At 38.7% G+C, this 122,718-nt stretch overlaps 6 protein-coding genes and 1 pseudogene across 8 annotated transcripts; 2 read left to right on the top strand and 5 right to left on the bottom strand.

Annotated features, from left to right (window-relative positions):
* Positions 1–8,352: 8,352 nt before the first annotated feature.
* Positions 8,353–37,834, top strand: LOC148160146 (plakophilin-3-like). Its single transcript, XM_088004093.1, has 13 exons — positions 8,353–8,827; positions 18,720–18,808; positions 21,491–22,083; positions 22,832–22,955; positions 23,736–23,940; positions 24,076–24,235; positions 26,926–27,034; positions 31,367–31,531; positions 31,708–31,878; positions 33,135–33,288; positions 33,399–33,594; positions 33,851–33,938; positions 35,659–37,834. The coding sequence occupies exons 1-13, from the start codon at positions 8,620–8,622 to the stop codon at positions 35,698–35,700; spliced, it is 2,304 nt and encodes a 767-aa protein (XP_087860219.1). The 5' UTR covers positions 8,353–8,619; the 3' UTR covers positions 35,701–37,834.
* A 2,459-nt stretch (positions 37,835–40,293) lies between these two features.
* On the bottom strand, positions 40,294–59,246 carry LOC148160145 (anoctamin-9-like; annotated as a pseudogene). The gene is made up of 23 exons (XR_015762472.1): positions 59,057–59,246; positions 56,804–56,869; positions 55,863–55,982; positions 55,634–55,770; positions 52,056–52,105; positions 51,828–51,886; positions 51,530–51,609; positions 50,325–50,459; positions 50,077–50,170; positions 48,982–49,042; positions 48,822–48,904; positions 46,917–47,021; positions 45,199–45,361; positions 42,529–42,565; positions 42,316–42,427; positions 42,094–42,148; positions 41,910–42,007; positions 41,630–41,826; positions 41,210–41,362; positions 40,888–41,032; positions 40,692–40,802; positions 40,516–40,606; positions 40,294–40,410 (listed from the first exon to the last, which is right to left on the bottom strand). The product of XR_015762472.1 is annotated as an anoctamin-9-like (transcript).
* Positions 59,247–62,595: 3,349 nt separating this feature from the next.
* Positions 62,596–66,516, bottom strand: LOC106925758 (U5 small nuclear ribonucleoprotein TSSC4). The gene is made up of 2 exons (XM_015000238.2): positions 66,418–66,516; positions 62,596–65,800 (listed from the first exon to the last, which is right to left on the bottom strand). The coding sequence occupies exon 2, from the start codon at positions 65,767–65,769 to the stop codon at positions 64,924–64,926; it is 846 nt and encodes a 281-aa protein (XP_014855724.1). The 5' UTR covers positions 65,770–65,800; positions 66,418–66,516; the 3' UTR covers positions 62,596–64,923.
* Positions 66,517–66,727: 211 nt separating this feature from the next.
* On the top strand, positions 66,728–75,628 carry LOC148160144 (SHC SH2 domain-binding protein 1-like). The gene is made up of 13 exons (XM_088004091.1): positions 66,728–67,019; positions 68,601–68,798; positions 68,873–68,988; positions 69,076–69,284; positions 69,355–69,450; positions 69,926–70,156; positions 70,258–70,435; positions 71,493–71,613; positions 72,203–72,334; positions 73,165–73,283; positions 73,428–73,514; positions 74,737–74,875; positions 74,966–75,628. The coding sequence occupies exons 1-13, from the start codon at positions 66,875–66,877 to the stop codon at positions 75,259–75,261; spliced, it is 2,067 nt and encodes a 688-aa protein (XP_087860217.1). The 5' UTR covers positions 66,728–66,874; the 3' UTR covers positions 75,262–75,628.
* Positions 75,629–76,451: 823 nt separating this feature from the next.
* LOC148160143 (A disintegrin and metalloproteinase with thrombospondin motifs 17-like) lies at positions 76,452–97,401 on the bottom strand. Its single transcript, XM_088004092.1, has 23 exons — positions 97,189–97,401; positions 94,438–94,799; positions 92,560–92,731; positions 90,003–90,175; positions 89,642–89,725; positions 89,199–89,356; positions 88,039–88,082; positions 87,347–87,452; positions 86,186–86,326; positions 85,881–86,031; positions 85,322–85,423; positions 85,049–85,194; positions 84,679–84,848; positions 84,204–84,331; positions 83,419–83,539; positions 82,880–82,960; positions 82,545–82,702; positions 81,874–82,033; positions 80,223–80,358; positions 79,135–79,339; positions 78,632–78,784; positions 77,643–77,787; positions 76,452–77,510 (listed from the first exon to the last, which is right to left on the bottom strand). The coding sequence occupies exons 1-23, from the start codon at positions 97,244–97,246 to the stop codon at positions 77,491–77,493; spliced, it is 3,174 nt and encodes a 1,057-aa protein (XP_087860218.1). The 5' UTR covers positions 97,247–97,401; the 3' UTR covers positions 76,452–77,490.
* Positions 97,402–98,622: 1,221 nt separating this feature from the next.
* On the bottom strand, positions 98,623–112,758 carry cers3a (ceramide synthase 3a). 2 transcript variants are annotated; one of them, XM_015000235.2, is made up of 11 exons: positions 112,635–112,758; positions 110,076–110,255; positions 108,419–108,536; positions 107,509–107,627; positions 106,219–106,276; positions 105,541–105,591; positions 104,707–104,799; positions 104,279–104,407; positions 102,452–102,558; positions 101,464–101,617; positions 98,623–99,714 (listed from the first exon to the last, which is right to left on the bottom strand). In XM_015000235.2, exons 2-11 carry the CDS (start codon positions 110,246–110,248, stop codon positions 99,514–99,516), a joined length of 1,203 nt encoding a protein of 400 aa, XP_014855721.2. In that variant the 5' UTR covers positions 110,249–110,255; positions 112,635–112,758; the 3' UTR covers positions 98,623–99,513. The 2 variants fall into 2 exon arrangements, with proteins under 2 accessions (XP_014855721.2, XP_014855722.2); XM_015000236.2 differs by lacking the exon at positions 112,635–112,758 and adding an exon at positions 110,353–110,499.
* A 2,544-nt stretch (positions 112,759–115,302) lies between these two features.
* LOC148160142 (protein Lines homolog 1-like) lies at positions 115,303–121,824 on the bottom strand. Its single transcript, XM_088004089.1, has 6 exons — positions 120,855–121,824; positions 120,690–120,779; positions 119,609–119,741; positions 118,853–119,419; positions 117,701–117,884; positions 115,303–116,662 (listed from the first exon to the last, which is right to left on the bottom strand). The coding sequence occupies exons 1-6, from the start codon at positions 121,173–121,175 to the stop codon at positions 116,008–116,010; spliced, it is 1,950 nt and encodes a 649-aa protein (XP_087860215.1). The 5' UTR covers positions 121,176–121,824; the 3' UTR covers positions 115,303–116,007.
* Between the last annotated feature and the right edge of the window lie 894 nt (positions 121,825–122,718).

Below are 122,718 nucleotides of genomic sequence, written 5' to 3'. Positions count from 1 at the left end.
TTCAAACATTGCCATTAGGGGGTGCAATATACAAAGAATTTATTTTTACAGATGGCAGCGTGTGTGAACACACAGCTTGTGTGTGCATGTTCCTCATTCTGTGTTTGGGTGCTTTCATCTGAGACAGCAGTCTGTGCTCCAGGTTACCTTTACAAACAGAGGAGTTTCTCAAAATGTGATCATAAAAACTCATACAGGGCTGTTCATTTGTTCTGCAGTGCAGAATATAAGCAACACAAAAAAAATGACAGCATGAGTGGCTTTGTCTGGTTTTTTGCAATTTGGTTGACAGGAAATGCTAAGATTTCACAAACGGAGCCCTCCTACAGGAAAACCTTCCTGCATTCCTTTGATGACCAGGGCAGCAAGATGAGTGAGGGCAGCAGAAGAACAAGTCACAGTTCAGTGAAACACAGTTCAGTAAGAAAATCAGAAGAGGGGAAAAAGTGTTCCATCACAAACAGAAAACAGTGTTTTGACCTACAGATCCATGATGAGTTCAGTGTTCAGCCTTATCAGTGACAAATAAGGAGACAGAGAGGAGAGTCTTCTCTGATTCATGTTGACCACATTTAGATTTTAGGTGACTTGAAGAAAAGGTCAACCCTTCCATCTCATGACTCTCCTCTACATTGTCCATCTAATTATCTAATACCACAGTTAGTACGTGGCTGTTTTGCCGCAGCCCAACAGCAGTTGTAGTAAATATGTTTCTCTAACCAGATGGTATATTTCCCAGGTCTGAACCTGGGAAATATACCAATATGACAACTGACGATACAATGTTAAATGATTTTAGTTTGCACCTCAATCCAGCAGGATTGCTGGGCCTTGATGTCAAACTCAAGGCCCACGGGCCAAATCTGGCCCACCACAGCTATTTCTGTGGCCCTCTAAGCCTCAAAGGGCTACAGAAATACAACTTCATTATAACTTAAATATTATTTTATCAGTCAAATCGGTTTTAATTTGTTTGGTCCTTTAGGGCGAAAATACATCAAAATGAAAAGGTGTTAAATATTATTAAGGAGTACAGATTGAATGCAGAGAACGCTATGATATTAATAATTTGTTAATGAACAGTTTTATTTGTATATTCTGCCGTTGAGCACCTTCATGATCTTGATTTGGTCCAGAATGAAAACGAGTTTGAGACCCCTGCAGTAGGGGGACGGTTTGGGACCCTGTAGGACTGTTTGGGGCAGTTTGAGGACAATTTTGGGACAGTTTAGGAGAGTTGAGGAAAGTTATTTTATGGAACATAAATGGCGAGGATTTGAAGATGATTATGTTAAAATGTTTAGAATGATTCAAAAGGCAGTAAAGATCATGAACAAACCTTTAGAAAATCCTAGAAGTTGTTTTTAAAGAGTCACAGAATGTCAACCTGCTTGGAAAGAAAGTGTGGATTCCTGTTTTGAACAGTGTTGGAAAATGTACAATGTGGACCTGTATGCTGCTTTTAGTCCACATCACACCACCAGAGCTCCTGCCTACGTCTCATACATAAACCCTTTTTTAAGTGAATATCAAAACATTCTGTGGAGCTTCAGTGTTGCATCCTGTGTCAGGAATGCCTTTGATGCTGCACACCCTAAAAACACTTTGAAGTAGACACATTACACACATAAACTCAAATCAGAGAAGAACCAGAAGACAAGCAAGCTTTCAATGTTGAAATTCCATTATTATTTAAATTCATTTCATAAGATGCATAAAAATGGGCAGAAAACTGTTTTCCCCCATGTAGATTTCTTTATTGTAAGGATTTACACACTGGAAGATGTTCAGAAACAATCAGAAATATACTAAGTCAAATTAAAATGAAGAGATTGGCTATAATCTGTGGACGTTGTGACAGATATTGGTTCAGTTTCAAACAGGATCCCTGCAGAAAAATCTGAAAAGGAGCTTTTTCTGCAGGGATCCTGTTGAGATGCTACCAATAAGATTTTAGTTTGCATCCCAGTGTATTACACTTTCAAGTTTATGTAAACTTTATAAATATTGTGATATTAAAGGAGTAAAAAGTACTTCTGTCAAACTTTGTTCTGTTCTTATGTAAGTTTTGGAGTCAGATGTTTAACCTTGTTCTACCTGAGAACCAGATGATGGGCAATGTTGCATAAAATGTTGCATCATTTTATGCAAAATTTCTAAACCCCTAAATCCCAATGTGAAAACTGAAGCAGCTTCTGAGATTCATACCACATTGTGAAACTCTTATCACCAAAAACCGCAAGATAATGGTTCCACCATGTGGGGATGAGCGTCTGCCATTACTGATAGAAACAAAAGTTCATTCTGCTGTTTTTCTGTTTTCTGCCATTTGACCCAACTCTGATAGTCAGCCCAAGACAGCGTAAACATCCTTTAGGTCACCTACTTTGGATTCACCAGCCAACAGTTGAATTGTTTGGATTGCCTCAGCGCTCCTCTCTCTCTCTCTGTGTCTCTGTGCTGCTGCTTTATCTCGACACAGAGTTTCTTGCTGTCTGTTTGTGTGATTAACAATCTACAGTATTGGACCCAGATGCTCTGAATTCCACTCCTCCTTCTTAATGAAAACCATCCCTGCTCACTCAGCAGTGAAAAGGACAAACACAATGCTGTGCTACATTTTAACTGGTCAATTTAGTTTTTCCCATGCAAATTACTGTTGTTTGTTGAACCTGTGCAGTCGAAAAGATAATCTGTTATTATTAATCTCTAATACGTATGAATTATTAGAGTGTAGGATTGTCTGTGCTCGTCTTCTCAAAGGAGCTAATAATTCCACAGCCGTTTTCACACATGCACTTTACAATTTTCTACTGATACGTTTTATGAAACACATCAGAGGAATGCTGTTGTGTTTCCGTAGACTGACCATGAGACCATTGACAGTGCAGCCAATACCTGGCCAAGCACCAAAATTGACAGCCAATCAGAGAGGCCACTGAAAGATCTGCAGATGTCCAGAGCTCAGGTTGACAGGACAACTGTTCGGTTTGCACTATGTATGTCTGACCTCTGTGGAGGAAAGCTGCTGTTTGCAGTTTGTCGCAGCATCAATGTGGTAAGATGAGAGCAAAGAAGAACTTTTTGGTCCTCATTTAGAAACGGGACCTGGATCTTCACTTCATCTAACTAATCGTAAAAGATGTTCTGCCAAGTGCTTGTAATGCGTCACGCCACATGAACACTTCTTTTATAACCAGTAGTGCTAGTTGGAGACATGCCATCTCCTTGCAAATCCAAACATTTGTTTACCAGTCATTGGTGCAAATCAAGCCTTTTCCTGTTGGAGGAATTCCTCCACATTCTGTCCGTCAGCCCATTCAGGAGGCCTCAGTGTTTACCACTGTGTTGCACATTGTCTGAATTTCATTTAAAATAAAAGGTCAGTTTCTCACTGGTCTGCAGCATCTGCCATCATGTTGCTACAACATTTTGGTCTGCACTGTTATGTTGCCATTTTTCCAAAAACTTTGTTTGTCTTCATTCCATTTGCCTCGCAATAAAAAGTCAAACCACACATCAAAATTTATGTGCAAATATTGAACATAAGTCAGAATGTCGTCATGTTCCTGTCATGAGATTTTCAGTGATCCTCTGTTGCTCAAAAAATGAAAGCAAATATACATTTTTAATAAAGCAGTTTTTATTTATTTGTTTGAGTACAAACCTGCAATGAGTAAAATCATTTTTTGTTTTGTTTTGTTTTTAGTATTAGTAACTAGATATGTTTTAGGAAGTTGGTAACCTCTGGGTTTTTGGGGGGGTTTTCCTCAGGTGTGAAAAGTATTTTCCCCCCCAACATATTTCTACTGATTTTGCTTTTTTGTAAAAACTATATCAACCTTAGCTAATATAGAGCACAGCTTTTAAATGTTTTCATTCTGGGCTTGTGTAATATTGAACTGAATGAATATGATAATAATGAATCATAAATAAACTGCACTGAACTGTGATTGACCTCATTTATTGAGTCAGTTTAACATGTTACACCCAGAGCTGATTATGGAGAGATCATCTATAGAGTCAAGAAATGACTTAAGGTGAGCCTGGCTACATGAAGTAGGCTATTAATCTAAAAAAGTAAAACATCTGGCACAAAACCAACAGCATGTTGATCAAATCAATTCAAGTTTATCTGTAGCACATTTCAGCAACAGTGCGATTCAAAGAGCTTTACACTATAAAAACAACACAGTAACCTATTATGAAATTAGCAAAAAACTATATATTTTGTAATATTCCATCATCAAAATTATCAAATATACACCAAACATATTAATCAATGTTCCACTTAATAGGAATTGAAGGTAACTCTAAGTAGCTGAGTTTTTATATTTTATTTAAAGGAACTCGGTGTTTCAGCTGTTTTACAGTTTTCTGGAAGTTTGTTTCAGATTTGTGGTGCACAGAAGCTGAATGCTGCTTCTACATGTTTAGTTCTGGTTCTGGAACCAAACATGGAGAACCTTTCTCCAAACAGGAGACAGAAACATTCAGAGCTCTGAATGGTTCTCCCCTCTCTGGTGGACGTTTACACCTCCCGCTGCCAAGCCCCTCACCAAGGACAGCACCACCCTGCTGCCCTCAGGGAGGCGGCATCAAAACAAAAACAGACTCAAAAACAGTTAACACCTTCAACACTTACATGAACTAATTATGGTTACATGTGTATGCCTGTATATACATCCAGCTGATTATTATTGTAAATAATGTTAATATCACTTGTCTTCTCTTGCTTTATATTCCACATATTTCATACATTGTACTGTTAATCTCATTGTACATGAGACAAACAGTAAATTCAATTCAGAATATTGGTATCCATATTGGAAGTGGAAGCAGTGGATCGCTGCATCCTTAGGCTGGTGTTGGTTCATCAGCCTAAGGACCAGATTGGTTCTGACAACTTTTCCCAATAAATGAAATAATTTGTATTCACTCAGGTTGTTTTAGTCTGATAGAAAACTGTGTTAAATATTCTGAAACATTTAAGTGTGATATAGAAAGTAAAACAAAGGGGGTCTGTGGGGATGTGTGTGGGGGAGGGGAGGTCCTGGAGCGTGTGAACATACATGGTAATTCCTGTTTTGTGTCATTGTGCCTGTGATAGGTTGCTGACCTCTGGAGGGTGGAGTTATCATCTCTTTCCCAAAAACTCCCTCCCTCCCTCCTCCCCTCCCCCACAGCCCTAAGAAGGATTAAAAGGACACATAAATTAGTGAGCAAGAGAAGAAAATTATACATATTCACCACTGAGTTTACAAGGAAGAAGAGGTTGTGACCTCTGGGAGGGAACAGGACTGTAAATGAAACTCTCTCCTCATTACACCCAAACCCTGAGTGTGGGGTTTGTGTGTAAACCTCTTGGCTTTGGCTGCCGACTCAGAGACAGGCTGCAGAAATTCCTCCCAGAGGCCTCTCTGCTCCTGACATATTAGCTCTCCTCCAGCGCAGCTTCCCAGACCTCCCCTCCTCCTCTCATGTCAGCTTTGGGTGAAGTTATTTCCACATTCCTGGACCCTGAAACAATCGGTCAGCGAACAGGAAAAGTGTGCTGATTTCACAATCATCCTCCACTCTCATTCATCATTATTTGACATGTGAGTAACAAAAAGGAGGAAAAACAGTAGGATAAAGTTGAGACAATGGAGAACAGCATTCTAATGTTTCCTCATATTTACAGGAAAATGAAAAAGTGTTTCGGAAACGTTCATATTCATCTTTTCTCATCACTCTGAGGGTTTTGACCTGAAGTCAAGCACTTTTTTAACATGAGCAGAGCTGTGAGCTAAGCTGGTTTGCTAAACCACTCCTGATTTGACACTCCACCCAAGCTTCCTCTCTTGGCTTCAAATGTTGTTTAGAATTGGCAGGAATCTCTCTTTTTCTTAATTTTCCAACCACTTGCATCACATGCATTAGGGATCATAATGTTATGACTTACAGATGCATTGTGTGTAAACAGATAGAGCTAAAAATCAAGTGTGAGGCATTAATGCCATTCAGTCACCATTGAGATTAACTGTTGAAGTGTGAGATGTTTTCAAAACTACAGAAAACAGTTTTCCATGTAGGAGTCCAGCCTGGCCAAAACAAACCACGAACTGGAACAGCCATGCTGGTCTTCAAACAGGAAGGTATTTATGGTTTACTAGTTAAGGAAAAGAAATGAGCTGTAACATGAAAACTGGACTTCCCACTTCAGTGGGCCTGGAATGCAACATGATTTGAAGTGAATGTTGAGGGAGTTAAAAATGACGAGTCTGGGTTTTCTCTCCTCTGGATAAGCTGCACATGTTTCATAAGATCACAAGATCACAATAAATCTGGCCCAGTTTTTGGGAGATCAGTGATCAGCTGATACTTACATGTGAAGCCAATCTTATCCACTGATCTTATTTACCTTCAGGGTCTAAAAATCACCCCCAGCCCTCTTCTGCTGTGCTGTGAGACAGTTTTGACTGAGAGGCCGAAACTGCCAGGTCATGACTGCATGTACCTTGTCAACCCACCATTGCCAACTGAGCGACTTCCTTGCTGTATTTAACAACATTTCAGATAAAGAAGCCAGCATTGGCCAACCTCGGAGTTGGCAGGTCAAGCTTCTTAAAGTTGATCGGCCAGACTGCTGCAATCTGTGCAAACTTCATTATTACATTATGTACAATTTGATTTCTTGCTTGTTTATCAATGACATCAGACATTCAGATGCTTCAAGCCTCGTTTCTGGTCATGAGACATGGATCGTGTTAAAAAGGAGTGAGATACAAGCTGCTGGAATCAGCCTTCTTGAGACAAGGTGAGGGTTCCCATCACCCGACTTCAGATCAAGGACTAAAAGTAACAACCTTTATGTTGTGTTGGATGTTGAAGTACATCCCAGAGTACAACCCAAGTACTCTGGGCAGAGGTGTCAAGTGGATTTGGAGGTTTAATAAAAATTGTCAGAGTTGACACCTATTAACACAGATTAAATAATACAGGAAAGACAAGAGAAAGTTAGATTCTGAATACTCGCGAGGAGAACAGACAGAGATGTGCTTTCAGTTACAATCTCCTACCGCTCTGAAAGCACATTTGCCTGCCCCTCTCTTTTTATTGTCTTTAGGATCCCTAATCACAGAGAGAGCGCTGTAACTCTAAAGGGAGGGGGAAAGACACTTCATCACACAGTTACAGCCCCAATGATTATCACTAACTAACAACACAATCTATCTTAAACCAGATTAACCATTTCCTGACACAGGGTCAAACAGAGCAAATTGTACATCTTCACGGCGACGGTATTACGGCTATTAACAGCTCAAAAGCAGGGCGTTCTGTAGAGAGCTGCTGTCACTGCTCTTCTTCAGAGAGGCCCTCTGAGAAAGGAAATCAGAGTGATTAACAATACAGCAATATTTCTTAAAAGATATGATTAACAAATAAATACATAAAGCAAGAACATTATAAAGGTATAACAACATTTGATAATAATACAATTTACCTAACAAAATAAAGAGCAAAAAAGAGAAAATCACAGGGAACGCAGGGAGCCAGAGTAGAACAACAAAAGGAGCCAAGAACAGAAAACCAGCAAAGATATCCAGGAGCACATCGGGTGATCACAGGGGGAACCAGCAAAGAGTGACTGAGAATGAGTTATATGTATAGTGGGGAGCTTGCGAAACAAGGAACAGATGATGATTAGAAACAAGTTTCAGGTGTGAGAAGGGAGAGACAGAGAATAATTAAGGAATATAATAAAACTAAATACACTAAAGGACTGAGCTAAGGTAAAACAGAGACAAAGATGGTCTAATCATAGTACAGAAGCTAAGGTACACAGAAATAATGTGAAACTAGAATCAGTAAATCAAACCCTCAAACAACTAACAACAACCCGGGATCTAATAAAGCAGGCATTAAACAAACTTTCCATTAAGGCTAAATTTTTGTTTTATTTTTTTCTATTGGCCTGATGTATTATTCTAATTTTAAATGTCATATTTTCATTAACTCTAAGTGGAAAATCATCGTAATTAACAGAAATAAAGGCTTCCAGGGCTGTCTGTGTTACCAACATAATGTGTTTCATTTAGTGAAAATGGTTCTTGAAATGGACATTTCAATAATACTCTACCTCATTGAATGTGTCTGTTTGTACCCTCAGTCCTCGGTTGTGTCTCCTTTTGCCTGACAGCTGTAGCTCACACTGGATCTGTGGGTGGTGCAGACAGCCGCGGGGCGCCCAAATGCTTCAAAGGGCTTTTCTTTCACAATCCTGTCGCTTGTGCGCCTTTTTCTACCACACTTTTTTCTTCTACTCAACTTTCGAACGTATGGGGTTTAGTATTTTATTTGTTGTGAATATTGTATTTTACTGTATTTTACAAATCATCAGTCAACCATTCCAGTGTCGGGTTGTCCCTGACAGCAGGTGGATTTGTCCTGCACCTCCTCCCCGCAGCTCCCGCCTCCAGATGTTCGGGCTGTTGACTGCTCTGCTCTCCATTTCGTAGCGGGGCGGACTCTCCTTCAGACGCTGAGCCGCTGACGGGACCGTTGGAATATTTATTCCCCTGATTTTCTCCCCTCTCTGCCCGGGTGAAGTTGTTTAAGTCCCCGTTGTGAGTGAGTATGACTGCTGCGATGGCGGACGGCTGTTTTCTGACCGCGCTGCAACCGAACTCCTCCTGTACCGCCTACGTGCTGCCCTCGGACGGGCAGTCCGCGGACCCGCTGGCCAAAGTCCGGAGGGTCCAAGAGCAGGTCCGCATGCGACTGGCCGAGAGGAAGTCCTCCTCACTGCCCAGGCTGGGCAACTCACAGTTTGGGCCAGCAACAGGTGAGAACAGGCTGCTGAAAAAGTTCCCCAGTGAGGGGAACCAGTCCGTTACTTGTGTAGAACTGAGGCTTGGTGTAACCTGTGTCCATCAGCCGCTCAGACACCCTGGAGTCCTTCTAGAACGGAACAGAAGAAATCACTTATTCAAATAATAAACATGAAAATAAAACTCAGCAAAATACAAGAACAAAACTGGAAAAGTATGGGAAATATAAAACCAAACTTTCTTTTTTTATTGGTTGAGTATAATAAGAGTTTTGATTTATTGTTGTTTCGATAAATTTCAGTTAATGTTAAAAAAAAAAATACAACTGGCATCATCTCATAAGTTACGTTTTTAATATTTTCTCCACTGTTCCACAAGAACAATAAGTATCAGTAAATTTGAAAATATGATCCAGTATATTGTAACCGTGTGGAGTTTAGTGATAAATCAGTAAGTCAGAGGCGCCTGAAGGAGTCTGTTTCAGATGGGAATGTTTGTCCAGAGCAGGATTTGAATTATGTGACATACAGTCACGGTCAGTTACATAAAAAAGACATAATAAATCATTTTTACATCATCACTTTTGTTATCACAATAGTACCACAAAATACCTGGATGACATTCTAAGTCAACACCACCCACTCCTATTCAGAATCCAGCTATGATACAGAAAGTTAAGTAACACTGTTACGACTAAAAGAAATAGAATAGGGACCCTATTCTATTTAGGAATTTAGGAATAGGAATATATATATAACTCTGATATATATATCAGAGTTATTCTCTGTTCTCTGGGGGACCAATCCATTGCTGTGGTTGTGTTGGCCGCCGGCCCGTTGTGGTGGGCTACATCTTATCTCCTGACACTGCATTGCAAACTGTTGCTAATCTGCATTCAGCACACGCAGGCCAGCGGTAGCTAGGGAATTTTATTTGGTCTAAATTGAAAACAGATTCTATCCAGACGTTGTTGGGAAAAGTCCTGACTGAAACCTTTATAGGCTCCCACCCTTTGCTTTGTCGTTCTGCTCGGGTTTTTTTCCCTGCCACATTGTGTATTCTGCAGTGACTGCTGATCCACACCACTTAAACCACTGAAATGTTCTTAAGCACAGCAGGACAAAATGTTAAGATGGAGACACAGGAGAAAAGAGAAAGCAAAACTGTGTGTCATTTATTTGTGTCTTGCAGGAAAAATAAAATGTTCTGGTTTTCTTATCTTGGGAACAGTTTCAGGTGAATACAAGGCAGAATTAGAACATTTCTTCATTTCTACAAAAGAGTCAAACAGGACAGGATTCAGGAGTTGTTGAGTTTTCATTTGAGAAAGTTTCTGCTCAGAGTTTCTCAAGGAGCACGAAACACAAAGAAGAAAACCCAAAGCTGAACTTATCACCTGGGTTACATGGACTTGGACTTGAAAACTTGGCTTTTATTGGACAATCTGTATACCAAGTAACAATACAGTCTTTGTGGAGTCAATCTGATGCCCAGTAACATCTCAACAAAGAGACTACACAGTGTTGGTTGTAGATTTGATTCAACCAAGATCAGCCATTTACATGAAACTGATGATGTGGAATCCAGCAGATTTCTCTGTTCAGTTCAGAGTTCAGAGAACATCAGATGATGTTATATGTATTTGTTGACCTTTGGAACACCAGGGGGTTTATTTCCTGGTTTTTCCTTTCTTGTGGAAAGTCTAACAATGACTGCATTAACTTCCACTGTCCAATTTCTACTTTTTTCCCTAAATGTTAAAGTTGTTGTGTCCTTGGTAGGACACCGCTTCACCACTTCACCACTTCACCAGCTTTGCCTGTTGTTGCCTGATAGCCTCTCTCTCATCTGTCAGTCTGCCCAGGGCGGCTGTGGCTACAATGTAGCTCACCGTCATCAGTGTGTGAGTGTGTGTGGGAGTGACTGGATGTAGGGGTCGTTTGGGGTCATCTGGACTTGATAAAGCGCTTCACAACTACAGACCGTTTACCATTGAACCTCACCAGGGTCTTTTCTGAAGAAAACCAGAAATCAAGAAGGACAAAATGTCTCCACACTTTCCTGAGTCTGATAAAGCAGATGTTGACGGAACTGTGTGGCTGTTATTTACTAAAACTCCTTCCTCTGATCACCAATAGTGACATTTATACGACATGAGCTCACATATCAAAATGAAATGCAGTGCCAGGGGAGAGAAGAACTAATCCCAGGTGAATGTTGTGCTGTTCGCTGGTATGATGTCCCCCGTTACATCCTGTCCCCCTGTTACCTGTCTGTGCTGTTTCACACTAAGAAATTAACTTGAAGCCTTAGGGCTTGTTGGTTGCCATGGCATTAAAGCCAACAGAATAAAGAGCTTGGACGGCAGTAACCCACAGCTACAGTGTAATAAATAATGTAGTTGGAGGGAGAATCCCATTTCAGCGTCAGTGTCCTGATCCCCAGATGCAGCTGTACCAGGCTGCATGCTGGCTCTGCTGACGGCTGCTTTCCCAGTCCAGACTGGGAGGTTGGGAAGGAAAAGGACCATCAAGTCCTGAACAAGTCTACAAACAGCAAAAAACTGGGTCATATTTGTCAGTACAAATGTTTTATCTTAACTGTAAACAGAAAATACAAACTGATTTTATCCGATGTGTGGTCTGGTTTACCGGGTTCTGAAATTGTTCAAACTAACTTCAAATGCACAAGGTGACAGTGCTGCCAACTGCACCATTGTGCAGCCCTGCTATAGAGTATGTTATGTTATTTTGCATGAAACAAAAATGAAGTCAAAATGGAAAACGAAGTGCAGTTGATGAAAAATGTCAATAAGTATGTAAGGCTGTAAAATATTGTGCTTCATTCTGACTGTATTTTGATGCTTCATCTGTTTATCTTGCAACAATCTGGCAATAAGTTATTTTGAGTGAGGCTGCTGAAGGAATATCCCATAAGGCATTGAGATATTCTAACCACTTTAGGTGACAGAATACAGGTTGCAGGTCAACTCAAATTCAAATTTCTGTGACTAATAAATAAAGAAATAAGCCAGGATTAAAATGTTGGCATTTCATTGTGTTTGAAACATCCGTGTTCCTGTAGGCTACAACGATTTGGCTGATGAAGCAGCTTCCTTCTCCTTGGATATCTCCAGAGGTCTAGTAGATTGATAGTGTGATGTTATGTAGATCTCATTTGTAATAAATTCAGAGGGAGAAACCCCAGAGCAGCTGATAATGTCAGCTGAACTCACTGTTCAGGCTTCTACTGCACTTAAAAAAGCAAATATGATTATTTTGGAGTGATTTTTCATCTGATAATATTGCTACAGTCTTTACCAGTAATAGTGCATCCTGTTCAGGTTGCCATGGGAATAAACAGTTCTTTCCTGCTCAGAACAATGCTGTCCTAACGGTGATGTTTGCAGACCAAAAGGCTGCTAAGACCCTTAAAGGGAGGTAGAAAGACCAATAAAATCCATATAGTTACTATGGATTTTGGTGGAAGTTTTGTGTTTTAAACTTTTTTATTTCCATACTTTGTGAAATACACAAGCATAGAAAATGTTCAAGATGTGCAGCATCGTAAAATACACTTTATTCTTGTTTTTGCTCCTCTTTAGTTAACAAAATCTACGCTTTTTTAAAATTCCATCTATTCTTAGCCGGGGTATGTAACTTAAAACATAACATTTCTTTTACATATTTGCTATGTAAAAGAAATGTTGATCTACATGGTGATCTTTATCACCATGTAGTGACTGTATAATATGAGGCAGATAATCAGAGGAGAGAAAATAAAGAACCTTGACATTAATCTGAGAAACCACAGGGCACTGAGGTCAGGCAGCTCCTTCACTGTGAATTCATCATAATTCACTGCTGACTAAAAGTCATTTTTTACTTGTTTCTTAAAAATAAATAACCCACCAGTAACACCTGAGCAGACAACATCAGTACTGCATTTTACTACATGTGTACTATATACAAAAATGAAAGCAGAGGAATCGACAAAGCTGAAGTTTATTTTGAAGTGAGAACGCCGCCCTGCCTGACCACCTTTGTTTGCTGAACATTCCTTTCCAATCTCCTCCAGACAACATGCTGTCAGGATCTATTTTAGACCTTCCTCTTGTTCCACCAGTAGTCTTCATTCATGCCTTGATTAGAATGGCAAAATATGACAGGAAGACAGGGAGAATCTAAAATGTGATAGCAGTTATTTGAGTTTTCTTCTCATGCAAAAGAAGCTGGTTTTACTTTATTGGTGCAAACTCCAAGTTCCTTTAATTCTTAGGTATGAGAAATCCAAACTAATTGCACAGGACTACACCAGTATGAAACATCTATTGTTATAATAGAAACCTACACAGTTTATAAACTGTGATATTAGGAAAATCATGAGTGCCATTGGTTTTAAAAGTTCTGCTCTTGACACCATGATGACCTGCTGGTTGAAATAAGTAAAACATCACTTCTTCACACACAAGCAATATAAGTTAAATGATACTCTGCAATAATCTATATAGAAATCTATATAGATATATAAATATATATACTGGACGTTCAAGCTGATTCAGCACTAGTGCAGAACACAAGATGCTAAAAGACATTTCAAAAACCTTCAATGTTCATATCAGAACCTACAGCTGGTTCCTACCTCTGCTGATGTGGAAGTTCATACCTGTACAATCACAAAGAGACAAGCACAAGTTTACATGTGAAAGCAGACCAGTGTTTGCCAGAGAGAAAAGCTGGACTTTGAAATAACGTTATTCAGACAGATGAGTGAAAAGTGGAATGATTTCTAGGCTGGAGCAGATGTTTGGAATAAACCAAAAAAGAATTCCAGTTTAAGATCTTCATACTGACTGTGGTCATGTGAACTCATCATCATAAAATCCACCATGGATTCTACCCTGAATCAGAGGGATCATACAAAACTGGACCCTGAAACATGACAATGAGCCAGAACACACCAGGACTGGCTGAGAATGAGTAAATTAAAGACCTGGAATGGAGTCAGTTCTCAGGTGAAATGGAGAAATATGAGAAACCTTCATTAGACCAACAAAAACTGGAATCTTTGAAGTCATTACAACCAAAGGTGATAGCACAAGCTAATAGGCCAGGGTAACTTTTTCCTCAAGTAGAAAATACATTTATGTTTGCTGTCATTGGCAAATCAAACATGTTGAATTGTATGTGATTGCCTGTAAATAAATCCCTCTACATCCTAGATATAATTGATATAAAACATTAGACACTGATATAAGTGAGATATTTAATGAGTTGTACTAATTTAGAGTGCATTCTGTGTGAATTCATACTAAACAGGCTGGACTTCCAGTCCGTCTGTCCAGGAGGTCCGGTTTGTTTGGAGAGCATAGAAGTGAACTCTGGTCTGGTTTCGGTTGAAGTGAACTGTGGTGCAGTTTGAATGCATATGAATGCCAAGTGGACTGGAGAACGCACCAAAAGTAGGAAGCGAACTAAAACAAAGTGCATTCTGGGTATATACAACCATAACAAAAATGCAAGTCTAGAGCTAGCTAGTGGGAGAAACGGTTTGTGATCTTTCACCAAAGACAAAAGAGAAATCCTACAACCACTAAAATCTGATGCCACATGTTGACTTTTGTGGTTTTCAGTGCAGCGCCACCACAGGCGACGAGAGGAACAGGTTCCTCAAAGTGTTAGTTTGGTTTGACAGAGTCTGGTGTGAAATCAAACTGCACCAACTGGAAATGCTGCAACTTTTCCAGCTGTTGCAGTTGCAGCAACTGAAACTGCACATGCTGCAGTTTTGGGTCCCTTTGTCACATCGTTGCAGAAAAAATCCTGATAGATGGAAAAGAGGTGAATGCTGTCCTTAAATGCTGAATAATGACTAATATCCAAAAGCCACACTTCATTATTTAAACATCACAAAGAGGATGACAAGCTAGAAGAAAGTTTGTATTCTTACAAATAGATTCCTAGTTTTCTTTCTCTTTATGTAAAATGATCTGACTGCACTCTCTTGTTGACTCCCTCAGAACCTGTGTGTGATTTGTGTCATTAACTTGTTCGTGTAGTTATTCATATTTCTGCTCATGCTGTATTTCTGTGTTGGTGGTATCAGTTAGTTGTGATGTGGTGATGCTGATGTTCAGGCATGCAGCCCAGGGCCCCACCCAGCAGTATTTCCTCCTTCCTCCCTCCCAGCCTGCAGTACTTGTATTCTGTGTGTGTGTGTATGTGTGTGTGTGTGTGTGTGCGTGTGTGTGTGTGTGTGCGTGCGCGTGTGTGTGTGTGTGTCTTGTGGTCTTTCCAGTCAACACTCTCCTTTGTGTTGTCCTTCATGTGGTTGCAGTGAGCTGTATGGAGAAGCGTCATGCTTTCTGTGTCCAGGGTGACATTAAAATGGGAGCTGGAATTGCTCCATGCACTTCTGTTTACATGATGTCATCTTCCACACACACCCATACACAACCTAGGTCACACTGAACATGCTGTCTGTGTGGCACAATCGATAGCACTGACATGTTGAATCCTAAGAGCTTATACTGGATGCTTCACCCATCTGAAGATGTTTTGTGTGTAAAGATGACTTACTCGATTTTTTCTTCCACGGAGATTCCTGTTATCCTTGGATTGTGAAGTTCAGGCGTGCTGCTGAGTGTCTCTTTGTGAAGTCATGCTCTTATTCTCCCTCTTGTACCCAGTGGAGCTCTATGTTCATTATTCTTGAGTGAATTACTCAGCTGGTGTCTGGCTGGGTTTATTCTTAGTGAGAATAACCCAGTAGCTGGTTAGTGCTTCAGAACTAACCAGCCATTAACTCTGGATGGTTTGTTCCTTACACTGAAGCTGGGTGAAACTCTCAATCTGTAGGTGTTTGGACTTCTAGTTTAGTTTTTTTTCCAGTTTTTGATAATTTCTTTATTGTTTACTTGCTTAGTGCAATTTTATTTTTTTCATCACGTTCGTTCATTAGTTGTATCTATCAGTGTTTCCTTCTTTTTAATTTGGCTCTCAGTTTTATTGTTTTCTCTCCTCTCTTTTCCTACCTTTCTTTCTTCCAGCTGTTTTTTTTCATTTCCTCTTTTCATTTGCCTGCTCTCCTCAGCTGTTCCCAGTCACCTGCAATTAGCTCTTCTGCTTCCTTTCTCACTTCCTCTCCTCAGTACCTAAGCCCCTAGTTGAATGATTCCTCTTTGGTTCTTTCTGTTTTGTGTCTTTCTCATTTTCCTGTAGCATCTTCAATTTTTGTAAGTCTTTTTTTTCCATTTTATTAAATATGCCTTCCCTCACCACACCGAATACCTATGCTTGTCAGAAGCGTAACAGTAACAGTGGCAGTTTTGACCCAGGCCACATCTGCTGGCCAGCATGAACATTTGAGGAACAATATCTGTCAGTTGCATTCAGATTTTATTTCTGCAGCCTATCTACTTGTCCAGTCAGTGTTTAGTTTGTGTATTGTATTGAAAGAAAATCAAATATTGCTGTGCCATGCATCTTGTGTTTATATTTTCTTTCAGCTTTAGAAAATCCTGATTAGAATGTGGAGGAATTGAACAGTGGCTAATTTTCTAGATGCCTTCCCTTAAAAGCTGTGGCAGAGCTCCAGATAGTTGCAGTTAACACTGAATGAAACTTAATTAATTATTCTGTGATAAGAATGTTCAATTATTACTTCTTTTCCTGACCTGAGTGAAGTTGGCCCCCCCACCTTCTTCAAATCAGACAAAATTGGTGTCAAATGTTTGTGCTACGTTTGTCCTGGTTTGTGCAGCAAAAATTTTTGTTTGTGCCGCTATCATTTTAAAGATATAAAGAAATGTTTCCAGAGGTCATCCAAGGTCAACCAACCCCCCACCTTCTTCAAATCAGACAAAATGGGTGTCAATCAACTCGGCTGTTAGATATTTTTTGGTATTATCATTATTACTTTAGTTCATATTCAGTCTAATGTTAATCAGTATTATTGTGATTTTGAGTTTAAAGTTCTCTCTTCCTTATGTGTGTATAAACTGACCTGGAGGTCGCAACTGTCTGTTTCATCTCCATGTGAAACAGTTAACTCTGTGTTTCTCAGACCTTAACAACCAGAATACCTCCTAACTTAAGATGTTAATCTACATCTTTATTGTTAGTTTGACCTAGAGCTGAACTGGGCTCAGACCGTAGATCAGATATCACACCTGGCTGGTTTGTTTAGGTTAAATGTTTTACGACCTTTGTTGTTCTTCCTGACTGCCCCTTTTGGCTGTTCTGCTTTGACAATAAAAGAAGGAGCTCACGTGAAAGCAGATCAGAACTCTCTGTGAACGGCTGATGAGGTTGTTGATGGAGAGTTTTCCTTTTGCAAAAGCTTGTCTATGAAATTCATATACGTTGTCTGTGGTCTTTTTATGTAGGTTCGAGAAAAAGTACCTATCATCGGCTACATTTGTGTTGATTTGTGCAGCAAAAATTTTTGTTTGTGCTGCTTTGGCTTTGAAGATATTAATGAAAGTGTAAAGGACAAAAGGTCAACCAGCCCCCCAACTTTTATGAAATCCAACTTTCTTTATATCTTTAAAATGATAGTGGCACAAACGAAAATTTTTGCTGCACAAACCAGCACAAACGTAGCACAAATGTTTGACACCAATTTTGTCTGATTTGAAGAAGGTGGGAGGGCCAACTTCACTCAGGTCTTTTCCTGATGTCTCACATCTCATATGCAGCACAAATACGCCACTGCTACAAATCCTACAGGAGTGCTACGTTTAAGAATTATTTTGTGCTGTTGCAGCAGTACGTAAACTCTCTTTAAACAACTACTCCAATTATTTTTGAAATAATAAAATAAACATCTGCAGCTGAACAATCCTAACACCAATACGAAAAACTCAGGCCTTTCTGCTGGACTGAACATCAGTTTTCATTAACTGATTTAAAATGCAGCAAGGGGGCTGCACAGTCGTGCATTTGGTAGAGCTGTTGCCTGGCAGCAAGAAGGTTCTGGGTTTGATTCCCGGCCTGGGGTCTTTCTGCATGGAGTTTGCATGTTCTCTTTGTGCATGCGTGGGTTCTCTCTGGGTACTCCGGCTTCCTCCCACAGTCCAAAAACATGACCAATTAACTTAACTTAACTGTTAAGTTAATTGGTCTCTCTAAATTGTCCCTAGGTGTGAGTGTCTGTGCATAGTTGTGTGTCCTGTCTGTCTCAGTGTTGCCCTGTGACAGACTGGCGACCTGTCCAGGGTGACCCCGCCTCTCACCGGAATGTTAGCTGGAGATAGGCAATAGCAACTAAGGGACAAGGGTGTAAAGAAGATGGATGGAAATGCAGCAAGAGGTGCTGAGTAGGAGACTTTTTTTTCCAGAGAATTTGAACCAACTGAAGCTAAAACTGCCTCTTGAAAAGTTCTGGGTAGAATTTATCTAGACAAAAGTTATTTTTTGTTTTGTTTTGGTTTTTTTTAATCTGAACTGCAAAATGTATATACATTTTTGTTCACTTTTGGCTTTTGCTTTGAGTGTGTTGTTCTTTCAGCAAAATGACTTTTCTAGAGTCTGTATGCTGCAATTAATCAATTATTAAATTATTTCACTAATCGATTTGTTACAATGAATCCAATGAATCGCTTCAGCCTTAAATTAATTCAAATAATTTTGGGGGGGGCACTCAAAGCGCATTGAAAAAAGTGCAAGATCATCAGTCATTTAATTCAGAAATGTAGAAAAAAGAAGCAAACAATCAGCACCATTCTGTGGATGTGAGCAGATGGACTCATTTAAATGCAGTTCAGTACCATCCTGTTTTTTGACAGGATTGGCTGATGGAATCGCTGTAAACAATACCTCAGTTTTCCTAATGATCTATGATGCTATGTTTTAATGTGACATATTTAAAATAAATAACATTTGTTTTGCTCTTTCCTTTCTGTAGACTGCATTCATCCTGAAGTAAAAAGTTTTCCCCAGGCTCACGGCTTCAGTTCTAGGTCCATGATAAGCACACCCACTCGTCCCATGGCTGTGAGTACAAAGCTTCACATACCAACATGCCAAAAACAATAAGTCTATTTATTGTTAAAATTTATTAATAAAAATTCTAAATGATGCATTTAACATGCAACTATTTTAAAATATTTTGAAAGAAATCAATGTATGACATTATGTCACATTGTGAATACAAATGTTAACAAATTCTTCTGGGATTTTATGTGACACTCCAGCACAAAATCATGCATAATTGGGAGTAGTTTTTAAAATGCTCTTCATTGTTCTGTTTGTTCACTAAAACTAAACTAGTTGTACCAACTTCACCAACCAACACAGAGGAAAGTCAAAGGTTAAGTTGTCGAGACGTTTCAATCAGGATTTGGTTGGAATAACAATACCCACGCTTTGAACACCTCAGAGAATTGTTTAATCCATCAATCCATAGTGGAAACTGGAACAACTGCAAACCCACCATGACATGATTTTCTAACTAAACTGACAGGCTGGGAGAGAATTAACCAAAACCTAGAAGTGAGGAGGTCCTTGGTAACTCGGGAGCAGCTGCAGAGGGCCATTGCTGTTAACTACAAGAAAAAAAGCCATGTGCTGTTGGCCAGAAGCAAAAAATATATAACTATTGACCTACATACGTATCAAAACACAGTGTTTCCCTCTAACCCCATGGTCCACCCTCTATACTGGGCAGAGACAGGGTCAGAGTTAGAGCCAAAAACATGGCCGCCCTGGTTAAAACCTGAAACTGGGGACCAGATTGACGATTCAGCAGAACAACAAACATCCAGCCTGAGCTGCAGTGGAATGGTTTTATATCGAAACATATTCGCTCATTCTAAAGGAATGCTGGTATTGAGTATTAGGCAGAAGAAACTTCATTGAAAATAAATTATTTGTTTATTTGAATCTTTTAATGTTTTTCTAATGTATAAAAAGGCTTAAATGGTTAAATGAAAGATTAGTGGAACATTCTTTTATCCAAATAATCAATTAATAAGAACAAGGATCCAGTCATCTTGTGGTTTATTCAGATGCAACTTTGCAAAACTAACTTGTTGCCATTTTCAAGAGGCTTTTCTCCAGCAGCCCTATCAGACAAATCATACTTGTTCAGTGTTTTTCTAACAGCTGACTGAGTGATGTAAAACATTCAGCATAGTGATTAGGATTAGGACTGATGTTCAGGCTGGAGTTGAATCTGTCCTCACCGATGCAGACATGCGGTCATTCCAGTGCAGTGATGCCGACCAACACAAGTCCCTGCAAACCATCAGAAGATAGTACGTTCCCTCAAGCCATAGAATCCCACAGATTTTTATCTTAACTGTTTTCATTTTCTGCACACACTTTTCCTCCCACACACTGAACAATGAGCAGGTATTGCGTAAGAGTTTCCTGCCGTTTCCAACAGGGTCAGGAGAAGCATGGAAGCTGCACTCTGCACAGCTGGGAACAATGTAAAGACAAAGACTAAATCTAAACAGGATGCCTGACTCTGCCTTTAACTGACCTGTCTAACAATACAGACGCCACAGTCAGCTTCCTGCTGATCAGCAACCAGTCTGTAAAGAAAACTAACCATGCTGATGGTTACTACTATAAAAACTTGTTGAGTTTTTATCAAAAAAATCAATCAAGTTGATTTGTGGAGCAGAGGCAGTTCAAAGTGCTTTACATCATGAAATATAAACATCATAAACACAAACATCATACAAACATCATAAACACATCATGCAGTCAACAATTGTGAAACTAGTAACAGACATTCCATTTTGTAAATTGTTTTAATTATCAATACCCATAAAGTATGTTGATCAGTGCTCCATTAATTAATTAATTATGAAATGAAATGAGACATACAGCGTTGTTCAACCCTCCAAGGTTTTTTTTTTTTTCCGATTTAAAGGAACTCAGTGTTTCAGCAGTTTTGCAGTTTTCTGGAAGTTTGTTACAGTTTTGTGGAGAGTAGAAGCTGAATGCTGCTTCTCCATGTTTGGTTCTGGATGCAGAGCAGAAGCAGAACCAGAACCAGAAGTCCTGAGAGATCTGAAAGGTTGATGCGACAACAGCAAATCTTTAATTTATTTTGGTTCTAAGCAGTTTAGTGATGTCTGTTCTCTCAGTGAAGGACTGTAGAACTGGGAGATGTTCTCTGTCTTCCTGGTTTTAGTCAGAACTCCAGCAGCAGCGTTCTGGATCAGCTGCAGATGGAGGATTGATGTTTTAGGCAGACCTGAGAAGACAAAGTTCCATGAATCAATGTGAATAAAGTTAAACAAAGTTTCTCTAGAACTTGCTGAGACGTCAGTCCTTTAATTCTTGAAATGTTCAGGCGATAGAAGGCTGATTTTGTAACTGTATTTGTGTATCTGTATTTGTGGTTCAGGTCAGAGGTCATCACTACATCCAGGTTTCTGATCTCTAGTTTCCAACTGTAATAACTGAAGCTGTGCATTGACTCTAGATTGTTCCTCTTTAGGTCCAAAGATAAAAACTTCAGTTTTGTTTCTTTTCAGCTGGAGAAAGTTATGACACAGTCACACATTTATCTGTTCAGTGATTGGATGGTTCAGAGTCATTTGGTGACATTGTAATATAGAACAGTGTACCATTTGTGTAGTCTTGATAACAAATCTTATTTCCTGTTCCTGTGAGAAAAGTCTCTTAAGATCTGCTTTCCTCTGACCAACCACCTTGCAGGCGTCTGCAGTGTCGTCTCAGGCCTCTGGGATGTCTGGCAGCTCTCAGGTCAGACATAAAGAAAGCGCCTCCATCCAGACCAGCTTCTACACCTCTCACATGCAAAGTCGAAGCCAACGCTCCAAGTCCCTGTGCCAGGATGACCACAGAGCACTACCTCTGGCCCGTCCACTCCACCCAGAGTCTTCCTCTGTGCCCTTCAGTGTTCCTCCACCTGGAAGCCTGAGGCGGTCCCTGAGCGGGGTCCTGGCCCAGGAGAGAGGGCCCTGGCAGGAGGAGGAGCTGCCCTACCAGTACACCTATAAAGGTCCGTCTCATCGCATCATCAACAGAATCACCAACAGACAGCAGTACTACCAGCAGCACAACTCTGCGTTGGGGCCGGAGGGCTGGCTGGGGAACGGCCGGGGCTTCACCAGTGCCGGGGACAGCATGACAGGGCAGTGGCAGCATCATGCCTCCAGGACCAACCAGGCCACGGCCCAGTACACCCAACTGCACCGGGCCGCCTCTCTGCGCTCTCTGAGGAGCGTCGGCAAGGGAGCAGACATCATGGATGCCGCCTCCATACACAGCAACGATCCTCTGGCAGAGTGAGAACACTTAATTAATTTTTTATCTGTCTAAAGCTGATCCACGGAAAAATGTGTCTGTTTATAAAAACTTTCCGCACAAGATTGTCTGTCAGGTATCAGTCAGAAGAAGATTTCATACTAACCTGCCTGGTTCCTGCACAATAGCTCTGTCAGACTGAAGTGACTGAAAAAGAAAACAAAACAGCTCTAAAAAGTCTTAATAATTGGACATGTCCAACACTTGGTCAAAACATGTCGTCATGACAGCATGTAAATAAATACAAAGAAAAATAAATCATAAATGTTGACATGATTTCATACCAACTTTAAGTTCAATCTTACATTCAGTCATGTAATTTTTCGACACTTTCCCAAGAAAGTTGTTTAGATGATTATTTAGATGATTAAAACTGGTGATAATAATAAAGACTGAGTCTGTGAGGGACAGACAGGGACAGAGGACAAGTCTCCTGTTTACCTATGGATGTGGAAGAAAATCATTGACTGTAGAGGACAACTAGTACACAGTGCAAAACATCACAGCCAAGTGAAATATTTACTGTCCCACATTTCTAACCAGATTAACTACATTAGGTCTGCAGAGATCCTCTCTAACTGTTTGAACTGCTGCTGGCTCATTAAAACAGTTTCATATGAAATAAATCTGCATTAATATAGTCTTTCTTTTTCTCTTGTGTGTGCATGCGTATGTGTGTGTGTGTGGGTGTGTGTGTGGGGGGGTGTGTGCGCGTGGGTGTGTGTGTAGGATGCAGAGCATTGACATGCCCACAGCTGTCAGATATCTTTCTGAATCAAATACTTCTCTGCAAGTTTTGGGAGCTGCTTATATACAACACCAATGTTACCATAGCAACGATGCCAAGAATCAGGTACTTTAAGTTTGATGGTTTGTGGTTATATTTGACTGTATTTGTTGCCCTGTATTTCATTTATGTTTGTTAATGTAACAGGGACTAAATGGCTATGCAAGCTACATACTCTTGATTTTTATTTGTAAAAACATTTTACAGACATGTAGAATTGTTCTTCCATGTCATTACTTTGTGCTGGTCAAGCCTAATAATGTACATTAAAGAGTTTGGTTTTAAAATTGTTCAGTGTTCCAATTCTTCTGAAGGTTTTTAGAAAACCTTCAGAAAAAATTATTTATATTCCAATTAGTATACACTGAATATATACACAGTTAGGAGAATGTGGTTCCCTGGTCTAAAGCATCTTCTGGTTCCCTGCACACACAGATTTTTTCCTCATGCAGATAATATTAGATTGGAAGGTAGCTCTAATAATAAGTGGACATGAACTGATAGATGTCTCTGTATTTTTCCCTAAAAGACAGACACGCACACACACACACATATACACACACACGCAAGCACACACACACACCCACACACTGTATGTTTTGTTTTCTTGTTATTCCAAAGTGTCCAGTTTTCCCAAAAAACTGCTGCATGAACTTTAGATTACTCTGAGAGTGTTATTGTTACTCTGTGGATTTAATCAGAATTAGAGCAGAAGGTAAAATATTTTTTTCTGATAGGTTTGTGTACAGGAGAATGGGGATGTCTGTCATTTCCAAACTCAAGGCTTAGTTTTAATAGATTTGATAAAAGCGCAAAGTGTGTAAGAGGTTCTCTGTGTGTGCCGAGGTCCGTGCTTTGGGTGGCGTTCCTGCGCTGGTGCAGCTTTTCTCCAGTGACCATTTAGAGGTGCAGCGCTATGCTACAGCGGCTACACGAAATCTTATATATGAGAATGCTGACAACAAGGCGGCCCTGATAGAGGCAGGAGGACTGACGGCTCTGGTCAACACCCTGAGCCAACACGACGAGGAGCTGTGGAAGACCATCACAGGTAGGAATGTAACATCCCAACATCAGAGGAAGCTTGTTAAGTGAGCAAATATGCACCACAGTATAAAAGTCTGTGTGAAAAAAAGAAATGTATATGTGTGTGTCACTAGTCATTCTGGTATTTTCTGTCTGTTAGGTGTCCTTTGGAATCTGTCCTCCAGAGACAACCTGAAGGATAGGCTGGCTGTGGAAGCGTTGCCACTTCTGACTGAGAAAATTCTGGTTCCACTTTGCAAGAGCATCCCTCTGAACCCGTCTGAGAGAGAGATCTTCAACAATACCACTGGCTGCCTCAGGTGAGAACCAGACCAAGATCCCCCGGATAAACTGGAGCGACATGACAGACAAACAAATTGACTGACAGGAAGCTGTTGATGTTGCAGATCCAACCAGACAGCAGGAGTCTGAGACACACAGTCTGCAGCCCAGTGTCAACAACAACACTGCTGATATTAGCACATATTACTTCCAGAGCAAAACCTCCCTTCCTGTTAATCTACTGAGATTAACAGGATCTGAGCAAAGATAAAATGAAACTGTACAACAGATTAACCAAATTAATGATACAAAAATAATCCACTACTTTACTATCTCTCTATTAGCTGCCTTTGACCTTTTTTGAAAGTTTTTTTGTCTTTTCGACTTTAAACTGCATATCTAAACCATGAGATCATCTGTTTCCCAGCAGCCAGCAGGGCGAGTGTCTCATTCCAACTACTGTAGAAATCCAAAATAATTGTTTTCTGTGTGTTTTTTTTTTTTTTTTTTTGCCACACTGACTATTTTTAGAGTTGATGGATTTTTGTTGTTGTGTCGAATAAGAAAAGGAGTGGAAATACCTAAGCTACTCTTATGTAAGCTATTTTTTTTACTCCTTCATTTACTTCTGCACACTCCCTGAAACATGAAATAAATCCTTGTTTGCTAATTCTACTGGGAATTTTCACTAAAAATGTTGCTTTGAAAGTGATAAACCACAAAGATTTGTTGAGGGAGTTTTTTTACTGGAACAAAAAACATATGTTAAAACAATTTTATTCAAATTCCAGTTAGCCAGTCACATTTGTCACAGCTGAGAGGTCAGCAAGTCAAACATCATCAACATAATACAAGCAAAAATTACAATTTGAAAGAAACCCTCCAGTGTTTTGTTTTTTTCTCTAACAACCTAATTCATATTATATGAGTCATTATGGTCTGATTCAGATCTGATCAATATCAACAAAGCGCCAGGCCTTTTAGTAATCACTTAAATTCTTGAAATTCACCAAAGGTATGTATTATGGGCTGAATAATTATATTCCATTTGTGGGGCCACAATAGAAGGGATCCTCGTGATCCACTACCAGCTGGTGTTCAAGGCAGAATGACAAATGGAGACATTTATGTTGCAGTATGTAACTTTAATGAAAAAAAAACAACATATTTGTTAAAACTGTTACTATGGTGTGACAGTTTGATATGAGACAGATAATCTGTGAAAACATTGAGCTTCTTTGCCAATTAGAAACTACCAATTAGAGACAGGAGGCGGGCCTTAGCACTATTAATCACAATCATGTAGCACTGAACATTCTCTTTCTCTGTCCCCTCCTTGCTTTCTGCTATGCTGCAGCTAGCATAGCATGTTGTGAATGCTAAGTCTAGTTAGCATCACCACAGATGATGTTGGATAAACAGTTTTCCTGTGACTTTAAGTTGTTTCTCTGCCTTCAGCACATTCAGCAGCATGGACATAAGTTTGATTGGCGCTAAACAGGTTTGATTGGCGCTAAACAGGATCTTGGATCAAGACGATAGACCCTCGGTAGCGGGGTATTTCTCCAGATGGCAATGGTAGCTCAGGAGGAGGTGGAGGAGAGCGACGTTTTCACAGATTATCTTCCTCATAACAAACTGTCAAAACATTTTAACAAATATATAAAAAACATATTATTTATGAAAGTTACATACTGCAGATTTAAAATGTCACATTTATATAGTTTTAAATATTAATCCATGCATAGATGGAATTGCTCCCTGCCTGCAGTTTTACTTTTACAAAGCGGTCACTGAGAGAGCGCCACCTTTCTGCAGACAGCTTCCTCAGTGGAGGGGTTTTTAGTCATTTGACCGTTTTTATAATTATTTAGTAACTAACCGTACAAATTCACATAATTCATCACTGTGTCAGATTCGTGTCAGCTGCGGATACAAAAAGCAGGTCATGGAAGAGGATTAGTTGAAGCAAAATATCAATATTACTGTCTGAGCGCAGTTCTGCATAAAACCCGCCCACAAACTTCTGACCAATCACACTCTCCTCTCAGAGCTCCGTACCAGAGGAACAGTTCCTCAGCCAGGCTGCAGCCTGTTTCCACATATTTGCTGCAGGTCAATAACTTGATGGAATCTGCTGGGTTTCCTTAGACATCAATTTTTTAACTACTTAGAATAACTAATTCCGTACACTTTACTGTTTGATAACTAATATCAGTTAGAATGTATGGATGTGATTGAATTATAATGATTTTTTTGCAAAGAGAGGACTCTTGTTGTGAAATGCCATCAAATAAATAAACTGAAATGAATTAAATGTAATATTTGCGGTATTCCCAAAGTGATCAATGTTCATTTTATAAAGCTTGCACACGGTGAAGCTCCTGTCAGGCTCGTTCTTCCCAGGTATCGATAAAAACCAAAATGAGTCCAAATGTTTGCTGTTTGAATCTTTCTTTGATTTTTGTAATTTCCTCTGATGTACGTCACCACATTCTGATGTCACTGCACATTTTAAATCGACAATAGATAATTTTATGTGAATTGATTTTTTTGGCCCACCTCTAGTGATTAGACATGCCTTTATGCTTAGAAAATTTAGTCCAGAACTGAGATAAAACAGGTTGAATTTTATAATAATCAGATCAAAGTGACCTTTGCAGTGACATGTTTCCTGCTGGGTATGAATGTGTCTGTTTGTGTGTTTACCTCGTGTCTGTATGTTTAGGAACTTGAGCTCAGTAAATGAGAGAACGAGACGGAAGATGAGAAGCATGCAGGGTTTGGTGGACTCTCTGGTGTGCTACATTCAGCTGGGGGAAAGAGGAGATGATAAGGTAACCCTGATCTCACTAACAAGCTGTAAATAATGCAGTAGTACATACAAAGAGGTCTGATTTCAGAACCATTGGACATCGTTACTGCAGACTGCCTAAAATACCAGCAGCTCTGAGCAGGTAAAAACCCAACAGACATAGAAAGATGACCTCTGATTAACAAAGATGGTGTCATTACATTGGCTCCTGGTGGCCATTATTTGAGATTTTACTGGTTTTCACTAACCCAGTGGTAGTAATTCTATGTGCTGCTGCCAGCCTTGGCCAGGTTTTACTTACATAAGATAACTTTGCTGTTATCTTTGAATGTTCTTTATCCGTTAACCCACTTGTACAAACAGCTACTGTCACAAAACGTACTTTCACAGAAAACACAGCAGAAACATTTAATCAAATCTACTCTTCTTCCTCGCCCTTAAACTATAATGACATAGATAAGTTGGTAGATGATTTTCAGTGCAAACTTTCAGATATCATCGATTACATTGCACCCATTAAAGTGAAGGTTGTGTCTGGTAGGAAGAAATCTCCATGGAGAAATGCACAAACAGTTCTGTCTGCAAGACAACTCTGCCGTAGGGCCGAACGGAAATGGCGTAAAACTCAACTACACGTTTATTGTGACATCTACAAAGAAAGACTACGTAACTATCACACAACACTAAAACATGCAAGAGAGGCTTTCTTTGCAGATGTCATAAACAAAAACACTAACAACGCCCAAGCTTTATTTGCTACTGTTGACAGGCTCACAAATCCTCCTGTGACGTTACCACCTGAACTTCAATCTAATGCCGCCTGCAACAAGTTCTCCAGTTTCTTTTCAGAGAAAATTCAAAAGATCAGAGGATTAATCTGCACATCCACTCCAAAGTCAGTACCAATGCTGTGCCCAAACAAAACAAAGGCAGTAATGATGACCCAATTTCAACTACTTCATTATAAAACCCTAGAAGAAATTATAAGTCAATTAAGCTCCAGTTCCTGCTGTCTGGCTGTTCTACCCACACATTTCTTTAAGAAAGTCCTGCCTGTCGTTGCTAATGATCTGCTCCAAATAGTAAACTCATCGCTGTCTTCAGGTGTTTTCCCCCAGGCTTTGAAAACAGCAGTTATCAAACCACTGATAAAAAAGAACAATCTAGACAAATCACTACTGCAGAATTACAGGCCGATCTCCAACCTCCCATTCATGAGCAAAATTCTTGAAAAAGCAGTTTTTAAACAATTAAATAACTTCCTAACAATAATGAATCGCTTTGACTCCTTCCAGTCTGGTTTTCGTGCTCACCACAGCACGGAGACGGCCCTTGTAAAAGTGTTCAATGATATCCATATAAATACAGACTGTGGGAGAACCACAGTGCTGGTTCTGTGCAGCCTTCGACACTGTTGACCATGATATTTTACTGAATTGACTGGAGAGTTGGGTCGGACTCTCTGGTCCAGTGCTCAACTGGTTTGAATCTTACATAAAGAACAGGAATTTCTTTGTTTCAATTGGAAACTTCTCATCAGAGAGGTCAAAGGTCACATGTGGGGTACCCCAAGGCTCAATCCTAGGACCCCTTCTTTTCAATATTTATATGCTCCCGCTGGCTCAGGTTATAGCAGGAAATAGGATTAGCTACCATAGCTATGCGGATGATACACAGCTTTACATCACGATGTCACCAGGTGACTCTGAACCCATCCAATCACTGAACAGATGCTTAGAACACATAAATGTGTGGATGAGCCAAAACTTTCTCCAGCTGAACAGAAACAAAACTGAATTTATTATCTTTGGACCGAAAGAGGAGCGAACTAGAATCAATGCGCAGCTTCAGTTATTACAACTGAAAACCAGCGATTTTCAGTTGTAATAACTGAAAATCGCTGGTTTTTCAGCCCGAAACCTGGGAATAGTGATGGACTCTGACCTGAACCTTCAGAGCCACATTAAGACAGTCACAAAGTCGGCCTTCTATCACCTGAAGAACATCTCCAGGATTAGAGGACTAATGTCTCAGCAGGATCTAGAGAAACTCATCCATGCGTTTATCTTTAGCCGTATTGATTACTGTAACATCGTCTTCACAGGTCTGACTAATAAATCAATCAAACAACTGCAGCTGATCCGGAACGCTGCTGCTCGTGTTCTCACTAGAACCAGGAAGATAGAGCACATAACACCAGTTTTAAAGTCCTTACACTGGCTCCCTGTAGCTCAAAGAATAGACTTTAAAATACTGTTGTTAGTTTATAAATCACTGAACGGTTTAGCACCAAAATACATTAAAGATCTGTTATTGCTGTATCAACCATCTAGACCCCTCAGATCTTCTGGTTCTGGTCTCCTTTGCATCCCGAGAACCAGAACCAAACGAGGAGAAACAGCATTCAGTTTCTATGCGCCACGGATTTGGAACAAACTTCCAGAAAACTGTAAAACAGCTGAAACACTGGGTGCCTTTAAATCTCAACTTAAAACCCACCTGTTTACAGTTGCTTATGGCAATTGATGCCTTCAATGTATTTGCGAGTGACTGGGGGTCATTGCGCGTATATAAAACCCTGTAAATTCTAGACTCTAACAGGTAACCAACTAATGTACAAAATCCGCGTAGGACAGCGAAAGTCCTAGCGCAAAATTTTCGCGAAACAGGCGGACGGAGCCTGGTGCTGCAAGGCTGGAGGCCTTGTCCTGTTAGGCTGCGGGGCCTGGCTAATACCCGTGTTAAGAAATGGAAGATCTCAGTAGATCATATAACTTGACTGGACAGGAAGTCCAACAGAATGATTTTATCTTTTCTTTTTATCTTTTTATTACTTTCTTTTTATTTTTCTTTCTCACTGTTTAAAATTATGTAAAGCACTTTGAAATGCCTTGCTGCTGAAATGTGCTATACAAATAAAATTTGATTGATTGATTGATAAGAGATTTTTAATCTTAATGGAATATTTCTGGTGAAATAAAGGCTTATAATAACTATACTATGGTGTATTAGAACCGGGCCACAAACCAGTGAACATGGCCGGGTAAATTATTTCTTACAAGGTCTTTCAGTTACCATGGAACCAGGATGCATGGTTCCTAGATCCAGAAATGTTGCATCCTATTAAGGAAATAGAATAAAAAAATGGAAGACGTATTAAGATTTAACCTACTTTTAAAGGAAAAATGAATGAACCGCTGACAATTTATGTCTGTTTTTATCATGTGACTTCTAATACACTTCTTTAGGAATAGGGGGCGCTGGGCTCTCTGTGTCAAAAGTCAGAATCTTCTAAACATCTTTTCACAGGCTCTTAAATCAGGAAACATCTGGAACATGCAGTGAGGTGTGCCTCAATAACCAGGGCTGGGAAACACTCATATAGAGCAACACAACACTCATCTGAAAGTGATTCAGAACAAATGGGAAAAAAATAGAGACTTACACATGATAATAATAACCCACCTTTGACGTTGTCCTGCTCTGGACGGTGAACGACAAAGATCTTGACAAAGAATGTGTTGATATTTTTTGCTTACTTTTTGGGCGTTTTTATTGCAACATATTAGAGTTGAGTGCTTGTTTTACTTTGCAACTTTAAAGTTGATGTAGTGTTTTAAAATCTGTTAAGCATTTATTTCCTTAGAGTCAATAAAAAATGTTCCTTTGCTTTCATCAAATCTGTGAATTTGACAATAAATGAAATATTTGTCTTGGTCTCTCTGAGCACGTCTCACTGAAGACTTGCTTTTCTAATGGACCTGATGTGAAGGGGTCAGAAAAGGGAGTAAAGACATGCAGCAAAGGAACCGGGGACAGGAGCTGAACTCAGGGTGACAGTCTCGGGGTTCTAGCCTCTGTCTATAGCCACTGCATCATGTGACGGCCCATACTATGTGTTTATTGTTAATAAATTAGAAGTTATGTGTTGTTGTTGTGGTTTTACTCCTCAGTGATCCTGCTGTAATTTCTGGAATTGTTCCTTTTTTCTCATCCTTTTCAGAAACTAGCGGTTCCTGTTTATGGAAAAGCTCTCTGTTTTTCCAACACGACTCATGTCTGTGGTGTTTTTATTTTCCTGCTTTCTAAATGTGGTTCCAAATATCAGCTGAAACATTTGATGTCACTTTGAATATAAACTACAGTGTCACTTAGTGTGTGTTTGTTGCTCTAGGGCTTCTACATATAGATATTTTAGTCTCAAAAAGCCATGTGTTCCACAACTTCAAATAAAAATAAGTTGCACATAAAATTAATTATGCTTTGAAGTCAACGCATTATGTGAACCATTACTAAAAATTTAAAAAGCAGTCTTCTAGTCTGAAGTTGAATCCTGTGTTTTCTTCCTGTTTAGGGTTTGGAAAACTCCTTGTGTGTGATGAGGAATCTGTCGTACCAGCTGTACGTGGAGCTTCCTCCGTCAGTCCGCCTCCACCTGGAGGGCCCATCCAGAGCTTCAGCCTCCAGAACTGATGAGATGATTGGCTGTTTCACTGTGCAGAGCAAAAAGAACAATGAGGTGAGGTCTTTTGTCACTGGATGCTAAGACTTCTAAGATTTTTACAGAGGAGCATTTCTTGACCACTTAGGGTGTCAGGAACCAGGGCAGTGTGGTTCCAACAGGCCCACTGGCAATCATGTGCTCTGTGGATGAAGATTGTCCAAAGTGACCTAATGATGTTTTTTTTTTTACAGCTTCAACACAGGAATCTTCCAAGACTGTCACACCCCAAGGACTCTGAGTGGCTGTGGCACCCGAAGGGCGTGGCCCTCTACAAGCAGGTCCTGCAGAACAGTGAAGGCAGCTCAGCTACAGTGGAAGCTGCTGTTGGAGCCCTGCAGAACATCACATCTGGAGAAGGACGGGTAGGCTCACAATGACAAACAATTCTATAGTGCCAATTCACAGCAAATGTCGTCTGAAGGCGCTTTAGAAAAAAGCACCATTTCAGTTCAATTCCGATTGATGCTGGTTATCAAGCAGTACATTTGGCTCAACTAATTATTTAATTTAGTTTAACAAGTTTTATAACTAAGAAAACCCAGCAGATTGCATCAAGTCATTAACTGCTACTCCATTAGCTATAAAACTGCACAAATTGACATCAAAATATTCTATGAATTCCCTTAATGGAAACACTAATTTTGAAAAAAAAAAAAAAATTGCGATAGAATGAGGTGGCTTTTCAGCCATATCGAAACAAATGTATTTTACAAAACTCTATTGACAACGCTTTCTTCGCATCACGAGTCACATGGTCAACAGCCGAATGTTACTGGTTAAAATGACGAAGAACAGGACAGGAAGTAGTAGTATGAAAATTGTTTGTTTTTGTTTTTTCAGACAATGTCCAGCTGGCTCCACCAGAGCTCTCAGCATCACAGTTCATAAATAGTTGTTATTCAACATGTTGAATCCATAACTCTTCTGTAAAATTACTGACTCCATTTTCCCAAAATGCCACATATGTAGTCGCTCCCAAGTAGGCGGGGCTTGTCATGCCAACACCTGAGAAGAGACTCCAACGTCTCCTTTGATTGGCTATTTCCTTTGATAAGTTCAAGTACCATGAAATGAGACATGAGATATGAATACATCTCATGTCACTGTTTACATCTGTTGTTGCCATGATTTATAATGTCTTACTGCGGAGAAAAGTTCAGTCATGTGGTTTTCATTTATTTCTTACTCTGCAGTTGTGAAATTGTGTTTTTACACATTACACACACAAAGATTTACACATTTGTAATGGAAACAACTATTGACTTGCACCTTTCGCTCCTCCTGGATGCAGCGGCAGCAGACAAGTCGTTGACTTTACAGCAGTCCCTCATACCAAGTATCTAAATAAAGAACATGTGAACATTTATATAACAAAATAATCTCACTTAAATATTTACTTCTTGAACTGGTTTAATTCTTTTCATATAATATGTCTATGGAGGAGAAATGAAGCGTAAATGGAGCAGGTTGGAGGAGTGAAGTGTTGTTTGTGTGTGTGTGTGTGTGTGTGTGTGTGTGTGTGCGTGTGTGTGTGTGTGTGTGTGTGTGTGTGTGTGTGTGTGTGTGTGTGTGTGTGTGTGTGTGTGCGTGTGTGTGTGTGTGTGTGTGTGTGTGTCAGTGGCCAGCGGTGCTGAGCAGCGTGGTGAGTGAGCAGGAGAGGATGGTCCCCATCCTGCTGGATCTGCTGGACAGCAGCAATGAGATGCTCCTCAGGCCGCTGACCGGCCTCCTCAGGAACCTGACCAGGCACGCTACAGACAAAGACCACATGGGTGAGGGGCCGGCAATAAGCAATGAAACTCCATCAAAAAAAGCATCTTTATGTTGCATATCATTTCTCTAAATAAACATAAAACTCTTTGACTGGCTCTTCTGTTGGCAGCTAAGATCATGGTGAGCGCTCTGGTGTCCAGGCTGCCTGCTGACGGCCTGGAGAAGGCCCCGTCCAGTGAGGTGGTGGTCAACATGTGCGGGGCCCTGAACCATCTGGTCACCTGCAGTTCTTTAGCAGCCCGAGATATCGCCTACTTCAATGGTCTTCCTAAGCTGATGGGCATAAAGACGTCACATGATAACAGGTAGGACTGACAGCTGCTGCAGATCAAGGTCAAAGGTCAGCTGTAGTTAATTCCTCCAATTCTAACAGAACCTTTCCTCATTGGCTGCCTCTGTTTCCCGTTTATAAGCTACTGCATTTCATATGGCCACTGACCCCACAGAGAGATGTCTTAATAGAATTGATCATGTCATTTATGAATGTTTACTGGTGACGGTCTGACCTGTGTGCCCCCCTCCTCACTGCCTCACTGTGATCCGCCTGCCGTCTCTGTTTAGCTCCGGGAGCCTCCGGGCTGCCAGGGCGGCCTCCACCGTGCTCTGCAACATGTTCCAGTACAACAAGCTGCACAGAGATTACAAACTGGTGAGTCCAATATCAGCCCTGTTTGGGAAGTACAGTGTGGATTCTCAGTGATTGCAGAGCTCAGTTGTGAAATTTACTCCAGTTTTTCCCGTTTCAGTTATAAACAAAAGCAGAAGGAGTTTAATCTGGTCTACTGAAAGAATTACTGTCTTGATGGTTTGGGTGGAGTGGCAGCCACAGATTTTACACCCCCTCATTAAGACACTCATTGGAGGCAGAAAGCACCAATAAAAGTTGCAGTTTTAAGCTGACTCAGTGCAACAGTCCATCAAGTTTAGTTAGTGCACTGCTTTTTATTCCTGACTCACTACAATATAAATTGTTTTTGTTTTTTCAGTTTTATCATATTTTTTCTCAACTTTTTTTAAATAGTTTTTTCTGATCTGCTACTGATATAATCTTATCAGTTTATCAGGTTTATTTGTATATTAACTTTTTTCAGTCTGAATTGAAACAGATTTTGGGAAAAATGTTTCCGTGACTTTTTATGTCAATGTTTGGTTTAAAGTGTAATTATGAAGGCGTATGGATGTGTTGCTTGTTTGTGTATCATTCTATGCTTTTTATTCTTTTTTGATGGAGTGTTTTGGGTGGGAATTAATTTCATTTAGTCAGTAAAGCTATCAGGCAGACGAGTCTGTGTTTCTCTTGTTAGACATAGTTTTCTCTGCTGCTGCATTGTTGGAGCTGAACTTCAGGCCAAACTGAGCTGATGTGTGTGTGTGTGTGTGTGTGTGTGTGTGTGTGTGTGTGTGCGTGCGTGCGTGCGTGCGTGCGTGCGTGCGTGCGCGTGCGTGCGTGCGTGCGTGCGTGCGTGTGTGTGTGTGCGTGTGTGCGTGTGTGCGTGTGTGTGTGTGTGTGTGTGGGCGTTGGCCAATTGCTTCCACCAGATGGTTTTCTGCTTCACGTCGTCTCATATCGGTTTCTCTTTTTTTTTCTGCTTGACCTCAGCTTCCCATTGGTCCATCTTCTTCCTCCCTACTCTTGTTGTGAAGGCCTCTGGACACTGCAATGCACTATCAAACATTTCTGTGAATTGTTTGGTTACTAAATGGTTACCTTTGTTCTGGCAAATGTCTGATTGGCTCTTAGTTTGTCATGAAGTTGGAGATCAGGTTGAGCCATTTCAGCTGAAAACAGGACTTTTCCCTTTTTAAAAAAAAAAATCAGGAGATTTATTAACAAAATACAAATATCCTTCACATCATCCCTAATTTCAGCATTCCTGTTATGATGTCCCAGCAGTATTTGTGTGCGTTGGACTCAGCAGGAGTACAGAATCCATCTGAGGGTCTGTCTGTTTGTCTCTGAGGTGGCGTTGGCAGTCAGTAAGCTCCGATTTTCTCCTGTATAATCAGCCCATCAACAAACTGAACTTTGCACAACAAACAAAACCTACATGAGCCAAGCTGAATGCTCCCTCATGTGGCTTCTGACTCACATAAACAAAATGATTTAAAGCCATAAATAAAGAGCTAGATGTAAAATGACTCCATTCCAACCATGATGTGGAATCTGCTGGATGACTGGTGGATTTTCTGGGTGGTGAAATAATGTTTTTCTAGTTTTATCTTCTTTCATTGGTGTTGTTGTGGATATAACAGCCTGAGTGTTCAGCAAACATTTGGTAACGATAATCTCTGCAATATTTAGGAGGAACTCTGTCGCTCCATCAAATTTATTATTTTAAGTATTTGCTTTATTTCTTTGTGTTCGACAGAGAGGATTTACACGACAGAACTTCGTCGATTCCAACTTCTAGTCTCTGTTTCCTCCCAGCGTGAATTCTGCAGTGAGGAGAAGGAGGCGAACGGACCGACCAGAACCAAACACAGGAGCTGTTATTCCTCCATTTGGAACTGTTTGACTGATTTATGCCTGCGTTGTGTTTTTGACAGTCACATGCAGCTGGTTTATTTTAGACTGATTCTGACATAACATATGGTTTATCCCTGACAGAATAGATTCAGACTTAATGTTGTTAAGACATACCGACTGCAGCGCCCTGTTAGTGTGTGAATCAAGTTGCCCGTTTAACTGTTGGTGTTGCGCACACACATTTTAAACCTAATTCTGATTCATCTCATTTCTTTCAAATGTTTCTTATTGTTGAGGCTACTGAAAGCTTTACACATTATCACACTTCTCTTTGGAAGCTAACGTTCTGCTCAAGCTCCCATCAGAGAAGAGGAAACCTGCTAGATGCAGTAGTTTTTAAAAGATTTATCAAGACTATTTATGAATATTTTTGCCCCTTTTTGAGGAGTACATTTTTGTCTTTTTTGAAGTAAGATAACAGAGAAGATCTGCAGCTGGATTTGGCATGTATGTAGGTAGATATGTTCAAATTGGATATTTAACATGGAATTGCTCCAGAACTCTGATGACTCGTATGTGTTGAACACTTTACTTAGTGTCTTCATACTTCAACTTCATTGTTGCACTATTTCCTCATAGCAGTGTGAAAGATGAGGTAAGAGCCAATGAGGTTCCTCCCTTTGGATTCCCGTCTCAAAGAGGAATGCTGAGGAGACGTAACATCCCGCCAAGCACTCAGTGCGTCATGTCATTTTCAGTCTCACCTCTGGGGGTCACTGTTTCATTTACTTTGGGATTTTAGCTCCTGACGTCAACAACGGTTAGATAATATAAATGAATGAATATAAAAGAAACACATTGACGTTAATAGTCATGGTTAGACCAGCGCTTGTCACAAGTTTTAATAACAAGCTAAAGCTCCACCAAGTTGACAGAATTTCTTAAACACAACAGGACTTGGACTATTTTCTGTTTTTTTGTGTTTTGTCATTACAAACATAACAAACTACATGATTGATTGATTCATGGAGTCAGTGTACTTATGCATTCTATTATGTTGAAGTTTTACAGTTGAAAAATGCATTAAGAGTAGAGGCTTCTAATTCTGACCTCAAGATCCAACATGGTTGCCTTGTATAAAACCTACTAATATCTGCAATAAAAAGAAATGTTTATTTGTATTATGGTGCCCCCTTTTGTGAATATGTTGCTAAAGTTTGAAAGTAAATCACATAGAAATGTTAGTTACTGCTGTTAGCTACTAATAATACTGTTGCTCAGCATTTTCAGAAAACTTGTTCCCAAGAAAGCCCTCGGCTCGTTGATGGTAAGGAAATCTACAAAGTAACAATAACTGGGTTGGGTTTTGGACTCTGTAACGGTTGGTGTTTGTTAGCTCTACATTACAGTTCATACGTTTGCATTTACTATATTTCCTCTGAGTCAAATAGTACTGTGGTGGGATTAGATTACAGGGACAACTGATCAGTTCTGATTAATAGTTACATTACAGACACTAATATTATATACCAGTAAAAGCTCCTACTCCAGATTAAGAACTAAAAAGTCCATCCAAAAGCAGAAAAAAAAACAGCTGCAGGCTCTGATTTGGAAACATTGAAATGAGTCGCTACTATACATCATGTGACTGACAGTAAAAACAACTTTCACTTTAGGTATTCAGTGTTTTTAGGTAGTTCAGTCTAACATTAAACATGTTGAGGCCTCCAACATCTATGTAACTTTGTCACAATTCAAACTTTTTGTGTTATCACGAATAATTCAGCAAAGAAATGCGTGAATGTGTCGCTACCTGTACTATGAATGAGTGGTTCGTGTTTAATAGAACTCTCTCTGTGCTGAATAAACAAACTGAAAAGTAAAATAATACAAAGTACCTTTACATAATTGAATTATTAATCCTGTTTGACGTCATCTCACCTGATATGATTGTAACTGTCACCTGTTCAGCAATTCAGCTGTTCCTGTTAAACTGGTTTGATCATGTAGCAATTTCCAATGTAGTGAAGTTTAGAAACAGTAAAAATAATAATTTTAATAAAGGTTGATGAATTGTTTATGGGTTTTTACTGTTTTTATCTGTGTTGTTTGAATATAAATGGCTTACTGCACATTTACCTATTCGTTTTATTTTTGTTTGAAAACCATTTGATCTGCTTACCCTTAAACCTTTTGTTTTCAGTCAGATGTACGTTTTTTGTGAATGTTAGAAGAAAAACAACGAAAGAATTTCCTTAAAACAGCAGAAACCTGTTCTTTTCAAAAACAGACCAATGCTCTTCCAAGATAACATAAAAGGGAATCAAATGGGAAAAAAAAGAAAAAGAGAACATAGGCTTTGTGAGAAGTTTTTAAATCTTAATGCAAGCCTTAGTTGAATTCCTTTCCACTCTCATCGTAGCGTCATATTCCTGTCATCCAGGAGGATCCTCTGACCCTTAGATGATCCACATGATGCTCAGAGACTCACTGACCTCAGCTTGTTGTGCCAGGAGGGACTGAATCATGAGCAGCATCCTGAGGAGACCCCTGCTGCCCACAGCCTTCAGGAGCTACAGTAAACTAGAGTAGATTGATTTGCAACATTTAATTTCCCTTTGACTGCGACAGACTGGCAACCTGTCCAGGCTGTACCCTGCCTCTTGCCCGGAACGTTCGCTGGCGATAGGCACCAGCATTCCTCCCGACCCCACTAGGGACAAGGGTGTACAGAAAATGGATGGATGGAATTTAGTTTTGATATTTTTAAGGTATCTTTAAATTTAATTCAATTCAAAAGCAACAATTATTGGAGAGCTTGCTTCACACAGCCAGAGATCAGCGGAAACTCTGGATTTTGATCAATGAACTACTTATCTGTGCAAAGGCTGTTACTATGGTGACATATTCAGAATTGGATTTCATTCTCCCTCCGGAACAAAAAAAACAACCCAGATTTCCTAAACACTGTTACTATTTTTAGAAAACCTGTTTCAGGTGTTTGTTTTCTCCAAAATGGGGTAATTTATTTTAGAGTGAAGGAAGTGATGCAATCCAGTTTCTGAATTCATTGCAGCCTTCTTCCAGCCTAACTACATGGAGATTCCTAGCTTTAGTATAAACATCTCCCATTCATTCATTCATTCATTCATTCATTCATTCATTCAGTATTTGAATATATTCACATATTGTCATTAATTTGTCAGCTACAAAAGGAGTGACAATACAGCTAACACGAGAAGAGCCTGAGAGCAGAGTTCAGTTATGTGGAGGACATGTTTAATTGCTGGACACCAATCAAAGAAGAGATGACTCCACATTTCTCTTCTCGGCTGTTTTATTTACTTGCTTGTTTAGACAGAAACCTTGAGATGAAAATGTGCAACAGTCTAGTTCACTGCACGTTTATTTAACAACAGTAAGCTGTTATCTGCTTTTTCCTACAATAAGAGCAACAATGAAACAAGTTTAGGAATGAAGCAGCTAAATGTTCCACAGTGCATCATTCAGCAGTAAATGACTGACATTCAATAACACATTAGTTACATTTCAAAATAAAACCAAACCTGCTGCTACTTTCAACAATATTCTTGAACAAATATCTCACATTATTTTGAGTTACAACAGCAGGCACAGATTATTAAAAAGCATAAATTCATTTTTTCCATTTCAGCGCCTTTCAGTGGAAGCAGATTGGAGGTCAGCTAAGGTCACACTTCGGTTGATATGGGACGTCCAAGTTTCCTGTCACTGAAAAGAAAACAGACAAAACATACAGAATAAAATTAAAATCTGGATGAACTGCTTTCATGCATGTGAAATTTTGTATAAATTTGTTTTTTTCTCTATTTAAAACAAAAATTCAATTCACTGAATTCTCGATGTGTAGGTTGGTGCAGTATTTTGTGAAAATACACCCTCATAGAGGAATCATATAAATGCTTTCACAGGCAAACCTGTTCTGCAAGAGCACCTTCCCATTCATCCAGTTTGAGTGAAAGGTGGCGCGAGATCCCTGTAGAAATTCTGAGGTGGACGACCAGGTAGCATAACATACAGGCACACCCTCATGCCTCAATTCATTATCTATAAACATAGCCTAAGAGAGAACCGAAAGTAGAGATGGAAACAGCTCACGATGCATTATTTAGATTGGCTATTAAAATGAACTGGATAACGGTAGGGAAACACTGTTGTCTGTATTATAACAGTACTACTTGTCTGGTAATGTGTCTTGAGAACACATTAATTATAAACTGACACCACAGTAATACACTGAAATGGAGCCAGCAGGTAAAAGTGAATTACATCACATTATGATCACAAAGGTACAACACAGGTTGGAGTGGCATCATGTAATCATACTTCACTGAACTCCAGTCAACCACACCAAACTCAAAGTCAAACAATGTGTGACATAATGTTGGAGCGGAAAAACTACATTAACAACAACATGGACTTTTCACAAGAGGGTGAATTCAAAATGTGTTTTAGTGAGTTTTTCCTCTTAAGATGACTTATGTTTATTCCATTTGACTCACTTCAATTCACTCTTGAGTCGTTCCATTTTATCATGCAAGCGACTATTCTTAACCCTGACAGGTTTTTCTGGGACGAACCAGGCAGCGATAAACTTGCACACCACCACTACATGCTGCGGGCAGAAAACACACGCAAGACAAAATGATGTAAGACAATCAAATTCAGTTCTTTTTCTAATTTTAATTTTAAAAATGTTTGCAATATTCCAGGAACAAACCTCAAAGAGAATGATGAACGCAAAGCGTATAGCCAGGACAAACCAAAACTGAGAGGTCAGAGAGTAGTCTTGATTCCTGTAGTCTCTGTAGCTGTAAACAACAGTTGGACCTGGTTGACCCGTCTATGAAGGAACACTACATGTGTGAACACAAACCAGTCATTTAGTTCTCTCACCTGCACTGAGTGACGTTAGCATAATCGTTTGTTTTCAGCATATATTCATCTTTGATGTTGGTCTTCATGAAGGCTACAGACAGAGTGTCATTAATGTAGCCTTGCATACAGCTGCAAATAAGAAAAACATCATGAGGACAGAACATAACTCAGTGCTAACATGATGTCAGAGCTTTAAGCTGGAGACATGACTGACTGTGTTGAGATGATGCCTTTGGCACATGGGCCATAATGGTAATGGTAAACCAGACGAGGAATAAAGTCAGATGAGATGCCAATGACCAAGCCATTAATGATCACAGCAAATACACCAACAGCTTCCAACACTTCCGTCCATATTCCTGCAGACAACAAAATAATCCTCAAATACAGCAGTTACATACAAACTCCTGTTTCTGTGTTGTATCTATTGCACTAAGTGGCAGAAAGTGCTCTTTCTGTGGCTCTTTTCTAAAAATAGGCTTTCTGGGTTTAAAACAACATAAAAGACAATGAAATGCTTGTTTTCCATGACTTACCAATGTCATTGGTCTTCCTGGGAATAAGGCGCCGCTCGTAGCGGACCATTTTGATGGCATCCAGGCGAATCTCAATGATGTTATTCATAAGAGCCAGAAGGGGCGCCAGAGGGAATGCAGCCACAAATGTGGTGGTGAAGCTGAACTGGATCACTGAGGAGCACAGAGAGCAGTGGGCAACATGCAAACAAAACAGCAACCTGCAGTTCTAAAAGCTGAAAACAAAAACCACACCACGTCAGTCCTTGTTATTTTAATTTATTAATTAGCTCTTTCCTCCATGTGTGACTTTGAGCAGCATTTAATGTTATGCTAATTTCAAACTGCAGCGTGAGAGAAACAAGTATAAATCCCTCTCGTGATTCTTTCTCCCTCATTTTCATGGCTGTAATATTTGTAGTTACAGTGACATAGACCTACCCATTTCCAGAAACTCATTAAACAGGCTGAAGGCATCCGTGTTACCCAGGTGATAGTTTCTCAGCCAGTCCCGTCTTTTGCAAATATCACATGCTTCAACACGACCCTGCTTTTCACGACAAAACTTCCTGTAGCATTTGCCACACTGTCTCTTCAGCCGTCTTGCAGTTTTTTTTCTCAAAAAGTTCATGGCCCAGCTGCAAGAGGATTAGATCCACTGTTGGTTCCTGTAGGTTACCTGAATGCAACATGCAAAGTCAAAACAAAACATCTCACTTACGGCACAAGGATCTCAAAGATGTTGTTGAGAGTCTGTTTGAGCAGCATAATCACCGCCATTTGGATAAAAAGGTCTGTTAAACAACCACTCGGATGGCACTGCAACACAAACGACACATCAGGGTTTACTATTTACCATGCTGTTGCAGAATGACAGCTCTGCAGAAACCATGAAGTGATCTCACCTCTTCCAGTCTAAACCCAAGTAGACGCACATAGTTTGTAGGATGGCCGTTTATCCTGACACAAACCAAGAAACATTTATTATACTCACTTGTTGGTAAACTGGAACCATTTGGTTTATTCAAAACATATCACCGTGCTTTGATCAGAATCAAAAACTACACAGGGAGTACAAAGCTATGTGTTGTGTTTTGGACTTGCATGGTATTCCAGCAGATACATACCTGCCCAGGAAAAAAGCCACATAGAAGAGAGAGGAGAAGAGGGTGAAGAACTGAAAGGTAAACATTTTAACTGTGAAGCTTCTCTCTTTGGCAGCGAGTGAGTTCAGCTTCTCTGAGTAATGCAGACAGAAGAAAGCATTCAGAATCAGATGATCTGGTTTAAAACTTAATGAAAGAAATGTTCCATCCTGACCAGGACTCAGGTGCTCTCACCTAGATCACAGAGTTTTAGGGACACCCATCTGTTCACCTGCAAACCAAATTACAGTTAGATTGACATGAGATATGATAGAATAATGATGTTGTCGAGCATGATCAGGACAATGCACAAGGACAAATAAATGATTTTTTTTAAGCTTTTAAAACAAATGTACTCCTGTTCTGTTCATTAAGAGACTTTCATGCTTATTGCCTCCTGTCAATTTTAGAAAGACAAAAACAATGGAAGGATTATAGTTTCAGGGATTTTTTTTCTGGTTTCATTGATATTAATTTTAAAGTATCTCAGCTAACCATGAAATATGTAAACTCACCGGCCACTTTATTAGATACACGTGTCCAACTGCTCATTAACACAAATGTTGAATCAGTCAATCACATGGCAGCAACTCAATGCTTTTAGACATGCAGACATGGCCAAGGTCTGGTGAGGTTTAAACCGAGAATCAGAACAGAGAAGAAAGGTGATTTAAGCGACTTTGAATGAACTGCCATGCCAGACGGGCTGGATCTGAGTATTTCAGAAACTGCTGATCTACTGGGATTTCCGTGCACAACCATCTATGGAGTTTACAGAGAATGGTCCAAAAAAGAGAAAATATCCAGTGAGTGGCAGTTCTGTGCAAATGCCTTGTTGATGCCAGAGGTCAAAGGAAAATGGCCAGACTGGTTCCAGCTGATAGAACCAATCTGGCAACAGTAACTCAAATAACCACTCATTACAACCGACGTATGCAGAAGAGCATATCTGAATACACAACACGTCAAACCTTGAGGCGGTTGGGCTACAGCAGCAGAAGACCACACCGTGTACCAGTTCTGTCAGCTGAGAACAGGAAACTGAGGCTACAATTCCCAAAGGCTCACCAAAATTGGACAATAGAAGATTAGAAAAATGTTGTCTGGTCTGATGAGTCTCGATGTCTGCTGCGACATTCGGATGGATTTGGCGTCAACAACATGCCAGCATGGATCCATCCTGCCTTGTATCAACAGTTCAGACTGGTGGTGGTGGTGCAATGGTGTGGGGGATATTTCCCTGGCACACTTTGGGCCCATTAGTACCAACTGAGCATCATGTCTACACCACAGCTTACCTGAGTATTGTTGCTGACCATGTCCATCCCTTTACGACCACAGTGTACCCATCTTCTGATGGCTACTTCCAGCAGGATTAACATATCCATATCATAAAGCGCGAATTATCTCAGACTAGTTTCCTGAACAGAGTTTACTAGTTTCTCTGTACTTAAATGGCCTCCACAGTCACCAGATCTCAATCCAATAGAACACCTTTGGGATGTGGTGGAATGGGAGATTCTTATCATGGATGTGCAGCCAACATATCTGCAGCAACTGTGTGATGTTATTATGTCAATATAGACCAGACTCTGAGGAATGTTTCCGGTATCTCGTTGAATCTATGCCACAAAGGACTAAGGCAGTTCTAAAGGCAAAAAAGGATCCAACCCAGTACTAGTAAGGTGTACCTAATAAAATGGTCGGTGAGTGTATGTAACTCAGTAGGAAATATTGAATGCTATTTCCCCACTCATTTTGTCAAATGTGAGTGGGGAATTAATGCTAAAAGACATTAAAAGGGGCCTTACCTGTGTATGCTGCACTCAAATTTAAAGTAGTTTTATGTTATTTGTGCTTTTTTGTTTATGCAATTCATTGTTGTGTGAAGTTGCATATTTTAGTCACAAGATGGCAGTGTTGGAAGGCTGAAAAGCTTTCCTCAATATTTGATAACATTAACTTGCCTCAGGCTCTTTATATGGCTCAGGAAGCAAGACAGACAGAGGAGAAAAACATAAATAATCACTAATTAGAAAAAAAAAAGTCAGTCGCTGTTTTTTTTTCTTTTTGGCCTTGGAACAACTTATGTTGTTAAATTTAATTTAATAAAGTATATTGAATCGAGGGCTGCACAGTGGTGCCTTGCAGTAAGAAGGTTATGGGTTCGATTCCCGGTCCCGGTCTTTCTGCATGGAGTTTGCATGTTCTCCCTGTGCATGCGTGGGTTTTCTCCGGGTACTCCGGCTTCCTCCCACAGTCCAAAAACATGACTATCAGGTTAATTGGCCCTCTCCAAGTGTGTGTGTGTGTGTGTGTGTGTGTGTGTGTGTGTGTGTGTGTGTGTGTGTGTGTGTGTGTGTGTGTGTGTGTGTGTGTGTGTGTGTGTGTGTGTGTGTGTCTCTGTGTTGACCTGCGACAGACTGGCGACCTGTCCAGTGTGTACCCTGCCTCTTGCCCGGAATGTTAGCTGGAGATAGGCACCAGCACCCCTCCCAGCCCCACTAAGGGACAAGGGTGTAAAGAAAATGGATGGATATTGAATCAAATTTTTCCTCATCTGTTTCTTATTGGTGAGTCATGAACACTGACCAAAGTTGAAGCAGGTGAGGCCAGCAGCACTTTAGTTGTTGCTCTGGGGTTTCTGTGACCTCCTGGTGAGTCCAGATATGGTTTTGGAGTAATTTTGGGAGACTGGCCACTCCAGCAAAGGTTCAACTCAAATCTGATCTTTAGTCATCTGTTTGTTAATAATAGCTTCTTACTGTGTTTTTCTTGAGTTAAAAAGCCTTTTACCTGTTCCTGCATGTTTTTCAATCAGGACATGATGTGTTATTTTTAAAATCAGAATTTGAATAAACATACCCGGGTCATGATCTGAATGGTGACAGTGCAGCACTGCTCCCAGCAGCATAGCTAACATGTTGGCTTTTTCTTCTAGAAAATCCGACTCGCTTCTCGAAAACCAGGAGGCAGTCATCACTCGAAACACCACAAGAGCATGAGTAATACCGATGATCACCATCAACTGCAACACACAAACACAATTAATGGAATCACAAGCGCATGTAGCCTTTTTCCTTCAAACAAGTATAACACTGCATCTCTCAAAACTGCTCTTTGAGTGTTGATAATGAATGAAAATAAGGTAAACAAAAAATATAAATAATAATCAGCATTAGCTTTATTCATGCACATCATTAATGTCTTCTCAAAAAAAGAGATTTTTAGACAGACAGACAGATAGACAGATAGATAAATCGATCGGTCTGTCTGTCTGTCTTGTGAAGTGCTGTTTGCTATTAGCTGGTGCTGCATAAAAAAGGTGACCAGAACTGAAATGAAACCTTAAAACCCAACAGTCACATGTAATGACTGGGTTTAAAGGAATTCAGTTAGAACAAAAACAGAAACCTGCGATATTAGTCAGGTTTAAACACCTAGCTGTACACTTATTTTGATTTATGCTCTGGAAGATAAATGGAATAAACAAAATTTGATTTCAAATTGTTGACCTCAATCATTGCTCTGTTTGGTAATCTGCAGTTTTCACTTTCTGAGGCCACAGAAGTGAAAGTTTGAAAGTTTGCGCAACTATAACAAAGCTCCACCCCAAGAATTCCAGAACAACCAGGACTGGTTCCTGGAAAAAAAACAACTGTTTTCCACAGAATTCTGACTGGTGTGTTGTTCCAGGAGTTGAAAGGAGTTTTTATTGGCTAGAAACGTCTTGGCTGTCAAGAAAACCCTTCATTAACCATAAAAAACAGTAAATAAGCTGTCTAAGGTTATATTGCAAATAAAGTTATAAAATAGAGCCCAATAAAAAGGAGGTGAAAAACAGCAAATCTAGCCTTTTTCCAAAATATTTTATATAAATGTATATTTTTTAATGAATTTGGAAAGCCTGTAATTTAATTTGTAAGCAATCAATTTCTTTTTATATAATTTGCAAAGAACCAAATACTTAAAATTATCTTTAACTTGCTTTAAAATAGTTGTTAGTGATGCCTTGAAGGAGCAGCAAACATAAACAGTAGCTGTGAAACTGAGCTGTCACTGTTCTGTGTCAATCTCCTCCCAGTGACGTTTCAACCTTTAGACACACTTCTGACGCCAACGCCTCCTACACCAGAATCACATGACAGATGCTTTTAGTTTCACTTCTCTGAGACAACATTGCACCATGGCAGTGTTATCATTCCAGGTAAAAAATTGACACTGATAAAGACCAGTTTCCTAACACATATTACATTGTGGGGACCCACTCTTTGTGGGGACAACAGCCTGGAGATGAGAAGTCCGAGTGGTAGGAGTTAGGTTTAGGGCTAAGGTGTGGATTGAGTTTAGGTTAGAGTTAGGGCCAGGCTATAGAAAATAATGGAAGTCAATGCACCTATTGATAGAGAAGATAGAGAAACATAACCTCTGTCTGTCTGTCTGTCTGTCTCTGTGTCTCTGTGTGTGTGTGTGTGTGTGTGTGTGTGTGTGTGTGTGTGTGTGTGTGTGTGTGTGTGTGTGTGTGTGTGTGTGTGTGTGTGTGTGTGTGTGTGTGTGTGTGTGTGTGCGTGCGTGTGTCTTACCATGGCTGTAAATAAGATGAGGACCAGAGTGCTTTGAAAGTATGAGTGTTTGAACTCTTTGGGCTTACACTCTACATCATTGACTATTTCCATGATCAGTTCTTCCTGTTGATACACAGACAAAAACACACACACTTGAAATTTCATAGAAAATTTTGGTTTGATTCAACACAAATAGAGTTCCACTGTGAAAACATATTCTGTAGTATATTAATCATTTTTCACATGACTTGAGAACATAGTTTAGAAGTATAAGACTTGTTTTTTTAGCCTGGTTAAATGCAGCCCCTTTATTCCATGATATGCTTCGCCCAGAGGGTCTGGACTCTCGGCTGTTGAGAAATGATTGCTTCCTGAAGTCGTGGACTCTGCTGAAGTTTGAAATGATTGAATCTGAATTTATCCAATCACTAATGTTTGGCTGTAACATATGTGCCAGCTTGACCGTGAAGGAAGCTGGGCTACAACACTAACCAGAAATTGTGTGGTCTGTAAACAACCACCCTCCACTGCTAAGAGTAAAGTCCCAAGGCAAACAACATCTTTGGCAGCAATGAAATGTTTTCAACATTCCTCTTGCTCCAACTAATCGCTCAATATATGGAGGCGTGGCAAAAAGGGACTAAACGGCTTGATTCACCTCAGCCGCTGCAATTGCTAAAACTACAGGCAGACTACCATTTTTAAACAATGCAGGAAATCAACTCCTTAGAAATCAACTTAGATTAAGGACAGTCAGAGTATCAGTTGACTCCTGTTCACTGATTGACTACGTTGAAATTCTACCAGAAAAATAAAGCTTAATTGAAGAACACCCAATCTGAGCACTGAAGGGAGATGAGAATCGAGGGCATTGGGGCCAGTTGTGTTAGAATAGAATAAAATAGAATATAATAGAATAGAATAGAATAGAATAGAATAGAATAGAATAGAATAGAATAGAATAGAATAGAATAGAATAGAATAGGCTGTACTGATCTCCAAGGGGAAATTGCTTATTTGCTGACAGCTACTACATCCAAAGTGTTAAAGATTGGTAAATACAAATATAACCATATGCAATATAAAATTTATAAGTGTGACATTGTATGTGATTTAAATATGACTAAATATAAAATAAACATATAAAATAAATATATACATACTGTACATAAAATAATAAGAATGCACATTAAAATACATCAATCTATAAATGAATTAATCCAGAGAAAATGTAGATTAAGGACAGTCAGAGTATCAGTTGACCAGTAAAATCTTCAGGATAGTTATTCCCAAATTTGACCCAACTGTGATGAAGGATTATTTGTTTTGCCTCTGAAGTCACAGCTCAGATCTGTGAATGATTTCATAATTTAGCTGAGAGCGTTCTAGTTGCAAGTTAGAGAACTGTTAGTATTGTATTTCTCTCTGTATTATACCTTCAAACATAAAAAGGGACATGTTCATTAACAGATACTGTACAGAATTATGTGGGCAATATCTAAATGTTTATGTAACAGAAATGATAATACATATTTTACACCATCAACTTGTTTTTTAATGGGAAACATTCAACTTTGGGAACTCTGACTTCCAAATGTAAACAAAATACATCATGAGTTTCCAGTATTAAACACCAGCCAAGATGATGGAATTAAACTGGAGAAACTTAGAGCGTGAAGTAAATGAATCAGTGATCTCCATTAAGACAGCTATCAAAGCCATCAGAATAACAGAACAGAATACAATAGAACAAAACTCGGTTCTGTTGTGTTCATGATTTAGGTTTATTCTATCTGAATGGTATATTCAGATAGATATCTGAATGAATCAGGGAAAAGTCCCGTCAATTATTACCTAAAGATTAAAAACAAACACAGTAAAGGGCATCATATTGTTGGGACTGACGTTGAAGAAAAACTGTACCTCTTCTTCACACCAGTCATAGACCTTCCATTTTGAGACATATCTGGCTCTGTGTCTCTTCCAAAACTCCAGGAAAGCTGTGGCTGAAACAAAGAAGGAAAGTGTCAAAATTACCCAGAACACCAGCAAAGCAGCAACAGTGATTAAATCAGAGACTTACCCCAGATTGCCATGAACATAGCAAATGCAACAGTTCCCTCGTTGTCAAACAAATGGCTGACCTGTGGGGGGAAGAAGAAGAAGAAAAAACACATAAACATGACATTTTTTTATTTCTAACACAAATTGACCAGTATGCTTTAACATTTGCATGTACAGTTCTGATTAGGTCCACATTATTACATGCTGTTACCAGGTAAGTTCAAACTGGATTTGTTTGGATAACATCGTAATAAACAAGTAAGAAAAATTAAGTTCAACTTCAGTGTGCATCAGCACTGCTCTGAACAGAAGACAAAATATTTCTTGTCCCTCATTAACTAGGACTACATTACTTCTTTTGGGAGGTATGGAAGGGGGGTTAGGCCAGTTAGGATTCTAAAAATTATGTCAACTTCCAAAATGTAAGCATAATGATATAAATGCTTTGTTACTGTCTTCAAATTCAGTGATTTACTTACATTTACTTCTCATCTTGTAATACATATCATGGTTCTGTGATGGTAACTCCAAAGCATCAACTTTACTGTCCTTAAAGTACTTTGTAATCAACATGGCGTTATACTCAGAGTCACTTGGAACCCAAACTTTAGCTGCCTAGCGAATGTCTTGACAGAAAGAATGTTATATTACATTCTCTCCTCAACCTCTACTGCAGCACAATGCCCACACATCATGATGCTGCCACCTCCATGCTTCACAGTTTGAATTGTGTTCTTAGTCTTTCATGGTCCATTTGCATATTGCTGCTGTTGGACAGAAATGTTCTCAAAAAATTTACTTTTCAGGAAATGGAAAAAAAGCACATTGCTTTATAAGGTCAATAAATTCCACATTTCCCTTTTGTTAGAAGTTACATGTTCTTTTTGGTACTGTTCAGCAGAAATCCACCAGTCATCTCAAAAAAACAATAAATTAAAATTAAGACAAATTAAATAACTCTTTTTCCAATATGTTGATTTTCCACCAAAAAAAAGACAATGTTATGTCTGCACACATTTACTAATTTATTATTTAGTTCTTCCAAAACGTTCTAGTTTCTTTGCTGGCATTTCTGCCATTTCCTAACTGATGACCAGTAAATTGTCATGCTCACCTTAGCGTAAGTACATGTTTCTGAGAGCTGTCTTGGTTCACACACCCTGTCACAGCTCGGACACATGGTGACATTAGAGTCACAGACCTCCTTACTTTGGACAAGTACACACACAAAAATGGAAGCATTAATATAATAAACATTTATTATTTTATTTTTTATGTAAAGTTTGTTTTATGTGAAACTCTTCAAAAGCTGCTCTGTGAAAGCAGAGCAGAAGTTTAATTCTATGCATGTTCCTGACTTACATTAGAGGGCTGGTGTTGAAAAAGGCCAGGCCATAAAGGAAGATGACTGCACCTAGAGCAGCAGCTGGAATCAGCAGTATGGTGTACCAGTTCAACCACAGGTAGTACAGTGCCACCTTCTCCCCAAAGTAAGATCTGCATCAACAGAGCAAACATGATCAAGGCACATTGAACTCATCACATTTAGAGGCTCAGGAAATCACTAGAGGTGTTTTAAGTTAATAAGCTGATTAGGGGTTGTACACCATGAGTAATTATTAACTGTGTTCACAATAGTTCAGTCTTCTGAGTTCCCCACTATTGTCTTTTTCTTCTTTTGGTTTTTAGTGCTAACCTAAAAACTCTAGTTCATTCAACTCTTGGGAGGTATGACCAAATAAAGAAAAAGTTAAAACAACTCACTATTGTAAATTTATCTTACACAATCTCACACATTTAGGTTCAAACTCTAAAACTCGCTAAATTCATTTGACTTGAAGAGTAGAACATAGTAGACATAACTAAATGTGGCTCAAATGTTTTACAGTGTAGGGTAATTTCTTGCTTGTTGGTAGCAAGCATGTTTAATAAAACAGATTTGGTCATCAATAGTTATTCTTGACCAGATGTAGACATCAAAAAAATTATATTAAATGGCATTTCTAAAGTAAAAATGCAGATTGACTGAACTAAAGATGTTATTTTTAGTTGCATTTTATAGTTAACTGGTTAATTGAGTTTTAATGACTGTTGTGTGCTTTAATGTGTATACGTATGGATGTAACAGGATATTCTTGAACATGAGACCTCATATTTCAGCAAGATTTACCTATACAAATAAAAGATTAAATAAAACAAAATATGTTCAATGTTTCTGGACAATACAATTTTAAATGGAATTTTACATGAATTAATGAACTCTTAGTGAGGATGCAAACCATCTCTTTAAAGATAAATTTTAGATAAAATGAAAATATAATTTACAATTTAGAGATTAGTATCTGCTATCATCTGTTGTTTTAGTAATGCCTGCAGATTTATACCATTAAAGCACCCATTACCCAGTAGAAAGTGTCTGGCTGAGCCTCCTAAGGACATACTTTGCTTTTAATTTTCTGTGGAATAAATATTGTCAAAAGTTTCAAAATAATGAGGCACAAAAGCATAAGAAAAGTACTGAATAGTTTCAGTCACATGGCAGTTGTGACAAAGAGGAAGAAACTGACTTGATTTCATCGAATGGTTGTGGTGTAAAGAGAGCCGACCATCGAGCCCACGTCTTTTGCAGATTCTTCTGCTCCTTTTTCTGAGTCATGACATATAAAAATAAATTAATTAAAAACATCAAGAAAGTCGCATTCACTACAGAAACACATTTTACTTCAAAGAAAGAAAGATGAGTAAAATAGTAAGTGGATGAAGGCTGAAGGCTTTGCAGTCACTCCTTTTCATCACATTTGTATTTATACTTGCATTGGTTTTTCTAAACCATAATGGAAAAGAAGCAGTCAAAAGTTTGCTCACCTCATGAAGACAGAACATAGTTTCAAATACACCCTCCATTTTCAGCTTCTCCAGGTTCTCTGAAAATATTAACAATGTGAAACAATGTGAAAAGATTTCCAGTGTGTTGGTACACAAAACTCTGTGTTATTAATGTATTACACATACACAAAAACTTTTACATCTCAATCCATTCTTCCATAAATATAAAAAAGAGGAAAGAAAGAAAGCCATTTTAAAGTCACTCACCGTTTGTGCGGATGCGAGTGTTATTGAGAATGAAATGTACAATTCGGATCCTGGGGAACACAGAAAAGAAAAGAACTCAGCACTAACAAAAGTAGGTTATTTGAGCATTACTAGCAGCAAGGTCATTTCACCATTTATACACAAAATAATTTAAAGTGTTTCAAACTAATAAGAAAGATTGGCAATAATAAGAAGAAACAAAAAATATAAAACGTACAGCAAAATTTAAGCCTTACATAAGGCATGAAAAATATACATGCTTAGGGAGTAACTAAACCCCAAATCAACTATTTCTTGCAGATACATTTTATGAATCCTTAAGTGTGCTATGTTTATGATTTTGTGCAAATTGTGGCATTTTCATGAAAATGTATTTAATTCTGCAATATTTTGGCCTAAAACTGTCTTAGTGCTGCTCGCTCTGGGTTGAATGGCAGCTATTGTACAGTTGAATTCCTATTGGTTACAGCAGCCCAGCTTGGTTGACATGATTCCATACTCATTCCTGGAAATGTCTTCAATTCCCGTTCTGTTAAGGCCACATTTTCTTTTCTTTTTTGGGATGCATGCTGGTTTGTATACTGTCAAGTGCTGCATATTCAGTTATTTCATGTCTCTTAACATTTTGATTTACCACAGTGATCATAGGTTCTTCATCATCCTCATCTCCACTGTCACTACTGCTACCATTGGCCAGTAAAGTATAAAAACTTTACTTCTTAATGGCAATAATTGATTTTTTTCCTTACAAAATTTTGAAGTTAAGAACTAAAATATAAATAAATGTTTTTAGGCTCTAAAAACATTTAGCGCCTAAATGTTTAGGCGCTAAACATTGCCTAATGCAAGCCAAAATGCTTGCTAAAAATGGTACAGATTTTAGATCTATAAGCAGAGTAATGATATCAATACCTCTCAAAAATATTGCCACTGTTGCATGACATCCACATGTACGGACAGGTGATCAATTGTAATTTTCTCCAAATACAAGGCTGTTATTTCGAAAATACATCAGTAGTATTTGTCCTTAGGGGTTACTTGATGTCACAATATGCTTTTTTACCTGCAAGAGTTTTCTACAGTAGAAAGAGGGACTGGATATTCCTGAGTTGGTCTGCATGCTTTTCCATCTGTCTGCCATATTGGATTTAACAAAAACTTTCTTATACTTGGGGTGGATGTCCAGTAGTTGGGGTGGATGGCCAGTATTTGGCAGTGTATTGTATGATCCCCTAGTGTCCACTTTATACACAATAAAATGGCTTTTATATTCCTGTCCACTGAAGTGACAGCTACGCATGAAAAAATAATGTCAACAATCAGTGCTTTTGACTTGGAGGTCTTCAAACAGAGGTTGTTGGTGGTGTACCAGAAAGACAGGCGCTCCACCTTCACTCTGTATGTGATCTCATCTCCTCTCCTCCAAAGATAAGCCCCACCACCATGTTATTATAATATCAGTAAATATTGGTTATCAACCATTTTCAATGGATTCTTATTTTGGACCATCAAATAGTCAAAAGAAAAAGAAATGTATTAAAAAGCAAGAGTCTCAACTTCAAAGGTTCTTTTTAGAAATTGATTTAGACAGAAGTGTGAGAATTTCTATTTTACCACATATTCAAAAATCTGCTTTCAAAAGAAACACTTTCTTTTCTGAGTTTGTGTGGCAATCACAGAAAAGCACAAATTAAAGTTCAGCGATTCTTGAGAATAGGGACAAAGCAGGTCCTATGGATAAAGCACCAAATTTGAATAAAATATACACAAAATATATTTTTTTCAAATATCTGACTAAACTAACCTGGGTCTTGTGAGCACAACAATGTATATTTTTCTTGTGTTTGCTGAATATTTTTTTATTTTAAACATTGTAGTCGGTGGATGATGCCTGTAAAAGCCCTTGTCCAGGAGCAGAACTCAACACATTATAATAGTTTAAAACAATTAAAGACATTAAAATTATATATTATGACAACTAAGTATAAGTAGTCATATAAATAATTATAAAAGTATCAATAAATTGAATTAAAAATAATTTTTAGATATTTTCCAACTCCTTTGAAATTTGTCCCTAGTTTTTGTCATCACCGTCAGACATGAAAAGAATGTAAAGAAATCAGGCATTATTGGGGGGCACCAGAACTTCTGAGGACCCCATGACGTCGTCTTTTCTCTTCCTTTGCTAAGAGGGCTAGTTAGCTCTGGTTAGCTTAAGTTATTCTTTAGTTTCTTCTTCTGTTTTATTCCTAAGTTGCTTGTCACAACCATGATGTGTCAACACCATAACTGACAATTTTCAAAACTTTGATGAAATTTTGTGAAATAAAAGCTTAATTTTGGTAAACTGTAAAGATTTCATGGACCTGATGAGCTACAATATGGCCTCCTTCAGAATAACATCATATAAATTGAGGTAGTTTGGCATTTCGTCAACTCTGTCAGATTTCAACTCCATCACAGTTTTTGTGACTCTTTCAGTGAAATTGTTGTCAAATCTCACTTAATTGTGCAACTAATTCATTTTAATGTATTTTACATAAATTTCATTACTTCACATGTATCAAGTTTTTCATTTTATTCACTAGTTTGTCAGTTCTGTGTCAACTCCGTCATGCACTGTCAACTCCATCAGATGGACTTTTTGTTGTTTTTTGTTGTAAATAATATTTATTTTGTTTCTTGAGAAGCATTTGTCTGTAAAATGAGTAAAAATATCACTAACAGGGTATTTTAAAAATCATTTTATATTTATTTTTGTCAGATGGTGACAACAAAGTTCTGGGTCAGGTCGATTAAAAATTTAATTTTTTTTAAAAATTTGCAACTGGGAGCCTGCACCATATCATCTTTACATTTCCTAAACATTATTTGTCATATTTGCATACATAAGGTTGAGAAATAATTTTAAAAAAAATATGGGAAAATTAAAACCCATTTTGTCCCTATTCTCACGAATCACTGAGTTCCATTCAACTGCCAGCATTGCTCACGTTTCTCAGATGTGAGACATCATTCCTGGAATTAGTCAATTCCTTCTGTTTTCTTAGAACCCTTTGGAATTTAGATTCAGCAAACAGGTAAACCATTTTTCTGTTTCAGTCGTCTTGGGATAGGTTCAGGAGATAAATTGGCCATTTGCCAAAAAAGACACAAGCAGACAAAACAGAAATCTAATGTTATTCACAGCTGTTCCTCAAACACAGCAAATGATGAGGAACGGTCTTTGTAAGAACAAATCATGACAGAGCTGTGAGGTCTTCAGTAATATGGTAAAAAAAAAATTTAAAAATAAATAAATAAAATTAAAAAAGCTAAATAGCCTAAATTTGCATAATATTTGATCAAGTTTGAAGATAACTATGGTTAAAAGCTTTATTTCTGGTAATTAACAGTTAAGAAATAAACATTTCCTGCTTTGACTTGTAGTTTTTTAATGACAATTATATCATGCTTACCTATAATCACAGGTGTTTGTTCAAAGCTGACAAAGCAATTTCCTAGAACTACCAACACAAGTTTTATAAATAGGTGTATTTGTATAAAACTGAAGGTGTGTAAATGTGTGTTGAACAAACCTGTTAGCCTGGGTAATTTTATTCTCATCTTTACACCAGTTGCAGGCGTCGGAGACTTTGATCAGGTACTGATAGTCCTCAAATATCTCATTGGGAGCACGCAGGCCCAGAAATATTTTATCTTCATGGTGAATGCTCTGCCAGAAAACATAAAAATGCATATTGGTGGATTTTTTTCCCTTAATGGCAACTGATCACCATCTTGATGTTCTAATAATAATAAACTCACTGTGATTGTAATCTTTTTCTTTTTTAGTTTATCCAGGAACTCTTTTTGCTTGTCAGACTTCTCTGTGCCAGGCTCCTGCTTGATGGCCACCAGTAAGAAGTCAAATGTAGTGTGGAGAAACTGTTCAAACACAAACTATTACAACCCCATATACAACACAGAGAAACATGACATCTTTATTTTGAAACACTGATGACAAAGAGAACAACAAAAACACAGTGTAAAAGTATGTACAGAAGAAATATTCAATAATAGTTCAATCATAGGAAAAACACATGGTGAGTAGAGTTCATATGAATATTAAAGCAGGAGTGTGCAACTTAAGAATAACTTCATTTGTGTTCAGGGGTTTATACATTTCTGTAGAGGTCCTGAGCTGATGCAGAAGAAGCTGTTCTGTCTGCTGGGACCTGACCTGCTCAGCCAGCACCATGAATGAACCCAAAGATCAGAGCAAACTCAACACCTTCCATGTATCAAACAGTAAAGTCAAATCAGAGTTAAGCTTTTAGAAAAGTAGCTGGTGAAGACTTTGACTCTTCCTATCTAAATGATGATTGTTATCTGCTAGTGAACATGCACACTCGTCCACTGAGTCATTTGGGATCTGTCAAAGTTAGTCTGCTTTGGTTTTATTTAGAACCAAGCTGAAGAACATTAAATTGGCATTATAATGTTTGCTGACAGGACAAACTCTTCACCTCCGTATCAATATCAGATCCAGTCAGAATTTGTCAGCCAAATGAGAAGCTGAGCAGCATAACCACGTTATCCTGCATGCAGACAGCAGATTAAGCTACCTCTGTTAATAAGTGTTGGGTTATCAGTTCAGAACAGTAACAGAGTTTTTTATGTGAGCATTTATCCTCTGTGTTTGCATGTTGTACATGAGGCTAATCTACATTCAGCTTAGGCAAAGTTCTGCTGAAGTTTAGTCTTACCAAAGAAGGAAGGAAAGGCTCATTGCTCTGGTCGTCATTCTCTCTCTCCTGCAGCTCCATCTTGTCCTTTAAGGGAGACAAACACCTTTCATTTTTACCTCAACAATAAAACAGCTAATGGAGCTATATTCTGGCTTTACTGTACAACATTAATGGCTCATAAAACATAAAAGATACATTTAAATTCTGCTTTTTCCCAGTTTTCTTAATTAAGGCCATTAAATTAATTTAGTTCTCTTCAGTTCTACATGATCGATAGCAGCATTTCTTACAGTTGAGCAAACCCTGCAGTACATGTTTGGGGGTTTTAGAACCTTTTGTGAAACTATGGAAAAACATGTAGATCATACAAATGTTAAAAAATACAAAAGATTAAACTTACAAAATGGACAATAATAGCATATTGGCTGATAATGTTTATGCTGGAATTGGGTTAATTGTGATTCAGTATGTAGAAAAGTCATGTTGCAATTAAAAGGTGTAGAGTTCAATTCCTGCCATTTGTTAATGTGCTCCAGGCCAAAGCACTTAACTCTGTGGATTTAGTGGTGCATTATTTGTCAGAAACTGTAATGTACAGGACCCCAAATCTCAGTTTTCCCATTAAGATACACATACAATAAATACAAAGTTTTCTCAAATCTGGTTTCTAGTAATATTATATTTAGTTTTCTTGTGGGTGAAACATTTTTTTTTTCCAGATATTCAGCTACGTCTGGACGAGGTCTAAAACAGCTAAACAAGGATGTCAGAGCAGATAATGTGCATCAGTTGGTTGGGGTTGGGAAACACCCTGCCTTGGTTTCCACCATGCAAGTCAACAACAACATGGAGAACTATGTTATTCTGTTTGGATGAATCACATTTTCTTATAAAGACATATGAATGGGTTGGTCTATGTTAGTGACCTTTGGGAGCCCAGTAAGAAGTGTTCTGACCTCATGACATGTTGACATCATTTTTATAAGGTTTAACCTGTCAAAAATAGTAGTGATTATAAACCACTTTTCTTATGGCTGTGCATCTCTGTTCTTAAAAAAATGTTTATGTAAAAAATAAATAAATAAAGATTGATTTTACAAACAGTATATTTAACAGTATATTTACCAGCATTTAAAGGTGCTGATTTCCTCTCCACATTCTGCTATCTGCATTATTAAAAAAGAGGCATTTCATGCGAAGTACTTATTATTATTAATTGGAATCTTACGAATTAGATGTCGCCATGGGGCAGCAAGACTTTGTGGTTGTGTGACAGAGCTGCAGCAGGGTGCAGGTTCAGGCTCGTCTGAGACCTTCCCACTGTGCTGACTAACTCCTGCTTTTCACCAGAGTTTTTGTTTTCCAACTGTTCACCGTCACATTGTTTCTACACCTTCACACTGTAGAGCCGGTATGGCAACAGAAAATGTAAGTTTTTATACTGCATGAGTAAGAGTGGATCTTCAACATGATTGTGAAGCCTCTGTCACAGCTACAGACCTCTCAGAATTGAAGCTTTTTTTGTGATAATTTATCCTCAAAACTAAAGCAGTCTGCTTTAGGAAAAAGGGAAACAATAACAGTTAGTGAGAATTTGGGTGCAGCTTTATGAAAAATTAAAAAAAATAATAATAAATTAAAAAAAAAAATATATATATATATATATATATATATATATGTGTGTGTGTGTGTGTAAACAAGCTGTATATCTCTTATATGTGTCTTCAGCAAAGACGCATATAAGGGATAATTTAAGAAAGATACCAAACATGCCATGTTTATAGGACTGAGTGCTGATGGTGATATAATTTTAAAAGCAAAAACTATCTCACAAGTACATCACAATTTTGTCTCTTTAAACAAAAAACATCTGAAAACATTTATTTTTTAACTGTACTGGGACAACAGTATCAATACATTAGAAGTAGGTAATATTACAAGGGCCTCTTTAAATGAACGCATAGACAACAGGACATTTTCTCAAATTCTGTATTTGACAAGACGTTAAAAATGACTATTTGTTCTCTGGCTGGTTATTTAAATCCAACAATATAAAACCCAACTAACTTAAACAGGTTGATGCTTAGAAACATCAACCTGTTTGTAAACTAAGTCCCAGTCGGTACAAAGAACAGTTGCAGAAAACCCGGACTGTAAACCACCTTGGTTACTTTAACATGAGTTACTTACAGCTCACTCTTTGGACAGGAGGCAGGACTGTGTGTGCCGTTGAACAAAAAGAAAGGTTGAATCTCAGGAGAATCTTTTTACCTCGGTATTCTTGAAGTACATGCTGTAATTTATTTAAATTGAAGCTCAGCAGGTAAAACCGTTCTTCACCCTCAGCAGCAGCCGTAGTTTCAGTTCCATGGACGTCTTTCCATGACCAACACACACCCCGACTCCGAGGAAAAGAGAAACAACCTGGAAAGCCTCCAGGCTGTTTCTCCCCCTCACTTCCGCATACCTATAGCCAGGTAAATGCAGCTCTGAGCGCGTGTTTTTTTTTTTTTCTTTCTCTGAGTGCGTGTGAGGTGTGGAGGTGGGTCGTTCCTTACGTGCACGAGAGATAAAGTCAAGTTTAGCTGAAAGCGGAACAGTAATGTCGTGATGTTTTGATAGAGGCCGGGGTTCAAAAACAAATGACGTGAGAGGAATTTCAGGAGTTTCAAAAATAAGTTAGGCTCAGTCATACCAGAATGAACATAGTAACAAGTGGGTGAACCGGTTCTCTGGTTTCGTTGCCTTAACATTTGATTTTGACACATTGTATTGATTCAATCGTCACCTTGGTTGACAAGAAAAATAAAAAAAGTATATTTTTTTCTGAAACCCAGTAAACTCTTTCATTTTTTTTATTTAATAATTGAGACAATTTGTGATACTGGAGTGCCTCACCGGTCCCGAGTGTCACTGCTGCTTAGTGGATTGTAAAACTGTACATGCACTGAACTAAATTGAAAGACTTAAATTGTAAGCTATTTTACTGTTTTTCAACTGTAGCTCTTTTTTTTTGCTACAGTTTTATTTCTACATAAAAAGAAAATACTACAAAAACAAACAAAAGAATGTAGTAAATAATGTGTCTGACCAAAATAAAAGTCACCACATGGATTTAGCAAAGCAAATAAGGGGGAACCTCCACAATTAGATATAAATGCTTTTTTTGTCAAAATGTCTCTAATGCCTATTTCTGAAATAGGCATTAGAGTACAATGATATATGGTTCTGTCTCCATAGGCATTCTTCAAATAAAAACAAGCTTTATATATTTTACAATCCACTGTGATGAAAAATATGTTTTTGAACAGAGACCTCATTATGTTTTCCAGTGCAGATCTAAAGTTAGAGAATTTGCCATGTTATTACTTTTCAAGACTCTTTAAATTACTTTTCAAAAACATTAAATTTGTAGATCATTATCGGTACCCTATAGGGCATTGTACTCAAATAGTCTCTTTTAAATTTCATAGAGAGCTAGTTGTAAAAAAATAAATAAATAAAATAAAAAAGGCTGAAAGTGATTTTGGGCTTTAATTTTAAGAGCACATCTTGCTTTTCTTTTGATGCAGAGCAGAGAAAGGTTGATGTGACCTTTATTTCTGTGTTATAGTGTGGCAACCTCTTCCTGAATAGCACACTTAGTTTCATCTATAAGTTTTAAGGTCAAACTCAGCATCTTTCATTATATGCTCAGTTTGAATGGCTGTCTATTTCTGCCTGTAGACTGAATCACTGACAGATTTACAAGGCAAGTCGCCTCTTTAAAACTAGAAACATCAAATTCTGGAGCATGTAGTTATTACAATCTATTATTCTGTTTGACATTTAAACCGTTTTTAGTCTTGAAGCATGTCTTTCATGGTTTTATGGTTGAAATGTCTTGATAATGATGTGCTCAATGATAATTTTGTCTTAATTCTGAGAAAAAACATTTTATGTTTTCTGCATCAGTTTACTTATATTTTGTAAGAGTCAGACAGTTACAGACATGACATAAATGATGTTCCATAGAAAAAACAGTTTACCACAGTTGTGTAGAGAAAGAGCTGGCAACCCTGTGTCTTATCAGCCACTCCACAAAGCAGCCTCGATGAGCTTCAGGTTAACTGCTGCAAATAAGCCTGGATGTAGCTGCAAGCTCAAGATTTCAACAACTTTGGAGAGAAAAGTAATTAGAGATATTAACAAGATCCCTGAGTCATTGCCAAGATGATTGCTGTTCAGCTGGCCTGTTGTGGATTTGATATGACAAGGAAGACATTATGAGAGCTCTTCATCATGGAGGACTTGAAGGTACCATCCAAAAAAACTCCATTGCTGAAACAGCAGTTCATCAGTGTTTGACTAAAGTTTGTCCGTAAACATTTGAAACATGGTGATGTGTTCTGGAAAACTGTTCTTTGGTCTGATTAGACTAGTATCAAGCTCTTTGAGCACAAAGAGCTTGCTTTTGTTTTGGGGAGGGAGCGACCTTCAACCCTGAAACCAGTTAAACACAGAAAAACTTGTGGTGGGACAATCATGTTGTGTGACTGTTTTGCTGCTTCTGGAACTGGGAACTTCATTTGTGTTCAGGGGTTTATAAAAAAAAGGATAGTGTGTTTTAATTTTAAAGAATTTTAAAGTCTGCTGCAAGTCTCACTTTACCTGGGTTTTCTTTTCTTTTCTTTTTTTTTAAAGAAAAGAATAGCTTTCCATCTATTTCCATCTGATATAAACAGAAACTTTCCGTAAGAAGAAACAAAAGAAAAAAAATATGTCCAGGCTATTTGGATTATTTCTGAGTTATTTTAACAGGGTAATGTTAAAATAACCCAAAGATGTGATTTGGGTCATAATTTCAGATTATGACCCAAATCACATCTTCAGGTTAGTCACAAACCTATTAGACATGAAAATCAGAGTCCAGATCTCAATTCAGTTAAGAGTCTGTGAGGGTTCAAGAAATTGCTAAAGGGCTTTAATCTGTTCTAGTCTAAAAACTTCAATACTTATACTCTACAAACTACATTATTCCTCACTAAAAGCTGAATACTTGAAATCCAGTTTATAATTTGTAAAATTCTTATTTAACATTAATTATACTTCCAACAAAATGTTTTCTCAGAGTCAGAGAACTTCAACTTGTGTACATATGTTAATACCTGATATGAGGTTGGATTACAGTAAATTCTATCAAGGCAACACATGCATTGAAAGTCTCTTCAATGCTAACACTATCTTATCCATGGTAATGAACAGCAGGGACAGTAGGTAATCCAGTGGGTGACCGTCCCCCGCATGCTAGAAACCAGCATGTTCAAAGCTAACTCAAGTGAGCAGTCTCCTCATAATTTACCAGTGCTGGCTCATCAGTTACCGGTGAAGTCTAACTTGGAGAGGTTTTTTTTAATCATAGCATAATTAATAACTACCCAAAATGGTAATTTTCAATAACCAGAAAAATTACAAGGAAAAGATTTAAAAGGAACTATACATTAAATAAAAAGCCAGAAATCCAGAGCACTGCAATGAGTAAATAAGCTTAGCTTCTTTGTCACAACACAGCAGACTACTATAGTTTTATAAATAGTTACAGTATAAAACAAATATATCACTTTAAAAGCTCTTTCAGCACATGTTTACACTGAGACAGATCCTGGACTGTCAAGAGCAGAATATCCTTCCCTTTTACAGCTTCTGTAATAAACTCAACAAATAAGGAAAAGGGAAGTGATATGAATCCCAGTGATATGCAAACATTAAACAGAAACAGATACATTGTGGAACACAGCTGTTATTCTGACACTTAACTCCTCTTCAGCATATAGATGATGTAACTACTTTATTATTGAAACCTTTGGATTTTTACATGGAAATATTAACTTTTCTCATAGATATTAAAAAAATTAACAGAGGCATTAAACACAACAAGTAAGGAAAACTTGAACAAAATTCCCCTTCTATAGGAGATTCTTTGTAACAGTAGAATAAAACTAAATTACCACAATAAGTTTCTTACACACTATTTTTCTCAACCTTGCCCAGATAGTAAATATTTACCCTCCTTTGTGGATTTTTTCCAGCTGCCCTGAAAACTGCAGTGATCAAATCACTTTTGAAGAGACCTAATGTAAACTGATCAATAATTACAAGACCAACCTATTCTAAAAGATCTGGCATTGAATATTTAAAGTTTATGGGAAAAAATGGCTTCACTTGTGCCGTCCAGTTACCTTTTAGACTCTATGAAGCACTGAGACTTTACTTTAGAATCATCAGTGATTGATCTAGAACCTCATTCTTGGTATCACTCCATCCCAGTGCTGAATTTGAAACAGTCTTAAAATACAGATGTATCTCTAGAAATTAAGATATATTGTTTTTTTCTTTATTTTAGTAATTCAGTCACTCATTTCAGAAAGTGTTCCATTATTCAAACATTGAAATGTTTCAAGGCTTTCTTTCTTGTCATTTTGATGAATATAACTCATAACAAAAAACCCTCATTGAAAAAAAAAAAAAACATTACATAACATTTAAATAAAAAAGGATATTTAGATAGAAATATCAGGCTGTCAGTCTATATTTGTTCAGTTGGTTGGGCCTGCAACAACCAAATTAGACATGTACATCACTTCTTTTTTTAAGTACCTGTCATATTCATTAAATTAAAAAATAGAATTTAAATGAATCTCATTTGAGTAAAAGTACCTTTTAAAAAGAACAACAGATATTAAACATATTTTTAATTAAGCCCACATTTCTGTAATAAAATGTTTTTGGTCTAATTTTTAAATGTGTTTTCATTAGTCATAAGCAAAATAAAACATCAAGAGAAATAAACGCTGGAAAACAGTCTGTGTATAATTGATCCATATAATGTGCTTCACCTAGTGACGTATTTACTGAAATAAATGAACTTTTCAATCTTATTGAAAAGTCAGTAATAGAAAACTGACTCAGTCATAACACGTTTCATCATATCAGCCTTAGAGGATGACTGGGGATGAAGAACTCTGACACTGATGCTGCCATCTTCTGCATGTTTGTCTCCTGATCCATTTTAAAATTCGTCTTGTATTCATCCTCACTGATGCTGTACAGCCAGGTATGTCTGTCTTCCCACTCACATTTCTATCTCTAGAAGCAGTTTTGGTGGAGCATCAGGTGGACATTTAAAAGGCAGGTGTTGAGAGCAGCTCACCCTGGGTGTGAGGTATCTGTCTGTCCCATAAGAGGGAGTTCATTTAACAAATCCCTTGTAACACCAATAGTAACCAAACCTGTTTTCCCACTTTTGCTGCAGGAAGAATCAGAGAACTCACTTCTGACAATGTAATACTGAGGTGGCCTGTCTAAGAAGGACTGTTTGCACAACTTCATCTTGTAAAATCAAGACTTAAGACTCTAAGTCTTAATTTAGAGTAAAAAATGAAGTAGTTCTTGAGTTGCCTAGTTACACTGATGATAAACTGATAACTCTCAGTTAACTGAGCATTGAAGAAGCCTCTCAAACATTTTCACTGGAAGCATTCTGGGCAATCTGCAGGGAAAAGCTCATATGCTGACAGGAGATGTGAATGATTTGTAAAACCTGTGAGGCAACATGACTGTAAACTACATCTGGCAGCAGTTCTGGTGTTGATACCTGATTCCTTACATTCTATGTGCTTTCACACCATTCTACTAAATCTGGGCTCCATTTTAGACACATTTTTTTTCTCAAACTTGAACTGAGTTGTTGTACACTAAACAGATTTTCTTTTTAAAACAGCTTGTGGAAAACTTTTATTTTTATTGATCTAGAAACTTGTAGAAAAAAAATTTAGAAACTTTTATTCTACTTTGAAAAAAAAACATTTTAAATCCTTTTTCTAAGTACTAGGACTAGGACAAGGACAGGTCAAATCTGGCTGGAATTACTCTACACCAATTACAGATGCTTAAAACAATGAAGTTTCTTATCGCTTTACTTCATTTGTAAAAACAAGAAATGAGGATTCTTAGTTTTCCTCTAAATAATGTAAAATCATCTCATGAATCCATCATGCGTGTCCCACCCAAGAAATGAATGGATGAAATGGAAGTTCTGTGCAGAGGGAGTACTGCTGTCTGACAGGTCAGAAAACCTTTAGTATTGCATCCATTCAGAGTCAGTCCTCTTTTTCTCCAGAATTTCTTCTGTAGTTCTTTGCCATAGTCTTCCTGAAGGAGGTGAAGTTAACCTTGGACTCACCTAACTTCTCCTCTTCCAGAGCCACAGGTTCACCCATGCTTTTCTCTGTATTTTTCTTTCCATGTTTTGATTTTTCTGTTGTATCTCCAACCTCCGCTCTTTCTCTACCTTCATTATCCTCATCCTCCTCAGCCAGGTGACTCAGCTGTAACTCCTTCTCCTTTCCCTGCAGATCAGGTGGCAACTGCACAGCCACCTGCTCTTTCGAGAGCCGCTTTGGTCTGGAGAAGATCATCCTCTCCTGGACGTCACAGCGAAGATCACTTTTTGTCTCCTGATGCAGACTAGACAGGAACTGGTGAGCTGCTCTCCTGTTATCTTGATCGCTGCTCTCAGCCACATCCTCCAGGCTGTAGCGTGTCCATCGCTCGGGGTGCACCAGATAGTCTGGAACGCCTTTCTTTTTCTGTGGTATGGGAGAAGTGGAAGGAGGATGGCTCGTCTTCCTGCTTTCTGCTGAGTTCCCTTGGTTCCGCGGGGTGACAGAGCGCTTCTCTACACTGTCCAGGCAGTCAAAGATGCTGCGGCTGCGGAATGAGAAGCCTGAACTCGCTCCGCTCAGGCTGAAAGAACTCTGTGCTGCGGGAGCAGAAGGTGAAGCAGAGGTCATCGCCTCCCCGTCTTCATCGCTGTGATCCAGCTCTGGGTCAAACGGAGCCTCTCTTGGTGCTTCTTCAGGCTCAGATTCATCGCTGGCTGAGAGCTCTAACACATCATCATCATCCTCGTGGTCTCTGATGTTTCTGTGATCAGACATCTTCATAACATCACTGAGACTCGACTGAACAAGAAACCTGATGAGGACAGGAGAGAGAGTTAAAACATCTGATAAATAAAAACAGAAATAAAAACATGTACTGTAATTTTTCCATCAGTGGTCTATTTTATGTCAACACCAAACTATTATGGGCCAAACATTGAACACCAAACATAGAACAAATATTAATTTCTAATCTTTCTAACATAGGTCGTTTCAGAACGTTAATTTTTAAATATAGATTTTTCTTATTTGTCCACAAATTAGTTGTTCCTAAAAGCAGTTTAGTTCTAACATATTTGTATAATTGAAATGCTAAGAGGCAACGAGATAAATTAGCAGAACCTACAGGCTATGTTTTTTTCCTCAACTCTGAAAAGTCAGATTGTTCCATACAGTCAATACAGAGTTGGCGCGTTACATATCATTGCTACACTGTTTAATAATCACAGTTTAAGCAGCGACCGCATGATGGACCAAAATAAACAACCGCTGTGTATGATACAGCTACAGCTTCAATTCAGTTCATTGTGCGGGGAGTACAGCTAGCATACTAATGCTTACACATTTAGCAATTTATCCCCACCGTTTGGATCCACAGAATGCAAACCTTGATTCTTACATGACAATAAAATTATTTTTGCAATATTTTACCTGACTGCTGGCTGTAGGATCAGTAGCCAGAGAAGAGGTTAACATTCACAGTCAGTGCGCTACATCAAACCAGGAAGAAAAATAGATCCTCCGGAAACACGTCACTTCAAACTTTTGACACCGGAGATTAACTTCCGGGTGTATTTTTGTTGTTATAAAACATTTTAATAGTATTGTTTTTCTTGGTATAACAAAAAAAACATATATATTTTTTCTTTTTTGTATGTATGTTCCACTTTTTTAAAATGGAGAAGAAATATGTATGCATACGAGAGCATTGTGCGCATGCCCGGTGTTATGAGTTACGATTGGCTCGGGCTCCGGATTGGCAGAGAGAACACTGACCGGGATATTTTGAAAGCAGCAGGGTGGATGCTACTGGTAGTTTAGTGTTTGTAAATCAGGAAATATTTGAACACCTTTAAGAACTGCATTAGACTGGTTTTTTAGCGCATCCATGGAGCAGGAAAACCAGAAAATGGCGTGTATAGTCAGTGACATGTCGGACATGGTGGTGGTTGATTTGCACTCTGCCGTTAAAGCTGAAGAAACAGAGGAAGGTCTTCCTGGAGCGGGGCGCAGCCAGTTGGATATAACCCAAGGTCTGTGGAAAGCTTTCACTGTTTCTTTCAGACACTAAAGTGGTTAAAATCACTTGGGTACAATCCTCTGCTGTAAAATTGACTAAAGGCGAGTAGTGCTAAGCTAATAGCAGCTAGACAGATTCGGTTCGGTTGACTGAGTCAACGTAACTTATCGTGTCTTGACGGTTAAATTAGTCTGTGTGTTTTTATGTTTGTATCTTTGAGACTTTACCTGATTTACTTGGCATTATACTGACTGACTACTATCAGGGCATTACACTCAAAATGCCTCTGTCACAAGGACAAACTGTACTGTTCCCTGTGGCCCTGGTGCTTTATGTTATAAACTGTCTCCAATAAGAATCAGAAAACAGCTATGTCCACCCTTTTAAGAAAAAAAAGCTTATATTGAATTGCCAATGTTTAAAGTGGGTTGTCACAGAGAGCAGAGGAATTATTTTCACACATTTAAGATCCATTGGCGGAAATAGGATTAATGTTAAAACTTGAGCGACTCACAGCGTTGCCTTTGTACAGCTTTGACAAGTAATATATGAAAAGAAAAAAGTACAATAAAAATATAGAAAATGAACATAAATAAAACAAAAGGAAAATATGAAATCTAGCAGTAGGATTTGCCCATTACACAGGTTATTGCACGTCACGTGATCTATTACACATTCAGTAATGTTGACTGTCCGGTTGTTTCAGTCCTCCTGTACATCTTCTGCCCCCCCACAGCCCCCACCATCATGCCATTTAGGACTAAGCAGTTTCTGAGTCTGTTTGTTCTGGATTTGGGGAGGAGCAAATCCAGTGTGTAGAGGTGCTTGGCAATGTCCACGATGACAAACAGTTCAACTGTCCTCTCCTCTAACACTGTAGAGTATTGTAAAAGTGACTATATTTGAGCTTTTTAGAATGTTATTCCCTCATCAAAAACAAATTTGGATTGCCACTTTGATTCTTTCATGCATGTTTGAGAAATCCTCTAATTTCCCCTGTTAGCCATTCAGAGGTTCCTAATCATTTGTCCTCCAATCAAAGTCCCCAATCCCAGTTTCCGACCCCCTCTGTGAGGGGGGTAAGGGGGGCAGGCTACTCCTCCAGACTAGCAGCAGCAGCAATTAGTAAACACATGGTAGAACTGCACATCTTCTGAGCTCATTATATTAGCTTCAAAGCTTCCTAAGAACACCTGTAAGCATCTCATTTGAGGAGCATTGTTGCAATGATGAGCTGAAGGGCAGTGTTGGAAAGAGTAGAGGTCAATTTCAAGCCAGCAAATTGCAAAGTCTAAATTATTTAAGTCATGTTGATATGGGTGTGAAATATAGACCTAGAATCTTATCTCAATTTTTTGTGGTAGCATAGTGATGATCATAAAGATTAAAGATGTATATTGATGGTTGATTGATGTTAAGTTGTTTATGTGAATTGACTTTTGAGAGAAGGGGAAGCAGAGTATTTTTCTTCAAAATACTCTTCATTCAAAACTTTTGCCTGCTTTTATGTGACATCCTCATTTTAAGTTATAAATAAATTAAATAAACAAATGAATTAAATGAAAATGAAATGAATGTGATTCGCCCTCCACAGCCCTGAGTCTAAATGAGGACAGTGGAGAGGACAGTGATGACGACAGTGGCACAGATCATTTCAGCAGTGAGAAGTCTGGGACTCAGCTGCAGAGATGCGAGCAGCACAGAGGTGGAAGCTCCAGTCTGCCTGACACCTTCCAGACCGGCAGCCTGCTGTTCTACGAGAGGTTTAAGGCGTATCAGGACTACATGCTGGGTAACTCTGACACCACCACAGTCTGGCCGCCATGTTTCTTAGTTATTTAATGCCACATGTTTGTTGATGTGCAGGAGACTGTAAGCCCTCAGAGGTGAAGGCCTTCACAGCAGACTACCTGGACAAGGCGATGGAGCCGTGTGACTGGTTGGCTCTGTGGAGCACTGACGTCTTTGATGTGGTGGTGGAGGTAGGAGCAGCTCATTTAGACGGCTAAATGAGCCGTCTAAATGAGCTGCTAACAGTCATGTTTGTGGGATTCTGTTGGTGAGTTCAGGTGCGAGATCTGGACCTGAACGACCTCAAGGCATGTGTGAAGCTGGTGCTGCCTCTGCAGTGTGAAATCAGAAGCTGTGAGATAACAGAGGAATCCTTTAATTCTCTGCTGGAGGCGACTCAGCACAAAGTTCCCCTGCTGGAGCTGCAGGTCCTCTACAATGAGTCGGGGGACTTTGACCAGACGGCGCTCACTCTTGAGCACTTAAGGTAGGGTGCTCTGAATTGGATCTGACTGATGTACTGCAGAACAATACTAAGAGTCTTCTCGTGTCTGCAGGTTTTTCTACAAACACATCTGGAGGCAGTGGGATGAAGAGGATGAGAACGATGACTTTGACTACTTTGTTCGTTGTGTGGAACCTCGTCTCAGACTGTAAGCAGAACTTGAACTTCTGGAATGTGAAGGTCGATGCTCAGACTGGACAATATGACTGAAAAACGTTTTGCGATATAAGCATTCTATATCAGTCAAAATGGATAATTAGTTTTATTTTTTTAATATTTGAAATATACCCCCAAACTGGTGATGTGATCTTTCCTGTTTTAGCCACAGTTTTCAGTTTTATGAGGCACCATAGCAAAACAAGAAACTGCTACCATGTATGTTGATCAACAGGTTGTTGCTAGGTAACCAAAGAGTGAGTGAGTTAGTTAGTTGATGCCACCAACTTTGCTTAGCTCGTCATTCCTAGCTTTTCTTCTGCTCAGAATGCTGTGTGGTTTTGGATTGGAGTTCAGTGAAATTATGAAAAATTCTATCAGACATATTATCTGTTGATATAGATCACATATATATTTTGTTATTGGTTTGTTGTCCAGCCCTAGTTGATGCTGATGTCCTCTTGCAGCTACTATGACATCCTGGAAGACAGAGTCCCAGCTGGCCTGGTGGCAGAGTACCAGTCCTTGCTGCAGAGCTGCTCCCAGTGCTTCCAGCAGTTTTCAGAGCTGCGTGGCGGACTGAGCGCCGATTCAGACTCAGAGATAGACAATGTGTCCATGGTGGAGGGCCTGAAGCTCTACGACCAGCTGGAAACATTTAAACGCAAACTGCAGATCATCGAGAACCCCCTGCTGAGGTGTGTCCCTCACTGTCCCTCACTGTCCCTCACTGTCCCTCGCTGTCTCTCTCCCTCACTCGTACACAACAAACCCCTGACTTCCCTCTGCACCTGTCCAGGTATGTGCTGGCCTACAAAGGCAGCTCCAGGCGGCAGTGTGTGCAGAGTCGTGGACTTAGAGCGTCCGGTGTGAAGGTGGTTCACGTGGTAACGGCCAGCTGCAACACCATCCAGCTGCAGTCTCTCCTCACTGCACGCCTCCTACCGCTCAGCTCCTCTGATGACACAGAGATCCAGGTGAGAGCACACACATGCTGACAGCATAGCAGGGTCAGATGCTGTGGTTTAAACACAGGAAGTTTAGAAAGGTTGACCCAGCTCACTTCTGATTTGACCATTTAAATCAACTTCTTCACTCATTCTGCTGTAGATTAGCTGTGGTTGGGATTAGGGCTGCAGCTAACAATTATTCTAGTTGTCGATTTTAATGATTAATCAGATTTAAAAAATTCTCATTCTGCAGATTTTTTTAATCTAGCCACTTAAGTCTTTTTTATACAATAATAGGAATACAATAACCCCTTAAATGTCACTCGAAAACACTTACCTGCAAGTCAATAAGTCCATGTAGACAGTAGTGTCCTTATGGCATGTAAGGAATTTTAAAAATGGCACTTAAATAACTAATTTAATTAATTTTAAATAAAACAGGAAACATTTCATTGCCTAAACTGCAATAACAGCTTTTCCTTAGAGAACACTCGATCATTTGTAGTAAAGGAAGCATCTGCAGCTAAAACTCCTTCTAACATCAACATGAGAAAAGCTCTGTCCTTTCTGCTAGACTGAACGTCAGTATGGTGTGGCTGATATGGTGAGAGTTTTTGGATTAATGGATTAATAATTATATTGCAAAAGATGCTTAACAGATTTTTTTTCAGATGCTAAAACTGCCACTTAATGAGTTTTGGCTTAAGGTTTGAAGAAAATTTGGCTTAATTTGGCTTTCTTTAGCTAATGTCTTTTTTAAGACGATGATTTCAGTAATCGATTCATCATCATTAATCTAATGAATCATTTTAGCCCTGTCTGAGGTCATTATATTGATGAATTGGTCCCACGCTTTAGCTTTTGAGCAGATCAGCCCACTTTTGAATGTAGAATGCTTTGTTTACAGATTAGTTTATGGTCAATAGAAAGGCCAAAGCAAAGCCCATATCATCAACTCTCCATCTCTGTACTAAACAGTTTGTGCTGCTATCCTCACACAAACACACACACACGCACACACACCTACACACACACGAGGGCAGTCTATCCACTTTGAGAGGATGAACGGTTTGATGTCTTGCAGTTCCATAGAGATCCAGTGTCAGCCGTGGATTCCTGTCATCAGGGTGACATGGTCATCATTCTTCCAGGAACTTACAGAGTCAGCAGCTCCATCTTCATACCAGACTCCATCACTGTTGAAGGTAAGAAAACACATTGTGTGGTTGGAAAAGCACTTTTAGACGATCGTTCCCTTAAGAAGATCCAGCTCCATGTTGATGTGAACACTGATGTTTTGAGAAATGCTGTTAGGAATTCTAAATATAATGCTAAACAATAAAGCTAGATGTTGTTTAGAATAGAGTTAGAATTAATAGATCTGCCCTTATGGATTGGGCACATTTTCAACAGTACCATTTAGAATTTTTCAATATTGGGATTGATACAGATATTGATATTGGATCATATATATTGTTTTAGAACCTAACCCACAGCGTTCTCCTTGACCTGCTGCTGTGTTTGTTGGTCCTCATGTTGCTGTCTGTTCAATAATGTTCTGTATAAAACCTCACAGGTTTGTTAGATACACATGTGGGCATTAAAAATTAGAGGTGATTACTGAAGACTATTGGTTGCACAGGATATTATGTATTGGCATCAGTGTAGCGGGATTAGAGGATGTAAATGAACTGTATCTTTCAGTTCATTTCAGTTTCAGCCAGAGTTTCCTGAGACATGTTGAACATTCAGAGGAATGCTGGGTGTTAATAGATCTCTTGCTTTGTGTACCAGGCTTTGGATTCCCTGATGAAGTTGTGATTGAAAATCAACACAAAGGCGACTCATTTGTGGAGTCCACAGGAGCCGATGTCAGAGTGTCCAACATCAAGTTCATCCAGCATGATGCTGTTGAAGGCATTCTGTGTGAGTAGGTCATATTCAAGCTACCACTTCATTCAGTCCAGTTTGTTTAAGATTACAGACAATCTTGAAACTTCAGTGCAAAATTTGTCAATACAGTTTTCATGAAAACTGCTACAACGGAAACAACGACCACAATGTGATTGGAACAGAATCTTTGTTTTAGAAGTACAACTAAATTGGTGTCAATGTTTTCTGTAAATCTCTTAATTTATTGTACAGCAGTACAAATTGTTGTTTGAAAAAATTCAAATGCAGAAATCCACTTAGTATTCAGAACAGGAATAAACTCTTCACCAGTTTAAAGTCCTTTCTTAGGAAACTAGTTTCCTCAGCCATTACATCACACTACCAGTCTACTGAAAGGTAAATATCACACTACTTACAAGTGAAATATGACGGAGCATGTTTAACTAACTCTTATAAAGTTAATGCTGTTTTAAAACTATAGTGGATGAACAATGAGCTACATAAGTTCAAACAGATGAGTGGCTACTCCAGCAGATGGCCTGATTAATTTGCCAGTTAATAGATATTAGCTAATCCACCTAACATTAGCTGGTTACTCTTCCAGTGTACATAGTAGCACTGCAAATTAAAAATATGTAATATCCTTCATATTACAAGCATTAAACTATTTCTATTATTTGGATTTTAATAATACTGAGTAATCTGTCAGCATTGTTATTCAATTAGCCTGATTGATTATTTTTTGCAGAACAAACATCAAAACTAAAAAGATGGATTTTCCATCAGCAGTAATCTTACGTGTCACTTGCCCTGACGCCTGTGATGTTTAAAGTGCTGAATCTTCCTTGTCGATTGATGACCAGGTGTACGTCAGGGCACTCTGAACATGGAGAACTGTGTGCTGCAGTGTGACACTACCGGCGTGATTGTGCAGACATCTGCCCGCTTCACCATGAACATGTGTGACCTGTATGGCTCCAAGGTTCGGACAGCACACACCAATCACACAGGAAGCCCCCTGCTCCTGCTTGTCTTTGTTAAACAGACGGCTTCCATGTCACAAACTCTGTTTTTTGCTGTTTGATGATTGGCTGATCTTGATGATGTCAGTCATGTGTCTGTGCAGGGGGCAGGTGTTGAGATTTATCCTGGCAGCATTTCCAGTCTGGTCAGTAATAGCATCCATCACTGTAAGGACGGAGTCCTGATCAAGGTGAGGTGTCACGACTCCTGCCGACTTTCAGCCTAAAAGAAAAAAACTTATTCAAACAAAATCCTGCAACCTGTTGAAATGTGCTGTTAATAGTTTTACAACTGGTGTTGACCAAAGTGTGTATGTGTGTGTGTTGAAGCATAAATGAATTATTTGAACTAGAACACACACAGAAAAAACCCCCCACAAATGCCATGCACCTCTTTCAAATCAGACAAAATTGGTGACAAACGCTTGTGCAGCAAAAATTTCCGTTTGTGCCGCTATCATTTTATAGATACTAAGAAATGCTTCCAGAGGTCATGAAAGGTCAACCAGCCCCCCTACCATCTTCAAATAAGATAAAACTGGTGTCAGTCATTTCGACTACGTCTGTGCAGCAATAATTTTTGTTTATGCTGCTTTGGCTTTGAAGTTATGAAAGTTTAAAGGTCATCTTGATTTTGTAAAAGTGGGGGCCTGGTTGGAAGCGCCACAAACAAAATGTTTTACTGTACAAATGTAGCACAAACGTTTGACATCAATTTATCTGATTTGAAGAAGGTCGGGGGGAGGGGCTTCACTGAGGTATGCCATGGTTTTATATTTCTCAAAGATTTTTTCAGAGATTAGGATTAATCATTTTCCTTCAGCATGTATTCACAATAGAGCTGCTACTAATTATTTTAGTAATTTATTATTCTATCGATTATTAATAAGAGAAAGAAATTGGCACATTTGGTAGATTTTTTGTTTAACCATTTAAGTCTTTTATGCAGTATTAGAAATTCATTAAAATATGCATCTAAACAATCTACTTTTATAAAAATAATAATAAAGAATACATATTTCCTAAAATACAGCAGCAGATTTCCTTTAGTGAACATTTCATTTGTAGCTAAGGATGCATCTGCAGCTAAAGCTAAAATCCTCCTAACCTTAAATTTCTAACAGATGCAAGGTTTATATTTTTTTTGATTAACTCATTATTGAATAGCAAAAGGTGCCATTTGAGGAGTCCTGGGTACAACAGATAAAGTTATTTCAGTTTTAGGTCAGGTAACGTTGCTGCATTTTCCAGAAGGTGGTGCTATTTCACGTGATCTCTTATTTCTGAGGCATTTGGTATTCTATGTCAGGCTGATAGGTTTTCTTTCTGTAGCACTGAATCTCTGCTTTCTAATGTAAGTTTTCTTTTCAAAAGTATGGTCCATATGATGTGTGTGCATGTGTGGACATGCAGGACTTTGCCAATGAGCTGGATGGGATGCCATCCATCACCATGGAAAACAATATCATCCACAACAATGAGGACTACGGTGTGATTCTGGTTAAACCGGGTACTGGAGAGGAGCAGAGGGTCCAGTCCTGTGAGGGTGAAGGTCAGCAGCTCTCATTGTGCTTGATGCTCTGATGGTTATCTTGGTAGAATCAGTAGTTAGCTCATCTGTAGTTCTTCTGTTTGTCCCCAGAAGACCCAGCGATGCAAAGCGCTGACGACCAGCAGCAGGAGGCTCCTCCAGAGCTGACAGCAGCAAAGTCAGACTCTGCTGGGTCCCAGCTGGAGTCAGCAGTCAGCAGTGACGGCGATGCTGCTGGTGCTGCCGCCGGCAGGAAGTGGCAGTTCGGTCGTCAGCTGAGTAGAAGCAAGGAAGTGTCCTGCAGCCGAGCGGTCCAGGATCTGATGGAGCATCAAATCTTTGTTTCTGTTCAGGAGAATCAGTTCAAATGGAATGGAAAAGGCGACTTTGGAATCTTTTTCTACTGACTTTCACTCTGGCTGATTAAGTCTAAGAAGTTTGTCTGCTTTTTAGTTCTTGTTCCCATTTATTGGCGTTACCTGTCTTGATTACAGTTGGTTGTCTTCTGATTTGAAAAGACCACTGGAAAATTGTTGTCTTGGAGGTATTGCATGCTGTTTGTAACACTACAATGTGTTCTCAGTACTAATTTTGTTTGACTTTGCACAAATCTTTTTATCTAAATTATTCCTTCCGGGCTCCTCACGCTGCTTTTATCAGCATGAGGATATGCTGATGAAGCTTAATGGATTATTATTTTCAAATCAACTTGTTATGTTGATGGTAGTTATGGTGTTTTTACCTTTAATAAAAAAAATATATTTAGAAATGGAACTTTTTGTGCTAAGTAGTTATGTATTGATGGCTTCAGAAACTTTTATTGTGAAAAGTATTCACACAATTTGAATATATACACACTAACATAACACCATAAGCCCACAAAGGTCAGTGTATTTTATTGGGATTTAATGTTTAGTTTAAGTAAATAACACACTGGAATGATGCTGGAAGGACAGAGTGTGAACACATGGGTTCCGTTTCCTATCCATTCTGAGCAACAGCATCTCTACAGCATAATGCTGCCATCACTACTTTGTTTTTTTTCTAGTGGTGTGTACAGAGTAATGATTTACATGTGGGCCAGAAGAATATTTAGGACTGAAGCACATGTCAAATGTGTTCTGAGTAAAAGAAACCTTGATTATAGAAATTTTATTTTGAGAGGCATACATATTTTCTAACTTAAATCGACCCTCCTCTCATGATTTGAGGCCCGACTCTGTAGGATCAGTAAAATGTGTGACTTAAAAAATATGTGATCAAATGATTTTTTTCTCTTATGGTTCTATGTCACAGAGGAACACAGGACAAACAACCACACATCTCTCTAAAGGAGAATTTAGAGAGATCAATCTGTCATGTTTTTGTTGGTTTGTACCTGGAGAGATCCCACACATACACAGGAAGAACAGGCAGAAAGACCCCAGGCTGGGATTCAAACCTGGGACCTTCGTGCTGCAAGGCAACAGTGCTACCAACGGCACCACTGTGCAGCCTGAGATGGAGTATACATCTAGAAATATCAGCTGTGGTTGATGTTCATTTTATGGAGCGGTCATAAATATTCTCACTATTTTTGTAAAAAAAGAAAATGTAATAAAATTGTAAAAGTTTTCTTTTATAGGACTGAAAAATATAATTAGGTTTTGGTTACACAAATATAGACCAATACATGAAAAAAAAATTGAAAAAGAAGAAAGACAAGATTACAGGCAGCAAATAGTTGTTAGCTGGAAACTATTAGTAAAAAAAAAAACTGAAAAGGGATTTCAAAATACTTTTCATTTTTTCATACACATTGACATGCAGCTTTACTGAGATTCACAATCATGATGAAAGCATGTTTTCATGCTCCAATCAGAGCATGAGACAGTCTGATGTTCTGTTGGACAGAACAAGCAATTTAAAAACAAAGGAAAATGTATTTGATTATGCTAAACATTACTTAAGCTTAAACTATATGCATTAAGTAATTTACTTGAAGTGTTTGTAATACAGGTATACAGAGTTACAGCAGCATTAGCAAAGAAACATCTTCACTATCACAACATCATTTCATATAATCTTTACGACAAAGTTTGGGTTTTAGTTCCGTCTCATATTTTTATAGCACCAGTATTTAGACCCAAAACTACCACACAACCCCGTGCATTAAACACAGTACATAAAATCAATCAGGACCTCGTGGTCAGGAGGATCAAGTATTTCTGTTATTGTTTAAATTAAACATAAATGCAGCTTGGAGCAAAAGCACCAAAAGTTACTCTTTCTAAAGTTTTGATTTCCAAATTTCTTAAATTCCAAGATTTCTTTGTCCATAACAATGTAGGGTCTGTGCTTTACATTGTAATTTAATGTTGGAAACACAGACATTAACCTATAATTAAAAAAAAGTATCAAATATATGATCAAATATAATGTGCAATTCATCTTAAAGAAAAGCTTCTTTCCTGATGAAGTGGGAAGGATTAACGTCTGGCACAGATCCTCTTCGCTCCACAACTGAAAGAACCCAACTTGACTTGAAAATATCCATTTAACCAGCTGCTGTGGAGGTGATGTATTCTCCCTTGTCCACCAGTCAGCCGGGGGGCTTCAGAGCAGAGGAACTATCCTATCAGCATGAGGGTTAATCTTCAGGCATCGGCTGGTTTTGCTGTAAAAATACAACAAAATTAGCAAACTTGTTGCTACAGCAACAAATCTGTACTCCAAACTGAACTAACTGAAGGAATTGAATAACATAACAGAACATAACATAACATAACAGAAGCAGAGTTTACATCACCTCTGTTAAAGCAGGATTCACGGTAACAGGATCGGTAAATTGGTGGTCTCAGCATTAGTGGGCAGTTGTCGCCATGACGACCTGTGTCTTTATGCATGCACTGGACCACTCGTGACTGTAGACCCTTTCCGCATGTGGATGAGCACTGAAATGGCCAGAGAGTCATCCATTATGTTACATTCATTTTATGCTTAACTGTTGTTGAAAAGCGAAGCTTACACAGAACAAAATAAAATTAGGTGTTGCGTCAACATTTCTACATAATGTTCGTTTCTCATGATGCATCTGTTTTATGAAATGCAACAGCAATATAACACGATGCCCCATAGCATGATGCAGCCACCCCCGTACCGTTCAGGTCAGATGTTGTTCTCAGGTTTACTTGCGTTCCTGTTTTTTTCTCAGTTCCACTTTAGTTCTATCAAACAACTAGACATGTCTCCAAATATGAAGGTCTCTGTGGACATTTGCAAACTGCAATCTGTCTTTCTTGTGCTTCATTTGCAGTAATGGCCTCCTGCTCTCTGTGGCCTTTCAGCCCATGTTGCTACAGAACACGTTTCTCTGTGGATAATGTTTCTGTCTCACTGGCTTCAGCAGCATCTTCACAAGGTCTTTGGCTTCTGTTCTGGGGTCAGTTATGAGTTCCACACTAAAGCAGTTTCATCTCTGGGACACAGACTTCTACTCCTTCCTGAATGCTACGATGGCTGGACTTTTCTATCATGACTAGAACTGAACAGGTGAACTCCACACCTGTGAGCAGCTGGATGACCACGCCATGTTTAAATGTTTACTGCACCATGGATAGATAAGTATCTAACAGCCATAAAAACAAAGTGGTTCAGTGTAATAGTGATGCAAGTTCAGACATTTAACTTGGAAAATCTGCTTAAGAAAATCTAAGGCAAAGCGAGGAATAAAGATTGTTTTTAAGTTGCCAGCATTCTCTTTAACCATACACTAAATATGTTGACTGACATTCATACCTTGGACCAGTCTCCAAACCTCCATTCAAAGCATTCTACGTCTTCCTCACAGGGTTCTTGTTGACTGAGCTTGGAATCGGGCTCACATTCTCCATCTGGGCTTCTACACCGCACTGTCCGCGTGCGAACACCCCGACCGCAGGCTGATGAACACTGGAAATGGTAAGGAAAATATTATCAAAGCATAAAGGACATACAACATTTTTATATACATAAAGTTCCAACTGTAATATAATAAACTCTGTGACACTCGACCAGCATTCAGCCTTCAGGAGGCGTTTCTACTCAGAGACATAGAGACCTTACACCAATAGAAGGTTCACGTCTGCTCAGACCTTCCAAATCCACCCTAGACAGCTGTGAACTGTTTAAACATAGATTATTTAGTATTTTTAACAAATAATGAACTTAGCTCATTAAACCTACTGTAACAATCTAGTGTAAATTCTGCACTAAGTAGCACCAAAGAGTTCCTCCTCTCCCCCCATAGAGTGTTGGACTACCTGTGACCAGTCTGAGGCCTCCCATGCCGGAAGGCAGAAGTTGCCCTCACAGTTCTGTTGCCCCACAGGTTTGCCCCCGTGGCAGTCCCTGTCCTTGGCGTGGATGAGTGAGCCATTTAGTGAGGGATAAACACAAGACACCTGTCTCTGCTGGAGACCGTTACCACAGGAGATGGAGCAGGGCCCCCACTCACCTGCCACCCACCTGTGGAGAATATCTCAGCTTTTATTCTTTCACTTCACATTTTGAGTAACTGAGTCTATGACACATATGATGTAACTTCACATCAAGTTTTCTATGCAATCTCAGTAATCTTGTCAATGCGGGAAAACGTCAGTGACTAACAGGCTCAGTTTAAAACTGAATGATGTTCCTGTTATTACTGACTGAACAAGGCAACTCTAATCTAACTGGTTTTTATCTTTGGTTTAAAGAAACTCATTGTTTTCTAGAAGTTTGCTCCAGATTAGAGAAGCAGAAAAACTGAATTCAATTCAATTTACTTCTATAGCACCACTTTACAACAAACACTGTCTCAACTCAAGGCACTTAAAAAAATTCAATTCATTCACACATACATTCAATTAATCCTATTTATCATCAAGCGCAGATTATTATTACAGGTAGATTAAAAGTTTCTATGGAAACCCTGCTGTTTGAATCAACCACTGACTTCTAATAATATCATTAATAATAAATGATTAATTATAATAATTGCATCAAATGTCAAACATTGATAGAAAACAGAATCACTTCAGAATGGAAATATCTCTACTGTAAATGTCTGGCTGCAAATGTTTAAAGCTGTCTAGTCCAGTGGTGCCCAAAATGGGTCCTGGAGGGCCGGCATCCTGCATGTTTTAGTTCTCTTCCTGTAGTAACAACCTCCTCAGCATGTCAGTGTTCTTCTTAGGTCACCTAATGAGCCATTATTGGATGCAGTTGGTTAAACCAGTGGTCTAAGATGTCTTGATGTGTGTGTGTGTGTGTGTGTGTGTGTGTGTGTGTGTGCGTGTGTGTGTGTGTGTGTGTGTGTGTGTGTGCGTGCGCGCGTGCGTGTGTGTGTGTGTGTGTTTGGGACGCTGACCTGTACTGGCATGGCAGAGTGTTGCAGCGCTGCACCTTGGCCTGGGGCCGGGTCTCAGGGCGACAGTAGTTATCACTGACAACCTCCATGCTGTTGTTGACTGTCCTCATACAGGAGACCGCTGTGCTCCTCTCACCTGCATGAAACACAACCATGGGTCAGTTCTCCACTGGTTCTGCAGTCTACAAAGTACCAGGGAAGGTTTGTCTGGCCCAAAAAATGAATACTGAGTATAGGATTGAATCACTAACAAATTATGACGAACAAAATGGAATACTGAAAACAACTTTAGACTATTTGACTTATTAATAAAAACAAAAACAAATGAATATGGATAACAATAATATCCCCACTCAGCACAGCATCTGATTCCTGATGTCAGGTCTGAAGATGATAACCAGACCCAGACAAACCCCCCACTTAAGCAAAGAGACATTAACAAATCTGTAGATGTGTCCAAGCCTCACTTCAAGCTAGACAAAGGATAATGTTATTCAGGATCTTCACTGTATAACGATGAAGTGAGTATATGTGAGAAAAAAGAAAACTGAAAGAGCGAGACAGAGCAAGGAAAACTGGGAGAGCAGATAAGAACAAGCAGTTTGGTTCCAACTCGTTGTTTGAACTCTGCTTTGGATGCAGTCACTGCAAACACATGGGAGCATTAAAGTTGAGGTGTGTAACTTTTAAAAAAAATGCTTTTCACATATTTGTTAAAATTATCATTATGTCGTGACAGACAGATAATTTATGGGGGAAAAAAATGAGTTCCTCTGTCTTCTCTCAGTGTTCCCAGTACAACCAATCGGAGTCAGGATGCAGGTCTTAGCGCTGTCAATCACTCTCGTGTTCACCATCTGCCCCTTGTTGTCTGCTACTCTATAGCTGGTTCACCACAACATTGCCTGCCAGAAATGCTAAAGCTAGTCAGCATAGCCACTTAAGACAGTGGATAACTTTGGGCACCACTGGTCTCTGCTGGAGACCGTTACCACAGGAGACGGAGCAGGGCCCCCAATCACCTGTGGAGAATATCTCAGCTTTTATTCTTTCACTTCTCATTTTGAGTAACTGAGTCTATGATGTAACTTCACATCAAGTGAAGGCTCAACATAGCCTGACAGAAACACACAAGCAAAAGGAGAAGTTGTTTCTCCTCCATTGGCACAGTGAGCAGCATTGCCTGACAGCTCTAAGCCCAGCCCCCTGGCTCTGATTGGTTGTTTTTGGTCAGCATTTCTTCAGACATCAATAGTAGCTCAGGGAGGAGGAGGAGCTCGAGCTTTTCACTGACTATCTGTCTCATATTATTATACAGTCACAACATGCTTACAGTTTTAACATATATGTAAAAAAAACATATTTCTGTAAAGGTTATATACATAATGCAGTAAAAAACAATAATAATCACACAGGCCAACATTTCAGTGAGAAGCATTTTCAATCAATTATTTAACTGATCTATCTCAGCTCAGACAGTTTACTGAGGACCTGATGGAATATGGATTCAAATAAGGAGTGCTAAATTGCATGAGCAAAAAAAAAAAAGAAGAAAAAAACACCAAAGAAAACGTGCGTATTGCAACTGTGAAAGAACCTGAAGGGGATTAAATACCTTGGCATGGCTCTGTGAATAATGTTGAACTCTTACCTCCTCCACACTGAACAGAACAGTTCTGCCAGCTACTGTGAGCCCAGACATAGAGGTACTCTGGTTCTGTCTGTTTCTCACTGCTCCGTTCCTGGCTCGTGTTCACAGGTATGGTGTACTCATAGTGGATCCCATAGCTCTGATCGTGAAAGAGCAGGACCTACAATCACAACGAAAGGAACTGAAGAAGGCTCAGCAAGTCTTAATGGGCCAGTGACATTTATTCTCCTCACATTGTCCTTTGCTGCTAACCTTTGCTGCTAACCCTGGAGCCTATTTCACTCATGGATATGATTTTTTATCATTATAGTACTGATTCATGTCCTGTCAATTTATTTCAGCCAGCTGTTGATCAATAGTTAGATACATCCATTGATCATCTATACCCGCTTAGTTATGGGATGTTGGGGGTAACCGCCTGTCCATTACAGGACAACACAGGAAAAACAACTGTACATACCCATACCTAATGCTCAGCTCACCTACATGACTCCCTCTATCAGTTTTTTGACTGAGGGAGGGAGAACCCACTCTTACCCACCTTTAAACTTAAGTTTCATATTTAGTGAGAGGGTATTGCTTCAACAAATCTTCTTTGACTAATTATAAACACTGAGAGTACATTTTGTCTCTAGGCATGTGTAACCCACCCACTCACTGGCCCACCTTACCATTAGGTGTAAGGGAGTTTTAGTCGGCCCTTTGGCAGAAATCTTCTCCCAAAGTCCTCTTCTAACGTATCGCACCATGGTCCCAGCCAGCTCAAAGTCTCCCGGAAGCTCAATCTTCCAGTCGCTGTTGATGGATCTCTTGCTGGAGTCCTTAAGAGCTATAGGAAAATTACAGATTGAGTTTTCTGAATAACAGATATTTAACATTTACACACAAAGAAGTCAGTATTTGTCATATGTTCCATCCATAAGACAAGGGAAAATGTGTTTTACCTATCTGTTTAAGTACAGATTTACAAGATATATTTGTGGTGAGTGATCCAAGACATGATTACCCAGAAAGCTATGTAAAGGTTTGTCCTCCATGACTTTGATCCTCCATGCTCCTGCAGGAATCACCACAGCCTCAACGTAGCCTCACAGAAACAAACAAGCAAAAGAAGAAATATAAATTAACTGAAGTGAATTATTGTGTAGTTTAAACACAAATATTGATTTGATAGTTTTGAGAAAGGAAGAAAATAGTCATCTATTTACACTTTTGCCACATGCTGCTCAATATATGGGACTGCTGCAAAGTCAGCAGCTGCATTTCTATTTACCATAAAATTGTGCAAATTGAAATTACGAAAATAAATTTGCTTCATGGAAACACACCAATTAAAAAAACATGTTTTTGCTAAAAGGTTTTCGTGATAGTATGAGATGATTTTTCAGCCGTATCAAAATAGATGTCAGGTGTGTGAAAAGTAATTTGTCAACATGAGAGCTGGCTTTTCAGATTAAAAAAAGGTCAAAGATGGAAAGTATTGTGTGAAGTTGACCCAGCTCTAAATGCATGATGGAGGTCTGATACTAAAACTGACACACCTACCCATTCCCTTGGTGTAGTTGAAGTCTCCTTTCACAATTTTACAGGAGTCCCCATGTCCATTGCAAACACCACATGTATCTTCCTTTGCTGAGGAGCCAATGATGCCGTCACAACCAATTTTCTGTTCATAGGGAAAAAAAACCAACAGTCACAAAGGAGAAGTTAGAGTCTCTACAAGTTCATGTGTGAATAACCAGAGACAATGTATTTGTGGCTAAACTGTATTCACAAAGTCTTTGCAAGGAATTAACAGTTGCCATAACGTAGGGTTAATTTAAGACATAATTACATAATTTATCTCTGTTTTTCCTGAACTGTACCAAGCCCTCCTCTCCCCCAACATGTTTTGGGCTCTTACTCGACTGGGTTTAGTTTTAGTCACATCTGTTAGTTCAAGATCTAAACGTTCCACTGAACACTGGGACTAAAAGTCAATTTATTCCTGGTTCAGGTGGCTATGACTGACTGAGTGCAACTTCAGGGAAGATAGTGAAATCTCCAGTAGAACGGTTCTGGTGCCTAACTGTTGTATTTTTGATGTAGCTGGTTTGTAATTTAGCTAAAAATCTGTTTGTGATCTCATTTATAATCACAGAAAGTTTAACTTGTGGCTTCAAGTAGTGTGGGTTGAACATGCACCTACAATGACACTGGATAATTACTCCAACCGTTTGAAATTGTGGCACATTATTCATGCAAAGCATCATGGGATATGAGAATAAGTTGGATACCTTACCCATGTCCTCATCAGCAGCACAAACTAGAGCTGTCATGTTGATGCGTACCTTACAGCTCCCTTTAATACAGAGATCTGACTCATAAGGCCCACAGGAAGTGCCATCAATAACTTTGTCAGCCATCAGGACTGGGACATCATGACCCACCGGGCTGCAGAACAACATACATGGCTTATCTGCTCATCCACACACACAGACACACACAGCTCAATTTTAGCAGGAGAAATGAAAGATGAACATACAAATAATAATGTTAAACTACATTACTATGAATAGCTATAAAAAGATAACTGCAGTAGATGAAAACTGGCAGCCTCTGTTATGCTACACATTCTTGTTTTTTTTTGTTGTTTTTTTTTGGTCTAAGTTTAATTAAGCTTAATTCAGTAGATCAGGACTTTATAAAAAAAAGATTTACATACATTTTTAAAACTTCTGACAGAAAAAGCCTTAAACTACAAACCCTTCCTTCCTGCAGTGCACACTAACCACGATGAGGTTTGTTTTTGTGTTTGTTTCTCACCATCATTAATGAACGCAGTCAGAACTCTGCCCTTTCTTTTACTGGCATGTTGGTCATAGGAAAGACACTGCAGGTCTCTGAAACTCGGGGCCCCTTTGGGGCACGGCTGGCCTTGACATGCCTTGTGCTCCACACTGGCTTCTGGACAGTGCTGTCCATCAGGACCGGGCCTAGAGACAGAAGGAGTCAAAGTTAATTATAGTTAGTCTCAGGATGGAGATGGTTGCTGTCTCCATCCTTTTAATCTCCTGCAGTATGGGTTTTTAATACTGGGAATAATACCAAGTTTTAGCTTGTTTGTCTCTTTTCAGCTGGTGAATGCAATATAATGTATAGCAGAAAATAAACACATATGCACACAGAAACATACGGCGGGTTGTCACACTTCCTCTGCCTGAACTGGACCCCAGTACCACAGGTCCGACTGCACATGCTCCACTGACTCCAGGGACTCCAGTCTCCATCCACATGTTGGGGGATGGGAGCCTTACTGACACATTGTCCCCCTCTGCACCACTATCAAGGAAACATTCATATTTCACAACTGTGTTGAAGTCAGAAATGTGAGAACATTGCACATCCTCTGAGAAAAGGTTCTGTGAAATGATGAGAGGAACATTTGGTGGATTTCTGAGGATCTTACCTTGTCTGTTCCACACTCTGTTCCTTCCAGAGGAGGATCGAGTTTTGTCTTACATGAAGGATCTCCATTTACTAAACACCACAGGCCAGCACACATAAGATGCTGAAGAACCATCAGAGACACACAGTAGAGAGCGGGGATGTTGTGTTAGAGCCAGCGGAGTCACAAATTGGCAGACATTGCTTCTGATTCATTTTTATTTCATTTTCAATGTAATTTTTTAAAAGGGGTAATATTATATGTTTTTTGTAAAACAATGAAGTAACTATATTACCTTCAGTTGTTATGAAAATGGTGCATATATCAAAAATGATTTAAAAGACGATGAGTATGATGCCTTAAAATTGGACCTCTGTCTCTTTAAAAAGCTCCTCTTTCCAACACTCTGCCTTCAACATGTCATTATGCTGTTTACAACCGTTCAGCAGACTCTCAGTTCATCCAGGTGTTTGCTAATTGCTGCAGCCGCTAGTCTGCAGCAATTAGCAGTTGACATTTATTGCTAAATGTCAACTGACATACAGTTGCAAATGATGGAGGAATCAGTTGCATGTTGTACCTCCATGTCAGGGCAGGAAGTGGAATTGATTCCAAACAGGATCTGGCATTGCTCGTCTGCACTGTAGTGCATCCCTGGAAGCTTGGAGGACAGGTGCATCCTGTAGGGCCTACTAGGGTCTGTGTAGCGTAAGCACATGCTGGCTCCAGATCTGTTTCAGTGAAAGCAATACTCATATGAGGAATATAGTCCAAAATATATGTTTGCAAATCTATCCTTGTTTTATTTTGAGTGATGGTTGTGAGTTGTGCACTAGCTTGTAAGGTCCTGAAGGAAACAATCACTAGTGAGAGACACTTTCTGACCTGAGGAAATTCTGCAGGTCGCTGCTGCTGCAGGAGGACCATGACAGGTTGTTTGGGTTTCTGCCTTTCACCCATTCACCAGACATGATGTGGGAGTGGCTGGTGCAGTTAGCATGGTCGTCATCATGGCTCATCCCCATGCTGAGGGGGAATCATCAATGCATCACAAAGTGGTTAAAGAGGAACAATCCCAAATATCTGAAATTCTCTTTTTATGAGATAGAGCTTTAATACACTTACCCCACTTACCTTTCTGTCTATTTACATCAGACTAAATTTTCACCCTTCATATGACCCCCAGTGTTATTCAGTTTTATTTCTTCATCATTTTTCGCTTTTCCTGTTTTTATCCAGTTTGCCTTTTCCTTAAAAGCCCAGCAGTCTTCTTTCTAATTTCCCTCTAATTGAATTTATTCACTGTGACACTTCAGAATGTGTCAGCATCACTTGAACAGATGTGGGCTTTGTAATGAAAACAATCTTCTGTGTCTGTTCGGGATTGAATAGGAAACATTATGTATGTTGAAAATGTATTTAATTTCAACCACATAACAACCTAACTTTGACTTTCTCCTAAACCCCACAGAGGCAGTGTCTCTCAGGCTCAGCTTTTCTATTTTGATGTTTTTCTTCTTAAATAATGACCCTGTGGAAAATCTTGTGGCTTCTCCACTCATGCATTACTTTCAGTTTATTTTTAAAATAACCTGGAAGGAGGTTTACTTTTTTACTGACTGGGTGAGCTTGTAATATACTGAAACGTTGTAGAACATAGCTAACAAACATCATGATTTGTCTTGTAACACGTGAAAAAAATGTGTGAAACTTCATGTTAAACTGAAAGCTGTCTCCCTGACCGGCCTTTCCTTCTGATGTCTCCATGCAGAAATGCACTTCACACAGATTACATACTATCACACATTGATTTTAACTTTGGGATATAATCACAAACTCTGTAAAACATGTCGTGTTCAGAAAGAGATATTGAAAAGGTATTTTATATTTTAGTCTTTACTTCCAACATACTGAGCTCATACATTTCTCCTGAGGTTAATTTTTTATTACGCTGCAGCAGTATCACATTTTGTCAGCATTGCTACAAACAAATAACAAAAAGACTTTTCATTCAAAAAGCATGACATGAGTCTGGGCACCACCTACTTGTGACCGAGCTCATGAGCAATGGTGAAGGCCAGATTAAGTCCATTGTCCTCTGCTAATACACACTTCCTCTTTGCACTACAAGCACCGCCCAGATAAGCCATACCTGAAACACAAAGGAAAGATCAAGTGTGAAAACATCTTAGTCAACATGTTGCAGGGTCATAACGTCGGGTCATCTATTATAAACCTTTTTATTGAGCGGATCACAAATGGGAACAAAATGAACAATCGTATATAGAATGCAAATGATTAAATCACATTCTGGAAAGCTATCCTTACTTTGTGAAACAGTTAGGATGCCCTATGAGAGTCTGAGTATTTTTCTGCCATATATGGACATGTAAGTATTTAACATTGATTCGTACAATATCAACAAATTCAAGAAATATAAATAACAAAAACAGAAGAAAGTACCTTTTAAAATTTTCAGAAAAATGTACACAAAAAATATTAATATATTTTGCGTGTGTTTCATTTTATGTAATCTCTGTGCTCAATTTTAGCTTAGACCCTGAAAATACTTAGTGACTATGTGATTAATATTTCTCTTATAAATTGTTCTTACTAAAAAGAGACATAACTTTGTTTCAGTGCATTTTATTTACTGGGAATGGTGTTGGAATTTTCTTTATTTTAAGAATCCCATATGAGAATTGACCTTGAGAGAAGAGGAGGTAAAACATACTCACCGACTGTATCACAGGGTTCATCTTTATGAACACAGAAATCAGTCCTGAGAGACCAAGCAAAGAAATTACAACACTGAGTTATTAAAAACAACAAGTTAAGATTTCAGACAAAGTAAACAAGGATTTGTGAAAAGCTGTACATTTGGAAACTGCTTTATTCTAATAGTGTTTATAAATCTCAGTACTCAACTTCTGCTAGAGGCAGAATGGTTCAGGAACAAGATAATCAAAATGACCTTAAAAATGCCTAAATATTTTTAGCTGAGCTGTTGTACAATTTTAATTAAGCAAAAAATCATTTTTAAAATACATTGATAAAATGACATCCCGCTTTTCCTCTAAATTACCTTTTTGCCCTATTATAAGTCACCAGCACAGAGAGCCAGTTTCATCCATCAGTTTATCTAACATCTTTCAATCAGTGTCTCACATGTTGCTGGCTCAACACACAGTTGCAAAAAAAAAAAAAAAAAAAACAGTGGAAGAAAAATGCATTTTTTGCCACAAACTGAGAGAACATTTGTAAATTGGACTATGATTAATTTAGTGTTACTGTTTTTGTTGATTATCAAATTAAAATTCACTTGTTAAAGTCCCATCACTATTTTTCATACTCCCTGTATCAACACTAGTTGCAGCCATCGGCCATTACTAGAATCAAGAACAACAGCAAGTTCTTGAAAAGCTGCAGTTTCAATACTACAGACATTTCACATGATTCCTAGAGCTTGATCATTTAAACAAGTTTCCTGTGGTCCAGCTGACTGCCAGTGCTCAGCAACATGGTGGAGGAGCACCTCCACCATGTTGCTGAGCACTGGCAGTCAGCTGGCTGAAAAGGAGCTACCACTCTTCTCCCCCACATGTAGATTTTTTATTACTATTATTACAATCAAAGAACTAGAATCTTATTGCATAAGAACTAGAGTTCAAACTCATCCCTTTTAAAATATCACTGACTGAAAAACAACAGCTGGTAAGTTCAAACCATCTGGAGGTTTGATCTTCATTTTGTGAGAATCTACCAGATGTGTTGAACAAATGGAAACATTGCCATCTGTTGGTGTCTGTCTCTGTTTCTGGCTGCTGCATCAAGACTTAATACAACAGATAGGAGACTTCTAATGATCTATCTTTTGGAATGGGTGTAGACTGCATACCTGGTGACCAGAACAGCCGTGTCCACTGGAGGGACGTCGTACCGTCCACCTGTAATGTGGTTGGTACCGAGGTACCGAGGGACTGAGAACTCCTGATGTTGCCACTGACAAAAGCTCTCCAGAGACCTCTGTCCATGGTGGCTTATCTTTAGTTTTTCCTGATGACATAACAGGTACAAGAAATATAAATAACAAAAACAGATATAAATTAAAATATACATAACAATAAATAACAATCTTATTTATTCCTGACATATACATAGCTTCAGTCATAGTATAGCTTCAAAGAAAAACAGAAAACTGGAAGCAATAACATTAGAAGCTAAAATTATTATTAGCACTTACCCCCTTGTAGTGTTTTTCTACAAATATCCATAACCATGATCACACATCAAAGTACTAAGGATGTTAAAGTTGTAAAAGGAGATGGAAGCAAAACTTACCGGTCTGGTGTGAAGCAAAACCAGTTTATTGACTTTTATGTTGACCTTAACTCCCAGACTCTTGTGTTGGAACATGCTGTTAACCTGATAACAGTGAGGGAGAAAGCTGAATGTTTTACTTCTTTAGCAGCTGTGCTGTAAGGCCGAACATGTTTGAACATTATTTTATGTAATTTCCATCATCAGGAAAGCTGACTTTCTAGTAGGAGGATAAACTACTTTTCTCAGTTTATAATAAAAATCATTGTGTTTTCTGTCTAACCTGAGCTTAAATATGTATTGGATCAATCTTTCGACTAAAATGTCGTGACTTTCCGTTAAATATTCTGATTTGACTCAAAGTCCTTCCTGGAATTCTCACCATATTCATGACGGTAAGCAGGAATCTTTGTGCCACTTCAGCACCGTGGTACTGCACCATGTTGAAGTCTGCCACTACCACGGTCTCCAAAGTGTATGTTTTGTGTAAGTTCATGGTGTTCCTCTTGGTGCGATCTTCTTCACCCAGTTTCAATTTCTTCTTCTTTTTCTGCCCTGCAACAAGCAGGGAGAAATACAAAACTTATACACAATATCTGAGACAAAAACTGCTCACCAAAACATCCGAAGCACTGAGTCTGGGATATGTTTTCAATCAATGACAAACTTTTAGTTTGCAATCATGTTGAGATTTCTTCAGATGCAGATGATACCGTGCTGATTCATGGCCATTCACATCTCTATGGACTTTATTTATGGAATGGTTTACAGTCATGTGGAACATCAGACATCATTCTACAAGCGTTGCTCACTATGTGGGGGGCATAACATTGTTGAAAATGTTTGAGTATGCTGAAGAATCTAGAGTTTCTTTCACTGGAAGTAAGAAGCTGAGCCCCACTCATGAAGTCAGCCTGACACCATGATTCCCCCTGGACCAAAAGTCACATTTAGCAAAACACATTCAGGCAGCTGCCTTCTCTTGGAAAATCCAGACCTGTCCATTGGAAAACTTGATGGAGAAGCTTGACTCCCTAATCCAGATCAAATGTTCCAGCGGCGTTTAGTCGCTGGAACATTTGATCCCAGCGATCAAATGTCCCGTCTTGTGGGACATGCCATGATGCTTGGCATTGTAAAGCCACACCGATGCTTTGTATTGAACTTGGTGATGTAAGGCTTGGATGCAGATGGAAACCATGGCAACCAGCTTCATAAGGCTCTCTACAATGGTATGTAAGCCACAGCAAAAACACAAAATCTTACCAAGTATTTTTGGTCTAATTTCTAGTGCAAATATCTTAGTAAACTTCAAATAAGACCAACTAATGTACACATAACTTTTTAGTAAGATATAGAGGCTTGTTTTAAGTAAACCATTTGTTAATAGTCATGAAAATGTACTTGTTCCATTGGCAGATTATTTCACTTATAACAAGACATTTTTCCCATGTTACAAGTTAATTTATTTGTCAATGTAACTAGTACTTTTTCATGAATATTAAGGAATTATTTACTTAAAACAAGCCTCTACATCTTCCTGAAAAAGTTATTTTAATTTAGTTTGTCTTATTTGAAGTTAATGAGATATTCGCACTAGAAATTAGACTAAAAATACTTGGTAAGATTTTGTCGTTTTGCAGTGTGTTTTTAAGGACTGCAACCACTAATTCTGTAAAAAGTCATTAACCTCTAACCTCACATCTACTCAACCCATGAGTGATTTTATATGGACTTCTACTATGTGGTTGAGTTGATACGACCAACAGTTGACTGAGAAGCTTTTAGTTGTTATGAAATTTCACCACTAAAAGTAGACTCAAGATAGACTCATGTCAACGCACCATTCAATGAGATGGAAAGTTTGGAGGACACAGTTTGCATGCCTTAGGTCTGTATTTTATACATTTGTGGGTGTATAAAAAAATAATGATTTGGATGTATTAGCCACCACTTTTGGTGATATGCTGTATGTAGAAAATTGGATAAAGCATATCATAATCCAAAAAGCTCTCCATTTGAGGTTCTTCTTGTTAATAATCATTGGAAAGGCAGGAGGTAGACATTTTTAAAGAAAACATGTTAGGAGAGAGTTTATTCAAAATTAAAAAGAAAATACAGACTGTGTAAATACTTGTCCTGTTGTTTTTTCCATCAATATACAGTTCTGTAACAACTCAAGAAAAATACAGATGAAAACAATTCACTTCCTGAGTACTAAAGTTGATTTCTATTTGTATTCTAACACTACAACATATTTTTTTTGGTAAAAATGCTATAAAGATTATCATTGTTGCTGTTAAGTAACAGACAGGGACATATCAGCTGGCATCATGGAACTGTAAAAAAGAGACAGGAGGAGAAAGAAATGAAAATGGAGCGACGAGAGAAGAAGGACAAGCAGGAGAGTAGAGCAGGACCCAGTAAAATAGTGCCAGGTGAATGTGCAGTGTGTGGGACTGGGTTAGCACGGCGCCTTTCATTAACCTCTTAAAATCAAAGGTTTGTGGTCCAAACCTTTGATTTGTGACATCTGAAAACAGTCTAAAGCAGTTGGACTCAAACTCCAGTCCTGAGGGTTGGTGACCTTTAAACGTCTCTCTGCTTCAACAAATCTGGCTCCAGTATGAACTCATTAGCAGAGCTCTGTGTAAAGCCTGGCTGCATGCTAGTGAGGCAGTTTTCCCCATTTATTTCCAGGCCATACCTAAAAGTTGCGGGATTCTGGCTCTCCATGGATACAGCTGATCTAAAAAATGATTAATGTCCCTTCCTGATGTAATAGGTCTGTATTCCTAATATTTGATTAGATTTTTATTAGCTGCTTATATGATACATTTTTGACTGATTGTTGGTGGCTGTGAAGTCAGATAAAAGGCCTGTGTGAACCCGGCTCCTGGGCTGAACGTCAGCCCCTTCTGCGTCTGGGTGTCTCTTACCTCCTGCAGTCCCACAGTGGATGGGCTGGTCGGCACATTGACCAGGGGAGCTCTTCGGTGAGCACCGGTGTCGGACCAGCTGGTGCTTAATTCCAGAGAAAGTCTGCGATGGATCATATTCACCCACAGGCTGGATGAACAGGCTGTCCTCCCCAATCTGAATTAGCCCAGTCTGTGCAGAAACATGCATCAAATGAAAGGTCTGCAATGTGGAGATGCTTCTGAGGAAAAAAGCCCTGGAGCTGTCGGTGCACCTTCTTGTTTCTGTCCTTTAATGTAGCAATATTTGAACTTTTTTTTTTTCAAAGAAAGTGGAGTAGTTGTTAGCACATTTGCCTCACAGCAAGGAGGTCCTGGATTCAGATCCCAGTGAGGTTCTCCTCTGGGTACTCCAGCTTCCTCCAACCATCACAACATATGCATGTTAGTGTAAGTGGCTGTTCTAAATTCCCCCTGGGTGTCAGAATACGCTGGTCTGGTCCTGTGAAGCCCTGATGGAGTGAACACTTGTTAACGGTGTACTCCACCTGGCCTCTCAGCGACCCAGCAAGGGTTAACTGTACAGTTTATTAAATGGGTAGGGAAAAAATGACACATATTCATACTTTGTGCATTTATGTCTCAACAAAGCTGTAAGTTGAGCTTCAAAATGCAAAATGAAGGAAAAAAATGAAACAGGAGCAAAAAACAGGCTGGGGATTTAGGCTTTACAGTCAAACAGGCTTTTCATCAGCTGATTAAAAGTTTAAGATCATTCCCAATGGATAAAAAAATACAAACCAAAGCTAAAACATCTTTAGTGGGACCTCCATGTCATTGAAAGTGACTTTGAACATCACTGGGCTTGTCCGTCCGCTTTGAATGAAAACTTTCTTTCATCTGACAAATTTCCCTTCCTTCTTGTTCCTGTACAAAATCTGTAGCAGAGAAGTGATCCTGATTCAACCAAAACGCTTCTCCTCAACACATTGACTGCAACTAGAAATTATGTCCATAAATATTATATTGTAAAAATTACTGTTTTCCCATCTCAGCAGGAGTAAATTGTTGCAGAAAGCCTCGCTCGTACATTTAAATAATCTACTATGTTCATAGATAGAAAGTCTGTCTGCATTTGCCATCAGGGGTCACCATGACAATGTTAATGACTAACACAAAATTACCAGAGATAGATTTCTGGATTGATTTGACCTTTTTAATAATATATTCTTAAAAATATAATCAGCTGATGAACACTGAGTTTTTCAATAATTTGAAAAACTCAGTTTTTCCAGAGACTGGATAGCCAGTCTCTGGTTTGTTTGAGTGTGAGATTACACATAAACCCACACATGTCTGCAGTGACATCCAATCCAACAAAGATCTGATTTCCAATTAAGAGTGGAAATCCTCAATTACATTCTAGATATGACCGATTCCTCCAGATTTACGGGAAACAGCAGCTTTTCTATTTTGGCTCCATCGTTGTTAAATGAAGACATTGAGGAGTTCTCTGTGTGGCCCTGCTCACTTTAGGTTAGATTTAGGACAAGTTAATCCCACAATTCTCCAAACGCAGAGTTTTAGATTCATAGTTAGACTTTGCTTATTTCATGAAATGAGACAATCTTAAAAGATAGTAAAACTAAGCTGGAATGCTCCACATGTCAATATTTCATCCAGTCAGAGGAAACATGTTGGTAAAATAAAAGATTACTTTAAACCCAAATCTGACAGAGATATGAAAAATTTGATGATTAACTATATGTATATAGAGAGAAACATATACGCATTACAGGTTAGCCTGTAACCACATCATCTGATTTAAGATGGAATTCACTGATTAATTTGAACATCATGACACCTTATCAGCTATCTGAAAACAAAAGATAGATTTACCAAACCGCCACAGGAGCTTAGTGATGCCAGAGAGTCTGTATGGTTGATGATAAAGCCAGAGTAAAAACAAAGCTGCTTCATGGACAGATGTCTGACTACTACACTTTGGTTCCTGAGCCTCTCCTCTATTACAAAATCTCTTGAAAGAATTTTGCGGTCTCGTGTTAAATTAAGATACAGACTCCTTCCAAAAGCTGACAGCGACACAATAACGTTCTCTGCCTCAGAATGTTCTTTACTCGAGAAATCCAAGGGCCACTGATGATGGCGCCGCAGCCTGTAGGCAGGATCCTCAGACAGATACGTCTCCTGGCTGGACAGCAGCCTGGGAATCACCTCAGCTGTTTCCACATCAGTTTGAGCTGTGGGCAGAAACAATGTCCAGTTAAACACTGCAGCTACATATAGGCCAGCTGGTAGCTTTGCCTCAGAATGCCCAGCTGAGGATTATCTCAGATAGGCATTCTGTAACATTAAATTCATAGTTAGCATTTAAATACATAAAAGTCTTCTCTCTTTCTCTTTTCTGTAACCCTCCACACCCTCACTTGTCTCATACTTTGGTTTTTAAACTGTTCTCCTTAGATCAGGTTTTAAATGACCTTCCAGCCATTTCCAGCAAACAGTGATATGTGATAAATTCAATAATTAAAAATATATACATAAATAAATCCTTTCTTTAAAAATAGTGGTGCTGTCAAAGTTAATGTATTAATTGCATGTAAACTCAAATTCCTTTTAAAGTGGTTAATTTCTTTTGTGTAATTAATGCAAAGGCTTCTACAGATTTTGGACCTTAACTGTGGTTCTGTGGGTGGAGTAGTCATCTTGTGATCCAAAGGTTGTAGGTTTGATTCCAGCTTCCTCCTTTCACATGTTGATATGCCCAAAACTACTGAGTGGGTGAATGTGACTCTAGGGTGAAGTGCTTTGAAAATGACTGGAAAACACTATGTAAGTTTAGTCCATTTGAACATTGTTTCTCTGTGAGGCTAATCTTTTTATTCTGTTATTTTATTGATTGTTTTTCTTTTTTCTTTTTAATGTGATTTGGATTTTGAGTCTGCAATAAAATCAGTCAATCTATCTATCTATCTATCTATCTATCTATCTATCTATCTATCTATCTATCTATCTATCTATCTATCTATCTATCTATCTATCTATCTATCTAGATCACTAAAACAGCTCCGCTCTGAGCAGCTGTTAGAGCGGCACACAGCTGACAGGAAGAGAAACAACGAAAAAGAATTTTAATTATTTTACTGTTGTACACAAAAAAAGCATTATATGCAGCTATTCACTACTGAAGCAACACTACACTTCCATAAACAAATAAAAAATGTGAAAATACGAAAGCAACAAAGACATGAGAAAGGATCCTCTGTTCAGCCTGTTTCATCTATCCTGCTTCAAAACGGATTGACTTTGAACAGTTAAGTTAAAGTCTGTTTATCTAAAATAATATTTAGCTTAATGTGAAAAGGTTCTGCAGACTTTTGGTTTTAATAAGCTCCTCCTTAAGAACCTTCCACAGGAAAACAAAAGCTGTCATGAGTAGTCATGACCCATGTAGATGGGTCAGATGCCTTTGTAAAGTCTGACATTTTTCTTATTTTTAGGGGTTTGCATCAAATGAAAAGAAGACTGAATACAGCACAAAAACAAGTCTGATTCGATCTTTCTGCAGTCTGCCTTTGTTAATTTTACTCCATGACAGGAAACACACTGTCATCTTGTGTGAGAATATATGTACAGGAGTTCTTCTGGCAATTATTTTTTACAGAATCTTGATAATATTTTTCATATTCAGTGATCTTTCATACTCAGCAGTACAGCAATATTTACAGTATTTTTGTCCCACTGGGACACAGAATCTCCAGAAATGTGAAGAGGTGAAATGAATCTAAGATGATTTGGTAGCTTTGCCTCAGAATGCCCAGCTTTGGTTTATCTCAGATAGGCATTCTGTAAGTAGACATTAAATGCATTCAATGGAAAGTTATGTCCAAACTTTCGACAGGTTGTGTACAATGGTTTGCTTTTACACAAATATCTGACTTTTTTGTTTTATTTACAAAATGTGCTTAATTTATTGAGCAAATTAAAAAAGAAATCATCCAACTTTTTTATGTTTTTTGTAAAGGAGACAATGTTGTGCTGCATAGCAAAAAAAAAAAAAAAAGTTTTGTCTCTTCATGCTACAGTCTAGGGGACAGAGCCCCCGGAGTCTTCAAGCCTATCGACGTCCCTGCCTGACAGGGAGGTGGGGGGGGAGAAAAGGCTAGCTCGGATCCCACAGGCCGGGGCTTCTTCAGAAACTTGTACAACCTAAACACACACAGGCACACACACCGGTGTGTGGCTGAAAGGTCCGAACAACGAATAAGAGCGTTTTGTTCAGCCACACAAACCAAAGCGATCCGGGCCGACGGTAGAGAGCTCTGTGTGTTCTCAAACAAAAACCGGTGCTTCGCAAAAAAAAAAAAAAGAAAGAAAGAAACGAAACGAAACGAAACGAAAAATCTGCAGCCCGATGTCTCCAGACTTCTGTAAACTGCAGCTTTTTGTTAGACTGCTGATCAGACCCGCGTTTGGTCAAACGGGACAACCGAAAGAGAATCACTTTGTTTTATAGCAGATTGACTTTTTCACGCACACACGTACACACACACACACGCACACACACACCTACACACACACGCACACACACACAAAATAAAAAATAAAAAAATACGGGTCAGAACTTACCCGTCAGTCCGATGCAGAGCAGACAGAGGAGCAGAGGGGGGACATGGCTGTAGCGCATGATAACAACTCACAAAACGGGACTGATAGGTTTTTATTGTCCGGTACGTGTTTAACCGCTCACCGTAACCATCCAACGGGATAAGTTTTCCTGCGCTGAGGAAAACGGTTTAGTAAGCAGACTGGACCCGCCTCCAGCCATGGAGCAGCCCCGGTGCTGCCTCCTCTCCAATCACTGCTCACTTTAAACCTGCAGTGGATGTGAAAAATAAATGTGCTAAACTGGTCTAAGTTAAAACTCAGCATACTTGATGCTGGAATAATCATCAGTAACCTGAGGCTGGCTAATGATTATTTAAAGGGGCAGTGTTATGTGTTTTCCAGGCATTTATTGTGTCATTTTAGTACAATCCAATAACTACAGTTACCTTCAGTTGTTGTAACAGTGCTATGACTTAAGAAATTTGACTTTGTAATTTAATGCCTTGAAATTGGTCCTCTAAAACTTAACTGCTATTTCTGAAACTCCACCTTCAGGAAATCATCACAACACAACTCCTCTATTACGCCTTTAACAACGTTTTAATCAGCATTGAACTGAGAAGTAGCACATACAAAGCTCAGTTCCTTCAGGTGTTTTCTGTGAGGATGAAGCCTGGAAACTGCAACTCTGAGAACGAGCTGCGTCTTAAAGGCCACACTCAGTCCACCCAGGCATTTTACACAACTGAATGGTTGCCATGGAGATTATAAAATTTCTCAAACATGCATGAAAAAAATCAAGGCAACACTCTGAGTATGTTTATGATGCGGGAAAAACATAACATGATGTAAAGCTCCAAAAAGTTGGTTTTACACAACACTGTCCCATTAACTGAAATCTGCTGGTTGGGAATATCTATAGTTCCAGTCGCTCCAGTTTGACGCTCTGAAGCTGACAGAAATTCTATACTGCTGGCTTCTCTGTCAACAGCCTTGTAGACTGTTGTCTTTTTCATTGCTGGCCTTATGAACTTTCGTCTTTTATTTCCATTTCCTGCCCTCCTCCTGAAGCCCCTCCATTAACCCTAGTTGGGATGTTTTTTCTTTATATTTTTTTCAAATATAAAAAATGTTTTTTCTCTTAAAACTTGTCATTCATGCTTTTCTCCTTTAATGGCATCTGAAAATACATATTCTTTTTGCCCACATAGTGGCACTGTTGTCATTTCTATAAGAAACTATTATACTTCTTAGTTTGACATCAAACTAAAGTGATGAAGCAAAGTGAAATAATAGTTTAATGAATTATTCTGTGTGATTGCCGATTCTTGTGTTTCATGAGTTTTAGTTGCACATAAAATGAGGAATAACACCAGTAAAAGATTTAGCCTGAAAGTATGTTAACATAAAGGCTGCTTAAAATATTGTCTGATGATTTGTCATTTTAAAAATGAATTATTTTTAGTAGTTTATTTCCTCGTTTTATTTTACAAAAAATGACAGATGAGACTGCGATGGACTGGTGACCTGTCCAAGGTGACCCTGCCTCTCACCCGTTGACCTCTGAAGATGGGCACCAGCACCCCTCACCATACCAATAGGGATACACGTGTAAGATGATGGATGGATGACAGATGAGAGAAAACCACAGCTGTTACTCCACATGAACCACCGAAACAAACCGTTACACAGGCACTTTTTGATTGTAGGTTTTAAAAAGTAACTTTCATTTTTAAACAGTCACTGAGGAAACTGTAAAATGTGACCATTTGTACAGAATGCAGTCTTTCCATACATCCTGGGTATTTTGCTCTTTGCCATTTTGTACATTTGCAGTTTTGGTGGTTTCATATCTAATTTTATGTTCTGACAATTCAGAATCCACTGGCTTAACCAGGGTTCAGAAACACAGTCAATAGAAATGAGATATAAAGTCTTCATGAGATCATAGTGTTAAATTCATGAGCATATTTAGCTCCCAGAAAAACAAACTGATGCACAATGATGAAGTACATGTGTACTAAACGGAATTAGGAAGACCAAATGGGACATAAAGAGGCAAACTGACCTGCTCCACATTAGTAACTCAGCATCACAAAACTCATGGAAATGTTCCGGTTATTGTTGCAGGTTAGCTGATTATGTATTCATGAGTTATGAAACTTAACCGAAATAAAAAGAAACAACAGAACACAAGGGAAAAATCTCTGTTTCCCACATTGCTCATTATCCACTTAAGTAAGGCTTTTTTTTTACTTCAGTATCTGTAAAAATGATAAACACAATCAATTGTGATTTGTTTTTCCATCAGCTCTACTATTTTTGTCACATCTCCATGTTTGCTGGTTACACTGAGCCCAGCTCATGACATAGTCTTGATAAGCAGGTGTTCTCTGGCGGAGACAAACCGAAGCATCCATTCTTCTCACTGGCTGCATCTCTTGACAGTTCATTGAAGGGCTTGTGTTGTTGAACATCTCCATCCTCTGTTAGGCTGCTCTCTTGTTCTTCCTCCTCCTCATTGTCACTTCTCTCATCTCTTGTTAGCTGTGACACAGAAAAGTTTAAGGGAAAAAAAAATAATTAAACTTTCAAAGTTAGAAATGCTATTCCTCAAGGTGTGAGACCTATGGCTAAAGTTAAATGAGGGGAACGGTTTACCTGTAGAAGAAATTGGCCCAGATTTACTGAAGGGAAGTACAACAATGATTATATTGCTGTGACATGCGGTCCCTGTGGTTTATAGTACAAACCTCCCCTGTGGTTTGTACTATAAAGTACCTATTTTCCATTTAATTTAACCAAATCTGATGTGTTTTTTTTCCTTCAAAATCGCTGAATTTTCGCATTCAAATGCTTGGAAGCGAAGCCGGTAGCGAGCTGAGCCTCACCTGGGATTGCGCAACCTCTCGCTAACTGCACCGGTTGCTATGAGAGCATGCTCCTCCTGTCTGTACGTCGCCAATAAAATGCTTAAAAACATTTAACGTATGAACCGATTTTCCATAATTTAGCTTATGTATTTAATATACTGTGTTTTTATTGTCACTAGCTGTGTGTGTAACGTGTTTTGTGTGCTGAGGAGTGATCATACACGGCAGAGAACAGATTCGAGGTGAGGCAGGCAGTTCTCCTGCCTTATGGCAGGGGGTGCTCATGAACCCAGACATTGTGACTCCACAACTGCAGAGTAAGAGACCGGTAACAGCGAGCTAGCCATATAGTAGCTGCGCTGATACAGAGAGCGAGAAAGACGTGGTTTTGAGTTGTACTTTAAGGGTTTCTCTCTTTGGTTTTAAGCACAGCATGAAATTAATAATATCTACATGTCTAAGTTTGATTGAGATAACGGAATTATTCTGCGGCGGCGGCGCGGCTGAGCATCACATGTTAAAGAATAGTCTTTTTTCCCTCCAGCATTGTACACATGCGCGAAATTTCCTTATGTAAACAATAACATACAGGGGGTCTAGATTTGTCGGTGCCTCACCAGCTATGAACCTCACCGCACGTCACTGTTCTATTGGTATGTTTTTTTATCTTAAACAAATAAGGAAAACATACAATTATAATGAACTTATGATATACCATAGGTATGTATAGGTTCAAAGTCAGTCAAACACTAAGCTTGGATAAACCTTCTTGTAGACCTAGATCCATTAATCTCCTGGTACTTCATGACTCCATTCTGTAAGGATTCACAAAGCTACTATTAGATTATAAATAGGTTATTTATAATCCTTTTATAACTAGGCACAGAAAATCCATACATTTGGTTTTATTATTGCACCAATAATAAAAAAGATTCAATTTTAGTAACACAAAACAAGCAAAAATTAATTAAATAAAGAGAGTTAATAAATTCCGTACCATGGGCTCGTAAATAAACCTTCCTTGGTGAACAAAATATTCTACCATTCTATCATTTCGGTGTAATATCTTCACAGTGAGCCTCAGTTTTCCACAACTCTTGATGGTTACAAATCATTTGCAGTTAAATTGTAAAGTTTTTTTTGTATTTTTTCCCCCAAAATTAAATGGAAGGTCTGACATTGCCAGTGCGATGGTCAATGGACAGTGGCACCTTCGCCTCTATATGAAACCCTACAGTATTGTTTTTCTGTTACACAACCTTTATATGATGTGGCTCTTGTCCAAACTGTTGACCATATGGAGTCCAAAGCTGCATTTATGCACTTCTGTGTTCCATCAACCGTATCAGCAGAGATAAATTTTGAGTTGACGCAATGCACTAACACACACACACACACACACAAACTGTGAACAACAACTTACTGTGCCAAACAGAAACTTCCTGATCATGCGGAAGATGAGGTAGGCCCAAAATATGTGAAGGAAGAGAAGAACCACAAGCATCACGTTGAAGAAGTAGTAACCAAAATAGGCCGGGTAGTGATGAACCGGGTAGACCCAGGTACAGTGGATCAACCTGAAGAACAACAACAATTGGCGTGAGTGTTTTCCCCCAGTGTGAACAGTTAGAAAACAGAACACATGAACCAGATCAGCATCACTTATTCATCCTGTACTGTTGGTCACTTAACACTGATATTTTTGGTGAGTCTAAGGTCTATAAACCACTCTCAGCATTTTATTCACCTAATTTTGGTTTGACGTGTTTTTGTATGGACCTCTGAGTTGTGTTATGATTGTGTATAAAAAATAAAATACTTTAATTTGAAAAAAAAATGGTTAACTTTTAAACATCCATTCATCCATCCATTTTCTGTACGCCCTTGTCCCTTAGTGGGGCCGGGAAGGTTGCTGGTGCCCATCTCCAGCTAACGTTCCGGGCAAGAGGCGGTGTACACCCTGGACAGGTCGCCAGTCTGTCACAGGGCAACACAGAGAGACAGGACAAACAACCATGCACACACACACACTCAGACCTAGGGACAATTTAGAGAAACCAATTAACCTGACAGTCATGTTTTTGGTCTGTGGGAGGAAGCTGGAGTACCCGGAGAGAACCCACGCATGCACAAGGAGAACATGCAAAATCATGCAGAAAGACCATGGGCCGGAATTGAAGCCAGGACCTTCTTGCTGCAAGGCAACAGCTCTACCAACTGCGCTACTGTGCAGCCCTTTCAAACATATAAAGCATAAAATAATACTAATCACGATATATGTTGCGCACATGAACATATATTTTGATTTGAGCAAATCAAAATGAAATATCTATTTATTCTACGTAATCATGCAAACATGCAGGTTTGCATCATTTCTGTAGTTGTACATTGGAACTTTTGGAAAAGCTTACCAAAACGGAAAGATGATCAGTCGTGTCACCATAAACACAATGGCAAATGCAACAAAAAGACCATGGCTGGTTTTCTCCCATTTTGCGTAGTTGAATAATTTGGCAGACTGAAAGAAAAAAAACAAAAAACAATACAAAACATGAGTTTTAAGCAATTAATACCAATACATGTCTCATGTTTAATGAACAGCAAAGAAACTATTTATTGTCAAAAGAATTCTTTCTCAAACTATAGTTCCAGACCACTGGTGGTCCGTGGGCGCCCCTCAGTGATCGCGAGGAACTGTGCATAAACGACCGCTTATTTGCCGTGATGTGAGCTAAACGTGTGACGCTACAGCTAGCTTACCAAAAGATTGTGTTAAAAGTAATACTGGAAAACTGAGTTAAAACCATTTTGCAGTTTCAAACATCTTTTGTTCAATGTCTCAATGTCTTATGTTAAAGATGTTCTTATACTGAAGATCTTCAACATTTTATGTTGAAGCAATAAAATGCTTCCAAATTTTATTGCTTCAACATAAAAGCAATAAAATACTTGTATAGGTGTTGAATATATTCAACGCCTAAGTTGAATATAAAATGTTTAACATGTTGTTCTTATGATGATGTTCAACATAACAAAATTAAGCACATTTCTGCTATGAGTGAAGTATTTTTATAATTCACTTCCTAAAAATATAAAAGAATGAAGGTTTCACACCTTAATTGTGTGAAACAATTAAGGTTTCACACAATAAACCTTAATTGTGTGAAAGAAAATTGACAGTTATAAAAAGTCTAATACTGTTTATCGTCTTTTTGTATTGTATAGCAAAAAAATACATGAGAAAAAATGAACTAAATTGAGTTGAATTGATAAATTGTTTCATCATGCAAAATAGATTTCAGATTTCAAATTCAAGTAAGCCGCTTTATTTTGGGGCTTTTGTTATGGCAGGTCATTTTTGACCCATAGGACAAGGGGAGTAAACAAAATGTTAAGATCTTGCAAGAGTTAAGAGACTAATACTTTCATTTCAGGTTGCATCATATATTGTTATTGGGGGGCTGTTTCAGGTTAGGTGGTCCGTGACTGTTTGTTAAATGGGTTAAGTGGTCCTCGGCCTGAAAAAGTTTGAGAAACACTGGTCTAAAGGAACCAATAGTGAAAGACTGGCATGCAATACTGGCATCATGAGACAGTAAGCATGGTGTTATGTGCTTCATTATCTGATGCATTCATTTGATGTAGTAGTCTTTAGTTTCTCATTTTAGCAGGTATGTCTTGTTTTATTTGAAAATTCTGATTCCTTCTTATTTCTTGTTTTGGTGCCGTTTTTCTAGAGCTCCTTTCAGATCATCTTTTGGTTCTGTAACCTAATAAATTCACCTTCATTTGCCAAGTATATGCACACAAACAAGGGATTTGACTTCAGTTTGGTCTGAATGTACAAACATGTAATCATATTTTACAAACAAAGAGAATGAGGTTAAATTGGTGTAACTGTTGGATCTCCAGCCATGAAGGATTGAAACTACACAAGGCTGGTTTGGGATCTATTCATCCCACAATGCACTGCTCAAAGCCACTTTAGCTTGAGTTCCAACACCAGAACATGGAGGGGTTTCAGGAAGGAAATTGTGATGTCATGAAAGCTTAGATCAGGGCAGGAACCAAGATAAACTATATCCCTCAATAGCAAAGATACATAGGATTCTGTTAGTGCATCCAGGACCTATGTACTGTGCAAAGATTTCAAAGTGCATGAATACAGCATGTTATGACTAAAATCTATGGCTTAACAATAATTGTGTATGAACTTATGATCCATATTTCTCACTGACCTCCAGTAAAATATCAGAAGCATCATGGACCAGCATGACCAGGGTTCCCATTCGGATGAAATTTGCACACCAGGAAAATGACAGAAGGACTAGAGTGGCTAAATGGTGGATAATCTGCTCCTTGAAGTCCTGAATTACAAACAAAATGATATCCTTCATTTAACACAAAAATACACAGAGGAAAGGATATCAACCAATAATAGAAATAAAGGTTCTCAGCAGAGAGTGTAGAGAACATTTTTAATTTTCTGCCAACGGAAGCTTTCATTTCAACCAGAACAATATTTTAATCTCCAATTTTTAAAGCTTTCTAACTTTCAGAAAAATGAAAACTTTCAGTATTTAACATGCAATTACACATAATTTACATAAAACTCTGAAACTGAGGAACAAAATTGACATTTTGATCTTTCAGGTGCATGACTCGCCTTTCTCTTGACATCAAAAGCAATGCTGCAGAGAAGACAGCCATAAAAGCTCATCTCCAGGATGTAATACCAGTACTGAGAATCCAGCATGGACTGTGGACAGACATGGACAAAATGAAACAGGACACACTTATACATAGAAACAAATTATTCCTTATAAATGTGCTCTCCATTTCATTTCCATTCAGTATAACTTCTTCTCATCTTCGAAGGGTAGGGTTTGAGAGGAGTTGCCTGTCTGCAGCAGACAGTGTGTGAGAGGTCCCCATCAGAGGGAAACAGACACAGAACTAACCATACATGCAGACACTCAAACCAAGAGACCGTTTAACCTAACAGCCATGTTTGTAAAAGAAGTGAGAGAAATCAGAGAACATACAACTATCCATGGATAGTTAAAACATATAAGTGACATGTAGAAAGAGCACAGGCTGGGATTCAAACCTGTAACCTTCATGCTGCTACCAACTTTTTGTAAATTGGTCACCATATATGAAACAATTACAGATGTTAACATATATAACATCAATCTTGGTTTCATATTTCATTAATCGATATTGTACTGTTTACAAAGCACTTTTGTACAGACTGTACAGATTATTAATTTTCACTGTTCATACTGTACAGAATCTTACATTTTCTGCATTTATCTTATTTTTATTTTATTTTTCATATTGCAATTTGATCTGTGTGTATGTGTATGCTGCAACTGCACAGTAATTTCCCGGTTGGGATGAATAAAGTACTTCTATTCTATATTTGCTTAATTAAATTGTTTTGGGCATGTCAAAGTTCTAGTTGTTATCTGTAAAAACATTTATTAAATAAACAAACCTGCTTTGGATAACCCGTCCATACTTGTCTAGAGTCATACAGCCACTCTTTCTGTAAAATATCGACACAAAGAAAATCATAGTCAGTTAATTGAAATTTAATTGGGAGTAACTGCTGAAACTGAGTTGTCAGGGCAGTATTCTGTATTTTACAGCCACATAGTGCAAGACTGGCAAACTATGTTATCTTCAGTTGTTATAAAATGCTGAATTTAACAAATATGACTTAAAAGAAATTTAACTGTGTAATTAAACACCTTGAAATTAGGCCTATGCCTCTTTAAAAACTCTGCCTTCAGGAAGTTATCACCACATTTCTCATCTAACGTTGACATTTTTACCAGGTGAGAAGTAATTTGTATGATGAGCTCAGCAGATGTGCGGTTCCACCAGGTGTTTGCTAATTGCTGCTGGCTAGTCTGAAGGAGCTGAGTGGGAGAGAAGTGAGGAGGTTTGTTCTGTAAAGGCAGAAGCTCAAAATCTTGGAAGTTGCAGTTCTGAGGAGGAGCTGTGCCTCGAAGGCGCCGCTAGGGCCAAACGGGTGTTTTGCACAGCTGAGTGGTCGTCATGGAGATTAAAGTATTTATGCTTGCATTAAAGAGTCAAAGCAACACTTATGATGAAGGGTATCAGGGTTTCTTAAAAAAGTCATTTTACATAATACGGGTTTCATACTTACGTCATAAAGTGCTGCGATTCCTCCTATAAACGCAGACAGGTAAAAGACAAACCTCCAACTGCAGCAGCAGAAAAAACATTGCATGCACAAATTACATAGCACATTTATGAGTATTTAAGGAAATAATATCATCACAAACACAACTGCACACTTACACAATCAAAGATGACACCATAGCAATGAGGTAACTCCCTTGTTTTCTTGCTAACAGACAGATAATCTTGGTACAATTGGCATAGACAGAACAATGAACTGTTGAAGTGATTCAAATGTGTGCACTTCATGTATTTGAGAAGTTCATTTATTTCAGAATCAGACAGCAAAGTATTTCTATTAAATAAATCCAGGTGCTATGGGATGAATAACATTAATTTCTCTTCATTTTGGTGATTATTTCAAAATGCAAGATACACTTACTAATTAGAATATTCCATCAGAACAATAAAAAAAAAGTACTTTTTAATTGCAGAGTTGTGGGCCTTATGAAAAGTAGGTCCATGTATTGTTGTACAGTATCTGCACCCAGTGCTCGATCTGGGCTCCTTTTGCTAAATCAGTGCAATATGGATGGAATCATGAAGACCAAGTTGTTTTGTTCGTGGCCTTCAGCTTGCTGCATTGTTGTTTCTGGTGTCCCTCATCTTCCTCTTGTCCTGGTCGACACAGTGGACCAGCAGATTACATTTCCCCTCTTCCTCCAATCCCTGGGAGCTTGATTTCAAAATGAACTAACATTTGTGATGCGCCATGGGAAATCCAGGAACAAGTCGCCAGAGCAGAATAAACACAGATTTCTAAGAAAATAATGATTTTCATAAAGTTTTGTGTTTGAGTAGTACATCATACATTTTTTCAGTAACTTACAGTTAGGTTGTTGCAGCAGATTTTATTGTATTAAATCTTCAGACAATGTCCAATTTCAGCTTATAGACTCAATTTGTAGCATTAATCAAAAATGCTCAGTCTGTGTGATTCTCAAAAGGGAAAAAGTGCAAACAATGTCTACCTTATGAAATTATCAGTTAAGTTTAAAGTTTAGACAACTTTTAAGCCAGGCAATATAGTTTGGTCTAAACATTGATGAAATATTATAAATCTAAACTAGCTATATGGTGGCGTTTATGTCCATCAACAACTTTAACATGGGAATCAGATATTTTGCTCACTGGGCATGTCGCAGTGTTAGCTTTATTGAATCACTAACATTTATTTATATTTATTTAGCCAATTAATATTACCTCTTAAACAAGCATCCACACATCCTCACACACACAGAAAATGAGTAGTGACCTGGCCTCTCTGAATTTCTTTAGGACTCCAGGATGGTCCTGCCTCCGTCTTCTTCGGAACCAGCGTTCAATTTGCCTGACAGGCAAACTGCTTTTCTTAGACAACCCATTAATGTCAGCCTGGAATTAAACACACACAAGCTGAATAAATATGTTTAAAGGTAACATGTTCTCAATCATTTTTGTGTTAGCAGTTTATATTTGGGAATCTGAAATATCTCAAAAATACTTTAGTTTAAGTTTCCCAGAGTCTGGATGCATATTAAGGGATTTTCTGTGACATCATTTATGTTTTCACAAATGTGTATTTGAATAGCTACACCACAGCTCTTAAAAAAAGCTCCAGCCTGTGGAAGCCCAGGGGCCTTAAGGGCCCGGCTAGAAGAAAGCTGTTGTACTGTAAACCTTCAGTGCTTTGAACGAAGCAGCAAGGTTTCATTAGGACACCAGTTGCTAGACTGGTCGTCTTCCAGTTCAAAGTTAGGAATTCAGTCACCAACCCCACAGCCACAATGTTTATCGGCAAAACAATGACATGAGAGGGACTGCATCTCCATAGACAACAATGGATCTATACCCGGCAACCTGTAGGCATGAGGTGGGCGTTCCTGTGAATGACTCAATCATTCACAAGTAGCATTGCAAGCTAACCTAATTTGTGTGAGGAAACTGGAGTACCCAGAAAAAACCAACACATTCACAAGGACATCATGTAAACTCACCAAGCCCTGCATGCTCACAGAATTAGTCAAAATGATTTTGAATGAGTTTTTTCATGTTAAAGTTTTGTTGGTCTTAAACGTTAACAAAATTGCTGCTCTTCTATTTTAAACATAACACCATTTCTGAATGATGTTCACAGATGAACTCTTTCAGATGCTGGCTGGTACATTTTTAATTTACTGTTTTACCTGAAGTGGATTTTTACTATGAGTGCTGTAGTAGTTCTCCAGGATGGGGTTGTGTTCTACTTTCAGATGGACTCGATGTCTGATTCCTGCAGAGACTGCGAGTGGTGTTGCTATCCACCTGCATCACAAGAAACACACATTCAGAAGGAGCATCTCAGTGGAGAAGGCTTTCAGCGTGCCATTGTAACAGTGGCTCCACACAAGTGAAATAGTATGTGGACATAATCCTGATTCAGCGTTTCAGTTTTTAACTGTGTCTCTCCTGAAGGAGACGCAGAAATTGCTGTTATTTTCATGTATTTTATTTCCTTTTCATTGAAAGTACTTTCTGGATCTGGATCCATTTCTGTTGTGTCATTTCTATCATAAGAAGCTTGAGCCAATTGCGTCAGATGGCTTTTGTTAAAAAGAAGACATTCTTTTCACCGTCCTGACATACTTGATCAGTAGAGTGTGTATCTCTAAATACAATAACTTAGGCTTCTTTAGATAGGCAACTTTCCCATTGATTGGTATTGTAATTAAACTAGGCTTAATATGTTGATATTAAAAGGGGTCGTATGATAAAATATTTTTTAAAAACCTGATTACAATAAATTGAAGCGTGTGGTTATAACATGACAAAGTGTGAAAAGATAAATAGGAATGAATTTCTTGGCAAGGTGCTATACTGTATTTTATTTACACATGCAGGCTTATTTTCTAAGAACCTACAGTAAGTTCTGAGATTTTAGCCCCAATCAAAATTCAGCACAGCCTCGACGGATGATTTTTAGCGTTTTTATTTATTTTTTGATCTAGATCACCATGAAAACTAAAAACATGTAAATATTAAAATACAAAACATGGGCTTACAATACAAACAACAAAACAAAACGCACCTCGCTGCTTTCACTGGAGGAATGCAAATCATTTGCTTTTGTTTATGCAGACATTTGAATCTTGTTGACAGTTGTTTTCCAGCAATTCACAGTAAAACTGATTGCTGCCAGATTTTATAAGGCCTGCCCTGATTGGCTACGGCACCCGATAAGGCCCAAAATAAAACATGGAAAACTACATGCGCCATTAAATCATAAATATAAACAACCAACAGAACAGTGTCAATGAAAGCACACAAACATCTATAAACAATCTGTACAATTTGAAAATTCACGTTAAATAATTTACAAAATTCACTGAATAATTTACACAATTTATTTTAAACAATTAATCCATTACACTTTGCTTTATACAGCTGAACTATTTTTTAAAGGCCAACACCAAATCCTCAAGAACACAGAGATGTTTGTTCTTTACTCAAGGTGGGAAAAACAAGGACAAAGTTCTTTTTAGCCACTTTACAAGAACTTAAGTACATCAGCTCCTTGGAAGTTTATATCCCTCCCACTCTACCACACCTCATACCCACATTTCATATTTCTCAGAAACCACACAAGAGGAAAGTTCTGCCCGCATAAAATCTCAAATACAGTTGAATGAAAAGAGTGATTCCTTTCTGTTCTTGCAAACTCTGTTCTTAAGACCGTGTATTGTCCTTAATAAATGTATAGAGTTTGTCAGTCTTTTAAAACTATATCTAATTCTTGTTCATTATTTTAGAAAAAATGCATGCCATACATAACACACATATTGTAATCTGCATGTGAACTCTTACCTTTCAAACAGGTATCTGACCAGTAAAAAGCTGAAGGCATAGGGGACTGTGACATAGAGATGTGAGGCTTTGGCATAGACCCGACCGTCCTTGTCTTCCAAGTCGGCCCAGGACAGCTCAGCAGGCAGCCACAGCTTGTCCCACCAGAACCACTGGTACAGAGTCTCCAACATCTCCTTTCTAAGCAGGCAAAGCAAACAGGGTATGAAGATGAGACAACATACAAAAGAACAGCTTAATTAGAAAATGTTATCATCCAAGTTCCCTATGTACACACCAACTCACTCCTGAGGTGAACGTATAGCTACTAAGCAATCATGGCATTTTGGAAAGGAAACTTGGAGAAAACACATGCACAGGGTCCAGTCATTTCTTATTGTGTCTTATTTATTCGTATGGTCTAAGTCAGGGGTGTCAAACTCCAGTCCTCAAGGGCCGCTGTCCTGCAGTTTTTAGATGTGCCACAACTACAAAACACTGGAATGAAATGGCTTAATTACCTCCTTCTTGTGTAGATGAGTTCTCCAAAGCCTTGCTAATGACCTAATTATTTTATTCAGGTGTGGTGCAGCAGAGGCACATCTAAAGGTTGCAGGGCAGTGACCCTCCAGGACTGGAGTTTGACACCTGTGGTCTAAGTGGAATACTAAAAATAAGGTTCCAGAGAGAACCTCCACTAAGCAGTGTGCATTTAAAGATGTGACAATTTCCCTGTACATACAGCCATATTTCCTAAACAAATATTGACCTAATCATCACTCCCTTGGTTTCAAATCCACGCCTTTTTAACAATCGTCCCTCCCTGTCATAGACTCGTTCACCCACAGAGAGAGAGAGAGCAGGGCGGGCAAAATAAACAAGGCAAATGCTGACAAAGAAAGCCCGGGTTGAAAGTAACCTGAAACAGGTGCAGATGATAAGGGTGAGCTCATGCTAACCTGGTACCTGTAGCCTTTAGCCTTGTATTAAGGAGCAGAAGCTGAAGTGTTCTCTGACTTATTTGTAGGATCCCAACAAAAAAAAAATCAGGAATGTCAGTTTTCCCTTTCTGCTGTTTTTTTTTTTTTTTTTAATAACAGCCAGTGTAACATGTGCATGGTTAATAATTAAACTTCCTGCATTTTCTTCATCAATGTCGTACCATGTACAGGGACATCAACAGGATTTCCAAAATTAAGACATTACGACAACAAAGAAATAATGAACCCAACGTTGATAATTGTTCTGTAGGTTCCTGGTTTATCTCTATCATTGTGTCCTCGGGCAAGACGCTTCACCTGCTGATGGCGCCGCTGAATCAGTGGCAGTGTGAATAACAGCCATTGATCATAATTTATTAGTTTTTCTGCTAAGTCTTGTTAACCATAAACCTCTATGTTTTATTTTTTCTTAAAAATGTAAAATGTTTATGGATTAAGATCCTACTTATTTTTTTTCCAAGTTATGGTTTATGAGCTGCTTCAATTCTTTGAGCTTCCTGGCCTCCTTGTTATCACATTAATCTTTTGCTCCCTTCACAGAAAAATTCAAGTCCAAAACAGTAATATAACTTTGAGCAAGAGAAAACTCATTGGTTTTCAAAAAGTCAATCTTCAACTTAAATCTGACAGGAATGTGAAGGTATTTGGACTTAAAATGTCAGGTTTGAAGGCAACTGATTACACTGGAGTTTATTTAGGGGTACCAGAATAAAGGGGGCTAAACATAAATGCAAACCACACCCTTCAGATTTTCCTGTCTATGAGGTAATAATAATAAATAAATAAAAAATAAGAATAATAAACTTTATTTAAATAACAGACATTGCACTGCTCAAACATGTCAGGATCCGATGTGCTGTACCATGTTATAGCATAAGATAATTCTCATCTGCAGGGCTTTGGCAGGTTACAAATAGAAATATAATATAATAACGCAACAAAGTTGAACACAGCAGCTTATGTTCTACTCTCACCACACACGCACATAAAAACACATACACACACTCATAAATGTATAAATTACTGCAATGTTAATGGAGACCATAGCCAGGCAACCCACGTTATTGATTTTGCTTTGAGCTGACAAACAAAGCTGAGCACACAGTGAGGGAGAGTGTAACCGCTCTGACTGATTCATAACAAACCACTGAACCTGAAACTGAAGAGGAAGAAGCTGAAGCTTACTTCATGCCATCATTTGTGACTCCTTTTATTTTTCACTTGGTTCAAACTGTAGTTCATACACAATTAAAGCATAAGATATTTTTTGTTGCTTAATAGTGTTATTGTGTATTTCTGTTTAAACCACACCTGTTATGAATGAAGCCAAAATAATTAAGCGCAATAATTCCACTGTATCACAGCCGATATTATCTCCAGTGAATCAGGAGAAACTCCTGTCAGGAGTGATTTCAACTCTGAGCTCACAGGACAAACCCAGACATCGACATCCTGTTTATCTCAAACAAAAAGATCTTATTTATCCAAAGTGACCAATGACCAAAGTGCAAAAAGTCAAAACAGTGAGTGACGGTCAGATTAAAAATAATATATCAAGGTCAAAGTAAAACAGACTTACCTATCCACTAACTGCCATCAAACACAGAAGGTAAGGGCAGCTGTTTCCACTCCAGGTGGCTGTTTGTGTTTGCTGTGAGAAATGAAGGCTGGCAGGACAGCCCTTTATACCACCCCTCCCCAACACACGCACACACACACATACACACACACATGCACACGTACACACACACATGCAGATTCCCAGCAGCTAGTTTCTGTATAACGTTTTTTAGGTAACGCCCAGCACAGCTACAATTACCTGCAAAGGTCTTGAAGTAAAGGCAGGCTGACAAACAGCATCAGGTGTTTTACTGCCTTGAGGAGATCTTAATGTTCCTTTACCAAGTTTCTGATAACTCACAAAATAACAGGTTCCCTCAGAGGAGAGCCATCTAAAGAATAGATGCAAACAAGATCTGAATTAAATTAGATTTTACTTTAGATACAGTAAAATCTAATTCTAAATCTTTTGTATTTCTAAAATTACACAAATGGATAGGCTGCTTGCTAATTGTGCTCATAATGTTGAATAGCCCAGAACCGAGGCAGGATCCTCCAGACACGACCGTAAAAGCATCTTGCATTCAGACAAAGCTCTTTTTTCCCAGTTTCTCTAACTTGATCTACACTCTGTTCAGACATATTATGCAAAACACCTAAAAAACAAGGTGTTGCACTTACAAAGGTGTTCAAATAGTAAATGTACTTTAACATTTAAGCCAGACACAAGTCTCTTTAATCAGTCTATTTTGTGCATCAGTCACTGAGATACAACTATTGTTTTCTATTTTCACTCCATTAAAAAAAAAAAAACTTGGGCATGGTCTCATTAGCATCCATTAAAGACGTTGATGTTAAACTTGCAGAGGTTTTCAGACAGGAAGTAAACTGGAACATTCAGCCAGGCAGCCATTTCTTAAACCTGTCTATTTTATGTTTCTTTCTGTAACATAAAGTTCTTTTTCCCTCAACTTTTTCTAACTACACTTAAACACTTTTTTGGTCATGTTCTTCTTAATCTCTAAAAACATTGATCACCTTTGTAAACTCAAATACTCAAATACACACAGTAAGCAACCTGGAGTAGGCATCACTTTCTGAAAGGTGCCCACTTTCTATTCTCCCAGAGATAAAGCTCTTTGTTCTCCAGTTTGATCTAATCCCATTTAAATACTCCTAACAGACATGTTGTTGTTCAAAGCAACTAAAAATTATGTATTTGAGCTTATAACGGTGATCAAAGATACATTAAGTTAGGCATAATTTTAAAAGCCTATTTTATATGTTTCTCCCTGAGTTAAAGCTCCTTTTTCCTTAGTTTGTTCTAACTCTTGGTATGCATGTTCTTGTTAAAAAATGTCCAAAATAACTCTCTTTGAGCCTACAAAGGCAGTTAGACAGTAAAAAACCTGGAACATTCAAGCTAGGTATATTAATTTTTTGTGTACTTCTCACTGAGATAAGGTAAGGTAATTTCATTTATATAGCACATTTTCAGCAGCGAGGGAAAAGTGCTTTACATTAATTAAAAAGGAAATACAAATAAAATAATAAACCAAAGCAAAGAGCAAGAGAAGAAAAATAATCTAATAATGTTGATCCAAAGTATATAAACTAGATACTCCTGTTCAGGGTTGCTAGATAAATATAGATAAGTATCCTCTGGTCTAATTCCTTTTCTGGGTTGGAAGAATAGCTGTCCAAAAAGTAGTTGCTAAGGTAGTTTTTTCTGGATTCTAAGTTTGTTCTGTTCTGGGTTTCTAGATAAGCATAAGTAAGTAAGTAAATATCCTCTGTACTTTCTAAGTATGTTCAAATTTTTAAAAGTAAATGTTCCTGTTCTGGAAGTAGTTTTTTCTAGATTCTATGTTCGTTCTAATTCCTCTTCTGGATTGCTAGATAATTATAAGTTAATGAGTATCCCACAGTTTCTAAGTAATAATAAAAACTAAATGTTCCTGATCTGGAAGAATTTTTTTTCTGGATTCTAATTTCATTTTAATGTTTTTTCTGGGTTACAATAATAGGAGACTCTCTGCATAATAACCTAAAATGTAATTCTAAAAGTATTGGTCCAAATAGTGAGCACTCCACAATTTCTGAAATTAGTAATAAACTAAAAAGTAAAGTATTGGTCTAAATAGTGAGTTTCTAAGTTTGTTCTAATTCATTTTCTGGGATAAATAGTGAGTACTCCACAGTTTCTAACAAGTAATGAATAAACAAGACAGACAGACAAGGGCAAGAACCGACAAATCAAGGGAAGATAGTACAAGTATAGCAACACTCAAGACAAGGCCAGCAAAGACAGGCAGTAAATAATAAAGACGTTGTGATATTCTGATTTAATAATGTAATTAAATTAGTTGTGTTACTACCCCACGCCACTAGAGGCAGTAGAAGGCCCAAAAAAGATGCAACTAAGGAGCAGATTTAGAAGTACGCCGAAAACTCCAGAATTTGTTAAAAACTGTGAGCTGTGCTGAAGTAAATAAAAGAGAGAAGTTCAAATACATGCCGACAGTGAAAATTCTTCTTAAAAATGAAGATATATCACAGATTTAAAAAGAAATTTAAAACGGAAGGCCGTGGATAATATAGAAAATAGCGCCCCCTTCACTGGGCCAGGACCCCTCGACCTCGTTAGCTGCATTAATTGCCTAAAGAAAATACGAGGTAGAAATCTAGGCATTTTGAAACCACTTTTATTGAAACCACTAATATTGAAAGACCAACATTTTTGTAATAAACACTTTGATCAGACATGACAGCAACACGGTCCAACGACAAGTACCAAATCTTCCGTTTTTGTTTCGAAGGTTTCCTAAAGACACGATGTGAGGAAGAAGTGGGAAATATCTTTAAAGAAAGACGGATTCACTGCAGCACGGATGAATCTCTCATCGGATTTTGGACTCAATCTCAGCTGCTGAATCACTCTGAAGCTAGAACTCGTCGGCTGAAAAACACACTCCTGATCAAAATCTTAAGACCAGTCCAAAAATTGCAAGAATTTGCATTTTGCACTGTTGGATCATAAGAAGGTTCTAAGTAGAGCTTCACAATGTTAAAATAAGAAATCAGCGTTAGAGACAAAAACTTTGAAACAAGCCTTGCTTGTTCAGTGTTTTTCTAAATGTGCCATTATTTTTGTTCAGCTTTTTGAGAGGACACTCAGAGGCTTTACATGAAATCAGTCATTTTTCATTCTCACACTGATAGTAGGAAGTTACTGCTGCACCCCATCGTTGTAACCCTGCAATGACAGGGTGCTCCTTTCTTTCTCATGACTCTCAAACTAAAATCATAGAAGTGAAACACCTCAAGTTAAAAATATTTTACTCTGGAAGGCCAGTGAAGTTTTTAAAAAGTTTATTTTTCATTCAAACACCTTATGAAAGTGGTGACCTCTGATAACAGTTCTCTACTTGTGCTAGAAGCTTCAGGAGCGATGAAGGGTTGTACGGAAAGAGTTGTTTAGTCTGCAGCCTCGTCACCACCTGTCTGAGTTCTGACAGGCAGAAGACGGCTCTGTCCAACACATTTAATGTTTCTTCCTCCAACACGGCTGCTGCAGTTGGACACACCTTCTCATTTTGTATCACTGATGAACAGGGTTTGGTTTTCAGTTTGGAGCTCCTGTCCGTCATCAGTGCAGCTGTGGTTTGAGACTGTTTGTGCCCATCAGAGGTTTCTTCATTGGACTCGTCAGAACTGTCATACTCCACAAGCCGAAGCCCAATGCCTGAACTGGAGCCTTCCAGTGGTGGGACAGAACCTCCAGGCTCAGAGCCATGAGCGTCAGCAAGACGCTTCACATTTCTGTGACTGCACGCCGCAGCGAAGCCTTGCCAATCTTCTCTGAGGTACTTTAGGTAGCGAACAAAGTATTCCAGGAAGCAGGTTTCAGAGGAGATGAGGAAGTCGAGGAGGATGCTGTGGTCAAAGGACAGGCTCTGCAGCAGCAGCACAAAGTGGCAGTGAGGGTTGCATCCAGATGCACAGGCTGCCTCCAGCACTGAATAACCGTACCAGCCTGAACAGCGTCTGGAAGACAAGAGTCCCGGTGGGAGTTAGTCCTCCCTGCCTGAAGGAGCGCTCATGTCTAAGGAATCAGCACTTTCTTTACAGTTTTTCTGTTAAAGATGGGCAACTTTAACATTTTTGGATTGCAACTAAGCCCAATATTATTCATACCCCTGGTAGTGTATGGAAGTAATTTTTTAAGGCAGACAGGTACAGATTAGGGTGACAGTACAGAGGCCTTCCAACCTAAAAGACTTGGATCTCATCAAAGACAGATCAGCAGAAGCCTTATAACTGGCCAACAGTTATAAGAAGGGGCTTAAATAGTGTAACAACAATATATTTTTCCATTGATTACACTGGTCAACAACCAAAGAAATATACTCTTGTGTTTTTCAAATGTCTTAGGATCATTTTGATGTGCAGGATTAAAAAATAACATTGGTTTTCCTCAATCAGGCCAGTTTACATGTACTTACCCTTATCAGTGTTTATTATTCAATTTACAGAAATCCCAGTTTGCAATATTTAACTAATACACTCTGTTAGAAAACTTTGTTTTCCTAAAACGTTTTTTGGATGAGAAATATTAATGGAAATGAACTGATAATGCCACAAAAATGTCACCAATTTAGTCAGAAGATCAGATTTCTCTAAATCAAATTAGAATAAAAACCTGACCTGACTGAGAAAAATGGATGTCATTTTTTGATTCAGTGGTTCTAAATAGTCTTAATTCAGCTGTAAAAACAGACAACTTCCAAAAAAAATTTTTTTTTGTAGCCGAGTGTTAACATAATTTTTGACGAGGCTTTTTTTTAATAAACTGAATCTATAAGTTACTCTTTTACATTTATAGGTATAAAAAAATAATTTTTTCTCTGAGGTCTGAGGGATGCCCAACTCATTTCCTGTCAGAAACAAACTTCTTAATTAAGTGAAAATAGTTTGAAATCTAACTCAGCCAGGTTTGTGAATAAATCTGGGCTTCACTCTGCATCATTTAGTCAGAAAGCAATTAAACAAGTAAATGACACACTCAGCTAATATCTGTTTTACCTATAGCTGAGGAATATTGGCAGAGATGCACTGGCTGCCTCCATTAGGTCATCATCCTGTTCTCCAAACAGCAGGCTGATCCAACTGCAAGAGTGACTGACTTCAGTCTGAGAGACATCCAACCTCCTCAACCAGGACCACAGACTCTGTAGATATGAGTCAGCCTCTGAGGTTCTGTCCACACCTGCATGGAGCACAGAAATATCATTATGCTTCCCAAAGTGTACACATGATTTTAGACTCCAGTTGTTAAGTCTCTGAAATTCAGCAAGATCTGGAGAAGTACAGATCAGACTTTTCCTGACCAAAACTGATTTAAAGGTTTTCTTAGAAAGGCCTAAACTTCCAATTCTAACATTTTATTCTAAGGTCTATACCAAATAAAAAACAAAAAGTCTGCAGTAGGACCGCAACTGTATCCGAGATACAGTTACGGTCTTTAAATGCAAAAGGAATTAATGGAATTAAAGATAATCCTCAATTCAAAGCATAACTTAAACTCAATTAAAAATACTTTATTAATCCCAGAGGGAAATTAAATAATGTAATAAAAAACAGCTCCTCCTCCCAGTGTTCCTACTGTCATCTGCAGGAATACACTGCTCAGTCAGAAACAACCAATCAGAGCCAGGAGGAGGGTCTTAGTCTTGCTTGTGTACATCCTGCTCACACCCTCCCCTTGCTCTCAGCTATGCTAAAACTTATTGCTGACATCAGAGTGTTCAGGCTAGTTAGCACAGCCACCAATGATGGCGGAGAAACAGTTTTTCTGGAATAGTAAGTTGTTTCTCCACCATTATCACATTTAGCAGCAAGTACATGATTGACACCGCTGAAACCCTCCTCCAGGTTCTGATTGGTTGTTTCTGCAGACGGCAGTAGGAGCACAGGGAGGAGATCTATCTTTTCACTGATTGTGTCTCATGACATAGTGAAAATGATATCAAATATGTAAAAAACAAACAAAACATGTCTATAAACGTTACAAACTGCAGCTTTAACCAAGCATGTATGTATTTGGAGAGAGAGCAAAGGGAATCCATGCATGCACAGAACATACAAACACCATGCAGAACTTAAGTTGTAATCCAGCAGTGCTAAGATCACCATTGTCCAGACCCACAACATGAAGTCACAAAGCTGAACTCTGACCTGCAGCAGCAGCTGTCTGGAGGTGAAGCTCTACAGATTTGAGAAGAACCAGACTGACTGCCCTCAGCATGGAGCCATCCGGTTTCAGGCCTTCCTTTTCTCGCCCTCCAAAGAACACGGCCCGTTCCACCTGCAGGCTCTGCAGCCAGTCAGTAGCCACTGCCTGTAAGACACACTGAGCCAGCACACAGTGGTCAGCACGCAAATCTTTGTGCTCCCGCACGTACAGAGCCACTCCCTCCAGGGACCAGTCCTCTCCCAGCTTCTGAAGCAGAACTCTCTTGAGCAGAAGCAGGATTCGCTTTTTCACAAAGTAGTCAGAGCAGCAGCTGACGGTCATCAGGAGCGCTGCAGACTGTACTGCAGGTATCCTCTGGCTTCTCAGGTTGAGCCCAGCTCCACAAACGAAACCCGATGCAGTCAGAACCTCCAGCAGGTCTAACATCAAGCAGAATGTCGTTCTCCAGGAGCCACTGAAGTCAACCTCTGTCCTCTCTTCAGGAAGCAGCTTAGAACACAAAGCAGTCAGGCTGCAGTCAAACGCTGCCACGACCTCTGCAAGGAGCACTGATGGAGGAAACGGATATTAGACAGACGCAACGTTAGACTCAAAAACAGAGAAACTCAGTGGTTGGCAGAGGGGTGAGCAATGTGCAGCACAGAATAAATACTGCAGGACTTGTTCTGAGATACCCACAAGGGAACTAAGTGATCCTGAAGACTGAAGCAGAATGTACTGAAACCAACAGGAAGTACCTTGATGCGACTGTTTGAGGAGCTTTTTGACGACTTCAGTGAGAGACCAAAGGCAGGCGTCAAGTTCAGGACCAGGAGGAGAGCTGCTGAAAGCCTGCACACACTGCTTCTGCCAAACAGGATTCACTGCGCCCTGGAGAGGTGGAGAGCTTTTTATTTAAAAAATAAACAAATCATCACTGAGTAGAATGTACCAGTATTAACTGTTTGTGTAGCTGGATCACAAACCGGGCTGGAGGTTCAGGAGAAGAAACAGCAGCAGGATACAAAGTGGAGGAATCAATTTATTGAAAACACCATTAAACTCGATCCAGTATAAATTAAATATACTTTATTTATCCCAAAAGGAAATCAAAAGCTGTGATGGAGAGTTGTGGGAGATAATGCAGCTCAGCAATCCAGCCACGTTGAGAGACAGAATGTCTCTGTGGGAGTCACAGCCATAAAAAAAAAAAAATTAAAAAAAAGATTTATGCACAAATTTAACAGGCGGTCTTTAATAACTGGCCATCAGATTAACAACCTAAGTCTGAATGCAGCTCTCTTTTTTTATCTGTGTTTAAAGGCTCTGCTTACACAAAATGAAAATGTGTCATTTTTCCCACACTTTTAAGATTAACAGATTAAAATGTGTAATGGTCTTTGAGTTCAGACAATGTGGCAGTTTTAGTTTTTAACCTGTATTACGAACTTGTTAAATTATTATTATGCTCCCCAGACCAGCAGAAAAGTATGATAGCATAGAGGTGTTGTTAGAAAAATGAGTAAAGTAAAAAAGAAAAAAAAATCTGAAATTTTCAGTTTAATCTCAACAATTTCTAAAAAAAAGAGAAAAAAAAAATTCAAAGGTCAAAATTTCTGACATTAATCTCATTTTTGGAAGAGATTTACTCCCTTATACAATGGCCCATTTACAGCGAGGTGGAACAAAGAAAGACTGCACCTACATTCAGAAGTCTGTTACAATGTTCCACCAGAACATAGATTGTTTCATTATTTGACAAGAATCAGCTCAGCACTGCAGGAGTCGTGAAGATAAGAATATTATGGAAAAGTCGTTTCCTTTTTATGAACTACTCACTGATGTGCTGATAAGGTAGAGAACACACACAGACGCAGACTTTGCAGCCAGATGTGAGATCACCTGATCCTCAGATTGGAAGTGGAGCACCTGAGGACCAAAGCGGGTTCTTCATGATGACGTCTTCTCGTGTTTGTCTGTGGTTTCACTCAGTAGGTTACTTACAAGCTGAGACATGAGGTCCATGGGGTCAAACAGAAGGCTGAGGATGTCCCTCCAGGGGCCCCGTACAGCTCCATCCAGGCTCTGAGCGGACAACCCGCAGCAGATCTTCCTCAGCAGAGTCAGACTGAAGGCGATCAGCTCCCACGCGGTTTCAGCGCCTTCCTGCGTGTCCCTTTCCGGCACCTGTCCACAAACGCCAGAAAACAGCAGCCTCGCAACCTCACCACCGCTTAGTTTCGGACAAATTCCTCCGAGAAGAGCCCGGTAGCAGTGAGACAGCTCTCTGATGGAAGACGGCCCGGGACTCTCCGGGAGATCCATCCTTCCGCTCAGAGAAAAATAGTATCATAGCTACATCTGATCAAGTCCATTTGATTTCTCTTTTTCTTCACTGATGGGTTTCTTCTTGTTGTTTTTCCTTCTTCTTCTTCTTCTTCTTCTTCTTCTTCTTCTTCTTTATGTTTTAACGGCAGCTTGCATCCATTATTGTTGTACTACTGCCATCTATTGGATCCTAATATCTATACCTCAAATTCTCAAAAAGATCCCAGTATTTTTTTTAAAAACGAAAAATCTTCTTTTCCCCCTCAATACTATTTAACTGATCAACCACATTCTCAAATTTCAATTCCCTATTAAAACCTAATTCCGTTTTTAATAATCTTCTTTGATTTGCATATTTTCTACAACTAATAAAAACATGTTCCATAGTTTCTAAAGTATCACACCAACTACAGAGTTCCATTTAAAAAAACTGCGCCCGTATTTATCTCCTCCCTCCTGTTTATTCCTCTGATCCTTACTACATCAACTGTATTTTGTATCCTATATAAATGTCTTCCATTTATTTTATTATCCCACCTAATTTTCCATATCTTCTTGCTTTCTCCCCAAACTATACTTTTGCCTTCAAATTTAGATAACTTTGCTGGCATATCAATATCTTCTTTTATAATAGCCTCCTTAGCCAACCTACTTGTTCTTGTTCTTCTTTGATGTTTATTGGCGGTTGGCAAACGACGAAATTGTTGCACTACCGCCACCGGCTGGTATAGTAATCAGCTGTGTTCATTTGAGATAACGAAATATTATAACTAACTTTTTTGAGTCATTTCTAAATAGATCAAGTAAATCTAGTATAGCTTAAATTGTATTTAAATTTGAATCAATTATTGTCTTTCTCCTTAGTAGTTTTTATATTGTTTCATCACAGTATTCAAACTGACCCCCCGAAATATTTCCCCAAAATAAAGGTTTCTATTCAGTCTAGTACTTGGCCCAAATCTTTCTTCCATTGCTTTTGCCTTTTCTCATTCATTTCCTGTTTTATTAAAACCAATAACTCCACGTGGTTCCAGTGGCCCCCTTTGCATTAGTGTTTTTTTTTTCCTGTTTTTTTTCTAATGGCGATTTGCAAACAACTGGATGAATTATAGCCACCTTGAGAATTTTAATATGGCTCAGAATCTATTTTCTACCTCTATAATCTTTAAAACAAATTTAAATACACCCCCTGATAATAATAATAATAATAATAATAATAATAATAATAATAATAATAATAATAATAATAATAATAATAATAATAATCACTTTTATAATTTTTATTGGAGATTTTAACTGCACTATTCAGCACAGAACGACCAAATATCTAATTTTATCACTTTTCCTAAACTCTTCCACTTTCTTTTGAATATTATAACAGCAAACCTTGACTTCTTCACCCTATTGATCTTGCCATTTTTTTCTTTACATACAGCTTAGCTATATTTTTAACTTCTCTTTTGCTCATTTTTACATTCATATCAACATTTTTTGTAGGATTTTAGCAGGGAATCATAACTGAGCCCTACAGCACCTACTG

This window comes from Poecilia mexicana, unplaced genomic scaffold, assembly GCF_051168715.1.
Source record: "Poecilia mexicana isolate PSO_F unplaced genomic scaffold, ASM5116871v1 scaffold_3, whole genome shotgun sequence".
Taxonomy (NCBI): Eukaryota; Metazoa; Chordata; class Actinopteri; order Cyprinodontiformes; family Poeciliidae; genus Poecilia; species Poecilia mexicana.
This window is presented reverse-complemented; position numbering and strand designations above follow the sequence as displayed.

Bases quoted from the DNA above. Each gene is read 5' to 3' on its own strand.
- LOC148160146 (XM_088004093.1), top strand. From the start codon at position 8,620: ATGACTGCTGCGATGGCGGACGGCTGTTTTCTGACCGCGCTGCAACCG. The intron at 24,236-26,925 runs GTGAGAACCAGA...CTGTATGTTTAG, and splicing joins AATACCACTGGCTGCCTCAG to GAACTTGAGCTCAGTAAATG. The intron at 33,289-33,398 runs GTGAGGGGCCGG...TTCTGTTGGCAG, and splicing joins TACAGACAAAGACCACATGG to CTAAGATCATGGTGAGCGCT.
- LOC106925758 (XM_015000238.2), bottom strand. From the start codon at position 65,769: ATGAAGATGTCTGATCACAGAAACATCAGAGACCACGAGGATGATGAT.
- LOC148160144 (XM_088004091.1), top strand. From the start codon at position 66,875: ATGGAGCAGGAAAACCAGAAAATGGCGTGTATAGTCAGTGACATGTCG. The intron at 68,799-68,872 runs GTAACTCTGACA...GTTGATGTGCAG, and splicing joins GTATCAGGACTACATGCTGG to GAGACTGTAAGCCCTCAGAG. The intron at 68,989-69,075 runs GTAGGAGCAGCT...TGGTGAGTTCAG, and splicing joins TCTTTGATGTGGTGGTGGAG to GTGCGAGATCTGGACCTGAA.
- LOC148160143 (XM_088004092.1), bottom strand. From the start codon at position 97,246: ATGCGCTACAGCCATGTCCCCCCTCTGCTCCTCTGTCTGCTCTGCATC. The intron at 84,332-84,678 runs GTGAGAAACAAA...GTGGATGAGCAG, and splicing joins GACTGCGTTCATTAATGATG to ATAAGCCATGTATGTTGTTC. The intron at 77,788-78,631 runs GTATGAATGTCA...TGGCCATTTCAG, and splicing joins GGTTTGGAGACTGGTCCAAG to TGCTCATCCACATGCGGAAA.
- cers3a (XM_015000235.2), bottom strand. From the start codon at position 110,248: ATGTTGGAGACTCTGTACCAGTGGTTCTGGTGGGACAAGCTGTGGCTG. The intron at 108,537-110,075 runs GTAAGAGTTCAC...CTTGTGATGCAG, and splicing joins GTCAGATACCTGTTTGAAAG to GTGGATAGCAACACCACTCG. The intron at 105,592-106,218 runs GTAAGTATGAAA...GATATTTTACAG, and splicing joins GAATCGCAGCACTTTATGAC to AAAGAGTGGCTGTATGACTC.
- LOC148160142 (XM_088004089.1), bottom strand. From the start codon at position 121,175: ATGGATCTCCCGGAGAGTCCCGGGCCGTCTTCCATCAGAGAGCTGTCT. The intron at 119,420-119,608 runs GTACTTCCTGTT...TTCCTCCATCAG, and splicing joins CCTCAAACAGTCGCATCAAG to TGCTCCTTGCAGAGGTCGTG. The intron at 117,885-118,852 runs GTCAGAGTTCAG...TGCTCCATGCAG, and splicing joins CCAGACAGCTGCTGCTGCAG to GTGTGGACAGAACCTCAGAG.